This window comes from Bufo gargarizans, chromosome 8 (assembly GCF_014858855.1).
Source record: "Bufo gargarizans isolate SCDJY-AF-19 chromosome 8, ASM1485885v1, whole genome shotgun sequence".
NCBI classification, from domain to species: Eukaryota; Metazoa; Chordata; class Amphibia; order Anura; family Bufonidae; genus Bufo; species Bufo gargarizans.
In genome coordinates this window covers 131977561-132109184 of record NC_058087.1, presented here as the reverse complement: position 1 = coordinate 132109184, position 131624 = coordinate 131977561, and the positions used below count along the sequence as shown (strand labels likewise).

General features: G+C 42.8%; 1 protein-coding gene across 3 annotated transcripts; it reads right to left on the bottom strand.

The window, feature by feature from the left end:
• Window positions 1–41752: 41752 nt before the first annotated feature.
• Window positions 41753–114988, bottom strand: USP22 (ubiquitin specific peptidase 22). Of its 3 annotated transcripts, none has more exons than XM_044304192.1 (15): window positions 114906–114988; window positions 105116–105397; window positions 102400–102532; window positions 93913–94026; window positions 85652–85696; window positions 79577–79678; window positions 77982–78151; window positions 70901–71048; window positions 65294–65399; window positions 62945–63103; window positions 52054–52180; window positions 50243–50334; window positions 48485–48547; window positions 42686–42835; window positions 41753–42569 (listed from the first exon to the last, which is right to left on the bottom strand). In XM_044304192.1, the coding sequence occupies exons 2-15, from the start codon at window positions 105233–105235 to the stop codon at window positions 42527–42529; spliced, it is 1572 nt and encodes a 523-aa protein (XP_044160127.1). In that variant the 5' UTR covers window positions 105236–105397; window positions 114906–114988; the 3' UTR covers window positions 41753–42526. The 3 variants fall into 3 exon arrangements, with proteins under 3 accessions (XP_044160127.1, XP_044160126.1, XP_044160125.1); XM_044304191.1 differs by having other exon boundaries at window positions 114661–114977; XM_044304190.1 differs by having other exon boundaries at window positions 114718–114977.
• Window positions 114989–131624: the final 16636 nt, after the last annotated feature.

The following is a 131624-nucleotide window of genomic DNA, read 5'->3' as shown; positions in this document are numbered from 1 at the left end:
CACTGTTTAACCCTTCATATATTTAAGAGTGTTAGCACATTAGCTGTCCTTGTCATCCATGTTTCAAAGTTGTCTGTAATAATACAGATGAATATAATTTACATATATACTATCTAAATATACCCCTGCAAAGCTGGGTCCTTCAATCTATTTCATTTAATGTTTGTGTGTGTCGCTAAAACATATCAACAGTATCTACTATAACAGTGATATCTACAGCACCCCACCCCCTTAACAGTGACCTCCACAGCTCCCCACCCCTTAACACTGACCCCCCCACAGTGCCCCGTCTCCTTAAAATGGGACCTCCACAGCAGCCCACCCCCTTAACTTTGACGTTTAAAGCAGCCTGCCCCTTTAACAGTGAGTTCCACAGCACCCCACCCCCTTGACAGAGACCTGCACAGGGGCCCGCCCCCTTAACAGTGACCTCTAAAGCACCTGCCCCTTAACACTGACCATAGGCTACAGTCCCCTTAACTGACCTCCACCATTCCCGGCCCCCTTAACAGAGACCTCCACAGCGACTGCCCCTTTAACAGTGACTGGCAAAGTTTCTCGCTCCCTTAACAGTGACCTCCACTGTACCCAGCTCCCTTAACAGTGACCTCCACAGCGGCCTGCCCTCTCAGCAGTAACATCCACAGCACCCTCCTCTTTAATAGTGACCTCCACAGTACCCTGTATCGTTAACATTGATTTTCACAATAACCCGCCCCTTCAACAGTGACCTCCACAGAGCTCTGTTCCCTTAAAATGTGACTTCCACAACACCCCACCCACTTAACAGTGACCTCTACAGCACCCCGCACCTTAACACTGACCTCCATAGCGGATCATCCCCTTAACTGTGACCTCCACAGTTCCCTGCCCACTTAACAGAGACCTCCACAGTTTCCGCCCCTTTGACAGTGACCTCCACAGTGGGTATAAGAGAGAGAGAAAGTATGAGAGTCAGACGGATCTGTTGGAAAAGATACCACTAGATCTGAAAGACTTGAGGCGCCTCGGGTTTGTAGGAGTGGGGTGGGGTAGAAAGAAGGTTGGGTGCTAGATACTAGAGGCTGCTCCAGGTTTAGTCAGGTCGACAAGGGTGCCTGCCTATAAAGGATATGGCAGTATGCCAAAATAGGGGGACTGGTAGGTGGAAATACCCTCCAGGTCTCACCAATTTTTGAATAAACCCTTTTGTGCACCAATAGTGGTCGATCGATAATGGTGTGGTGGGTTGGTATCGAGCTACTTAAGTGTGTAATAGGTTTTGCATCAGCATTGTATTTGCAAAAAAGTGAAATAAAGGATGTAGGGATGTGTATAGAGATATCAATGTGTAGGATAAAAATGTATATATATATATATATATATATATATATATATACACATATATAAAATCTGCACAAAAGATCAAAAGATTGTGCACATATATAAAATCTGCAAAAAAGATTAAAGATTATACACATAGGTAGGATCACTGCATACTGTCTCAAGTGCCTGAGAGACCGTGCTCTGCAGTATCATACATGGTATAGTGTGGTACAGTTAGGCAAATCAATAGGTAAAAATTCTGTTTAAAAGGATACCAATACATATATTAAAATAATGTGGTATCGTGGGTTCATTTACTCACTTCACGAGGGGGGCGGTTTACCAGGATAAGCATAATACACCTGTAAACGGAGTACCCCCCCAGCCTGGATCGCTTCTAGAGTTTTAACGGATGAAGGCAGCCAATCACATGGGTGCTTCTCTTCAAAGGTCTTTATTGCATGTACATATAAATCCGGCTCAACGCGTTTCGGTACCGGCACGTCCCTTCATCCACAGCATCCCGCCCCCTTAACAGTGACCTTCACAGCGGCCACCCCTTTATTAGTGACCTCCACAGTACTCTATCTCCTTAACAGTGATTTACACAACACCCCGCCCCCTTAAGAGTGGCATCTACAGAAATCTTTCCCTTAACACTGACCTCCATAGCAGACTGTCCCCTTAACTGTGACCTCCACAGCAGCCTGCCCCTAGAGTAGCCAGAGGTCCGGTTTTAGGCCGGACAGTCCGGCTTTTAGACTAACCAGATCGAGTGTGTGGCTTAGCTGGACCAGGGGGTGGGGTTTATAAGTCCATCTTTTGAGGGTGGCCTGAATGGTCACCTTAGCTGCCCCCTGAACTGTGACCTCCACAGCACTCCGCTCCCTTAACAATGTCATCCACAGCGCCCTGCCCCTTTAAAGCTGACCTGCAGCAGTGAAGAAAAATGGCTGGTTTGTTATGGAAACCTGGTGTAAAACTGTGTGTATGTGGAGACTAAGGACCTCCGAACTTCTATTGGCTGATAAGGGACATGTGACCATGTGTATGGCAGTTGGGATATGAAGAGAAAGACCTGTAGGCTTCTATTGGCTAATGTAGGTCATGGGATGTTGATGTGCCATATTTGCTTTTTTTAAGACTATGTAACAGTCATGCGCTCCACCCTCACCCCTGGCCCTGCCTACTTGCCTCACGAGTCCTGATGACAGACGAAAACTGGATGGCAGTCCCTAACTTAGGATACGTGCAGGAAGGACAGACAAGACAAATAATGGATAGTGAACAGACCGGGTCAAATCCAAGAGGACAACGCAGTACAGAGGGATAAGCAAAGAATGGCCAGGAGAAGCCGGGGTAATAAATACCAGGAGAGTCGAGAAGTACCAAAGGAGTCCGCAAGGAATAGTCAGGTGGAAGCCGAGGTCAAAATACCAGGAGGTAAGCGCAGTACAGGAGGAGCAGGCAAAGGATCGTCAGGGAACAGGATCAGGTAAGTATACAGGTATCCAACAAACGCCAGGAACCTAAATTAACAGGCAACCTGTGGCCAGCAGGCTGCCTGTATTCATAGTGTAGAGTGAGGGTCATGTGATGTGGCCAGCGTCACATGACCGACAGACTGACCAGTCGAGCACCAAGTGATCAGGTCGGCGCTCAAGGCAGACCTAGGAGCAGGGAGCCTCCCAGCTAGCAAAGCCGCCCTGGGAACGAGGTCAAACGCTGTTCCTCGCTCCCGAAGCTAAGCAGCAGGTCTGCGGCTGATGGGAGACCGAGTGCGCCTTCGGCACCCTGTTACAGACTATCTCAGGAACGGTACATGCTAGAGAGCTGAAACCCAGTCTAAAACCTTTCCGGACACCTGATGTACCTGTATGCCAAATTTCGTGATTGTAAATGCAACGGTGAAGATTCCTTTAGCGAACATACACACACACATACTCTCAGCTTTATATATTAGATATCATTGATACATTGATAAAATAATCTTCCTGTATAGGACACAATTACTATTAGTATATTTTCAATTCACAATTCAAGAATAAACACTCATACATAGTGTTAATATTGGCCATGCATTACTAGTGTTAAATCATGCACTGGATTAGGTACCAATTCAGACATACCTATTAGGCATTGGGTGACCATGAAGCTACACTATCACAATGTATAGGCTACGATCAAAATGTTAAAATTACATCTCCTTGTGAATAGTAATCAAGTATTACTGATGTTAAAATATAAATAGTATAGATAATAATTAAACCTAGCTGATGTTAAATTAGAATCCATTTCAAACACGCTCATTAAACATTGAGAGGAGTGTGGTGATTTTGCGATTTCTGCAGGCGCCATCTTAGAAGCCATGGTGTCAGAGGTTTGGAGACTAATGGTGGAAAAAACTGGTCAATACAGCATTCTTCCTAGTCCCCTTCAGCCGTAGCAGTAAGAGGCCTCTTTTGCCACTCCATCACCCGAGAATGAGTTATAGGAATTGCCTGAGTACATTAGCAGGGGAAAGCAGTAATCTTCCTACTCTGCCATTAATAAGGCATGAACCAAAATTAGCATCTTTTATTTTGCCAGAAAACAGTCATACAAGACTTCATAAATTGTCCCCTATATATCTTTAGTTCAATGTTTTCTTAAAGGGGTTGTCTTGCTTCAGCAAATGGCAATTATCGTGTAAACAAAGTTAATACAAGGCACTTAATGTATTGTAGGGACCCACTTTATGTTTTGCCCAAGGCCATACTTGATCTAAAACCAGCCTTAGCTCTATTAAGAGTCTATTAAGAGTTTTTCTTAAATTATCTTCCTTCAAAAATGTTTCTTGTATTAACTATCTACATGATAAATGCCATTAGCTGAAGTGAGACAACCCCTTTAAAAGTGCAGAAACATTTTTGAAGGAAGACAATAAAAAAAACTCTAAATAGACTCTAAATAGAGCCAAGGCTGGTTTTAGATAAAGTACGTCCTGCACAAAATGTAAAGTGGGTCCCTAAATGACATACTGCACAAACAAAACAGTCACATTTAGTCAGTTGAGAAGGCGATATTCCAGTGTATTGCAAATATTTTTAAAAGATCAGCCCCCCCAGGCATATACCTCCTGCCCAAAATAATTGATATATGTATATACAGTAGTTATCAAATAATGCCTCTATACCACGACCAAATATTACCTCCATAAAATAGTTACATAGTGGACAAGAGTGAAAAAAAGACACAGATGTAGTAGAGCTAACAAACATGGTTTATGAGACGTGTTATCTAAACTAAATGCATTAAGCAATCACCTTCAATTGCTTTTCATTGGCTTTTGTTTCAAGATAACGCAATGATTTTAAGAAATTTGAGTTGAGTTTGTGTGTTAACCCTGCTACATCTGTAGATTTATATACTCCAAACCTCCACACTGAAAATGAAAAAAATACACTGTACAAAGGCCAATATTACCAATGATACCACTATACAAGTCACAAATACTACCGCTACATCATGACCAGTGCCATTACCACAACTTAGCGACTGAATAATATTACCAACCCAACGCTATGTTTGGTGCTGGTTACTGAATTAACCACCTTATTGCTTGAATTGGAGGAGTGTGGCAATTATCTTCTTTACATATTCTGGGATTTCAAGCCAGGATCTGATACTGCATGCATCAGGTATTTTGATATTGGCTATACCCAAATGTGTCTTGTTGTGCTGCTTATCTGTGACTTTTCTGAATAATATTACCAGACTGTTACTGAATATAAATCACTGCACAAAGGCCTACAATACTACCATGCAATGTCTATAAAGTGGTTTATACCAGTTCTATAGAGATGCTCTGCGGGACATATTAAGTGAAAAAACAAGAAGCAGGTTACAAAACAAACATATATAGCCTTTAACTATGTGTGTGCAGCTTTTTTCCACAAACTATCATATTATTATGGCTCAGTGATGGTGTGTTATTATACAGCCGACACCAAGCCCTAATGGGATTGTGCAAATGTAATTATGACAAAATGTGACCCTAGGAAAAATTCTTCATTATTGTACCATCAGTCATGTACAGTTTTCACCTCTCCTGACATGCTCCTCTCCTCATCTCTCGTTTTAATATCTTCATGCATTCCCCATGTAAAAACAATTCTGGAGCATCTATTCTTATGTCTCTATGATGTGCCATTCCTTTATTATTTCTACTAGAAGTTATGAATGAATTGCTATCAGCCTTTAGTAAGGGTACCCAGGGGAAGGTAACCAGATGGGGGGGTGTACCTGCACAGTCTGAACATGGCAGCACTGATTGGATAGAGTCAGTCTGTGCAGGTACCCCACCTTTTTACCTCCCCTATGTACCCTTACTGAAGGCTAATAGCAATTCAATTATAACTTATGGTAGAAATAATAGGTACAACATAGAGCCATAAGAATAGATGTTCCATAATTGTTATTACATGGGGAATGCATGGAACTATTAAAACAGGCATGTCAGGAGCGGTGAAAGGTCCTCTTTAATTAGATTGAACAAATGCATTTGGAAATAAATCTAACAATATTAGCATCATTTTGACTTCTGCATGCTTAGTTTATTTGTCAAATATACACAAGGCTATCTTATAAATCCAGTCTTGTCCTCTGATTGTTAAAAGGAACAATAGTATGAAAACTTTTACCCTATCCTTCTTTCTGCCATACATTAGTCCGGACACACTTGGGTAATGTCTGCAATTGGCGATAATGCTGATCACAGACATTTTACCCCTCAGATGCTGTGGTCAAATGTGACTATGGCATCTGAGAGGTGAAAATCTGGAAGTGCTGCTCTTCTGGGCCTGGAATGGCTTCCTATGTGGCGATTGGAAGATGTTCATTCATTCTATTCCTGCTGGAGACTATGAGGCCTTTCATAGGTGTATTCCAATGTAGGCCTGCAGGAAGACATTCGAATATACAGAATTTTCTGTTCAGCAATGGACTGAATTCCAAATATAAATAGAAAAGGCAATCTGATGATTGCATGTGCAACGGGCGGCTGCTCCCCAGGGCCCTCTATATGTCGCGACCCAAGTGTAGGAATGCCGAGTGGTATAGTGCGGCCTGTTTCTTTATGTGTCACGATGCTCCTGGATACGGCTGGACCCCAGGCTTTTGATCCGTAGCAATAAATAGGGGGAATAATTGAGGGATTGGAAAGAATAACATGAGTCCAGACCTTGAGATGAAGTTCAATGGCAGCTTTACTTTGAATAAATGTTTCTTCAAACAGTTTACAGGCTTTGTCTTGGTTCCAGAAGGCTTTAGCATTAAACTGGCAGGCAAACTCAACTCTGCTCTGTCCTTCTCTCACTGCTGTACTGACAGGCTGACTGGATAAATTGGCTTCTTCTGTAGGCCGCACTTCACTTTTTAGTCGGACTTACCTTCAGCTAGCTCCAACATGGAGTCTCAACCAGAACAAACTAGAACTGTCCCACCTCCTACTGGTAGCAAGCAGGACTGGCCCACTTCTGACCAAAGGGGGGAGAATGGAATGGTGAGTTCCATACTATCTAACTATAGCTCTGCAGTGTTTTCTGCCACCTGCTGGTGAACCAGGCACATTACATGAGCAGTTACATAACATTATTATAAATGCACAGTGTTGAGGGACGTGGAAATAAATATATAGTTGACATACAGGTTAGACCATAAAAGATAGTAGCAAGGTACAGAAGTGGTAACACCACTCTGGGGTGTTACACATGTTGTTAGGCCCTTAATGGCCTACAAAAAGTGTTAATTATTATATTTTTTATAATAAAAATATATTTTACCCCTCTTTCCTCAGAATAAAAAGAAATAATAAAAAAATAAGCATAGGTATCATTGCATCACAAAATTCCCATACTATTAACATATAAATAGATTTATTCCATACAGTGAACGGCGTAACAGAAAATAAAATCAAAAAGGCTTAATTCCCCCCAAAATTTAATAAAATGATCAAAAAGTCAGACACTCCAAAATGGTATTATTATAAAGTAAAGTATAGATCGTCCAGCAAAAAATGAGCCCTCACACAGCTCCATAGACATAACTATAAAAAAAAAGTTACAGTGTTTTTTTCCCAATACTAATACACAATAAGAAAAACTATATAAATTTAGTATCGTACCGACCCAGAGAATGAAGGGGATGGGTCAGTTTTACCATATAAGGAAAACCCATACAACAGTGGCACCTGTTTTCTTTTTTTTTTCAATTCCACCACATTTGGATTTTTTACCATTAGGAAGTGCCACTTGTCTACAAAAAGTTTATGCCTCCAGGAATGCAGGGAGTATAAAATGAAATAGCTAAAATTGAAAATTTTAACCTCTTGAAGAGGTTAAAATGGATCTGTTACATCCTCCAACAATGGTGGCTCCATCTTGCACTTGGTGGTTTATGGCTGTGCAGTTTATGCATTAATATATATATATATATATATATATATATATATCAAAAATACAAAAATATAACTACTGTATGAATATATATACAGTACAGACCAAAAGTTTGGACACACCTTCTCATTCAAAGAGTTTTCTTTATTTTCATGACTATGAAAATGGTAGATTCACACTGAAGGCATCAAAACTATGAATTAACACATGTGGAATTATATACATAACAAAAAAGTGTGAAACAACTGAAAATATGTCATTCTAGGTTCTTCAAATTAGCCACCTTTTGCTTTGATTACTGCTTTGCACACTCTTGGCATTCTCTTGATGAGCTTCAAGAGGTAGTCACCTGAAATGGTTTTCACTTCACAGGTGTGCCCTGTCAGGTTTAATAAGCGGGATTTCTTGCCTTATAAATGGGGTTGGCACCATCAGTTGCGTTGTGGGAAAGTCAGGTGGATACACAGCTGATAGTCCTACTGAATAGACTGTTAGAATTTGTATTATGGCAAGAAAAAAGCAGCTAAGTAAAGAAAAACGAGTGGCCATCATTACTTTAAGAAATGAAGGTCAGTCAGTCCGAAAAATTGGGAAAACTTTGAAAGTGTCCCCAAGTGCAGTCACAAAAACCATTAAGCGATACAAAGAAACTGGCTCACATGCGGAACCGCCCCAGGAAAGGAAGACCAAGAGTCACCTCTGCTGCGGAGGATAAGTTCATCTGAGTCACCAGCCTCAGAAATCGCAGGTAAACAGCAGCTCAGATTAGAGACCAGGTCAATGCCACACAGAGTTCTAGCAGCAGACACATCTCTAGAACAACTGTTAAGAGGAGACTGTGTGAATCAGGCCTTCATGGTAGAATATCTGCTAGGAAACCACTGCTAAGGACAGGCAACAAGCAGAAGAGACTTGTTTGGGCTAAAGAACACAAGGAATGGACACTAGACCAGTGGAAATCTGTGCTTTGGTCTGATAAGTCCAAATTTGAGATCTTTGGTTCCAACCACCGTGTCTTTGTGCAACGCAGAAAAGGTGAACGGATGGACTCTATATGCCTGTTTCCCACCATGAAGCATGAAGGAGGAGGTGTGATGGTGTGGGGGTGCTTTGCTAGTGACACTGTTGGGGATTTATTCAAAATTGAAGGCATACTGAACAAGCATGGCTACCACAGCATCTTGCAGCGGCATGCTATTCCATCCGGTTTGCGTTTAGTTGGACCATAATTTATTTTTCAACAGGACAATGACCCCAAACACATCTCCAGGCTGTGTAAGGGCTATTTGACCATGAAGGAGAGTGATGGGGTGCTACGCCAGATGACTTGGCCTCCACAGTCACCGGACCTGAAACCAATCGAGATGGTTTGGGGTGAGCTGGACCGCAGAGTGAAGGCAAAAAGGCCAACAAGTGCTAAGCATCTCTGATAACTCCTTCAAGACTGTTGGAAGACCATTTCAGGTGACTACCTGTTGAAGCTCATCAAGAGAATGCCAAGAGTGTGCAAAGCAGTAATCAAAGCAAAAGGTGGCTACTTTGAAGAACCTAGAATATGACATATTTTCAGTTGTTTCACACTTTTTTGTTATGTATATAATTCCACGTGTTAATTCATAGTTTTGATGCCTTCAGTGTGAATCTACAATTTTCATAGTCATGAAAATAAAGAAAACTCTTTGAATGAGAAGGTGTGTCCAAACTTTTGGTCTGTACTGTATATATGCTTATTTAACTTTTTTTTACTGCTCTGTATGCATTTATCTGCTTTAGGGTACTTTCACACTTGCGGCAGGAAGGATCCGACAGGCTGTTCACCCTGTTGGATCTGTCCTTCCGCTATTTTGCCGTTCCGCCACTCCGTCCCCATTGACTATAATGGGAACGGGGCAGAGCTCCAGCGCAGTATGGCAGTTTGCGGTGAGAGGCCGCCGAACCAAAAAGTCGGACATGCAGGACTTTTAGTCCGGTGGCCTTTCGCCTTGCAATGCTGTGCTGCACCAGAGCTCCGCCCCCATCCCCATTATAGTCAATGGGGACGGAGCGGCGGTCCGGCGGCACAGTGAAATAGCGGAAGGATGGATCCGACAGGGTAAACACCCTGTCGGATCTGTCCTGCCGCAGGTGTGAAAGTAGCCTTAGCAGTGTATGCAGCATTAATTATCCATTTGTTTCCTAAGGTTTCTGGCTGCTAGAACACATAACTTATGATATTTTCTCTTTCCTGTAGCTGTGTTCCTCTCAGGAACACAGCAGAAAATGGAGAAGTAAAACCAGGCACAGATTATGTAATAGCTATGATCAGCGTTTACCTGATGAGCTCACGTCTAAAGCTTGCCTACAGTGTTAGTCTCTTGATAACGTCTGTTCTGTAAGTTCCGCTCCAGGTTTTCTTTCTTGCTTTTGAGGAAATTCAAGGTTCTCACATCCACATAATTGCTACCTTGTGTAGAATGTTTATTGTGGTTTATTGTGGTACTTGTGGTCCGCTGCCGGCATCCTCCACTGTATGCATTTTTGCTAGGGATTTCCATTAGCAATGGGCCACAAGTGCAGTATTTGCTCCCCTTTATATATATATATGCACAACTGCACGTTTAACACCACTCTTTTTGTAGCAAACTGACATTTCTGTCTGGGTGCAGATCATCGCCACAGGCTCCTATTAGCTATACCCCCCACCCCCAAGGCACTTTGTGGCTCTTTTGCATGTAGAACAAACTTCATTTTCTTGCACTCACACATAGGATATCAAAGGTATGTTTTAAACCATGTTTGAGTGCTCAACAGCACCTTAGCATTAGTTATATAGGCAAAATATTACATAGTTGATATGGTTGAAAAAATACATCAGTCCATCAAGTTCAACCATGGGATAGGTGGGGATGCGAATCCCAGAAGGAAGTAAGATTTTTACACATTTTTATAAGCATTAATGTTGTTTACTTTTAAGAATTCATCTAAACCCTTTCTAAAACTGTCCACTGTTCCTCCTGTGACCAAATCCTGAAGAAGTCTATTCCATAGATTCACAGTTCTTTTTACCGTATTTTTTTGTATGGCCCATTTATATATTTGTATAGGTTAATCATGTCCCCCCTTAGACGTCTCTTTTAAAGAATAAATAAATTAAATTCTTTTAATCTTTCTTCATAACTAAGACCCTCCATGCCCCTTATCAGTTTAGTCGTTCTCCTCTATACTTTTTCCAGCTGCAGTGCATCCTTTCTATGGACTAGTGCCCAGACCTGAACTGCATATTTCAGATGAGGCCACACCAACGCTTTGTAAAGTGGTAATATTACATCCCTGCCCCGCAAGTCCATGCCTCGTTTAATGCATAACAATATCCTGGTGGCCTTAGAAGCAGCTGATTGACATTGTATGCTGTTATTTAATCTACCATCTACAAGGACACCCAAATCCTTCTCTATAAGTGACTCTCCCAGCGTTACATCACCTAGGACATATGAAGCACAGAGATTATTACTACCAAAATGCATAACTTTACATTTGTCCACATTGAACCTCATTTGCCAAGTTGATGCCCAATAACTCAGAGTGTTCAAGTCAGCTTGTAGTTTATTGACATCTTCCATAGACTGTACAGTACTACATAGCTTGGTGTCATTTTCAAAAATAGAAATAGTGCTATTAATCTCGTCCTCAATATCATTAATAAATAAATTCAATAATAGAGGACCCGGCACTGAACCTTGGGGTACACCACTTATAACCCGGGACCATTCTGAATAGGAATCATTGACCACAACTCTCTGGACACGATCCTTTAGCCAGTTTTCGATCCAAATATAAACTATACTTTCCAAGCCTATAGGTCTATAATTACCGGTGAAGGACCTAGATCCTTTTTTGAATATGGGCACCACATTTGCCTTGCGCCAATCACTTGGCACTGTACCAGTACCTAGAGAATCTTTCAAAATTATAAACAGGGGCACAGCAATGACTGAACTGAGCCCTTTAAGCGCACTTGGGTGTAATCCATCTGGACACGGAGCCTTGTTCACATTTACCTTATTTAATTTATCTTGGACCATATCTACAGTTAGCCAATTGAGTATATTACTGGATGTACTAACACAGCCCCAGCGCCACCGATATCAGCTTCTTTCTCTTCTTTTGTATAAAAATTTTTTTTAGTAACTCTGCCTTTTCCTTATCTTCAGTGACTACACCCCACCCCCCTTTACCATTATTTAGGGGACCTACCTGCTCGGACCTTGTTTTTTTTTTAGCATTTATATACTTAAATAATTTTTGGGGATGTGTTTTGCTCTCTTTTGCCACCTGCTGTTCGTTTTGTATTTTTGCAAATTTTATCTCCTTAATACAGATTTTATTAAGCCCTTTGTAATCTTCAAACACTACAGCTGACCCCTCAGATTAGTATTTTTTAAATGCCCTTTTTTTTGTCTTTTATTGCCCTTTTTACAGTATCTATAAGCCATGGGGGGGAGGGGGCCTTTTTAAAATTCAGTGTCTTTGCTCTTTCTGATACAGTTTGTTTCTTATAGTTTAGGAGGAATATAATTATATTGTGGTCACTATTACCTAGTGTTTCTCGAACAGTAACATTTCCAACAAGCTCTGCATCATTAGAAATTACCAGATCCAACAGAGCATTGCCCCTAGTGGGAGCTTCTACAAACTGACCCATAAAGTGGTCCTGCAGCAAGTTGAGGAATTTTCTCCCCTTTGCGGTTGAGGCAGAATCAGGACCCCAGTAAATGTCTGGGAAGTTAAAATCTCCTATTATGACCACTGTACCAGCCAGTGAAGTCTGCTCTATTTGGTTATACAGTTGCATTTTTATCTCCTCTGTGATGTTAGCGGGTCTATAGATTACACCAAGTATTATTTTTTCAGTGTTTATATCAGTGTTTGGAACTCCCACCCATAAGGTTTCCACATGTTCAACATCCTCACTCACAATTGTCTTTTTCACACTTGTCTTTAGATCACTCCTCACATACTGTCACGGTCCCTCAGGTGACTGATAACAGGAAATCAAGGTGATTGGCTGAGCGTGGAGGAATCTAACAGCCTCCTTGATTTCTCTTGATTCAGTGTTGATAGGGTTAATGACCACTTCTACCCTTTATAGTCTCAACCCACCCTTCTGAGAATGCAGTTGATAGCTTAATTTGGGTTTGGCTGAGCTGGTGTGAGATCCTCTCTGGTGTTCCTGTTCTTCCATCTCTACAGAAGTTAAGTGTTGCGTTTGTTTGTATTTGTTATATTCCCTGTTGTTATATCTGTATCATGATATTGGCATGATTTATTTATTTTATTTGGAGGCTCTCTAATGACTGAGTTGTTCCTCACCAGTACACTAAGGGCTTTATTAAGAATTTGTTTTTGGTGGACTTCTTACACCCCACAACAAGTCATGAAATATTGACATCATTTTGAGAATTCGTGATCCATTACTGTTCCTACAGATGGTTCTGGACACTGTAGTTTAATGTATTCTGTAGGTGACTAGTCGATTTTGTGCATAGCGGTCTCTAGCTTGCCGGGCAGGGACGGGAGAAATTGGTTGATACATTTTGGGGTGTGCTCCTTCATTTTCATTTGCCAAGTAGAAAAAAAAACCTGTCTTTAAATTGACACTTTTGTGTAAAAAATGAAATGTATTTTTCCCCATCTGCTTAGCATTAATTTGGGCAAAAAACTAGGGGGTCAAAAACTCATTATACCCCTAGATGAATACCTTAAGGGGTCTAGTTTTCTAAATGGGGTCATTTATGGGGGTTTTCTATTGTTTTGCCATTACAAGTGTGCAATGGGGCCTAAAACATTTTCAAGCAAATTTTGTGTTCGGAAAGCCAGGTTTGGGCCCTGCTATGTGTCAAGACATAAGATTAGGGCCAAAATGGGGATATTTCTGTAGACAGGAGAAATGAGGTGATACATTTTGGGGTGTATTTCTTCATTTTCATGTGCTCTTAAAAGTCTCCTGAATAAAAAAATAAAAAAAGTTTTTTTTTGTAAGTGCAGCCCAAAAAAATGTGGAAATATATTTTTGATAAAAATATTGAATAGTATTTATGTATATATGTGAAATATTGCAGTTGAACATAGGAAAATATGGCAACTTTTACAAATCTTTTTTTTTAAATAAATTTACTCAGATTGTATTGGTAAAATATTACCACTTAACTACAATATATGACGAAAAAACTATGTCAGAATTACTTGGATGTGCAAAACCTTTATGTAGTTATTTTCTGCTAAAGTGACACATGCCAGATTTCCAAAATCTGGATTAGTCATTAAGGCCCAAACAAGCTTTGTCACTAAGGGGTTAAGACCACTACATTAATAAATGCTCTCTCTCATTATGGCATTAATGAAACTTTCAAAAACATCCTTTAGATACAGCCACATGTTCAGGCTTTTAAAGGCAGTTTTTTACGCCAAAGTCAGGTGAGGATCATAAGCGCTTCTCTCTCCTCATTCTAGAGATTGATGGGGGGAGGGAGCTATATCAATATTACATACCAAAAATTTTGTGAAAGTACAGTGCCACTTTAAGCCAGGTTCATCAACAGCGACTTTTAAAAAGTCACAGAAATTGTTGCAATATTACTCCAGTAAAGGGATAGAGTAACATCTCTAGATAGAATTGATTTCTCAGTTGGCCTTTATTGTCCAAAACACGGAAGAGGCACAAATATTTCTATTATACCTTTTCTGTGTAGGTTCCACTTCTAGTTTTGGCTTACAAATACTACCGTATATGCAAAAATACTGACCAAATACTGACCGTGTGAAAGAGGCCCTCATCTCTGAACAAATGCCTCCAATAGTGCCCCTGTATAAATAATGCACTCCTTTGTGCCCCCAGTATGCATAATTGCCCCTTAGGTCCTCCCCTATACATATATAATACCCTGCAGTTGTATGCATGTATGTGTATATATATATATATACACACTTACCTAAAGAATTATTAGGAACACCATACTAATACGGTGTTGGACCCGCTTTTGCCTTCAGAACTGCCTTAGTTCTACGTGGCATTGATTCAACAATTCTTTAGAAATGTTGACCCATATTGATAGGATAGCATCTTGCAGTTGATGGAGATTTGAGGGATGCACATCCAGGGCACGAAGCTCCCGTTCCACCACATCCCAAAGATGCTCTATTATATAAAATGTATTACTTTTTTGGTATCATGAGCTCCTTTTCTTTTGTTTCTGCTGTCTATTGGGTTGAGATCTGGTGACTGTGGAGCCATTTTAGTACAGTGAACTCATTGTCATGTTCAAGAAACCAATTTGAAATGATTCGAGCTTTGTGACATGGTGCATTATCCTGCTGGAAGTAGCCATCAGAGGATGGGTACATGGTGGTCATGAAGGGATGGAAAAGGTCAGAAACAATGCTCAGGTAGCCCGTGGCATTTAAACGATGGCCAATTGGCACTAAGGGGCCTAAAGTGTGCCCAGAAAACATCCCCACACCATTACACCACCACCAGCCTTCACAGTGGTAACAAGGCATGATGGATACATGTTCTCATTCTGTTTACGCCAAATTCGGACTCTACCATTTGAATGTCTCAACAGAAATCGAGACTCATCAGACCAGGCAACATTTTCCAGTCTTCAACAGTCCAATTTTGGTGAGCTTGTGCAAATTGTAGCCTCTTTTTCCTATTTGTAGTGGAAATGAGTGGTACCCGGTGGGGTCTTCTGCTGTTGTAGCCCACCTTTCTTTCCCATTCTGACATTCAGCTTGGAGTTCAGGAGATTGTCTTGACCAGGACCACAACCCTACATGCATTGAAGCAACTGCCATGTGATTGGTTGACTAGATAATCGCATTAATGAGAAATAGAACAGGTGTTCCTAATAATTCTTTAGGTGTGTGTGTGTGTGTATATATATATATATATATATATATATATATATACACACATACACACACACACATATATATATATATATATATATATATACATAAACACACAAACCTCACAATAAGTTAGGGATATTTGGCTTTCGGGTGATATTTATGGAAAATGTCAAAAGTTAACACTACATTCATATTATATCATGAAAGTAGGGCATTTAAGTAGAAGCATACAATGGTGATAGGTTTTCAATGGGATTCGGGTCTGGCGAAAGTGCAGGCCACTCCATTTGAGGTACCCCAGTTGCCAGCAGGCATTCCCTAACAATGTAACTTCGATGAGCTGGCGCATTGCCGTCCATGAAGATTAAATTATGCCTGTGTTTTTGATGATGCAGAGGCACAATGACTGGATTAGTGGGCCGTTTGAGAAATTGCAAATAGTTGCATATAGTTTATTGCAAAGGTCTTTTTGTGCTGTTTGAATTTTGTTAGTAACATAATTTAAAACCCTTTTTTCCTTCTGCTGAGTACATGGCCAAGGGGGAAAGGGGGAAAGGGTGGGGGGGTTGTGCTCCAAGGTGCTATTAATTGAACCCAAGGGCTCATCTGAGCTTGCTCTGCTGGGCTTGCTGCACTAAGTGGCTTGAGAAAAGTGGAGTTAAAGAACCGGAGTTAAAAACAAGGAGCCTGTAAGTAATCTACTTTCTTTCATCTTCATTGTTTCTTTTTGCAACTGGGATAATGGCTAGCAACATTGGAGATTGCATGTTGCCCATCTGGAAGCTCAAGTTACAGATCTAGAAGAGCAAAATGCAACACTGAGGCGGACTAACAATCTTGAGAGGAGCACACTGCTCACTGAGCAAGCAGTTAGGGGGGTAGATATGGAAGTTGGAGATCATTTGGTGGATCAACAGGAACAGGCAGGTTGCTGGGTTAATATATTTAGAGGGAGTAGAAAGGGATGCAAGAAGAAAAAGGCCAATCCCATTTCTGAACTTCCAAGCAAAATTGCCAAGTTTGGCAATGATGCGAGGGTGTCAGTTTTAGAAATGGCAGCCCTAGCAGATACTATTGTCCCTAACAGCCAGGAGAACAGGCCAGCTAGTAGTTGGGGGGTGGTAGTGCTGTTAGGCCTACAGTTAGTGGTTATAGGGGATTCTATAATCAGGAAGACGGGTAGAATAATTTGTCGCCAAGACCAACTCAACCGAATGGTTTGCTGTCTCCCTGGTGCCAGGGTTTTGCATGTGGTGGAACAGGTGGATAAATTACTAGGAGGGTGGGGATGACACAGCAGTCATGGTTCATGTTGGTACCAATGACAAAATAAATGATAGGTAGAAGGTCCTTTAGGATCATTTTAAAGAACTAGGCTCCAAGTTGAAGGGAAGGGTCTCCAAGGTAGTGTTCTCTGGAATACTGGCTGTGCCATGTGCTACACAGGGCTGTCAGCGGGAGCTTAGGGAATTAAATGCATGGCTTAAGTCTTGGTGTAGAGCAGAAGGGTTTGGGTTCCTAGACCACTGGGCTGACTTTTCACTGGGGTACAAACTGTTTTCCGCAGATAATTTGCACCTCAATGGAAGGGTGGCAATGCATTTAAACTAGGGATAAGGGGGGAGGATATGGCTATAAATATGGAAGTAGACAGGTTCGAGAGGGGTCAGAATATATTGGTGGGGAGAGCATTAAAAAAGTTGATAAGGAGATCCATCAGTCGCAAACCAACTCTGAAGGAGGGGGAACATGATCATAAAAAATACATTTAGAAAGCACAAAGCTTGAGGCCTTGGTACTGGAGAAACATATTGATGTAGGTGCTGTTGCTGAGACATGGCTGGACTCTTTTCATGATTGGGCTGCAAATCTTCAAGGTTTTACACTCTTTAGAAATGATAGGGCTAAATGCAAAGATGGTGGTGTATGTTTGCATACCAGGAGTGATATGAAAGGAAGTGTGAAAGAAACAATTGTGGATGAAGGTTGTGAGGATGTTGAAACCTTGTGGGAGGGAAAAAAAATAATGAGAAAATAATTCTAGGTGTGATCTATAGACCCCACAATATCACTGAGGAGATAGAAGATCAACTGTATGTGCAAATGGAGTGGGTGGCGCAGGCTGGCACAGTAGTGATAATGGGAGATTTTAACTATTCAAACATACATACGTAGATTGGGAACATGGTTCTGCCTCTGCTGGAAAACAGAAAATTCCTCAGCTTTTTTTCTGGATAATTTTATGAGCCAGTTTGTAGAAGAACCTACTAGAGGCGATGCTCTTCAGGTTCTTCTAGTAATTTGTAACAATGTAGAGCTTGTGAAAAATGTCACTATCCATGAAAACCTTGGTAACAGTGACCACAATATAATTATATTACAACTAAACTATAAAAAACAAACTCAGGTCGGTAGGGCAAAAACAATTAATTTCAAAAAGGTGAATTTCCCAGGGTTGAGCACTGCAGTTCAGGACATAGACTGGGAGCAACTATTGTCACATAATGTCACTAATACTAAATGGGAGTGCTTTAAATCTACTTTGGATAAGTATATTGTTAAATAACTTCCTAGAGGTGACAAGTACAAGCAAATAAAATTAAACCCCACATGGCTTACAAATAGTGTAAAAAGGGCAATAAATGACAAAAAGAGGGCCTTTAAGAAATACAAATTGGAGGGGTCAGCTGTAGCCTTTAAAAAGTATAAAGTAAAAGTATGTGAGGGGTTAAGAAAAATCTGTGAAAATACACAATTAAATATAGGTGGCCAAAGAAAGTAAGAAAATTCTCAAAACATTCTTCGAATACATAAATGCAAAAAAATAAACAAGTGGGGCCCCTAAATGATGGTAACGGGGTGTTGTTCACTGGGGATAAAGAGAAGGCAGAGCTCATAAATGTTTTTTTTAGCTCTGTATATACAAAAGAAGAGAGGGCATCTCATGAGGGTGGTGCCACTGCTGTAAATACCTCAAATAACATACCTTGTTAGATACCTGTAGATTGGTCCTTAATATGCTTAAAAAAAATAAAAGTGAACAAGGCGGTCCAGATGGATTACACTCTAAAGAGTTCTAAAGGAGCTCCATTCAGTTATTGCTTTGCCTCTGTTCATAATATTTACAGATTCTTGAATGATAGGCAAGAGACTGGCGCAAGGCAAATGTGTCCATTTTCAAAAAGGATGCTAGGTCTTCCCCAGGAAATTATAGACCCGTAAGCTTAACATCCATAGTTGGAAAAATGTTTGAGGGCCTTCTATGGGACTACATACACTATTATGTAACTGTCAATAATATAATAGCCAACATGGTTTTACTAAGAACAGAAGCTGTCAATTGCTTGGATAGTCACGCGTTGAAACCTCACACATGGGCAGCACGGTGGCTCAGTTGCTAGCACTGGTGCCTTGCGGCGATGGTGTCCTAGATCAAATCCAACCCAGGATTTGAACATCTGCATGGAGTTTGTATGTTCTTCCCATGTTTGCATGGGTTTTCTCCGGGTACTCCGGTTTTTTCCCACACTTCAAAAACATACTAATAGGGAACTTAGATTGTGACCCCCAGCTTAATGCCAATATCTATAAAGCGCTGCGGAATATGGCAGCGCTATATAAGTGCATGAAATAAATTATATTTACTAGATGCAGCAAGACCTGACATCATGATACTTGGGAGTAAATGTCATGTACAATTTGTGACACAAAATCCAGCATGTAACACATGTAAAGAGATCCATCCTTTTTGAAATCCCGAGATTTGTCTGCACGTGATCCTATTGTTGCCCTCTAGTACAAGGGACCCAAGCACAGAAGTGATGCACTGCTATTAGTGACTCATTCAGAATGAGTACCTTTCTCACGCGCACTGAGATTCAGACTCTGATAAATCTTGAGGCTTGTTTACCATGCTCTTATATTAACACAATAGTGCAATGATCACAGCATAGAAGAGATGCAATAAAAGGGTTGTCCAAGGCTAGAAAAACATGGCAGCTTTCCTCCAAAAAACCGCACCACACCTGTCTAAAGATCGTGTGCAGTATTACAGCTCAGCCCCATTCACTTCAGTGGAGTGGCGCTGCAATACCAGACAACCTATGGACAGGTGTGGTGCCGTTTTTGGAATAAAGCAGACATGTTTTTCTAATCCTGGACAACCTCTAATTCCCAATCAGGCTGCCCTTCACTCATTCATCCAAAGTAGATATTCGGTGGCGGGAGTGTAGTCTCTAACACTGATAAAAAAAATATCACTATGATTAAGCAGGGGCATATACAGATATCATAGGGCCCAAAAGCAAAAAACTTAGTGTACCTGCCCTTTAAACACACAAACACTTTAAAACAGCCCTATATCTGCTGCTTCCCTCATACAATATACTATAATACTGTCGTCTTGCAGCCACCACTAGAGGGAGCTCAGCAAATAGGTATGTTTTTGCAGTTACCACTGAATGCAACAAAAGCTGTCTAATCTCTTTGCACTGATCTCCCCCTAGTGGCTGCTGCATCAATCCTTTGTTTTCATATCTGGAACAGAAGACAACATACACTTAACATCACTTATTTTATCAAACAGATTTTATTAAGCTTTAATAAGCATTACGTAACATTTTATGATCAAATGAGTGACATCTGATATATTTAGAATTTTGGTGATGTAATCCTGAATACTTGTCTAATGTTTTAAGAAGGTGCTTCCTACTAAAGCGGGTGATTTAATCAGTTAATTTGTATATTATTTTTATTCCTAAAAGTATGTGATCGCTTTATCCATACACTGGAATACTTGGGTGTAATAGGAGTCCTAGGATGGCAGGCATGGGTGCCTTCACAAGGTCCCCAGCTACCAAGACAACTGATCAGAACCTCAAATGGGGTGCAGTGGGAGCCAGCAGCACCTGAGAGGTTAAATGGCAGCAGGTAGGTAATAGCTGTCAGGATACAAGAAGAGGTTAATACTTTTACTAGTTGCACAATACCATTTTTAACTCTGGATATAGCATTCTCTTACTAAAGTCCAGAGGACCACAAGCATGCGTTAGCTTTGCTACTCTGGCCTCTGTGCAGCTACCCCACCACCACAGCCTAAGCATGTGTCGCATAGTTGCGCCATCCTTGTTTCCGGACTCCAGGCCTCAACTGCTCACAGACTTTTCTTGGTCTACAAACTTGTTCCTAGTTGCTGGACTCCCTCTCATACCAGGTCTCTGCCGCATCATGCACCTCACCATCAAAGCACATTCACCATGTCCTCAGCCTCAACTGCAGGGACAATTCACAGTGCCCATCCAGCATACTACGTGTGCAGGGCACGACGGTGTCACGCTGTTCTGCACCTCATTTGCCTGGGCGAACAGTCACACAGGGGAGGAACTGCTCTGTGTCCATTAAGAAATCGAATCCTGTCTTTCTCCACGACAACTGAAATTCAGAACCATTGTGACCGACAACGGGAAGAACATGGTGTCAGCGCTGCGTCAAAGATGGCTGAGGAATGCGTCCTGCATGGCACACGTGTTCAATCTGGTTGTCAAGCGTTTCCTGAAGTCTTCCACCCATCTGCAAGACATCCTAAAAATGGCCAGGAAACTTTACATGCACTTCAGCCACTAGTACACCGCAAAGCACACCCTCCTTGAGCTGCAGCGGCAGAACGGCATCCCCCAAGATAGGCTAATATGCAACGTTTCCACCTATTGGAATTCCACCCTCCATATGTTGGACTGACTATATGAACAGAGAAAGGCCAAAAACAATTTCTTGATGATCCAAGCAGACAGGAGTACTACCTTGTGTAACTTCGTCAGCCAATGGAAGCTCATGCGTGACACCTGCCGTTTGCTCAGGCCCTTTAAGGAGGACACGTTATTTGTCAGTCGTCAGGACTACGGGATGAACGTAATTCCATTGCTTCATGTCCTGAAACAGATGCTGGTAAATCTGGCTGGTCAGGGGACTGGAGAGTGTGGCGCCTAGATCTCACGCCCACATGAGCCCTGTGGGTTCTGAACTGGAGGAGGACACTGGAGCACAAGCAATGTGTAGCGAAATGGGTGATTTTTACACAGGTGACAGGAGAGGAGGAGCAGCCAGAGGAGCTACAGGGCAATGAGGAACATGACCCAGACACACCATGGCAGTATGCAGTGGAGATGGAGGCAGGGAGTCCCTTCGAGTCACTTGCACAAATGGCACGATGCATGCTCACTTGCGTAGTGACAGACGAATTGTCACCATTCGGTAGAGGGATGACTTCTGGCTATCCACCTTGTTGGACCCTCGCTACTGGTCCAAAATGGTGGCCTTTTTTATACCAACTGAGATGCCCTCTGTGCTCATGTTCCTCTGCCATGGCTGCTGTAGCAGGGTGGGGGGTTATTAGCAGTTCCAGCTCCATCAGCAGCAACTTGAGTCTAGAGTCGCTGAAGAGCAGCTTTCTTCACCCGCCTAGTGAAGAAACTACTCACTAGCAGCTAGACCTGGAGCAGGACCTGAACCAGCAGCAGGTGGTGGCATACTTGGACAGCACTCTGCCATCCAAAATTAAAGATCCGCTGGACTAGTGGGCAGCCAAACTGGATTTGTGGCTGCAACTAGCAGAGTTTGCCCTGGAAAAGCTGCCGGTGCCATAGTTACCAAAAGGAACTCGCCTGCCCACCCAAAATGTAGAGAGACTGACCTTTGTCAAGATGAATCAGGCATGGATCACCCAGGATTTCCATCCACCAATGCATGATGCATCAGACTAGATCATCCATGGTGTCACTCCAACACTGACCGGTTTATTCTGGCTACCTGCCTCAGCTACTATTCTGATGCTGCCACCTGGCATTCCTGCCTAATGCCACACATATGATGCCAAGTGCTCCTTCTTTCACCCACCATCTTCAACTGGTACTGCCACCCACTTCCACACTATGTCACCTTGCCACGCTGGGGTCTCCTGATGCTGCTTCCACCTCTACTGTCACCTTGCCACTGTGGCCTCCTCATGCTGCTGCCACCTCCACACTATGTCACCTTGCCACTCTGTGGTCTCCTGATGCTGCTGTCACCTTCACACTGTCACTCTGTGGTATCCTGATGCTGCTTCCACCTGCACTGTCATTGTGCCACTCTTTGCCTTCCTGATGCTGCCACCTCCACACTGTCATTGTGCCACCCTGCCACCACCTCCACACTCTGTCATTGGGCCACTCTGTGGTCTCCTCATGCTGCTTTCACCTCACAACTATGTCATGGGGCCACTCTGTGGACTTCTCATGTTGTTCCCACTTCATGACTGGGCCAATATTTTGCCTTTTGGCCTGGCTGACATCATCATCATCATTATTATTATTATTATTTGACCCTTTTTCTGATCTGTCAGAAGGAAGGAAAAATGAGACGCACAACAGATCCTGTCTGTGTAGCAGCTCTAAGGCCTGTATGGTCCCATCAGAATTGGCTTATGTTTGGGTAGCTAAAAGCATGAGTCGGCACAAAACACAGAAGACATGCAAATATTCCATTCATGGGTCATCTCTGTTTTGGATCCACTCCTGTTTTTTTGACATTAGCAATACTGATGGATTACTGATCAAATGCTGACCAAGTAAAGGCAGATGCTCAACAGACAGGATCTATTTTTTGGGGGGTTATTGTTCTGCCTTATCAGAGGAAGGTCAAAATAATCAGTGATGTCAACACAAACTTGCTGCTGACACCCTCTCCACTGTCAGGGGGCTTTACTTGTAAAAGCATTTAATAGAACTGGTTCTGTAGACATCTATGTGCAATCAGCTGATGAATGTGTAAAAGGAGTGCGCTTCTTGACGCTAACATCGACCTCTAGGGCTGAGTTCATAGTTATTTCATCAGTTTTGGCCTCGTGACTGCCCAAATAAGTGAGGCACAGTGTTTTACACCAGTATAAAGTCTCGCTGCAGCCAGGAAATATTTTTTATTTTTTATTTATTTTTTTAACGCTATTCACCACAAATAAATTTGGATCTAACCAAAATTTTTTGAAAGATTTGGCGAATCGAATATTTGACAAATTCGCTGATTTCTAGCTATGACCACAAAGTTCATGAAGTAGCAGTGCAGCAACCAAACTGAATATGGTCACAGCACAACCCGTAAGTTACCAAAACACTGCTGTATTTTTTTTTTTTTACATGTGTTATACAGATGTATAAAAGTAAGATGGTGCGGCCCTGTACTATCTGTTCAATAATAATTAAAAAAAAGCTAGTAAAACCCTGTATGTACAGGATTAGCAACTCACACCCACTCACAGCTAAACCTTAACACAACCACAGTATGTTCTTGTAGGGAACAAAGTCCAGTGGGGTTTAAAAAAAAAAAAGTTAAAAGGGACTCTCCAGGACTAGAAGAATTAAAAAAAACAGCATAGCCCCATTGATTTCAACAGAGCGGAGCTGCAGTATGAGACAGAATTCATGAACAGACGTGGTGCTGTTTTAGGAATAAAGCAGCCATATTTTTCAAATCCTTTAAAAAGGAAGGAGTAGGAATGAAGGAATTTTTTTAATATTTCCCCCTAGGGAACTTGAACAAAGTCTGAGAATTTCACTGTGTCCATGGCATCTGTCATTAATTATGTTTAACACTTTAATGACCAGGCCATTTTGCACCTTTATGACCAGACTGATTTTTACAAATCTTTATGTGGTAATAATGAATTCATAAGTTTGGCTCCATTCCGCTCTGGATGCGGACACCAAAGCGCCTGGCGATGGGGAGCCAAACGGATCCGTCCCGACTTACAATGTAAGTCAATAGGAGCGGATCCGTTTTCACTGACACAATATGGTGCAATTGAAAACAGATCCGTCCCCCATTGACTTTCAATGCAAGTCAGGAAGGATCCGTTCTGAACAGATACAATCGTTTCCATTATAGGTACGGATCCGTCTTTGCAGATACCAGACGGATCCGCACCTAATGCAGGTGTGAAAGTAGCCTTAGTGGTAAATTTGAGTCAATGTTTCACCTTTATTTATTTTAAAAAAATCCAAAATGGACAGAAAATGTGTAATTTTCAAAATTTGAATTTCTCAGCTTTTTAAGGCTCATGCACACGTCCGCCCCCCAAAAAAAAAAAAACGGAATGCTGCATCAGTTTTTTTTTCCGGAGGATCTGTTTTTTTTCCCACAGATCCCTTGTAATAAATGCCTATCCTTGTCCGCAAATGTGAAAAAAGTAGGACATGCACTATTTGTTTTGCTGAAGGGAAACACGGACGCGGAACACAAACGGATGAACTATCAGAATTTTTTTGCTGACCTATTGAAATTAATAGGTCCCCATCCTATCCGCAAAAAAAAACCGAACAGAGACTGAGAAAAACATGAGGCCTAAGGCAGATAGTGATACCTCACAAAATAGTTATTTGCTTTACATTTCCCACGTCTACTTTATGTTGGCATTTTGAAAATGTCATTTAAATTTTTTAGGACATTAGAAGGCTTAGAATTTTTGAAGCAATTCTTAAATTTTTTAAGAAAATTTCCAAAACACACTTTAAGTACCAGTTCAGTTATGAATTGTGGGCCTTACATAGTAGAAACCACTTAAAAATGACCCCATTTTAGAAGCTACACCCCTCAAGTTATTCAAAACTGATTTTGCAAACTTTGTTAGCCCTTTAGGTTTTCCACAAGAATTAAAGAAAAATAGAGATGAAATTTCAAAATTTCAAAATTTTTGGCAGATTTTACATTTAAATCAATTTTTTCCTCTAACACAAGGGTTAATAGCCAAACTAAACAAAATATCTATTACCCTGATTCTGCAGTGTACAGAAACACCCCATATGTGGTTGTCGACTGCTATATGGACGTACGGCAGAGCTTAGAACAGATGGAGCACGATATGGCTTCTGGAGGGCAGATTTCACTGGAATCATTTTCAGGTGCCATGTTGCAATTGAGAACACCCTGAAATACCCCTACCGTGGAAACCCCAATGTAGTAACCCAGCTAAAAGAAATATGTTGCATATTATGTTATCACATTGCAGAGGCACTGAGCTACCAGAACATACAAAGTTCTAGCCCCCTTTTATAAAGCACCCGTCAAGGTATTCATCTAGGGGTGTAATGAGAATTTTTAGCTTTGTTATGGGTTATTAGAATGCCAATTGAAATGTGTAGAAAAGGGTAATTAGGATGTTTACCAGCATACAGTTTTAAGGGGGTGTTTAATAAAATGATCAAAGGGGGTTTAGTTAAAGAGGACCTTTCATTGCAATAAAAAACCTAAACTAAGTATGCTGACATGGAGAGCGGCACCCAGGGATCTCCCTGCACTTACTATTATCCCTGGGCACCGCTCCGTTCTCCCGGTATAGGCTCCGGTATCTTCAGATTTTTGGCTCAACTGGGAGGAGCCTGCTCTTGTTCTCCTGGGAGTCTCCTTCTCCCAGAAAAAAACCTCTCAGGCTAGGAGCCGAGCTCTGCGAATGGCCAGCGCTACAGCCTGGGAGAAGGAGACGCCCAGGAGAACAAGAGCAGGCCCCTCCCAGTTGAGCCGAAAATCTGAAGATACCAGAGCCTATACCGGGAGAACGGAGCGGCACCCTGGGATAATAGTAAGTGCAGGAAGATCGCTGGGCGCCGCTCTCCATGTCAGCATACTTAGTTTAGATGTTTTATTGTAATGAAAGGTCCTCTTTCAAGTCAACAGAGGTGTGGTAGATTCTAAAACAATCTTTTATGCAAAGACCCGGCTTTGAGGAGCACATCGCACAATGGTGAATTGTGTCTTTCCCGATTCCATTTCTGGGGCATACCAGACACCTTTTTTTTCGTGGCCTTCTCCTTGTCTCTGTGGGGGGGGGGGGGGGGGGGGGAACAACCCCAGGGAAATGCTGTCCTTGTATTATTCTGCTCTCACTTCCTGTGGCCCTGCTCCCTTCCCCTAATAAAAAGGTCTTTATTACTGTTTGTTGAAAGTGCAGGAATTTTTCTTTGTTTCCTGCACTTCTGTATATTACAAAAGCATTATAGAGGGCCATTTGCATCAAGTGCAATGCCAATTTTTTTATACCATGCCCGAGTTTTGCGGGAGAGCAGTGTATGGTTGCCGTTCCTGGTCTGACAAATCCACACCTCTCAAACTTATTATAGTCCTGGATGCACACAGGTTTGAGGACTAACTGTGGATCCACAAATTCGGACAGGGGAGGATCTGTCAGCATGTATGGTAGTAAGTACAAAAAACATCACAAAATAACAATAACTCTTACAAAGAGTGGCGCTTAGAGCTCTCTCCCTCCTCCCATTGTAATCATGGCTGCATGCTGGAGGTAAGTGGGAGTTTGCTGCGAGTCAGACCTTGCGCTCCTGTAATTTGCGCACTGGCTCCTGGTATTGCCCATAAGGCACAGGTAGGTTTAGTGGTAGGTCCAGAGCTACTTGAGAAACCTTGGCGCAGTGTTTGGGCTCAGACATGTCCTCCACAGTAGGATATGTTGGATAATCTCAAAATTTTACATCAGTATGAGGGTTTAGTAAGAGTTATTGTTATTTTGTTTTATTGTTTATCACATCCACACATTTGCTATCCTGTGTAGGATGTCTATTGTGGTACAGACCACAAGTCCAGGATCTGACCCCCATAGATGCATCACTGCGCATGGGGTTGAGCACTTCCTGCTTTTTAATACCACACCAATTTGTAGTTTATATTTTGTACTTAACAAGCACCATGTTATCACTGCATACTGTCCTGCTTTCCCTCACTTTTATTCTTTGGTCTATAAATTTTTTGTTACATCTGATAGTTCCACATGCAACAGTGTCTCTGGAAAACAGGCATTTCTGTAGTGGGATACTTGCCGATATGTAGAAGTTGTCAAGGTAGAAGTTGTACCCTTGACCTAGCAGGGAGTGAGCCAAGTCCCGTACTAGTTTGCCTACTATTCCAAGGACACGGGGGCACTCTTGGGGTTCGATTTTTGAATCTTTTCCCTCGTAAATGCTGAATATGTGTATAGGCACTCTGGCTTTCAAATAATTTGTAGATTTTGCTGCCATATCTGGCTGTTTGTTGGGCAGGTATTGGTAAAAATGCAGTCTGCCCTTGACGTGCACAAGGGATTCATCAATGAACAGATGCTTTTTTTGGAAGGGGGGGGGGGGGGGGGTGTATACCTGGCCAAACTTGAAATTATAATAATCTATAATGGGCCAAATTTTGTATAATCGATCATATCCAGGATCATTAGGGGGTGGACAATCTGTATTATTGCTATAACGTAGAAATTTCAGGAGAACTTTGAATTGGGCCCTGGGCATAATGGTGCAGTATATTGGCTTGTAATGTAAAAGGTCATTACTCCAATATCACCATAGTGATGGTTTGTTAACTTCACCCATATTAAAGTATTATACCCCTACCCCCCCCCCCCCCCCCCCAAAAAAAAATAAAATTCCACAGGGGTCGTAGGAGTCCACTGAAGGGGCCTTGCATAGTATGAGTTGGGGTGGGCGCTAAAAAAAATTGATTGGCATAAAGATAAGTTTGCTCCACCATCATGCCCATCAATTAATCAGGGGAAAAAAAAGGTGGAAAAAATAAAATAAAAAATTAAAATCTGCTTCCTGGAACCCTGCAGTGTTCACATGAATGCCTGTAGTGGCTGTAAAGTCTGGCACCTGAGGTACAAAGTTATTAGCAGAAGTCCAGCTGGGGTCATTTGTAAAGGCCGATTCGCTCCTAACTCTAGTGCGTCTGAGAGGATTCATCAATTGATGAATCAGAAGAGGTATACATAAGAAAAGGTTCTTCTCCACTGTCAGAGTCAGACTCAGACTAATTTGGCATAAGCCTCCTCAGTGCTGTACACCCGTTGAAACATTTTGTAACTTTAACAACTAATACTAACTTGGAAAGTAATTTTTTTTTATCCTAAAAAGAGCACTAACCCTGATGAATTCCTAATACTAAGATAAGGACCAAAACACGCTTTCTCCCCAATATGCAAAAAAAAAAAAAAAAAAAAAAAAGCGGTGGAGCTATCAGTCACTGGTTACAGAAATTTTTCACTGCTGGCAAAATCAGTGACAAGGAATGGTCACACATAGAAGATAGAGGTTTGGCGGTATTGGGGGAAGGGGGGGGGGGGTTGAAACACAGAGTATTTATAATGAGAGAAGTACTGAGTTCCCCCCCAAATTTTTTTTACAGTAAATGTTAGGGCTTGTGTGAAGCCCGTTGCGGTATTGCGGTCCGCATTTGCAGATCCACAATACACTGGCACCGTGCCGTGGCCATTCTGCATCTTGGGTGCAGACCCAATCATTTCAATGGGTCCACAAATCCAGAGAGCCGGAACGCAACACTACGGAGTGCTTTCTGTGGTTACGTTCCATGCTTCAGCACCGCAAAAAGATAGAGCAAGTTCTATCTTTTTGCGGGACGTAAGGATCGCGGACACATTCAAGTGAATAGGTCTGCGATCCCCATGCGCCTGCCCCAAGGACAGTGCCCGTGCGTTGCAGACCACAATTTGCTATCCAGGCTTCACACGGTCCTGTGAATGAACCCTTAGTCTAACTTACCCTAAAATTAGAGCTCTAATCCTGATAAATCCCTAACTAACCCTAATGAATTCCTAATGCTAAGACAAAAAGCTTTCTGACAGGTTACTGACCAGAACATCCTCAAGTCATTAATATGGATGACAGGGACTAGGGGGAGGGGTTATTGAAGGGTAATTGGGGGTGCTGATACTGTTGGTAAATCACTGAAAAAACAAAGTCACCGGTCATATACTGTAGTAGGGACAAATGAGGGGTAATCATGGGGAATATTTAGGTTTTTTTTTAAGTTTTTGACAGGTCTGATCAATTCCCCTCACAGAAACGAGAGGATCGAAGATGAGAGATAGATTTCTGTTACATAATTCATTGGGATTGGTCCGTTCCTGACAGTGGACCAAATCACAATGATTGCTGGATGGGGCTACAGGAGGAGATGTGTGCATATGCGCATGATCGCTGACAGGAAGAGACCAATCACAGTGATCTGCAGTAGGTACCACAGCCGATTAGTCCCTAGCCAGCAAGCAGCAGATGTTTGGTCATGGACACAGCAGGTAAGTGGAGTTTCAGGCACACGATCGCTTAAATACAACCTAAATGCATTGTGATTCGTCTGCAGTGAGTAACAGACTTATCACAGTGATCTGCGGCCAGGACCACAGCCGATTGGTCCATGGCCGTCAATCGGGAGTTGTTAGGTCCCCGACACAGTGGGGTAGGTGGAGCTTCAGGTGCACGATCTCTGCTGGGGAGCATTTAAATGAATGCCGTACATGTACGGCAGAATGTGGTCTGGCACAGCATTCCCCACCGTATATGCGTTAAGGGGCTAAAAAGGAGCTGTCCAGGTTCACAGCTGAACCTAGACATTCTTCCCCCCCACCCGAACAAGGCAGCCCCTGAGATGAGCATCAGAGCCTTTCATGCTTTGTTGTTTACAAACTTACACTGCTAGGCGGAGGCTAGGGCAGCGCTACAGCCCACCCACTGGTGCCGGTGACATCACTGGGAACACTGCTTGGCAGAAGCCTCTGTCTCGCAGAGACCCAGTAAGTCACGGGATCTGCTGAAAAAAAGCCCTTGCCCTGCAAGCCTTTGAAATGCTCCGATGCTCAAAACGGGGTTGCCTGGGTGAAATTGTGGCTATGTCCAGTTTCAGCTCTGAACCCAGACAACCCTTTTAACCGCCTCCGGACCGCCTAGCGCAGGATCGCGGTCCGGAAGCAGCTGTCCCAGGCACAGTCACGCATGCGCATCGCGGGCCGGCAAAAGTTAGAGGGGGGTCACGTCATCAGCTTGCCAGCCAATGATCGTGGCTGGCAAGCTGATGATTTAAAAAAAAAAATAATCAGAAGCCAGTTAACACATTATATTTATAAATATAATGTGTTAAATGGCTGCTATGCTCCTCTGCTGGTCCTTTTTGTCGGTTGGTCCAGGCAGAGGAGCACAGTTCACAGTGAGTAGCCACCAACAGCACACTTAGCCCCAGATCACCCCCCCCATGACCCCAATTAACCCCTTGATCACCCCTGTCAATCACCTAGTGATCAGTGTAAACTATCACTTATTTTTTTCCACTGGTATGGACTGATAGTTTAGGCCCCTTGGCTAGGTAGTTAGCAATCGGTTAGCGCCCAGCCCACCGCACTGCAGTCACTGATTCGCTGATTAGCGTATCGCTAATCAGCATTTGTACTTTTATAGTATCTGTAAGTGATAAAAACTGATCACAGTCAGATCTATAATAGTATTAGTGTCACCTTAGCTCGCCCTTCTCCCAAAACGCAGTGTTTGCCCGATCAGGCCTGATCGGTCGCCCACTCGTGCGTTCACCCACGCCAGCCCCGCCGCAGTGACAAAAAATTTATTTTATTTTTTATCACTGCACAATCACTTTCCAAGCGCTGCGGCGATTAAAAAAAAAATAAAAATAAAAGTTTTGATATTTTTTATCAATCGCAGCGGCCACCGGTACTTCGCCAGCCTCCCATTTGTAAGACAGGCTTGCTTTTTTTCTTGGGTAGTCTCAGGGAATACCCCCTAAATTTAGTAGCCCAAATGTCAAATAAGGGGTATTCTTCTGAAGAGGCCTACAGGATTCTGACCCAGTCGGATGAGGAATGGGAACCCTCATCTGACAAATCTAGCGGGCCAGAATATGAACCTGTAGAAAGCAGTGGCAGTCTGACCCAAAGTTCGGACAAGGAGGTTGAGGTCCCTGATACCACCAGGTGTACCCGGCCCTGTGTTGCTAGACCACAGGTTGCGCAGGATCCGCTTCAAGGGCAGCAGAGCGGGGCTGGCACTGTCGGATTACGTGGTGAGGCATACACCAGCAGCGCAGCCCTCCCTGGACCTAGTATCAGCACTGCCGTACAACATGGTGAAGTGGCGAGCACCAGAAGGGCAGTTGAAGCTGGTACGGTGGCACGTGCAATAGTTACCTCGTCGCAGCCACCGCACAGACAGGACCGTAGACCCCCCCTAGAGTCCCTGAGGTGCTGGCAAACCCTGATTGGCAGTCCCCAACTTCAGCCGCACCATTAGTTCCCCCTTTCACCGCCCAGTCTGGAGTTCGGGTTGAGACAGCTCAGATCGGTTCGGCCCTGGGATTTTTTTTTTAGCTGTTCTTGACTGCGGAGCTCTTGGACATAGTCGTGGCAGAAACAAACCGGTATGCCACTCAATTTATATCCGCCAACCCGGGAAGCTTTTATGCCCAGCCTTTCCAGTGGAAACCAGTCCAAGTTTCCGAATTAAAAACATTTCTGGGCCTTCTCCTCAACATGGGTCTAACCAAAAAGCATGAATTGCGGTCATATTGGTCCACAAACCCAATTCATCAAATGCCCATGTTCTCTGCTGCCATGTCCAGGAAACGATTTGAGGCCATCCTGCGTTTCCTGCACTTTAGTGACAATAGCACCTCTCGTCCCAGAGGCCACCCAGCTTTTCACCGGCTCCACAAAATTCGGCCCCTCATAGACTACTTCAACCAGAAATTTGCAGATTTGTATACCCCTGAGCAAAACATCTGCGTAGACAAGTCCCTTATACATTTTACCGGGCGCCTTTGCTTCAAACAATACATCCCAAGCAAGCGCACCTGGTATGGGGTCAAATTGTATAAGCTCTGTGAAAGGGCCACAGGCTATACCCACAAATTTCAGATCTATGAGGGTAAAGATCAGACCCTGAAGCCGGTCAGTTGCCCTGACTACCTGGGGAGCAGTGGGAAGACAGTCTGGGACTTGGTGTCACCCTTATTTGGCAAGGGGTGCCATCTTGATGTGGACAATTTCTACACAAGTGTGCCCCTCTTCAGGCATTTGTTCCTAGAACAGATTGGCTGCTGTGGCACCGCGCAAACTAGTAGCGGGCTTTCCCCAACGGCTCGTTACCACCCGTCTTGCAAGGGGGGAGAGGGCTGCCTTGTGTAATGAAGAACTGCTCACGGTGAAATGGAGAGACAAGTGTGACGTTTACATGCTCTCCTCCATTCACGCAGACACGACAATCCAAATTGAACGAGCAACCAGTGTCATTGAAAAGCCCCTCTGTGTCCACGACTATAATTTGCTCATGGGAGGGGTGGACTTCAATGACCAGATGTTGGCTCCATATTTAGTTTCCCCACGCACCAGACGCTGGTATAAGAATGTGTCTGTATATTTAATTCAATTGGCTGCATATAATAGTTTTGTTCTCTACAGTAAGGCTGGGAGAACAGGAACCTTCCTCAAATTTCAGGAAGAGATCATCGAGAACCTCCTGTATCCAGGAGGTTCCGTGGCCCCATCCACCAATGTAGTTAGCCGTCTACACGAGCGACATTTCCCCAGTGGCGTTGCCGGTACCTCAACCCGTCACCCCGAAAAAGATGTCATGTCTGTAGAAGGAGTGGAATAAGGCGTGACACCCGCTATTTCTGTCCTGACTACCCTGCCCTATGATGTGTGGAGTGTTTCCGGAAGTTCCACACACAGGTACACTTAGCATAGGGATCACATCTCACAGGACTATTAGGGCCCATTCACAGAGCTGCTGCAAACCTCTCCTTTCACCTGGGACTAAGTGCATAATGTACTTCGCCACATGTTTGGGCGATTTGTGCTTTGCACATTGTCCCATGGGGAAGGAGAGGTTTGCCCTATAAAAAGGTAAAAAAATAAATAAAAATCACCAGTATGCAAAAAAGTTAACGTTCTGTTCAAAAAGTTAGTTTATATGTTCTGTTCAAAAGTTATTATAAAGTTAATAAATTTATTGCGTTGCGGCCTGGTTTTTTTCTTTTTTGTTGTTTTTTTAACCTTCCAGGTGGACCAACCGATCGACTAGCTGCAGCACTGATGTGCATTCTTACACAAAATTCGGTGTATGCGGCGCTGCAAGACGAGATTTCTCCTCTGCAGTAAAAGATACGTTTGCCAAGGCATATGAACTGAGGAGGCGGCGGTGTTCATATGCTTTGGCATATATAATATATATAAATAATATATATTATATATATTATATATATATATATAAAAAAAATCCCGGCAATGATTTATTCATCCACATCGATTGATGTGAATGGAGAAATCAGGTTTGCCAGGGCATACGAGCTAAGTGGGTATGGATGTTGGGCGGAGCTCCTATGTCCTGGCAGATGCCTTTCCCCTCTTTTTTGGGGGGGGGGGGGGGGGCAGAGATTTTTTTATCCACATTAATTGATGCGAATGAAGAAATCTGTGCCGTTCATTTTTTCTTTCAGCCCAGAGGCTGAACAGGAAAAAATAAATAAATATATCATTACCCGTATGCTCAATATAAGGAGAATAGCAGAAACTCCTAATGCTGGCCATACATGTAATGATTGCAGAGCCCATCAAATGCCAGGGCAGTATAAACACCACACAAATGACCCCACTTTGGAAAGAAGACACCCCAAGGTATTTGCTGAGGGGCATATGGAGTCCATGAAAGATTGAAATTTTTGTCTCAAGTTAGCAGAAAGGGAGACATTGTGAGAAAAAACTGAAAAAAAAAATCAATTTCCGCTAACTTGTGCCAATTTTTTTTTTTCTATGAACTCGGCATGCCCCTCATTGGATACCTTGGGTGTCTTCTTTCCAAAATGGGGTGACATGTGGGGTATGTATACTGCCCTGGCTTTTTAGGGGCCCTAAAGCGTGAGAAGAAGTCTGGAATCCAAATGTCTAAAAATGCCCTCCTAAAAGGAATTTGGGCACCTTCGCGCATCTAGGCTGCAAAAAAGCGTCACACGTGGTATCGCCGTACTCGGGAGAAGTAGGGCAATGTGTTTTGGGGTGTCATTTTACATATACCCATGCTGGGTGAGATAAATATCTCGGCAAAAGACAACTTTTCCCATTTTTTTTTTATACAAAGTTGGCATTTGACTAAGATATTTATCTCACCCAGCATGGGTATATGTAAAATGACACCCCAAAACACATTGCCCTACTTCTCCTGAGTACGGCGATACCACATGTGTGACACTTCTTTGCAGCCTAGGTGGGCAAAGGGGCCCACATTCCAAAGAGCACCTTTCGGATTTCACAGGGCATTTTTTACAGATTTTGATTTCAAACTACTTTGCACGCATTTGGGCCCCTAAATTGCCAGGGCAGAATAACTACCCCACAAGTGACCCTATTTTGGAAAGAAGGTATTTTGTGATGGGCATAGTGAGTTCATGGAAGTTTTTATTTTTTGTCACAAGTTAGTGGAATATGAGACTTTGTAAGAAAAAAAAAAAAAAATAAAAAATTTCCGCTAACTTGTGACAAAAAATAAAAAAAGTTCTATGAACTCACTACGCCCATCAGCGAATACCTTAGGGTGTCTACTTTCCGAAATAGGGGTCATTTGGGGGGGGGGGGGGTTTCTACTGTCTGGACATTGTAGAACCTCAGGAAACATGACGGGTGCTCAGAAAGTCAAAGCTGCTTCAAAAAGCGGAAATTCACATTTTTGTACCATAGTTTGTAAACGCTATAACTTTTACCCAAACCATTTTTTTTTTAACCTAAACATTTTTTTATCAGACATGTAGAACAATAAATTTAGTGAAAAATGTATATATGGATGTTGATTTTTTTAAAAAAAATTTACAACTGAAAGTGAAAAATGTCATTTTTTTAAAAAAAATTCGATTAATAAACAAAAAAAGTAAAAAATGTCAGCAGCAATGAAATACCACCAAACGAAAGCTCTATTAGTGAGAAGAAAAGGAGGTAAAATTCATTAGGGTGGTAAGTTGCATGACCGAGCAATACACAGTGAAAGTAGTGTAGTGCAGAAGTGTAAAAAGTGGTCTGGTCATTAAGGGTGTTTAAGCTAGGGGGGCTGAGGTGGTTAAAGATGTTTTAAACAGCAGGAACCAGGGGAAAATGTATATGATTGATGATAACGTTTATCACACACATTTAGCAATTCTCAGACGCCAATGCTAATTGGAAGCAATCTGAGGATTGCTTGTACAAGTTCCCTAGGGCAGTGATGACTAATCTCTGGCACTCCAAAATAACACAGCACATATATGTGGCAACATTGTAATTGTACTGACCCAGAGAATAAAAGTAACAGGTCAGTTTTACCGCATTAAAAAAAAAAAAAAAAAAAAAAAAAAAAAAAATTAAAATTAAAAAAAAAAAGCCCTCATACATGAGTTAAAAAAAAAAATATACACTTTTGCTCCGTAGCATTATTATATAATCCTGCAAATTATCAGATTCAAGTCCGTCAACTCCAGCTGACAAATACTTGTACACATTTCCAGCTACACCCATAAAAGGCAAGTTCAGCCATGGCAGAAATTTCTACAACTATTCCATATATCTGAATAGGGTTTGTAAAAATCCATGCATATGGTTCAGATGTTTGGAAAGTATTTTCAGTAGTGATGAGCAAACTAATCTGTACAAATCAAATTTGTTAAGAAATCAGCTTGCTTGAGCAGTGAGGGGCTGGTCCGTGTTCGAGCTTTCCCCCTTAATTGACAAGGTCAGACATCTCACGACTCTGTTGCTCCAAATAGAGCATGCACAGTTGGCATCAGCACTGCTCAGGAAGCAGCAGCAGAGCGTCTGCACTTGCACCACTACTCAGAGCAACAGTGCAGGTGCGAGATTGACAGGACCAGGTGAGATGGCTGGCCACATTATCAAGGTTGAGGGGAGTCTCTAGCAGCAGGGCCAGTCCCTCATTGCTCTGGCTGGCAGTTTTTTCAAATTTTTTTAACAAATGAAATTTGTATGAAACAACTCATTTCTAATTTTCAGCCTCTGAAATATCTACAGCAAACCTACCTTACATACCCAAAGACCCCATACAGCAGAGCAGTGTGCAGATTCTGTAAAACAGCACATGAAAGTTGTACTGTTACCTAGTACAGAGTTCTGTGTACAGTCAGTGGGTGCCATATGTATGGAGATAGCAGCCTTAAACCTGCCTCCCATTTAGGGCTCATTCACACGACCATATGTATTTTGCTGTCCACAAAAAAAAAAAAAAAAAGAAAGATTACATCTGTGTGCATTGCGTATTTTGTGGAACGGTACAGCTGGCCCTTCATAGAACAGTACTATCCTTTCCTTGTCCGTAACATGGACAATAGGACTTGTTCCATTTTTTTTTTTGTGGAACGAAAATACCGACATACGGAAATGGAATGCACACAGTAACTTTTTTTGCAGACCCAATGAAGTGAATGATCCCGCATACAGTCAGCAAAAAAAAAAGAAAAGAAAATACGTTCATGTGCATGAGCCCTTAAAGTATAACTGTCATATTTTATTTATTTTTTTGTATTTGATTGTGGTGATTAATATCTCCTTGATGGCCCTATTTAAACTGTTCACTGTGTACTCAATTACCCCTTAATTCCACAGTTTTGTTCCCTGTACTGCCTATTTTTACCTCTGCTTAAAATCAGGTTGCTAGGCAGGTCCATCCTCTGTGTTGAAGGTAAATGATTAAAGCCAGGTGCTCCCCAGCAGCTGATAACAGTGCCTGGGCTGTGCGCACTTCTCACTGTCCCTGCGCTTGGCAGACGCTCCCTCACTCAGCAGACTGGGACAATGCAGAGCCGAAGCAGCGCAGAGCAGGGAAGGGAGATCTGCCGTCTGCTGCAGGAGATTAACCCTTTAGGGGGAGGGCTGTGGTTACTGACACTTTTAGGGGGCTATTGTTACTGGCTAGTGAGGGCAGGCGGGATTAGCCTCAGGGTGAGGGCAGTGGCGGCCATCTTAACTGAATAGCGAGATTGCAATTTTATGCAGACTGGTTGCTAAGGGCTGAATCTTATTAAATATGGGGTAAGTCAGTCTAATAGTAACTGATTCTGGAATATCATGTTATTAGTAACTACATATATGAAAATGGAAATTAGGGTCTAAGTGTGACAGTTATCCTCTAATGGTATGTTCACATGTTATGGTATGTTCAGATGATATGTTCGACTATTGCGGAAGAAAGCAGCCTGCTGGATTTCACCAGATCCAGCACTGCAAGATTTTACAGCTCACTGCCGGATCCCCATTGACTATAATGGGGTTCGGCGGTTATCTGGCCCAAAAGTCTGCATTTGTGCAGGATCAGTCATGCTGGACTTGTGACTGTAGCATAAGAATTATGGAAGATTCTGTGCTCCAGTGCAGCAGAAAGTTTTTGTACTGTTCACCAGATCTGTGCCTCCAAACAATCTGGTCAGAGCTCTACAGGTAGTTCTTTTGTCCTCATGGCTCAGTTTTTGCTGTGATGTGCATGTCAGCTGTCAGACTATTATAGACAGGACTGTATGTTTAGACACCTCAAAGATGATCCAGAGAAATGGGAGGCCCCCATAGCTAAGGCTAATTTCACATATGCGTTTCGTGTGGATCTGTCTCGTATCTGCACAGACAAATCCGCACAGATTATGCAAACACTTGTATCCGTTCAGAACGGATCCGTTTGCATTAGCATGAACAAGTCCTGAACACCATTGAAAGTCAATAGAGGATGGATCAGTTTTCAATTGCACCATATACACTCACCTAATGAATTATTAGGAACATCATACTAATACGGTGTTGGACCCCCTTTTGCCTTCAGAACTGCCTTAATTCTACGTGGCATTGATTCAACAAGGTGCTGATAGCATTCTTTAGAATTGTTGGCCCATATTGATAGGATAGCATCTTGCAGTTGGTGGAGATTTGAGGGATGCACATCCAGGGCATGAAGCTCCCGTTCCACCACATCCCAAAGATGCTCTATTGAGTTGAGATCTGGTGACTGTGGGGGCGATTTTAGTACAGTGAACTCATTGTCATGTTCAAGAAACCAATTTGAAATGATTCGAGCTTTGTGACATGGTGTATTATCCTGCTGGAAGTAGCCATCAGAGGATGGGTACATGGTGGTCATGAAGTGATGGACATGGTCAGAAACAATGCTCAGGTAGCCTGTGGCATTTAAACGATGGCCAACTGGCACTAAGGCTACTTTCACACTAGCGGCAGTGTGATCCGGCGGGCAGTTCCATCATCGGAACTGGCCGCTGAATCCGCCGATCTGCCGCTGACTGAAAGCATTTGTGAGACGGATCTGGATGCGGATCCGTCTCACAAATGCATTGCAAGGGCGGATCCGTCTCTCCGCTTGTCATGCGGACCGACGGATCCGTCTTGTACATTTTTTTTTCTCATTTTTACCGATCTGCGCATGCCGGAACGACGGATCCGGCATTCCGGTATTCTGAATGCCGGATCCGGCGCTAATACATTCCTATGGGAAAAAATGCCGGATCCGGCGTTCAGGCAAGTCTTCAGTTTTTTTTTTTCGCCGAGAGAAAACCGTAGCATGCTGCGGTTTTCTCTTTTGCCTGATCAGTCAAAACGACTGAACTGAAGACATCCTGATGCAAACTGAACGGATTACTCTCCATTCAGAATGCATGGGGATAAAACTGATCAATTCTTTTCCGGTATAGAGCCCCTGTGACGGAACTCTGCCGGAAAAGAAAAACGCAAGTGTGAAAGTACCCTTAGGGGCCTAAAGAGTGCCCAGAAAAAATCCCCCACACCATTACACCACCACCAGCCTGCACAGTGGTAACAAGGCATGATGGATACATGTTCTCATTCTATTTACGCCAAATTCGGACTCTACCATTTGAATGTCTCAACAGAAATCGAGACTCATCAGACCAGGCAACATTTTCCAGTCTTCAACAGTCCAGATGAGTGGTACCCGGTGGGGTCTTCTGCTGCTGTAGCCCACCTTTCTTTCCCATTCTGACATTCAGTTTGGAGTTCAGGAGATTGTCTTGACCAGGACCACAACCCTACATGCATTGAAGCAACTGCCATGTGATTGGTTGACTAGATAATTGCATTAATGAGAAATAGAACAGGTGTTCTTTAGGTGAGTGTAGTGAAAACGGACCCGTCCCCAATGACGTACATTGTAAGTCAGGATGGATCAGTTTGGCTCTGCATAGTCAGCGTTTTGGTGTCCGCCTCCAGAGCAGAATGGAGCCAAACTGATGCATTCTGAACAGATCCTTATCCATTCCGAATGCATTGGGGCTAAACGGATCCATTTCAGGGTTCTCACAAGTGGCCCAAAACGGATCTCACAAGCGGACCCAGAAACAGCAGTGTGAAAGTAGCCTTAAAAAGTCATACATAGCAAAGAGTTTGAATACAGTCAATGCGAGATTTTAGTTTTTCCTTTTCAATAAACTTGCTAAAAACTTCTCAAATTTTGTTTTCCCTTTCTCATTATGGCATATTAAAGGGATTCTGTCACCTGGATTTTAGTGACAGCGCTTTTATCATCACATCAGTCTGTTTGTTTTGTATTAAAGTATACTAGTATTACTACCCCAAGTGTTGTCCTTCGTCTAGAAAATCGCTTTTATTAATATGGTAATTACCTGTGTATGGTGCCCAAGGGGCTGTCCCTCCGGCCGTTTGTGCCCAGCCGTACGCCTTCTCCTGGAGCCCAGCACCGCCCTACTGCTAATTTATTCACTCCTCATTGCCGGCTGGCGCATGTGCAGTGCGTCCTGTGAGGCCGATTTGAGGCGCTGACATGTGTATCCACTGCGTATGCGCGAGCTTATGGCTCAGCGAGCGCATTCCGTTGATACACATGTCAGCGCCTGGAATCGGCCTCACAGGACACACTGCACATGCGGTGGGGCAGTGCTGGGCTCCAGGAGAAGGTGCGCGGCTGGGCACCAACGGCTGGAGGGACAGCCCCTTGGGCACCTTACTCAGGTAATTGCCATATTAATAAAAGCGATTCTCTAGACAAAGGACAACACTTAGGCCCCTTTCACACGGACGAGTTTTCCACGCGGGTGCAATGCGTGCGGTGAACGCATTGCACCCGCACTGAATACGGACCCATTCATTTCTATGGGGCTGTGCACATGAGCAGTGATTTTCACGCATCACTTGTGCGTTGTGTGAAAATCGCAGCATGTTCTATTTTGTGCGTTTTTCACGCAATGCAGACCCCATAGAAGTGAATGCGGCTGCGTGAAAAATCGCAAGCATCCGCAGACAAGAAACGATCGGGATGGGGACCTGATCTTTATTATTTTCCCTTATAACATGGTTATAAAGGGAAAATAACATTCTTAATACAGAATGCATAGTACAATAGGGCTGGAGGGGTTAAAAAAATATATGATTTAACTCCCCTTAATCCATGGTGATTCATCATGTGATGGACCATCTGATGAGCGCAGTGACGTCATCAAAGGTCCTATTCCTACTGCACAGCAAAGATGAAGACAGAAGAGAAGCCGGGCTGCGCAAACAAGTGGATTAAGGTGAGAAATTATTTTTTTTTTTAACCCCCTCCAGCCCTATTATACTATGCATTCTGTTTTAAGAATGCTATTATTTTCCCTTATAACCATGTTATAAGGGAAAATAATAAAATCTACACAACACCTAACCAAAACCCGAACTTTTGTGAAGAAGTCCGGGTACCAAACATGCCGATTTTTCTCCCGCGCAAAATGCATTACAATGTTTTGCACTCGCGCTGAAAAATTGTGCATTTTCCCGCAACGCACCTGCATCTTATCCGGGCCAAAAACATGACACCCGTGTGAAAGAGGCCTTAAGGTAGTAATACTAGTATATTTTAATACAAAACGAGCATACTGAAGTGATGTTAAAAGCTCTGTCACTAAAATCCAGGTGACAGAATCCCTTCAAGTCCAGACTGGTGAGTGAAAACTTTAATTATTTTAATTTTTTTTTGCAGGCCACAACATAAAATGTGAAAAGTTTAAGGGTCTGAAGACTTTCCAAATGCACCGCTTGAGAATATACCCTAACAGGGAATAAAATGCAGGAATATCAGAATTTGATGTGTAAGGAAATCTTCACATAATTATACAATATTCAAAGCCCTGCTATGGACCATTAAAAATAAAAATATATATGTACACAGCAATAAAAACAGACCACAACCTGGTGAGGGAAGTAATCTGAACTTCTAGAAAAACTACTTCAGACCAAATGTACATTAAAGACATGTCAAGAATTTACTGCCTTTTCTCTTTTACTGATGACTGCATTGAGGAAATAAAATTTCATGTAAAAGACAATATATTGCAATTCATTGCAAAAGAAAAAAACATCCATGATAGGGAAATAAAAAGAAAAATTCCTGAGTTTTCAGGAGCAGTCCACATTATAATATATACAGGATAGAAGTCCCCTGTAACTGCTGTATCTGTCCACAATCCAGGATTTCCTAATGCTGGCTGAGAAAGACAGATAGCTTAGTAGTTTCATACTGTATTTATTTCATAACTAAAATCACAAATAGAGATACTTGCAAAATACTCTTTATGCCTTTTTCAACCTTAATCTGTAGATACCAACCTGGTGGCTCTTCTTAAGCTTTTAGTCCAACGTGCATCAACAGATGGCCTTCCTCTATAATAACTGCCAAGTTTGGTCAGATGCAACTCAAGCACCAAATGGAGAGGATGTTTTAGTGATGGTATCTGGAGATGTTTCCTCCCCCCTCCCTTACCCAGCCTTCCCATACATTATCTCAGAAGCACGATGAGAGATGTTTAGTACCAGACTTAAATTATCCCTCTGCCCCTTTCCTGTTTAGAGCTCCCATTTTGTGTGCCTCAACTTTTAAGTTCTTCCACCCGTTCAAGTGTCAATGGGCAGATGCGACACCGGCATTGCTCCCGTCTAATGTCGGCTTTGTCTGAAAAATTCAGGTAGGTCTGTGTGTTGTCGGAGAAGTCTTGCTTGGATTTACTTTTATTCACATTTTAGACAGACGCAGATATGATTACTCATACTCCAGAAACTGCTTGTGATAAAAAAGCAAATACCTGAAACGAAGGAGAAAAACACTAGGAATTATAATTTTTTTTATAGAAAAGCAAATATTTAAAAATCATGACATATATAATATAAACATACATAATGCACCCAAGATACAACTCACCCTTCGCTATCTAGAACATCTTTAATGCTAGCCTTGGTAATAATCGCATCATCACACTTAAACCACTGGTCCTTGTGTTGTCTGATGAAGCTAGTGTAATGCCCGCTCTCCAAAGTTCCCTGGTGATTAACTACTGCAAACAAGGAATACCTGCAGAGGGAACACAAAGAATTTATACCTGTAGCATTTTTTAGCAAAAAAAAAAAAAGTTGACTGACACTGCAGCATTTTTCAGAAAAAAAGCACATGTACAACCACCCAAATAATGTCTTTGATTCCAAGTTGTTCTCAAGTTGTCTCCAACCTGAATTTGTGTATAGTTTGCATACATTTCACCCACAGAAATCCTAATGGACATGTCAATTTTCTAGAAGGCTATAGATAACCTTCTAGAAAAGTGACATGTCCATTAGGATTTCAGTGGGTGAAATGTATGCAAACTATACACAAATTCAGGTTGGAGACAACTTGAGAACAACTTGGAATCAAAGACATTATTTGGGTGGTTGTACATGTGCTTTTTTTCTGAAAAATGCTGCAGTGTCAGTCAACTTTTTTTTGCTAAAAAAAAAATAAAAATCTACAAAACACAGCTTATTTGTATTGTCATTTTAAGAACGCCTACTAGCATTTTTTTCTCCACTTTGTTTTAAAACTCTAGAACACTCTGGGTGTAAACTTCACTATAGAGAAAGAAAAAAAAGTACACCTTAGAAAAAAAAAAAATGATAACCAGAAATAAGGCCCACCTTAAATGGGCTGTCCATTTTATACCCAGGACTATAAATATGTCCTGGGTATAAAGGGGAAATCTTCTATTTGGATGAATGGTTTCTACCCAAACATAGATTTACTTTAACAACCCAAAAAACTACAAAACTTATCACAATTTTTTTTCCCCCCACTGAATAAATTTAAAAGGGGGTACTAGTAAACTTGTAGTTGATCCAGGGTGTATTATGTGCAGTATTTTACAAATCAGCTAACTAAATGTGGGTCCAGAAGATCTAAAAAAAATCTTTCCACTGTGGGCTATTCACTTGAGTGTATCCCAGATAGATTATTGATATGTATGAGGCTTCACACATATGACCACATGTATTTTGCGAGTTGCAAAATACATACGGATCATTGGGGAAGGTTGGGGGGGAATCAAGGAACCATTGTTACTTGAGCAGCAGGCATATGTCCGGTGAGTATAGGTGGTTTAGTTCTTTTAACACATGTTGCCCGTCAGTTTTCAAACACTGGAAAACATTGCAGGAAAAAAGTGCAGTCCATCAACCATTTGATTCTCCAACTCCTTACACCAACACGCAAATCCAATAAATAGGAGTGCAACATTAATATACAACTTTTATTCTGTTTAAAAATTCACATCTGTGTTAGTAAGTGAACATTAATTCCATCATAGAAACAGACCATACAACAAACAGCTAGCAGAACAATAGAGAGGTCTTACCACGGTTCAGATAGGCTTGTCTCAGTCGGCTATAGTGACCAAAACCCTGGTGCTGTTCCCACTAGGATCATTATGAAATGTGAGGCCCTATACTCAAACCTTGCCCTGTTTTACCCTATCTTGACCCCATCATCCTTACACGTTTCCTCATTGTATTATTCCCGGAGTCATCAGTTGAGATAGAGATCAAGGGTCCAGGCATACAGCGTTTAGAAACAAAAACTGCTCTTACCGGTATCTTTTTCTGGAAGCCGATGACAGCGCCAGTCCAGGACAGGAAACCTGAGAAAATAAAAAGGTTCACACCCCCCAGCACACCTGAGTAATTATAAGGGGGGGAAATAGCCTAGAGGAGTGAACAAACCAATACATTTATTTTTTTTTTTTATTATAATTTAAAAAAAAAAAAAAAATCCTAAAGGGGTCTGCTACAAAAAAAATAAATTGAATACAAAAAGTCTAATATCTATATACATTAGCCAGAAAAAATAAAAAATATTTTCACACATTATATGGACAAAAGTATTGGGACACCTCTTAAAGGAAATGTGTAATCAGAAAATGACCTACTGTTTAATCCAGTTTTATGCTTAACATTTTTAAAGAATTTAAAGTCAAATATATATAAATATATATATATATATATATATATATATATATATATATATATATATATATATATATATATATATATATATATATATATATATATATATACATACAGAAAACATAAAATACTGCGGTTTTCGCCATGACCACCAAGCCGAATAATAGGCGCCACTTCTTGGTCTGTACATATCACATTAGTGCAGTTATATATTATTCTAATACCACCTGTAATAAGGAGATATGACCTTTGTGTATAGATAAGACCACATCCACCATTCACAATAGATTGTACATCTAATCTACTCTTTCCTTGCACAATTGACCTCTGCACAGGTCACAGAGCATGTCTAGAAAACTCTTCCATAGAAGTCAATGAGGTCCCCTCCTGACCATTGTGTCAATCGATCATGGGGCTGACAAAAAGCAATTTTCTTAAAGGAAATGTGTATTCAAAAATGTTATATGCCAGTTAAAACCAGATAGTAAAACCTATTTTTTCTGTTTTTTTTTTTTTTTCTGTTGTAGATTTTTTCCCCCCATCTTTTTTCAGCTGTTCTTAACAGCATTTAGAAAGCATAAAAAATAAAAACTTTTTTACAGCAGCCCCATAAGTCCATAGACAGAATGGACAGGAAGGGACCTCATTGACTTCTAGGGAAGGGTTTCTAGGCATGCTCTGTGATCTGTGCAGAGGTCATTGTACAAGGAAAGAATAGATAAGCTGTGACAATCACCTATTGTGAATGGTGGATCCTGTTTTATCTATATACAAAGATTATATCATTGCAGGCAGGATTAGAATGAGGTAACTGGAGTAAAGTGATCGGTATAAACTAAGAAGTGGCGCCAATAATTAGACATAATTGCCAGTGCGAAAACAGCAGGATTTTTGGTTTTAGTTTAAAAATATAGTGACATGGAAAATTAAAAATATCAAAAATGTACATGCAGTGCAGTTTCTAGGTAAAATTTCTCTCAGGGCGAGTGTCAAAAAAACTCCCCCCCCCCCCCCCCCCCTCACAACGGACGGTCACAGTGACCCACTGTCCCATAGACTCAGGCTCTCACTCACAGCAGGCTTCTTTCTCAGCACTGCTCCGGGCAGGCGGTAACAGACAGGCAGGCAGTGCGGGCGGCGGTGCTCACCTCACTCACTGTACGTCACGCAGTGCGTGAGGTACAGTGAGTGAGCGCCGCTGCCCGCACTGCCTGCCTGTGGGGGGACATTATTTTTAATAAGGATCACTATGGACATTATTTAGAATGGAGGCTGCTGTGGATGTCATTATAACTGTATAATGTCCGATAGGCCTAGTCCTGAGTTATATTACCCTGCCCTGTATAATAATGTACCCTGATACCCCTTAGTTATATTACTCCAGCGGGGTAATATAACTAAGGGGTATCAGGGATGGGTACATTATTATACAGGGCATGGGCAGGGTAATATAACTCAGCTCAGGACTAGGCCTATCAGACATTATACAGTTATAATGAGTAATGACACCAACAGCAGCCTCCATTCTAAATAATGTCCATAGTGATCCTTATTAAACTTAATGTCCCCCACAGTGACAGTGGCCCCCATTTTCATGTCTCCCACAGTGGCCCCCCCCCATTGTAATTAATGCCACCCCCCCCCCATTGTAATAACCCCCATCCTCCCATTGTAATTAATGCCCCCCCAGACCATCACTCGCCTCACAGCAGGCATCAGCACTGCTCAGGGGCTCAGGGTAGGCGGTAACAGGCAGGCAGTGCGGCGCTCACTCAGTCACTGTATGTCACGCGCCTGCGCCGCCTAGTGGGAGGATCAGGCGCGTGACGTCAGTAAGTGCCGCCCGCACTATCTGAAGAGTGAGAGGACTCGGCACTCGGGCGCAGGTCAGAAGAGATGTCAGAGGGAGGGAGCCAGGGCGCACGGCCGAGAAACGACAAGAGGGCGCCCCCCTTCTGACCAGGGCCGGTGCAAGGATTTTTGCCGCCCTAGGCAAGATAAAAATTGACGCCCCCCCCCCCCCCCCCCCCCTCTATCAGATCCGGAATTGCGGACCCGGATCCACAATTCCGATCCTGAAAAAAAATAGTACATGTCCCATTCTTGTCCCCAATAACGGACAAGAATAGGCATATTCTCTTAGTGCCGGCAATGTGCGGTCCGCAAAATGTAGTATTAATAACTAAACAATTAAATAATACACATATTGCATTGTCTACTTACCACCAGGACAATTAGATGATCTGGTCTCTGGCTGCAGTCTGGCTCTGCGGACTCCCTTGTCACTCTCATTCTACCCCCCCCCTTGTCACTCATTCTACCCCCCCCCTTGTCACTCATTCTACCCCCCCCTTGTCACTCATTCTACCCCCCCCCTTGTCACTCATTCTACCCCCCCCCCCTGTCACTCATTCTACCCCCCCCCCTTGTCACTCATTCTACCCCCCCCCCTTGTCACTCATTCTACCCCCCCCCCTTGTCACTCATTCTACCCCCCCCCCTTGTCACTCATTCTACCCCCCCCCTTGTCACTCATTCTACCCCCCCCCCTTGTCACTCATTCTACCCCCCCCCTTGTCACTCTCATTCTACCACCCCCTTGTCACTCTCATTCTACCACCCCCCCTTGTCACTCTCATTCTACCACCCCCCTTGTCACTCTCATTCTACCACCCCCCCCTTGTCACTCTCATTCTACCACCCCCCCTTGTCACTCTCATTCTACCCCCCCTGTCACTCATTCTACCCCCCCCTTGTCACTCTCATTCTACCCCCCCCTTGCCTCTCATTCTACCCCCCCCCTTGTCACTCTCATTCTACCCCCCCCCCCTTGTCACTCTCATTCTACCCCCCCCCCCCCCCCTTGTCACTCTCAAACGGTGAGGACTGCATAGTAGAGTGGAGGAGAGTCTTTGTGAAGCTAGGCACCTCCAAAGAGCCTTAAGCCCCAAACGTATAGGTATTCTACTTTCAGCATACCAAGATCACCACCAGGTGTGAATTAAAAATTCATCAGGAAGTAAGAGCCCCAGCAAGAATATTCCACCTGGAGGACAGGAAACCTGAGACTAAGGTGTGGTGGATGTGTGAAACTTTATCTGCTCAGTTTTCCTGTCCTAGAGCAGGATGTTGTCTCCTTACAAGCTTGCTTTCATGAGAGGGGGGAGCGGAAAAAAAAAAAAAAAAAAAGACTGGTACAAGAGAATTCACAATAACACCAGTCCAGGGCAAAGTAGGTTGCAGGAGTTCACACCTAATGTAAGAGCAGTCATACCAATCTTGGTCCTCATTAGATATCCAAGATCTTGTCTGACCCACCTGAAACTGATCCTGCAGTGGCAGGTAACCGAGGGAGATCTGTTTTCCCTGAATAATTCTTTACTAATACCAAGAGGAAACACACAGGGATCATGGGCAAGTTATAACACAAAAATGTAATGGCTCAAGTATACAGCTATCCTTTTCAGGGTGATGGTCCTGAATGCCAAGAATGGCTACTAAAGAAGACCACATAGGGACAGTAACAGGGTATTGGTCGCCATAAGCCTGACTGAACTGCAATAAGACCACCACATTTTTATCTAGCCATTTGTTGTATGGTCTGTGTTTATATAAAGCCATATCACTTAGTCATACTGCATGTATAAACATAATAGTTACATTTTGTTAACCACTGGAAAACCCAAATTTTTGCTGCCTGAATTAAAGGTAACAAAAACCAGATACTTACTTATTGTCATTATTTAAACTGTCTTGAGGCTGTTGATACTGACCATTCATTCTGCTTTCCTTGCTATAAACAAAATCAGGAGAAATTGAGGTAAGAATTCAGCTCTGGAAACAATTCATTGCCTCTAGAAAGATATCCTTAATACAAATACCTTACAAAAAAAAGTTATTTTAAGCACTGCATAGCAAACATTAAAGAAAACATGTCTCTAACATATCAAAGATATATGTAACATTTCTGCTGTTAAAACCGCTCGCTTCTAAGCGGTTTTCTATATTGTACCCAATATACCTAATGTGGGTGGGTTGGACTGGCCATAGACCATACAGGGAGATTTTCCGACAAGTCAAATGCCCAAGCCCACAAGACATCCCCAACACTGCCACTGGCTGGGTACATAATAATCTCTATGGTAATTCATGGGATAACTTCCTAGACCAAACAGAGTTCAAAATTGTGATGTCTGATGCTTAGGATTTTTCTCAAGTTGCTGTTATTCAATTTACAGTACAAAATAAACTCTGGCGGCTGTCAGACTGGGTTCACAGGATTCAGTTTAACAATTTTACATGCCTTGTCACCAAGTACATGACTTCCATACCAAGGTATAGACTGCCACCTTATTCCTGATAAATACAAGGTGAATAAAATGCAGTTTTTGAGTCTCACATACATTACATTTTCTCTGTGCTCCTAAATCTGAAATAGCTATACCTTCAACATTTGATGCCCAACAGTTTGAATTAAATCTGATGAAAATGTTACATTGCCCTATAAAATCAGCTGTTAGCAACTTGGAGCAGAATCACAGTCCTATACACTGAGTGTGGCATTTCAAGTGACCAAAATGCTCCACCAGGATAAGATCTTGGGAGTTGTTTGGTTGCTATGGCACCCTTGGGCCATTTAAAGTCTCCAAGGCCTATCAAATTGTCCCTTTGGAAAAGCTGGATAGGAATGTAGTGATTCTCCATTGACTGTGGTGGTAAATCACTGCAGTCTATGGGATAAGCGATCAGAATGCATTTTTTTACTCTGTCAGGGAAATTCAAAAGTTTCACCTCCCAAAAAAAAAAAAAAAAAAAAAAAAAAAAGGAAGATCATTGGTATTGCAGCATCCTGAATTATCAAACTATTAAAATCTAAAAGTATAAATCCCACAGGGAGAATACCTGATTCACCGTTTTTTGTCACTTCATCGTGACAAAAGAAATTTAACAAAAAGTGATAAGTCACACATTTCCCAAAATGTTATCAAATACTATAGCAAAATAAATCTTTTTCAAAGTTATATATTTTTTTAAAGTATTAAAACAAAGGAATGAAAATACAAAAATGTGACTTGGCTGTTAATAGTACTGACACGGAGAATGAAACTAACATGTCATTTTACAGCATTCGCAAAACTAAAAATAAAACCCATAAAACAAACTACATTTCCTTCCAATTCCACCCCATTTAGAATTTATTTTCCAGGTTCTCACTAAATTGTATACAATACATCCCCTCATGTGAACAGGAATCTGTCTGTTTGGTATGAAAGCAGCATAAGCAGAGGAAAGAAATACTACTAGTTTTTAAGAAGCAAACAACTATTGTAATATAAATGCAAGTCTTGGGAACATTAACTTGCCAATCCTGGCGATCTGTGTTTGCATTAGCAAATTATCTTTCTATGTTGAAGGTGCCATTAGTCATGTTTTTCTGAGGCTTGAAATATATCATTATCTTTATCAAATCTACTAGATAGATGCATACCTGGAGGCCATAAATGGTGTCATATCTAACTCCAAGGGGAACGACACATAAGTCGTAATCTTCCGCCTTAGTTTAGCCGAATGTTCAAACCGCTGTGTCAGGGAAAAATAAATGTTAATTGCACTTCTAGTGTTGTGATCTAGAATAATATGGATCTATACTAATATAATACATGTATATATGATCTACTTTGCTGGTATGTGCAGCAGTAATATACTGCCCATTATTCTGAAATATTACAATACTTTAGTACAGTTTCAAAACAATACTGGGAATAATGACCTGTTAAAGGGGTTTTCACAGTTTCACCCCGGCAGGCCGATGATCTGAGCATTTCATGCATTATCTGATTGTAACAACACACTACTGAGCGGAGGCTTCCGCCCAGCAGTGTTACCGGTGAAGTCACAGGTTATGATGGGTGGGCTTTAGCACTGCCCTAGGTGTTTTACAGGCTAGGACAGCGCTAAAGCCCACCCATCAGTCGGTGACATCACTAGGCTCACTGTTGGGCGGAAGCCTCCGCCTAGCTTTCCCATGGAAAGCCCGGTACATCACCGGATCTCCAGAAAAAGTCTGAAATGCTCCGATACCCAAAACGGGGCTGCCTGGGTGAAATTGTGGCTATGTCCATGTTCAGCTCTGAACCCAGACAGCCCCTTTAAGCTAAGATTATGTTTCACTAAAAGAACATATTTAAAACCAAAAGTGGTGCAGACCATTCAAAACATGCATAAAAATATTTATTAATATGGCCAAAAACAAGCACAACTTTCATAGTATGACAATTAAAGGGCTGAACCCAGACATAACCCCTACTTTACTCAGTCAGACCCTCTGAGATGAGCATCGGAACATTTAATACTCCGGTGCTCTCCCTTCCTCCGAGCTATATTGCACAGGGCAAGGGCTTTTTGTGTTTACAAACTTAGGGCTCATGCACATGACCATTTTTTGTGGTCTGCAAAACACAGATAAGCAAAAAATACGGATGTCCGCGTGAACAAGGACTTGTTCAATCTTCTTTAGAACAGCCATGCGGACATATACGAAAAACATAATGCACAAGGAGTCGTTTCCGTTTTTTCCATACGGGCCGCAAAAAAAAAAAAAAAAAAAGTTCCTGTGCATGAGCCCCTAACACCAGGGATCAGCAACCTTCGGCACTCCAGCTATGGTGAACCTACAATTCCCAGCATGCTCCATTCGTTTCTATGTGAGTTCTTAGAAGGAGAGTAAGTATGCATGCTGGGAGTTGTAGTTTCACATCTGGAGTGCCGGAGGTTGCGTACCCCTGCCCTACACGGTAGGTTCCTGGTGAAATAATCATCCTAGCTGATCACAGCACTCTGTTCTGGATGGTGTGGGTGCTAGTCAGGTTTTTTTTTCCTGGCTCCACCTCCTGGAACTCAATTAGTGTCAAACAATTCAGACAGCACTCCAGTTTTTTATGATGCTTAATTGATTTTTATTGGCCGGACATGGTGGTACACAAAGCAATGTTTCTGGCAAATAAGATGCCCCTCATCAGGCAGAAGAGTGTCCACTGGACCGAGGAAAGAGACGGTGTTCCCAGTGACGTCACCGGCAATAATGGGCGGGATTTAGCACTGTCCTAGCCTGTAAAACACACCACTGGATCTAATGAAAAATAGCATCGGAGCATGAAATGCTCATCTTAGAGGGGCTGTCTGGGTGAAGGAAGGGATATGTTCTGGTTCAGCTTTGAACCTGTACAATCCCTTTAAAGTATGCCACATATACCAGAATTTAGATAGTTGAAGCCATTACAACCCGTATAGCATTCTTACTTTGAGATGAAAACAAGCCACAATAGGCAGTTTTTTCATAGTGAGCTGCTTAGTAGACTCTTGGTAACTATGGCAACCACTGCATTTGATTTTGGCACTACTTCCTAGATGCTCTGGCCGTGTAAACCTGGAAGAGAAGAGAACAGATATACATGAAACCACACAACACAGCATTGCATCAGACTCTACAGATACACAAGCATAAGAAACACTGTACATCAAATGCTGCTTTCCGATGCCAATTAGCCTGAATATGATTGTAACAGCACAAAGTCCACATAGTTACTGAACCATTTTTTCCGGCTTTGTTGTATTCTATATAACAGATAAATAGTATTGACATATACACATACAAATTTACATGCTGTGATAAAGTATTCACCCCCGTCCAGATTTCTTTAGTTTTTGCACATTTGTCACACCTAATGTTTCAGATTATCAAACAATTGAGTGTCAAACATAACCTGAGTAAATAAAAATAAAATAAAAGTTTTTAAATGGATTCATTTATTTAAGGGGAAAAAAACTAACTAACAAACAAAAAAAAAAAAAAAAAAAAAAACCTGGCCTTATGCGAAAAAGTAATTGCCCCTAAATCTAATTGGTTGTGCGAGCCTTGGCAGCAACAACTGCAATCAAGCGTTTGCAATATCTGGCAATGAGTATTTCACACCTCTGGGGAGGAATTCTGGCCCACTCTTTTCAAGAATTGTTTTAATTCAGCCACAATGGAAGGTTTTTGAGAATTAATGGCCTGTTTAAGGTCATGCCACAGCACCTCAATCATATTTAAGTCCAGACTTTGACTTGGCCACCCCAAAACCTTTGTTTCCTTTTTCCAGCCATTCAGAGGTGGACTTGCTGGTGTGCTGTGGATCATTGTCCTACTGCAGAACCTAAGTACACTTGAGCTTAAAGAAGAACTCCTGCAAAAACTATTATTATTCTCTGATCTTCTAGAAAGGTACATGATGCAATCTGTAGTAAATATAATCTTCTTACCAGTGTCTGTATTTGTGACCTATCCCCTCCCTTCTGATCCTCGGGTGTGCCATGTGACCAGCAAGTCAGTTTCTCTATGTATTCCTATGGGAGCCTCAATGTCGGCCTCATAGGACAGAATCGAGAAGTAACTGACTTCCTGTCCTGTGTCAGCTGGAGATCAGAGAGTTGTCACATGGCACAGCAAAAGGGGATTCTATTTTGGTCAGCAGTGGTTTTCACCTTGGAACTCTTTTTTGAATTATGAATACTGACCTTAACTGAGGCCTGCAAGGCTTTAGATTTTGTTCTGGGTTCTTTTGTGACCTCCTGGATGAGTTGCCAATGTGCTCTTGGAGTAATTTTGGTAGGCCAACCACTCCTGGGAAGGTTCACCAGTTTCATGTTTTCTACATTTGTGGATAATAGCTCTGTGTGATTCACTGGATTCTCAAAGCCTTAGAAATGGATATGTTACCATTTTCAGACTGCTAGATGTCAATGACGTTTTCATCTGTTGTTCAATTGCTTCAAATTGGGGCATGATGTGTTTCTTTTCGAGATCTTTTAGCCCATGTCATGTTGTCAGACAGGTTCTAGTTAAGATTTCTTGATTCTACAGGTCTGGCAGTAATCAGGCCTGGGTGTGGCTAGTGAAGTTTAACCCTTTCATGATCAAGGGTCATTGATGCCCCAGTGTCCAAGGTCCAAATTTAGAAATCTGACATGCGTCACTTTATGTGGTAATAGCTTTGGAACACTTACCTATCCAAGCCATTCTGAGATTGGTTTTCTCGTGACACATTGTACTTCATATATTTGAGTCAATATATTTCACCTTTATTTATAAAAAAAATCCAAAATGTACCCAAAATTTGGAAAAATTCACAATTTTCCAAATTTCAATTTCTCTGCTTCTAAAACAGAAAGTCATACCTAATAGAATATGTATTACTCAACATTCCCCATATGTCTACTTTATGTTGGCATCATTTTATTTTTTTAGGACGTTAGAAGGCTTAAAAGTTTAGAAGCAATTCTTAATTTTTAAGAAAATTTCCAAAACCCACTTTTTAAGGACCAGTTCAGGTCTGAAGTACCTTTGTGGGGCCTATATAGTAGATACCCCCATAAATGACCCCATTGTAGAAACTAGACCCCTCAAGTTACTCAAAACTGATGTTACAAACTTTGTTAACCCATTAGGTGTTCCACAAGAATTAAAGGAAAATGGAGATTACATTTCTAAATTTCACTTTTTGGCAGATTTTCCATTTTATTAATTTTTTTTCTTTAACACATTAAGGGTTAACAGCCAAACAAAGCTCAATATTTAATACCCTGATTCCGCGGTTTACAGAAACACCCCACATGTGGTCGCAAACTGCTGTATGGGCACACGGCAGGGCGCAGAAGGAAAGGAATGCCATACGGTTTTTGGAAGGCAGATTTTGCTGGATTGGTTTTCTGAACGCCATATGTTTTTTATGCCGATCGTCTTGTGTAGGGGCTCGTTTTTTGCAGGAAGTGTTGAAGTTTTAATTGGTACCATTTTTGGGTACATTGGATTTATTGATCATTATTACACTATGGGGCAAGGCGACCCAAAAATTGGCTGTTTTGGAACAGTTTTCATGTATTTATTTTTACAGCATTCATCTGAGGAGTTAGGTCATGTGATAGTTTTATAGAGCAGATCGTTACGGACATGGCAATACCTAATATGTATACTTTATAAAATTTTTACACAATAGCATTTCTGAAACCAAAAAAAATTATGTTTTAGTGTCTCCATAGTCTGAGAGCCATATTTTTATTTTATTTTTGGGCGATTGTCTTAAATAGGGTATCATTTTTTGCGGGATGAGGTGACGGATTGATTGGTACTATTTTGGGGGGTCACAAGCCTTTTTGATCGCTCGCTGTTGCACTTTTCGTGATGTAAGGTGACAAAAATAGCTTTTTTGGTACAGTTTTTTTTCCTGGTGTTTATCGGACGGGGTCTATCATGTGAAATATTTATAGAGACTGTAGTTACGGACGTGGTGACACCTAATGTGTACTTTATTTTTTCATAGGAAAAGACAATTTCTTTTTTTAGTCTTCATTTTAATTATTTTCACTTTCTTTTTTTTATCAAGTCCCTCTTGGATCATGAAGAGCCAGTGGGGCTGATAGCTGTACTATACTTTGCAATGCTCTTGCATTGCAAAGTATAATACTATTAGATGCCCTGTAGGTGGCAACAGCGGACGCTTTTGGAAACCGTCCGGTTGCCATGGCAACCATCGTCGGGTGCTGCAATCGCAGCGCAGCAGCCCCCGATGGTAGAAAGAGGGAGCTCCCTCCCTCTATTAACCCCATGGATGCCGCAACCACGGCATCTATGGGGTTACAGCAGAGTGTTAGCATAGAGCTATAGAGCTGACACTCTGCTGATGGCGGCGGCTCAGGGATGGAGCCGCTGCCATCACACACACACACAGAAGGGGGACTGGGGGCAGCGCGGGGTGTACGACCAGCAACATTGAGTGGGCGGAGGACCGCATCAGGGCAGAAGATCATGGAGATGAGCAGGAGAGCCGGAGACGAGCAGCAGGTGGACACAAAGGGGGCTTGGCACACTGATCAGGGACGCACAGATTTGGGGGGGGGGGGGGGGGGGGGGTTTATGAGGACAATATGTGATTTCAGGCTCTGATCTGCAGAGCGGAGATCAGAGCCTGAAACCGGCATTTTAACACTGCCGCAATCCGATTTGTTCGTCTGCACAGACTAACCAATCGGATTGATTGCCGGCAAGGGGCCACTCTTATTGGTCCCTTGCCGGCATTACTGAACTGTATGCTGTCCGTGACAGCATACAGGGCAGGGGCAGAAGCTTTAATCCAAGCGCCTTGCAGCGCTTGGATTAAAGAGCTGCCAGAACGTTTATATACGCGATAGCTGCACGGGGCATGTGCAAATATGTATATAAACGTATTGCAGTCGTGAAGGGGTTAACCACAGTTTTTGGATAGCTGAGTTCAACAGTCGTTTAGGATGGCTATATATATAGTTATACTTTAACACATAGGAGGACCCATCTCTCAGATTACAGGACCTAAAGGATCTGCTAACACCTTGGTGTCAGATACCACAGGACATTTTAGAGGTCTCATGGAGAGCAGTTTTGCCCTAAAATGACCTACAATATTAGGGTCCATTCACACGTCCGTTGTTTCTTTCCTGATCTGTTCCGTTTTTTGCGGAACAGATCTGGACCCATTCATTTTGTTCTACTTTTTTTTTTTTGCAGGGCCGTGGAACACACTTATGGATGTGGACTAGGCCTGCACAATATATCGCCAAAGCAATCGCAATATCGCAATCGCCAATTGGCCGACCCAAAACTGCTGCAATTATATTACCATATTTTTTGCTTTATAAGACAAACTCCATCTCCTCCCCCCCTCCCCAAGGTGGGGGGAAAATGGCAGTGCGCCTTATAAAGCGATGGTTGACTTTTTACATGGTATGAAACACGGATGTATCGCCGGCCGCTATGCTGCACAACGCGGCCGGCGATACATCAGTTACAGTATGGGGAGGAGGGGCTGGAGGCAAGTCGTTATTTTAATGAACAAATGTTCTTTTATTTATTCAATTTTATTTATCTGTTCTGTGCTATTAACAAAATGGCAAGTTTTGTATTTTGTACTTTTGCAGTAATGCAAATATGTTATTTAATTTAGTAAAAGAGGTTTTATTTTGAAAAACACTGCATTTCAGTTCTTGAGTTAAGCATAACTACATTTCAGCATTATCAGTAATTTGTGTGCTTTTGCCTTGAAAATCCAAACCAATAGGCCTCTAGCACAATTCCCTTAACCCTTTCAGGACCAAGCCATTTTTTACCTTAAGGACCAGGCTATTTTTTGCAAATCTGACCAGTGTCAGTTTATGTGTGAATAACTTTAAAACACTTTTACTTATCCAGGCCATTCTGAGATTGTTTTTTCGTCCCATATTGTACTTCATGACACTGGTAAAATGAAGTCAAAAAAAAATTTTTTTTTGCACAAAAAAATACCAAATTTACCCAAAATTTGGAAAAATTAGCAAATTTTTAAGTTTCAGTTTCTCTACTTCTGTAATACATAGTAATACCCCTAAAAATTGTGATGACTTTACATTCCCCATATGTCTACTTCATGTTTGGATCATTTTGGGAATTACATTTTATTTTTTGGGGACGTTACAAGGCTTAGAAGTTTAGAAGCATTTTTCGGAAAATTTCCAAAACCCAATTTTTAGGGACCACTACAGCTCTGAAGTCACTTTGTGAGGCTTACATAATTGAAACCACCCAAAAATGACCCCATTCTATAAACTACACCCCTCAAGGTATTCAAAACTGATTTTACAAACTTGGTTAACCCTTTAGGTGTTGCACAAGAGTTATTGGCAAATAAAGATAAAATTTGAGAATTTCATTTTTTTGCCTAATTTTCCATTTTAACCCATTTTTTCCACTAACAAAGCAAGGGTTAACAGCCAAACAAGACTGTATCTTTATTGCCCTGACTCTGCCGTTTACAGAAACACCCCATATGTGGCCGTAAACTACTGTACGGCCACACAGCGGGGCGTAGAGTGAAAGGTGCGCCGTATGGTTTTTGGAAGCCAGATTTTGCTGGACAGTTTTTTTGACACCATGTCCCATTTGAAGCCCCCTGATGCACCCCTAGAGTAGAAACTCTATAAAAGTGACCCCATCTAAGAAACTACACCCCTCAAGGTATTCAAAACTGATTTTACAAACTTCGTTAACCCTTTAGGTGTTGCACAAGAGTTATTGGCAAATAGAGATAAAATTTGAGAATTTCATTTTTTTGCCTAATTTTCCATTTTAACCCATTTTTTCCACTAACAAAGCAAGGGTTAACAGCCAAACAAGACTGCATCTTTATTGCCCTGACTCTGCCGTTTACAGAAACACCCCATATGTGGCCGTAAACTACTGTACGGCCACACAGCGGGGCGTAGAGTGAAAGGTGCGCCGTATGGTTTTTGGAAGCCAGATTTTGCTGGACAGTTTTTTTGACACCATGTCTCATTTGAAGCCCCCTGATGCACCCCTAGAGTAGAAACTACATAAAAGTGACCCTATCTAAGAAACTACACCCCTCAAGGTATTCAAAACTGATTTTACAAACGTTGTTAACCCTTTAGGTGTTCCACAAGAGTTATTGGCAAATAGAGATGAAATTTCTGAATTTCAATTTTTGGGCAAATTTTCCATTTTACTTTTTTTTTTCCAGTTACAAAGCAAAGTTTAACAGCCAAACAAAACTCATTATTTATGGCCCTGATTCTGTAGTTTACAGAAACACCCCATATGTGGTCGCAAACCGCTGTATGGGCACTCGGCAGGGCGCAGAAGGAAAGGGATGCCATATGGTTTTTGGAAGGCAGATTTTGCTAGACAGTTTTTTTGGGCACTATGTCCCATTTGAAGCCCCCCTGATGCACCCCTAGGTTAGAAACTCCAAAAGAGTGACCCCATTTTGGAATCTATGGGATAAGGTGGCAGTTTTGTTGGTACTATTTTAGGGTATATATGATTTTTGGTTGCTCTATATTACACTTTTTGTGAGGCAAAGTAACAAAAAATAGAAATTCTGAAATTTCATCTCCATTTCCCACTAACTCTTGTGGAACACTTAAAGGGTTAACACAGTTTGTAAAATCAGTTTTGAATATCTTGAGGGGTGTAGTTTCCAAAATGGGGTCACTTTTTGGAGTTTCTACTCTAGGGGTGCATCAGGGGGCTTCAAATGGGACATGGTGTCAAAAATACCAGTCCAGCAAAAACTGCCTTCCAAAAACCATATGGCATTCCTTTCCTTCTGTGCCCTGCCGTGTGGCCATACAGCAGTTTACTACCACATATGGGGCATTTATATAAACTACAGAATCAGGCCAATAAATATTGAGTTTTATTTGGCTGTTAACCCTTGCTTTGATACAGGAAAAAATTGATTAAAATGGAAAATTTCCCCAAAAATAGGTGTTTTGGCACTGTTTTTATTTTTTATTATTTGCAACGTTCATCTGACAGGTACGATTATGTGCTATTGTTATAGAGCAAGTTCCTACGGACGTGGCAATACCTAATATGTCTACCTTTTTTAATTTATCTAGGTTTTACACAATAAAATCATTTTTGAAACAAAAAAAAAATCATGTTTTAGTGTCTCCATAGTCTGAGAGCCATAGTTTTTTCAGTTTTTAGTCGATTGTCTCAGGTTGGGTATAATTTTTGCGGGATGAGATGACGGTTAGATTGGTACTATTTTGGGCTGCATATGACTTTTTGATCGCTTGCTATTACACTTTTTGTGATGTAAGGTAACAAAAAAATGGCTTTTTTGACACTGTTTTTATTTAATTTTTTTTACAGTGTTCACCTGAGGGGTTAGGTCATGTGGTATTTTTATAGAGCAGGTTCTTACGGACGTGGCAATACCTAATATGTCTACCTTTTTTTAATTTATCTAGGTTTTACACAATAATATCATTTTTGAAACAAACAAAAATCATGTTTTAGTGTCTCCATAGTCTGACAGCCATAGTTTTTTCAGTTTTTAGTCGATTGTCTCAGGTTGGGTATCATTTTTGCGGGATGAGATGACGGTTAGATTGGTACTATTTTGGGGTGCATATGACTTTTTGATCGCTTGCTATTACACTTTTTGTGATGTAAGGTAACAAAAAAATGGCTTTTTTGACACCGTTTTTATTAAAAATTTTTTACAGTGTTCACCTGAGGGGTTAGGTCATGTGGTATTTTTATAGAGTAGGTTCTTACGGACGTGGCAATACCTAATATGTCTACCTTTTTTTAATTTATCTAGGTTTTACACAATAATATCATTTTTGAAACAAAAAAAAAATCATGTTTTAGTGTCTCCATAGTCTGAGAGCCATAGTTTTTTCAGTTTTTAGGCGATTGTCTCATGTAGGGGCTCATTTTTTGCGGGATGAGGTGACGGTTGGATTGGCACTATTTTGGCGTACATGTGACTTTTTTGATCACTTTTATTATCTTTTTTGGGAAGTAAGGTGGGCAAAATTTCTATTTCCTCAGTTTTTATTTTTTTATTTTTATGGCGTTCACCGTGCGGGGAAATTAACATGATTGTTTTATAGATCAGGTCGTTACGGACGCGGCGATACCCAATATGTGTAGTGTTTTTTTATTTATTTTATTTTTATTCAGTGATAAATGTTTTTTTTATCTTTTACTTTTTTCACTTTTTTTAACATTTTTTTTGACCCAGACCCACTTGGTTCTTGAAGATCCAGTGGGTCTGATGTCTGTATAATACAGTACAGTACAATATACTATACAGTACTGCACTGTATTTTACTTACAGTTTGCCTGAACAGACCTATGCTTTCAGCATAGATCTGTTCAGTACCATGGACAGCAGGATGCCTGAGAAGGCATCCTGTTGCCATGGGAACCTTCCCCGTCTGTCACAACTGCGCAGACGGGGAAGGGTGAGGACGGGGCTGGCGGGGGGCTGTCTGGGGGCTCTCTCCCTCTCCCATCGGGGGCTGCAAAGGCACAGCAGCCCCCCGATCGGAGAGGGAGGGAGCTCTCTCTTACTGTTAACCTTTTCCATACAGCGGTCCGTACGGACCGCTGTATGGAAAGGGTTAAACGGCTGACATCGCATCAACGATGTCAGCCGTTTATACCAGGGTGCCAGCAATGTGCTGGCACCCTGGTATACCCACTGTACACCAACGATTATTGAAGGGGAGGCGGGCGGGGGATCGCGATCCCGCCTGCCGCACCGCCCGCCTCCCGCACGGCCCGCAACCCTCCCCCTGCACCACCCGCCCACATAATACTATTCAGGGGTGCAGGGGGGGGGGTAAAAAAACGCAATTTTGGTAATTTTAAAGTTTCTGATCCCTGCCGTCAGGGACCGCAGGGATCAGAAACGGCATAAAGCGCTAAAAACCGCAGGTCTGAATTGACCTGCGGTTTGAAGCAATCGCCGATACGGGGGGGTCACAGGACCCCCCTCGGCATTGACACTGGGTGCCTGGCTGTGTGTAACAGCCGGCACTCAGCGCTGTCACCATGTCTGCAGACATGGTGACAGTTTAATGCCATGACGTTTATACTCGTCATGGAGCACTAACTAGCAGTGTTTTATGACGAGTATACACGTCATCGGTCGGGAAGGGGTTAAAATATCGCATCGCATACCGTTGTCGCAATTTTTAGGGCCCTAATCGCAATCGCACAAAATTCCCATATCGTGCAGCCCTAATGTGGACTATACATGAGTGTGCTGTCTCCATATTTGGCAGCCGCACTGAGATGAACGAGTCCACATTCGATCCACAAAAAAAAAACAGAACGGATGCAAACTGAAACGGTGGTCCAATAACAGCTACAGCAGTTGTTTAGATTGCAGGCAAAGCTGTGGTACAAGCACAATCCAGACTTCAAAAGATTATCCATGTCTTGAACTAAACAATTTAGTTTAACCCTAGTTTAACCCTTAGGATACTGGAGGTTTTTTAGTTTTTGCGTTTTCATTTTTCTTCCACATCTTCCTTGAGCCATAATTTTCCGTTCACATAGCTGTATGGTAGCTTTTTTTTTGCGGGACAAGTTGTACTTTCTAATGCCACTATTTAATATGGCATACAATGTAGTGGGAAGCAGGAAAGAAAAATTCCAAATGGGGTGAAATTGGAAAAAAGCAACAATTTACGGGTTTTGTTCCCACAGTGTTCCATTTGTGGCAAAACTGACCTATGCCCAACGAATCCACTTCAAAGTACTAACACATACAAGGCCGTCCATAACCTGTCCCCTCCCTACATCTCTGAGCTACTTCCCCGATACACCCCCACACGCACTCTCCGATCCTCACAAGACCTCCTTCTCTCCTATCATTGCCTCTTCCCACAATCTACTCCAAGATTTCTCACGTGCATCCCCCATACTCTGGAACTCGCTACCCCAACATATCAGACTCTCACCTACAGTGGAATCCTTCAAAAGAAACCTGAAAACCCACTTCTTCAGACAAGCCTACAACCAGTGACCCTGCTGCCTCTATACCGCCATGACCAACTTCACCCGCACCTACTGTGTCCTTCTCCCATACCATGTATATTGTAAGCCCTCACGGGCAGGGCCCTCTTTTGCACCAGTTGTAACTAGTCTTGTTTATGATTAGTGCAATTGTCTGTATTATGTATGTGCACTCCTTATCATATGTACAGCGCTATGGAATGAATGGCGTAATAATAATAATAAATAATACGTTTTATGTAAATAATGTAACAATTTTAAAAACTTTTTTTTAAACCACCACATTTTTATTCAGAACAATCATGGATTTTTTTCCATCCAGTTATTGCTCAGAATTGTTCATTGGCCAAAATAGTAGCTTAAATGTCCTGTTTTTTTTCTGCGAGACCCAGCACATTTTAATCAATTACCAGCATCCTCATTGGCCACAGAGGATACCAGTAAGAATCCCAGAAGAGCGAGCTTCCAGGTTTTTCCCCTTTAGATGCCGTGATCTCACTTGATCACGGCATCTAAAGGCTTTAATTACCAGCCTGACGCGTGCAGCATGCGCGAGAGAGCACCATATTTGCCCATAGCTACAGCACCATACATGCACGGTGCTGGTAGCGAAGGTTAAAGCTACTGAAACATTTCAACTTCTTAAACCTCTTAGGGATCTGAAATAAACAGTATCTGCAGAATATCCACATCCCTTTCTCACACACAGTATAGAGAAAGGGATGAAAGTTTAGCTGAGACACATTATGTGAACGTATTCACTCAAATATTAGCCCCATTGTCACAGTGAACAAGCGTTACCTTCTCAGACAATCTGTTAGTGTTGTCGTTCCAGACGCATGACTTTCCCCATTCACAACACCACTATCACTTCCTGGACTCAAAGGCCAAAAAGGGCTTGAAGAACCAGGCAAATCCAGGCTGATGTCCCAAAACGGATCTATCGTTGTGGAAACACCACTGAAAGGAAAGAACATTAACATACAATTACTTGCAGTATATAAAAAGTATAAAAGTAGTAATACGTATATATCAAGGGCAGTTTTTCTAAACCAGAATGGGAACTATGAAGCTTTTGATGCAGTTCTAGGACTAAACACTGACCCTGCTTTCACACCTGAGCGTTTCCCAAACGCGCGTTTTTGTAATAGTAAACGCGCGTTTGACGCGCGTCTGTGTCATTGACTGCAGTGTCCTATGGCCACAAACGCGCGTCAAAACGTCCCAAAGAAGCTCAAGTACTTGTTTAAGCGTCGGGCGTTTTACAGCGCGATCGTACGCGCTGTAAAACGCCCAGGTGAGAACCATTCCCATAGGGAAGCATTGGTTTCTCCGTGTTGAGCGTTTTACAGCGCGTAGGAACGCGCTGTAAAACACTCAGGTCTGAACTTAGGGTAAGGGTACTTTCACACTAGCGTTAAAGTTTTCCGGTATTGAGTTCAGTCATGGGATGGGGGCTCAATACCGGGAAAAAAAAAAAAAACGCTTCAGTTTTATACTAATGCATTTTGAATGGAAAGCATTCCGTTCAGTATGCATCAGGATGTCTTCAGTTCAGTCACTTTTGCTGTATTTGGCCGGAGAAAACACTTGCCGGAATGCCGGATCCAGCATTATTTTCCATTGAAATGTATTAATGTCAGATCCGGTACCAAGTGTTCCAGGAAAACAGATCAGGTTTTCCAGGCTGCAGATTTGCAGACCTATAAAAATGTGAAAAATAAAATAAAATACCGGATCGGTTTTTCCAGATGACACTAGAGCGATGGATCCAGTATTTCAATGCATTTGTCAAATGGATCCAGAAACAAATGGTATCCGTTTACACACCGATTTCCAGATTCGGCAGGCAGTTCCATCAACAGAACTGCCTGCCGGATTCCTCCAACACTAGTGTGAAAGTACCGTAAGAGGCAGATTTATGAAACTATCCTATACGAGAAACTGAACGTTTTCCATAGCAACCAATCACAATACAGCTCTCATTCTGGATTCTGCACTCCAAAAATGAAAGCTATAGATTACTACGGGCAACATAAATCTGCCCCAAAGAGTCTAAAAAATTAAATGTAAATCCTGTTTTGCAACAACTTTTAACCCCTTAGTGACCAGCCCATTTTGGGCCTTACTGACCAAGCGTTTTTTTTCTTCTTGTGTTCCAAATGCTATAACTTTATTTATTGTAGTTTTTAATGGCGCCATTTTGGGGTACATAACATTTTTTTCTTTATATGGAGTTGTGAGACGGCTTGATTTTGGGGGGACGAGTTGTTTTTTTTTCATTGGTAACATTTTGGAGTAAATGTCGCTTTTTGATTGCTTATGTTTTTTTGGTGGCAACTAAGAATAAATGAGCAATTCTGGCTTTTTTTTTTATTTTAACTTTTTTTACGGTGGTGTCCACCGTAGTGGATAATTTACGTGATATTTATGTAGTCCAGGTCTTTATGGACACTGCGATACCAAACATATGGGGAAGATTTTTTTTTTGCTAATTTTTTTCATTGAAAAGCACATTTCCAATGAAAAAAAAAAAAAAAAAAAAAGTCATTTTTTTAATGGGATTTTTTCTATATAATTTTTTTTAACCACTTAATAGTCCCACAAAGGGACTATAACAGACCACTTTTTGATTGCTTTTAAAATGCAATGCACTATCCCTATAGTGCATTGCATTTTAATGGCAATGCTATTCTGACATTGACCAGCATGCTGCGCCAGAGAGGCACAGCCTGCTGGAAATCACTCAAGGCATTTGCGGGGTGCTGATGGGAGACAGAGTTTGCTCCCTCCGTCAGTACTTTACATGCGGCGGGCACCATTGAGAGCCTAAGGCCCCTTAGTGACTGCCGTAAAAAGGCATAAAGGTGGTCACTAAGGGGTTAATTAGAAATCGTTTAATCTCTCTTACATAGGAAATGCCAATGAGACTGTAAGCAACTCTCTACAGCCCTGGAAAGTCATATAATTTAGGTTTGTAAATGTAATTGAGCAAAGCAATGAGCCCAAGACAAGAGGTCTTCAAATGTTGTGGTATTTGATTAGTTCATCACAAAATGGGTGACTTAACGACAGTGAAGGCGTCAAACGCCTATATTCACTGTGACTGAACGGTGTTCTCAGGCAGACCAAACTGAAGCATTCACTCACTGGCACACTTGACATGTCACATCAGACTGGAGGCCTCCTGTGAAAATTTGGTCTATAATGCAGTTACAGTGGTTCGGATTATTGGCCTTTTTACCATTGTCATCACCTGGTTAAAAAAATAAAAAATAAATAAATTACACCACTCTATGTATAACATGTAAATTAGTTTTGATTAATCCTACACACCCAGGGGATAGACAAACAACAAAAATACACAGGAAATGTCTACTACTTCAAATATTTACTTTCCATTGGGTTTTTCGGAAGGGTTCCAGGTGGTTGTTTTTTTGATGACAGGAGGCCAGCTGAGATACTCTTGAAATTTAGTCTCAAGTACCTAGCTGCCCTTGTCTGCGCAAAAGGGGATAACCCATCCCCGAAACTGCCGGCCGGATACTGAAATCAGTGTGCAAATGGATAGCATTTGTAGACTGATCCGTCTCATTTATTTATTTTATTGCATTTTTAACCCTTTCAGTACCAAGCCACTTTTCACCTTAAATCCCAGGCAGATTTTTGCAAATCTGACATGCTTCACTTTATGTGCTAATAACTTTGGAACGCATTTACTAATCCAGGCCGTTCTGAGACAGTTTTTTTGTGACACATTGCACTTCATGACAGTCATAAATTTGATTCAATATATTACACCTTTATTTATGAAAAAAATCCTTAATTTACAAAAAAAATTGAAAAATTCACAATTTTCTAAATTTGAATTTCATTACTTTTGAAACAGATAGCAATACCTCATAAAATAGTTATCAATCAACATTCCCCATATGTCTATTTCACATTGGCATCATTTTGTAAATGTCATTTTTTTAGGACGATTTTTCAAATTCTCACTAAAATTTCAAAAACCATTTTTCAAGCACCAATTCAGTTATAAAGTGATTTTGATGGGCTTATGTAATGGAAACCCCCATAATTGACCTTATTTTAGAAACTACACCACTCAAATTATTCAAAACTGATGTTACAAACTGTTAACCCTTGATGTGCACAAGAATGAAATGAAAATGGAGATTAAAATTTCAAAATGTCACTTTTTGGGTAGATTTTCACTTTTTTGGTAGAATCAATTTTTTTCTTGCAAAACAGCGTTAACAGCAAAATAAACCTCAATATGCATTACACCGATTCTGCAGTTTATAGAAATACCCCAAATATGGCGGTAAACTGCTCTATGGGCATGTGCCAGTGTTCATAAGGAAAGCAGAGCCATATGGATTTTGGAGGCAGATTTTGCTATAATGGTTTTTAGGCGCCATTTTGTATTTGAAGACACCCTGAGGTACCGCTACAGTGTAGACCCCCAAAAAGTGACCCCATTCCGGAAACTAGACCCCTCAAGGAGTATTTCAAGGTGTGTAGTGAGCACTGACCCATCGGGCGTTTCACAGAATTAGGAAATACCTGGCTGTGAAAATGAAAAATTACTATTTTCCAGAAAAAGTTGCTTTACACCCACATTTATAACTTTCACAAGGGGCAACGGGACAAAATGCAACCCACATTTTGTTACCCATTTCCCCCTTAATACGGCAACACCCCATATGTGCTTGTAGCCTGCCAAAGTTCAAAATATGGATTTTGCAGGCTTGAATAAACAGACATGGATTTGAGGTGCCATGTCACATGTAAATAAATACCCGAGAGCCCCAGAAATATAAAACCCCAAGAAGTGACCCCATTTTGTAAAAAGCACCCCCGTTCAAACATTTTAAGTGGTGGAAAGGGCACCTTTGACCAAACAGGTGTATTACAGAAATTAATATGTAGTGGTTGGTGAAAAGTGGATATGTAGGCTCTGTGGACAAAATCAGTTATAAGGTGGAAAAATTACAGGGTACATCAAGGATGAAATTATTCCATGGATGAGTGATAGATTCAGAAACAACCCTTGATGTACAGGCCAGATTTTTTAGGGCAGGTTTCGCAATCCCCTTTTGGAACACACCCTACATCTTTTTTGGGTCCTTCCCTTTCTCGCTGTTTGGGAGACTTCACCAGGGAAATGTTTCCCCTGGTACAATCCGGGCAGGGTAACTTGCAGAAGTACTGGGACCCTCCATTGCTTGGTTTGAAAAAAAATTAGGGCTTTTATCACCACCTCTTGAAATTATAGGAATGTTCTTGGATGGCCTCTAGATCTAAAATAGCATGAATGCATTGTACAGCGCTATCTGTACAATGTGTACAGCCAGCTTTTTGTACCACACTTGATTTTCGTGTGGCATTGTAGGGCTTCAGAACTTGATCTAAAAGATCAAACCCCCCAACGTGTTTATTGTTGTCCAGGATGCAGTCTGGCTTGCGGACAGTGGTTGTGGTACCTCATAAAGCGGTAGGGGAGCTGGTGTTACTGTGAATGGTGGTCAGTAAAAGGACATCCCCCTTGTTCTTGTACTTAACCGCCAATGTGTTCCGATTGAGGAGAGCATGGCTGTCTCCTTTTCTTAGTGGTTGCCCTACCAGGGATCTAGGTAGGACTCTGAGTGTACCCAGAGCTACTCTCACAGACTTTATACATTCTATGCCACACCTTGCCTGCTTGCTGGGCACGTACTGGCAGAATCTTACACTCCCTTTGAAAAGTAATAAGGCTTAGTCTATGCAGCCATTTTGTTCTGGGGTGCACACTTCTGAGAACTTTACGTTGAGGTGGTCAATGATGGGCCTAATTTTGAATAGACTGTCAAATGCAGGGTCATTTTGGGGTGGGCACTGTGCATTATTGTTGTAATGTAAAAATTTCAGTATTGCTTGGAATCTATTACGGGCCATGATATTACTGTAAATTGGAGTGTGGTACAAGACATGCGCACTCCAATACTGATTTTATTTTCTTTATTTTTAAGCCCATATTGAGCAAGAGCCCCCAAAAGGTCATCTCTGCAGAATTTACTGGGGGCCAACCTTGGGGTTTAGAGTATGGTGTTGTGGGGTTCTGGGAAATAAATTGCTGTTCGTATAAATTTGTTTGAGTTACCACCAAATTTATATTATTTTATAATGGGATTTTGTGTATAGAGCTGAGGTCATGGGTTGCTAGATGACCGCTAGCACATCCGCAATACCCAGTCCCCATAGCTCTGTGTGCTTTAATTGTGTTAAAAAATAAAAAAAATGATTTGATACATATGCAAATTAACCTGAGAGAAGTCCTGTCCCTGACTAATCTCAGGGACAGGGCTTATATCAGGTTAATATGCATCAAATCAGTTTTTTTTTTACACAAAAACACACAGAGCTATGGGGACTGGGTATTGTGGATGTGTTAGCAGCCATGTCCTCAGCTCTATACACAAAATTCCAGTGAAAGGTTCCCTTTAAAAAATAAAATTTGTGAAGCCCAAACAGTCTGAATTCCTGAGTTGCCCACAAACTCAAGAATTTGGAGCTTATAATCCTCAGGGGGTGGGGTCCATTTGGTGTCACTCAGGATGGCTGTCTCCACTGCTACCCTGGGGCGCCTTCTAGCGGTTTCCTTATCACAGGATGATGATGAGGGGGTAGAGGAGTAGAGGAAAGTGGTATCCTTCTCCCTCACTGACCGACTCCGTATCAGAGGCAAGATATGCGTATGCCTCTTCCTCTTCAGCCCAGTAAACTCGTTCAGATGGACGGGTCATTTTTATTTTATTGGGGTGTAACGTGTGAAATATGTACAACTTTATTTAGAGTGGGGTGTGTATAAGGTGCTTTCACACGTGAAGGGCCTTGTAATAAATTGGAGATTAAATGTAGGAGGAAAAAAAAAAAGGGAGAAAAGGAGGAAAAAAAAAAAGGAAGGAGAAAAGGAGGAAAAAAAAAAACACTGCTGATATAAATGAGCACACTAGTTATCAGTTATAGAAATATAGAGCTCTCTATATATTTATATAAACCCTTAACTACACTTTTTTTGGGGTTCAGAAAAAAAAAGTTACTAAAAAAATAAAATACAGATGTGGGAAGAAAAATAAACGCAAAAAATGATCCCCGGTGCTGATCAGACATGTATGTACTGAACAGCACTTGGCGGTCACAGCTCACACGCAAAAAAAAAAAAAAAAAAAAACATGCAGGGACCAAGTGACGTCAGGGACAGGGATGGAGGGTGGTTTGGGGATCTGGAACTTATGCAAATGGAGGGGGGAGAATTTAACCACTGCAGCAGTTCCGGATGTTTTTATTTCCAGCCAATAGCAGAGCTGGCAGCCAAAGACTGATGTCCCCTGCTTGACCCAGGGGAAACAAACGCTGACCAGTTCAGCACCAGTCACCCCTGTACAAACCGTGTTCCACCCCCCTGCAGCTTCCTGGATGAACGAAAAATCATCCGGGGCTGCGATTGGGTGATTTCTGCAGACTGGCCAATCGCAGTGATCCATGTTGCAGGGGTGCACAAAAACCTCCCTCTGACCCTTGGGAAGATGGCTGCCTGCTGTCCTGAGCAGCCATCATCACCCGGTCATTGGGCGATTTCGCTCAAAGACCGGGTGAACACTGCGCCGTAGCTCTACGGCGCTGGTATTTTAAACCCGGTTCATAGCGCCGTACAGCTACGGTGCTGGAATCCTACGGGTTAAAGATCTGCGCATGCGCAGACCAGAAAACTGGGTTAGTTTTGCCAGAACACTTGGTGCCGGATCCGGCATTAATGCATTTAAATGGAAAATAATGTCGGATCCGGAATTCCACCAAGTGTTCCGCATGCTGCGGTATTTTCTCCGGCCAAATACCGCAAGAGTGACTGAACTGAAGATATCCTGATGCATGCTGAATGGATTTGCTCTCCATTCAGAATGCATTAGGATAAAACTGAACAGTTTTTTTTCTGGTAGTGAGCCCCTAGGGCGGAACTCAATACCGGAGAACTAACGCAAGTGTGAAAGTACCCCAACTTTCACATCTGTGGCACTGTTGTCTGGCTGCCAGTTCTGGCAGAGAGTGCTGGGCATAAAGCAAAGAGCTTTGTCCAGACGATTTTTGGCATATTTCCCTGCATTGTGGATGGAACACCGCTGCAACCCATTACAGTTAATAGTGTTGGAGGGCATTCCGGTTGCATCCGGCTGTGCAGTTTCTGGAGAATTCTGGCAGGCTGTTCTTGCGGAATCCAAGCTGTGGATGTGAAAGTAGCCTAACTAGCTAAACATGAAGCCTGTAGTGATCCAGCCACACACACCATAATGATCAACAGGTCAGGAGCATGATCACTTAGGCCTCTTTCACACAAGTTAGTTTTCTGTGTGGGTGCAATGCATGAAGTTCACGCATCATTTCTGTGTTGTGTGAGAATCGCAGCATGTTCTATATTCTGCGTTTTTCACGCCGCCCTGGCCCCATAGAAGTGATTGGGCTTCAGTGAAAAAAAGAAGATTGTATCCAGGTGCAATGCATTTTTCACTGACGGATGCTAGATTTTTTGGGTGAAAAACATATCAAAACTGACTGCATCTACACAGAAAAAAACTAAAATTGAACGCAATTGCAGACAAGACTGAACTTGCGAAAGGGCGAGAATGTGTCACTGAACGCATCCTGATGCAATCCGTAGCGTTCATGTGAAAGAGGTCTTCGAAATGAACCGGACACATTTGAGGTGTACAAGCTTACCTTTGCAGTGTCTGTGCAGTACATCTAATGCAGCAATTAGAAATTCATGTGCATCCTGTTGCTCGTACCCTGCTAAATGCCGTGCATGTGTCCATACTAGGTGCAGTAGCCTATAGGGAATGTGTGGAGAACGGTGCCCAGAGTAAAACTAATGAGGAGAAAAGAAAAGAAATCACTGTAGATCAAGTTAGGGAACATTCTTACATACAGAACTGAACACACGCTCTACAGACAAGGAAACCCACATAACGCCTGTATAAAATGTGCGAGCTTGTGCACACAATAAGACTACCAAGTTACATTACCTCCATCTAGTGGTGAAGGATGTGTTACAACACCATAATGCAGACCAAAGCCTCAAACATTCAAGTCATCCAGGTCATTACTGCAATCATCTCAGAATACACAAATTATACTTGTGGGCTAGAAGTGCATATAAAGCTAGGTTGACATCAGTGGCAAAATTCTAGTTCCAGCAAAGTAAAAGAAATCAGGAATCAACAGATCTGGTCGGCATATGTTGGACACCACTGGATCCCACTGACCATAATGGAGTCCAGCCTGCATGCCGACATTCTGCTCAACAAAATACTGCTGCATGTAGTGGTATTTGGGCAATTCGCAACAGAGGTTCCTGCTGGATCCTCCACTGCAGATGTGAATCTAGACTACTAGAGTAGTGATGCCAGTGTGGTGTACATTTCATCTCTTCTCAATGACAATCACTGTACAAGCATTTCAGGTTACATTTGTGACACGCATCAGCAAAAACACTATACATTGAGTACAACAATGGTGTAGCTTTACACCTTAGGCCTTGTGCACACGTCAGTTATTTCCATCAATTATTGTGAGCAAAAACCAGATGTGGGTCAAAAACACACAGGAGCAGATCTTTTCATTACACCTCCACTCCTGGTTTTGGCTCACAATAACTGATCAAATAACTGACGTGTGAGCAAGGCGTTACCAGTATACGAGAAGGCACATTTAGGAACATGACAGCTCATGCATGATCAGGCTGCAGCGTTGCTGCTAGCTAACCACAGTCATAGAAGGTACATAGTCTTTCCAAAATATTATTTAGACAAAAATGGTGCAAAACAGGCCTGTAAGTTCACATAATGGTTAATAGCGTTTGGTAATGTTGACTAGAGAGGACAGGCAACCATAGAGAACATCACACAGAACTACCCTGGCCCACATCTACTTATGAGAGTGCGCCTGGATTATGGTGTAAACTGTGGCACAATTTGGTGCATCCAGGTCTACAGAAATTATCTGCACTTCTTCCAGAAAGGGGTGTGGCTTTTCAGATAGGAGCATGGCTTAAAAACGCTAAATTTTGTGCCGCAATTGCGCCACAATTCTGTCAAAGTAAACCAACCAATAGTTGGTATAGAGGTAGATACATGTCCAACTATGCACCAGATTTATTATCTAGCTGAGCCACTTTGATACATTTGGTGCATGTCCATCTACAGGCTTACTAAGGCTACTTTCACACTTGCGTTCGCAATTCCGCTCGTGAGCTCCGTTTGAAGGAGCTCACGAGCGGACGCGAACGACTCCATCCAGCCCTGATGCAGTCTGAATGGAGCGGATCCGCTCAGACTGCATCAGTCTGGCGGCGTTCAGCCTCCGCTCGCCTCCGCACGGACAGGCGGACAGCTGAAATTTTTCTAAGTTATTAATGCAGACGGATCCGTACTGAACGGAGCCTCCGTGTGCATTAATATGATCGGATCCGTTCAGAACGGATCCGATCAAGCGCAAGTGTGAAAGTAGCCTAAATCTGCCCCATTGTATTCACTATTCATTTGAGGCAAAATTAAGAAAGTTTTCACAGGAGGTCATATCTTAAGGAAATGCCATCTTTTACAGTGGGGGACCAATCTCTGGAAACCCCACTGATGGTGAGATGAAGGGCCGCAGCATTGATTTAGCACTTCTACAGTTTTCCTAAAGTGACAATCCCAGCCACCTGGCTGACCCCTTTCACTTGGAAAGGGCTTTGCTATAGTTTACTGCACAGATACCGCCAAAACATTGGATTACACTCACTGTGGCCACTTCATCATCATGATTGGTGTGGTTCCCCACAGATCATAAAAGATTACAAAATCCCTTTACCTAAGGTATCACTGTTTATAATGATAGAATTTCAGTGGCTCAGCCAACCCAATCTACAGTGTGGTGCAATCTCCACGACACCCTCTGCCGGTAATTACACAGGAATAAAAGTCTAAAGTTTGGAGAGCACACAACTATCCGATGTTCTCAGATAGTTGTGTGCCTTTCAAACTTTGGACTTTTACCACTATTTATAGCTGAGATACCATCAGGTCTTACTAGCGGTAGTCATATTTAAAAGTAAAATTTAGATGAACCAATAATTGTCCAAACTATCAGTGAACACTCGTTCACGATAATCGGCCGCACATTTAGATGGGCAGATCAACAACCAAAACGCTTGTTCATCAGGTGATCCTGTTCTTGCAGGCACCACCGATCGTTTCTTTACGGGGACGAGTGAATCGCAATACTGTGAAGGAGATCGCTGCATGTAAATCAGCTGGTTGATGAAAAGGTGGGTGCCGTGCCAGCGCAGCTTTCTCCATTTTTCACCTGCTTGCTGTCGCAACAGCTGAGGTGCACAGATGTAACTACACCTAAGCTGTCTTGTTCATTTCAATGGGACTTGAATAGGAACGAGCAGTCCCACTGAAACGAATGGGGCGGCTTAGGTGTAATTACACCTGCTCACTGCTGCGACAGCAAGCAGGTAAACAATGGAGAAAACAGCCTGACACTGTGCAGGCCTTCTCTGCAACCAGCTGATCGGCAGGGGTGTCAGATCCACCTAGATCTGATATTGATGACCTATCCTGAGCATAAGTCAATGAAAAATAACTTGGACCACCCCTTTAAGAAAACTTGTAAGGGCTCTTTCACACTTGTGTTCTTTTCTTCCGGCATAGAGTTCCGTCGTCGGGGCTCTATGCCGGAAGAATCCTGATCAGTTTTATCCTAATGCATTCTGAATGGAGAGAAATCCGTTCAGGATGCATCAGGACGTCTTCAGTTCAGGACCAGAACGTTTTTTGGCCGGAGAAAATACCGCAGTATGCTGCGCTTTTTGCTCCGGCCAAAAATCCTGGACACTTGCCACAAGGCCGGATCTGGAATTAATGCCCATTGAAAGGCATTAATCCTTAAGCTAAACGTCGGTTCGGCGCATTGCCGGATCCGACGTTTAGCTTTTTCTGAATGGTTACCATGGCTGCCGGGAGGCTAAAGTTCTGGCAGCCATGGTAAAGTGTAGTGGGGAGCGGGGGAGCAGTATACTTACCGTCCGTGCAGCTCCCGGGGCGCTCCAGAGTGACGTCAGGGCGTCCCACGCGCATGGATGACGTGATCGCATAGCACGTCATCCATGCGCATGGGGCGCTCCGTCGTCATTCTGGAACGCCCTGGGAGCCGCACGGACTGTAAGTATACTGCTCCCCCGCTCTCCACTACTACTATGGCAACCAGGACTTTAATAGCGTCCTGGCTGCCATAGTAACACTGAACGCATTTTGAAGACGGATCCGTCTTCAAATGCTTTCAGTTCACTTGCGTTTTTCCGGATCCGGCGTGTAATTCCGGCAAATGGAGTACACACCGGATACGGACAACGCAAGTGTGAAAGAGCCCTAATTTATACGTTTAGATCTCTGCTCTTTCTAAACCTAAAAGGGCTCCGATGCTCTACATTGCCCTGTGCTAAATAGCACAGGGCAAAGGCTCTTGTTTACAATCACACAATGCTGGGCGGAAGTTTCCGGTGACGTCCCTGGCTGTGATGGGCATGCTTTAGCACTGCCCTAGCCATTTTACTGGCTAGGTCAGTGCTAAAGCCCGCCCATCAGTGCCGGTGACGTCACCGGGCTTCCTGGCAGCTCCATAGAGAGCCCAGTACGTCACCAGATCTCCCAAAAAATGCCTTTGCCCTGCACGATTTAGAGCAGGGCAAAGAAGAGCATCGGAGCATGAACTGCTCAAGTCAGGGGGGCTGCCGAGGTGAAAATGGAGGCATGTCCGGGTTCAGCTCTGAACCCAGACAACCCCTTTAAGTCCACTCTTGTGTACAGCCAATGACTGACAGCCATCTCTGTATACACACTTCTACAGGAAATACTAACCATCACTGTTCAGATGGCTTTGTGTATAACTGAAGTCACGTAGAGCAGAGATTTTGAAGCATAAATTACAAGTTTTACGGAATCTTCTCCCACAAAAACATATAAACCTGCCCTATAACGTGCCGCCTGCAGGTTGCACTGCATTTTATAGTGACAGGTTCTCTTTAACTGAATTTCTACCTTTAAAATCGTGTTTTGACAGCTGTTATTGCAGCCATTGGCTTGTTAGGATAGAAGGGAGGTTTCCAAGCTGTAAGACTGCGCCAGCGTTCATCGCACAATAATTTAGTGTTCCTACAGCTATGTAATGTGTAGAAGCATTGCTTTCTGAGAAGACCCGGCACCGTTTTGCTTCCAATAATTCCACTCTCCTTGCATGACACCCACAATTTGTGGCTTACATACAGAGAATTTACTTGTGCCATCACAAGCCATAATTCTCATGTGTTTTTTCAAGTAGATAATCATACTTTCCTCCTGACTAACTCATCAGCATTTTTTTCTTCTGTTACCGTTCTAGCAACTATTGTAGTGTATGATTACTGTGCGTTACAGAAACGTAAAGCATCCAAACAAACAGATTGAGGAAATAACTGCGAGGACTGGTGGGATTGAAATGGCTCATCAGTAAGCACATCTAAAGAGATTATATTTAACAGGGATGTCTGTCCCAGTAAAAAAAAAAAAAAAAAAAAAAAAAGACACTGGTATCTCCCCATAGCTTTTATCAGACTCTCCACAAAACTGGAATGGGTGGGATAATTTAACCATATGTCTATGCAGGAGACTGAGCTCTGGATCAGAATAACAGAGCTAATGACATACACTGCATTACATTTTTAAGCAGAATTTCTATATTGAAAGGTTAAAGGGGTATTCCGGTAGGTCAAAGTTATCCCCTATCCTATAACTATCAGATCCTTTGGGGTCCTACTGCTGGGAGCCCAACTGATCACAAGAACTGGGCCTCAGGCTCCCTTGCTGCTCCCCTAAAATGATCAGTGTGTCTGGTCACACATGTGCACAGGCGGCTCCATTCATTTGTATAGGATTTCCGGACATAGCCAAGTACAGCACTCACCTCGGCACGCATGCGCGACCAGCTGCTCTAGTCATTTTAGGGGAGAAGCAAGTGGCCGAGCCCCTGTTCTCATGATCGGTGGGGGTCCAAGCAGTTGGATACTTGATAAAGGGGTATTCCAGTACGTACAAGTTAAGATAGGATGTATTAAGCCCATTCACAAACAAAGATCATACTCCCGAAACCGTAGAACAAAAATGGAGAAAAAAAAAAAAAAAAAAAACATACACTTTAGTAAGAACTAGATCAGGGATCAGCAACCTCCGGCACTCCAGCTGTTCTGAAACTACAACTCCCAGAATCCATCTTTCACTTTTTTTGTTAATTCTTTATTTAAATTTTCTGATGCATTTTGAACAGACAAAAATATCAGTGAAGGGACACAGCCCAACAATTGTATTATATGTATTTACACATATATAAGCAACTAAATCAAATAAAAAGACTGAACAGCATAGACATCTACTTAACATCCGGTATCCGGAGTGAACAGAAGCATAATACATTAAGAGAGGTGTGAATCTAAAAAAGGAGAGAAGAGAAGAGAGTAGGGTGGGATGGGGAGAGAAAAAACTTTAAAAAAAAAACAAAAAAAAAAAGAACACCCTGCTGGATTCTATGCTGTCAATGTTGTGTATTCCTGTCTCCTTTCACTTCTATGGGAGTTACAAGAACAGTTCAATAACAACTGTCACACTTGGACCCCAATTTAAATGTACATATATGTAGTTACTAATAACATGATAACCAGAATCAGTTACTATTAGACTGACTTACCCCATATTTAATAAGATTCATCCCTTAGCAACCAGTCTGCATAAAACTGCAATTTCACTATTCAGTTAAGATGGCCGCCACTGCCCTCACCCTGGGGCTAATCCCACCTACCCTCACTAGCCAGTAACAATAGCCCCCTAAGAGTGTCAGTAACCACAGCCCTCCCCTAAAGGGTTAATCTCCTGCAGCACAAAGGGGTCCTCTTACCACATGTTGCTTTCATTTATACACTGAGCAGATGGCAGATCTCCCTTCCCTGCTCTGCGCTGCTTCAACTCTGCCTTCTCCAGCTCTGCTGAGTGAGGGAGCGTCTGCCAAGGGCAGGGACAGGGAGAAGTGCACACAGCCCAGGCACTGTTATCTGCTGGGGAAGACCTGGCTTTAATCATTTACTTACAGTCCCTGGCTGTCAGTAAACTGACCTTGCACGCAGCCTGCTTCTGCATCCTCCGTCCTTCAACAAATAGACGGAACATGCATAGCAACCTGATTTTAAGCACAGGTAACAAGGTACAGGGAACAAAAATGTGGAATTAAGGGGTAATTGAATACATAGTGAAAAGTTGAAATAGGGCCACCAAGGAGATATCACCCACCACAATCCAATACTCCCAAAAAAATAGAGTTATACGTCAAGTCTGAAGGTTCTCATTTATCCATGTCACGGTATATATCTGTAAAGAATAATTCAAGGCAACTGGACGTACTGTAGATTTCTTGAAAACGTTTCACTCGTTCTTCCAACGAGCTTTCTCAATTCTGTTCAAAGAATTGAGAAAGCTCGTTGGAAGAACGAGTGAAACGTTTTCAAGAAATCTACAGTATGTCCAGTTACCTTGAATTATTCTTTACAGATAGTTATACTTTAAGTATGAATGCTAGGAGTTGTACTTTCACAGCAGCTGGAGCACCAAAGATTAATCGATCCCTCGACTAGATAGCATTGTTTGATCCAATCTCAGTGAAGAGACTGACAGGACATGCTAAAACAGGACACCTAACAGACAGAAACCACTCTGAGCTGTAATGTACCTACCTCCTGAAAGAGTGTGGACATTTCACAAACCAAGCACGAGTTTGGGCTTTGCATTTCACATTTGTGACGGTCAGAGAGGAAGAAGTCTCGTAGCAGAGGAGTGTGGGTAAGTGCCTGGACAATACAGTTCATAAAACATGTGTTCCCAAGATTTATTAAACCTCGCAAACCTGTGATGAAGATAAAAAGTTGTCAGACATAAAAACACTTTCAGTATACAGCAGCGGATGTATTAGCAGGAATTAATTTCATTTCAGTTTCGTTAATCAGATTTAAGGACTCATGCACACAGCTGTGTCCTTATTTCAATGCGCGAACCATGCCACATTTTTCTCACTTCCATCAGCAGAAATGACTATTCTTATCTACAATGAGACCAGAATAGGACATTCTGTAACCCGCGCAACGGCCTTGTGTGCATTGACTCATAGAAATGAATAGGTCAGTGTGCTATACACACACAGCACATGGAAGACTTGGTTCGAAAAATACTATTGTTTAAGTTTATTTTAATGCCCCTGCCATCTTGTCAGGATACATCTGGCATTATCTGTACAGACGGTGGAGCAGGGAAGGTCTGCTTACTGTAGAGAAAAGGGACTGAGAAGCAGCAACAAGAAGCCTTATCCAGCAGTCATTAAATTCTATACCATTCAATGAGATAGCAGCTTTGCTTTATAGACTGGGAAAAGCATCACTGGATAAGACCACAAAGGGTAAACACCACATCACAACAGTCAATGCTGACACTATACAGTGCATCTACAATAGCAGTATAGAAGAGTCTGTAACAAATAACCCATAATGTGAGTCTCTGCCCAGAATGGCACCAACCCTGACAAAGGGTCACCGAAACATGCATTGGGGTTGGCGCCATCCTGAACAGAGATAAATGCTGCTAGTGTAAATGCACTTTATAAAGTCAGTAGGGATGAAACATCTGAAGTCAATTTGCATAAATATTCATTTCTGCACATGCTCCGTACAGTATTAGAATACATTGGAAAGGCATGTTTATATATTCGAGTACCATTTGGTTGCTATGGTCATTGACAGTTTACATTGTTTTTACTGGTGATCTTATAGGCACTGTATATAGGCTTGCCTCATGTTTGGATTGATATTGCACACGCTGTTACAACCAGTGCAGTAAACCTTTATGAACTGCACACTGTGCTGATTTGGTATTGCTGTATTTTATTGTCATATGTGGTATCCAGAGAAAATAAAATCTATAAGATCTATAGTTGCTTCTGTATTCAGGCAGTTGCTAAGAAACTATGCAACGTCAATTTACATCACAAGGATTGCCTGTGCAAAAAGGGCTTGTGGCATGAAGAGAAGCTGCAGGCCTACTACATTGAGATCACTGATAACCATGACCTAATGGGAAGAGAACAGATCAAGACCATGCCCCAGGCCCCAATTTTCAGAAATAAGTGTAAACCCCAAAAAATGTAAACTACAAAAAATAAAAGAGCACAGCACTCCAAAAGGTGTTTTTTTTTTTCAGCCATCATGGCTTAAAACACCTGGTCACGAAAGGTCATTGCTTGCAAGCAACAGAGGAACCAAGACTGCTTTCCTCTGCTTACCAATGGTGCAGTTTGTGGTTATTTTCCTTCTCTTGGGGTTATGTCGTAACAGCTCTAGCTCCCTCTTTGTCGGTTCCCAGGTTGAATACTTTTCTCCAACACCTAAAATTTGAAAAACAAGCATGTCAAACTAAAATAATAATGCAAGACTATGTCCAATGACTGGCTGCAGTGGTCATGTATTGTATAGCTCAATGTCACCACTGCAGCCTTGTATAAGCCATGGCAACGGAAAGGACAGCAGAGCTGACAGGATGATTTTATAACGTTTAATAGCATGGGGCAATGTTTTTTTTTTTTATTAACTTGGACAACCCCTTTAATGAATACAGAAAGAAAAAAAAAATGATATATTTACACTATATATATATATATATATATATATATCTATATCTATATATTCCTATGCCCTTATTAGGCTGCTTTCACACTAGCGTTCGGTATTCCGTTCGTGAGCTCCGTTTGAAGGAGCTCACGAGCGGACCCGAACGCAGCCGTCCAGCCCTGATGCAGTCTGAATGGAGGCGGATCCGCTCAGACTGCATCAGTCTGGCGGCGTTCAGCCTCCGCTCCGCTCGCCTCCGCACGGACAGGCGGACAGCTGAACGCTGCTTGCAGCGTTCGGGTGTCCGCCTGGCCGTGCGGAGGCGTGCGGATCCGTCCAGACTTTCAATGTAAGTCAATGGGGACGGATCCGTTTGAAGATGCCACAATGTGGCTCAATCTTCAAGCGGATCCGTCCCCCATTGACTTTACATTGAAAGTCTGGACGGATCCGTACTAGGCTATTTTCACACTTAGCTTTTTTTTGCTAAAATAATGCAGACGGATCCGTACTGAACGGAGCCTCCGTCTGCATTATTATGGGCGGATCCGTTCTGAACGGATCCGCCCGAACGCTAGTGTGAAAGTAGCCTTAAACAGGAAGCACTGTTAAGACATGGATGTGCGTGCCTTGCATTCAAGGGCTGTTCTATGCATTCAAGAAAGTCGTTAAATCCTAAATATCTTGTAGCCAGCACTAAATTCAAAATGCTACTAAACAGACCTAATGAGCCCTTCTCTGCTGTATATGGGCATGTTCCAGTATTTTACAAAATACGATAATGATTTATCATACAGGATCAGCTGTACCCCAATAATACAGTGCTGCAGTTCTTTCTACAGCCTATGTGCAGGATTAGTATTGCACACACAAAATGGGGATCATAAGGGTTCCAGCATCCAGACCTCTTACAGTCCGCCTCATAATCTGCTATAAATTGTTATTACGGGAACCCCTTTATGGTATGCCCAAAAAAGCAGCAAATGCAGAAAACTCCACAACATTTTACAGCAGTAAAGTGAATGAGGGTTATGTCATCCATATACTGCATCCACACGTCCACGGAATACACAGAAGCGGAGTCAATCATGTTTGTGTATGTAGGAGAGTTAGAGGTTGGCCAGAAAAGCTATTGAAGATGTATGGCACCCCAAGAAACCATCATTGCAAAAACATTGCCGTATGCCCTGCATAGTTACAGAATTAGGCCTCATACACACAAACACGGATGGTATCTGCAAAATATGGATACAGAGTTCATAAATGCAGAAAGCGCACAGACGATCCTTATGTCCGTTCTGCAAGAAGGTAGAATATGCGGATGGCACACAGACTGCATCCATGATTTGCAGACCACAAAACATATGGTTGTGCGCATGAGGCCGCCTCACACATTTAGTATGGTTTGGGGGGGGGGGGGGGGGGGAGAATCCATCAAGTTAAATCAAGGGATGGATGGGGATGTGAATTTTAGGAAAGGAGAGCGAGACCCAGAACTCTACACATGTTCATAAGCATTAATGTTTTCTAAATCTTCCCACTGTTCCTGCTGTGACCATGTTCTGAGGCAAAATACCTCAGATTCAGTTCTTAGGCTACTTTCACACTTGCGGCAGTGTGATCCGGCGGGCAGTTCAAAAAAGATACAAGACTGATCCGTCTGTCCGCATGACAAGTGGAGAGACTGATCCGTTCTTGCAATGAATTTGTATTAACAGGTCAGTTATCTTCATTGGTGGCGCAGTGGCCACAGCCCCTCCCCTCCTCCTCCTCCCGTCCCTCTTATTGGCGGCGGCAGCAGCACGGGGGGGGGAGGGAGAGACTCCTCCACTGCGCTGCTGAGAAGAACATCGGCGGCGGGGCAGAGAACTATTATCTCCTGTGCCCCGCCGCTGTATTCAACAGCAGAGCTGCGGCGGCGGGTCTAGTAGCAAATGGCGACAAGACTAAAAAGTCTTGTCACCATTTGTAAATTCTAAGTCGCATCTGGAGCCCTGACATGTCATTTATAATGCACAGCGCACACTGTATTATAGAGAAAAAATATAAAAGACACACATTAGAATTGCTAGTTTTACTTTATCCTGCCTCCAAAAAAAAACAAAAATAATGGTACCACCAAGAACCACAGCTTGATCTGCAAAAAATAAGCCCTCACAGAGCTCAGTCACTGGAAATGTAAAGTTATGGCTACGAGTATATAACCCGAATATAAAAAAATAATTTGAAGCAGCAAAAACCGCTAGAGAGAAAGATAGGACCTCTGTTGTAAAGGGGAAAAAATAGACCATCAACTAGCAGCCCCACCTATTATCACTTTTTCTAGGGATGGGAATAAAATCTGGAAAATTTTCAAAAGGCACTGGAATGTCCTAAAGAATCAATAACGTCCTGCGCTTCTGTAGTCCAGACCACAGGATCCCTCTCTCACATGGAGTGCGATTCCTGCAAAGGACGCGCTCATATGAAAGAGTCCATAATGTTACAAAGATCATCAGTTGATTTCTGTAACGAGCAGAAGAACCCAAAAGGAACAAAAAAAAAAAAAAAAAAAAAAAGTGGGGGATTTGTTAGTGGAGACTGAATGAAGGGCTAGTTATCTGACCAACACTTGCATCAGGAAGCCATTTATGAATTGGATGCAATGAGGGAGATTTATCAAAACATAGAAAACTGGCGCAAGCAGCATTTTGCTGTCCGCCTCCAAAGCGGAATGGAGGCAAACTGAGGTATTCAGAATGCATTAGGGCAAAACTGATCAGTTTTGGACCGCTTGTGAGAGCCCTGAAGCAGATCTCACAAACGGAAACCAAAACGCCAGTGTGAAAGTCGCCTTAGCTGCCCACAGCAACCACTTTTCACAGCTCCTTTGGAGCGATCCGATTGGTTGCTATGGGCAACTAAGCCAGGAGTCTGGAGGCTTTTGAAAGGATCTGTAAGCCATTGTTGGTACATCCCTGACAAAGCGAGAAACCAATGAAGTACAAACTGTTTTTATCGATATGCAAGTTTACAAGATGCATAGTCTAAGTAAGGAGCGGGCTAATCATTTCACAGAATCCATTCAATTTCTCTTTTCCCCTCTGTGAATCTTCCTCTTCCATTGAGTGTACTTGGAGTCCGGTCACCGAGTGGAGGTAGTTGTCTCAGGGTATTAGGAATTATTGAACTTCAGAACAGTTAAAGGGGTTCTGCAGTTTCTTTAAACTGATGATCTATCCACCGTTTACCGCTGGACCAGTAACATCACGACTAGTATCAACTGGCCTGGACGCGGCTAAGATCCATTCAAGTGAACGGAGCTTAGCTGCGCCCAGGCCAGTTGATACTAGTCATGACGTCACTGGGCAAGCGGTACACTGCGAGAAGGCCGTGCAGGAGTCCCGGGTGTCGGACCCCCGCCGATCAGAAGCTGATTATCTATCCAGAGGACGGGACCATAGAAGCTCCCATAGGCTGATGCTTTTTCCTATAGCGTACTAGCATGGCCAGTGCTGCTGAAGTGTAGGGTGGTCGTAAACATGAAAACAAGCCGTGTATAATGTGATGGAAAAATGAATCAAGCTAGCAAAGGAGGCAAGATGGATAAACAGAATACACCAGTAAGTGCCTCGCGCATTAACTTAAAGGGGTTCTCTGGGCTTTTAATATTGAGGACATATCCTTGGGATAGGTCATCAATATCAGATCGGTGGGAGTCAGGCACTCGGCCACCCCAGCCAACCAGCAGAATGAAGGCAAGACGCACAGTGCGTGCATGCAGTCTCCAGTCTCTCTTCCTGCTCGCTTCTGTTAGGTCTATGGCATGTGACTTTCCTTCATACAATATGAAGTATGGTCTTTTACATTTTTAATGGACACTTTAGGGGAGATTTATCAAGACTGGTGTTCCCATATGCAAGTCTTAATCCCCTGTGTGCCATGCTTCAGAAACCCCATGGTTGGTGTACACTTGAGTCATAACAAAAAGAATGGGGGAGGTTCAGCTATCGCCACCCCCCCCAATTACACCTGTAAAAGGAAATTTACTTACCTGCTTTCTGACGCTGGCACCACGCTCCATCACCTCCAGGCAGGCGATGCTCTGCTGGGCTCCCTCTGTGTCAACATTGCCACAGCTAATCACCCTCTGAGTCATTTGCCATGACGTAAAGGGATCCCATCACCGATGCCAAACTGGGTGCTTGAGTTAGCACCAGGAAGCAGGTAAGAAATCTTCCCTTTACAGATCTGGCCAACCCCCATTCCTTCCCAACATCTTACAGTTTCAGGCACAAGTTACAGCAGGCCATGACAGGCTCCGACCCTTCCCTTTTCCAAAGTGGCAAGAAGCTGAACCAATTATGGCGAAATTTGGCACGTGCCAATACAGTGATGTAAAGACATTGAAAATGCTCCTAACTGCTCATGGATCTTTTATATTCGATATTACAGTGTGATCCATGGTCAAAATACCTGCTCTTACAATATATCATATTTTTGGGGAAAAAAGCATAAGTATATTTATTGTGCAAAAGTAAAGCATATAAAATTTGGCATTACCTTGATCTTACTGACCTGCAGAATAAGTTTAACATTTCACTTATACTGCATGGTGAGTGCCATGAAAATGCACTACATGTACCACAAAATTGAAATAAAGAAATAGCCCTTGTATAGCTGTGCTGATAGAAGAAAGTCTTGGAATGTGAGGACATACCTGGCTACAGGAATAAGGCATTAAAGGTAATGTACACCTTTGGGGGTAATTTTTATTTTTATCTTTGCACTTGCTCATTTTGAGCTAAAATATTTTTTAAATTGGTCTTTATTACAAATATGGAACCTTTTTTTGTACAGGTCTGAGATGCTCTAATAGAGGTATCAGAATTTTCTCTTTGCTTTGTCAGCTAGTAAAATGGACTCCGTATCTCTGCTCTCTGACCTTATAACAAGTGTTTAAGACCCCATAGTAAATTAGAGATAGGGTTTATTAGATGACAGGTACAAAGTGAAAGTACCATTGACACAGTTAGACAGTGAGCCCTTTGTGACAAATGTCTCAATATTTTTAATGGAGACCAATTGAAAAAAATATTTATAGCCCAAAATGAGTACAAATTTCCCCTGAAGGTGTACATAGCCTTTATAAATTTCTCAAAAGCCCCTTCACTTATAGGGGTCCCAGAGGTGGCACCCGCACCTCACTCTACAGCATAGTAACAGTTTTTAAGGCTGGGGAAAAAAAAAAAAAAAAAAAAAAAAAAAAAAAAAACACGACATCCATCCAGTTCAGTCTGTCATCCTGAGAGTTGATCCAGAGGAAGACAAAAAACCCTCACAAAGGTAGAAGCTAATTTTCCTCATTTTCATTCCTTCTCGACTTCAACCAGAATAACTCCCTGAATGCACATCAGGTTATTATAGCCAAGTGATAAAGTACAGGGAAGATCCACTATATTGGACTATACATTATCACTTGGCTATAATAGCCTGCGATGCATTCACTCCAGACTGCACTGCATATTATGTCTTTATAGTTAATGGCCGCGCAGACTACAGACTTTCTATTGGGGCCGGTATCGAGTAAAGTGGCCTGATCAGGCGTTTTGCGCTTTTACAGGCGTTCTTGTGACCACTGATGGAAACCATGACGTAGATGTGAACAGAACCCAAGAAAAATGTATACAAGAACAAGCAATATATAAAGAAAAATGTTGGTATAAAACAAACAAATAAATAGAAAGATCAGTGATGAGACATTATCTTACCCGTCATTGCATACTGGTAAGGAGATACCAAGGATGGAGCAAAAGCTGTATAAAAAAAAATAAAAAAAATTCATGTTATTTCTTGAAACCAGTTACATGTACCAAGACTTCAGTTGCTTTATAGTGCACCCCTAGCCCAAGCTTACAGAAAGGAGGCCTATAACACCTGTCCAGATACTGGCGCGGTATGACTATACTTTCCCCAAACTAAAAGGGGTTCTCAAAATCCACAAACCTAGTCATGCAACCATGGCTTCTGGCTCTGCTCTTATCAGCTGATTAAAAGGGAATCTATCAGCTCTAAAACACCCCCCAGAACATGTTCCATCTTGTCCGTTTTTCAATGACCAACTGCCCCCATACAACTGAAGGGGACCGTTTTTAAAGTCTGTTAAGGCATCAGTAAAAAATTCAGTTAAAAACAGACAGTTTTTAACAAACTTTACACAGAGCCTTACACTAGTGTTGGGGGCGTTTCAGAGACAGAGTCCCTTTTAAACCAATGCATCTACGTATGGAGAACACCACAAAGGGGTTCTCAAGGATTAGAAAAATATGTCTGCCTGACTATTACAGCCCACAATCCGGAAGATACAGAGCAGAGACACGGAGAGCAAGACCATGGAAGCCCTACGGATTGCTGCTGGGGCATTCCGGTCTGTGCACCCGCACCGAAAAAAAATAAAAATAAAGAACATGCTCTATTTTTTGGGGTACGGATGGAACACGTTAAATGGGTCTGCATCCAGCAGCAAAGGCCACGTGGATCGTGCCTGTGCATTGGGGACTGAAATTTGCACATTCGTGTGCATGAGCCCTTCGTATGGAAACAGCACCACACCTGTCTATGGGTTGTGTACAATACTGCAGCTCAGCTTCACTAAAGTGAGGAGAGCAAAGTTGCAATACCACACAAACTGTAGTCAAGTGAGGCGCTATATTTTGAAGACAGACATTTTACTAACCCTGGACAGTACTGAACAACAAGATAGCATTTACTGACTACTACTTCCTACACTTCCATTACTGCAATACCTATATTCCCAGCAATAACCCTCTGGATACACATTTTCCTGCACAACCATTACTGAGAAGCTTCTCTTCTGACTAATATATAGTGAGATGGATATCTATCTCCATCTATATAGTGTAAATGTAGGACTTCTGCCGTATACCAGGGATGGAGGTCACTACCAGGTTTCAGGCTGTGGTAAATCATGACCCACCTTATAGCCAGTTACTTGTATCAATTTCCTGTCCGCTTGTTATATAGCTGTGAACATATTGTGAGGTGAACTACAGCTGAGATGCTGCACCCTGATGTGCGACTACTTCTCTGATAAGGTGACTGCTGCTGGCGAGACCAACTCTTTGAGTGTTAAACATGCTCATCTTGGGAAGACCAGAAGATCTGAGGTAAATGGCCCGAGTTCAACTGAACATGAACGATGCCTTTCTGTATTGCAGGTGTCAGTAACCTCTTGCACTCCAGCTGTTGTGAAACTACAAGTCCCAGCAAGCTACATTCACTTCTCTGAGTTCCAAGAACAGTCAAGCAAGTGTGCATACTGGGAGTCATAGTTTCACCACAGCTGGAGTGCTGAACGTTGCTGATCCATGCTGTAGGCTGAATTATCTGAACAAAGCATTTGCTATTGGCTCGCAACATATGAACACCTCAGAAGCTCAGTCATGTTGCTTCTAAGGCAAAGTGATTGCTTCCTCATTTATCTATAGTAATTAGACTACCTCAAGTTATGTGAGCATGACTGTACTGTAGTCCCTTTTGAGTTAACTAGGAAAATTCCTGACAGTGGCTTTGTATACAGACATACCATCAATTGTAGTCGTAGTGGGTACAGCGCATATGCAAGAACCTTTATTAATCCTTTCCCAACATCTGCTATAATGTACATCAGATCTTTTAAAGGCGCCTGCTCAGGAGATCAGGAGGGGCCATAGCAGTGAGCTTGCTACTTACACAGCAGACACCTAATCGGAGACAACTAAGGCTTCTTCCGCCATACCAGAAAAAACACTTTGGAACAAAACCTAAGGAGAATAAATGGGGACAAAAACGTAACTGAACAGAACGGAATGCTCAAAAATGTATTCTGTTCCATTCTCATACCGGAGATGCGGAGTAAGACAAATCAGTCATGACCCACAATGCAAGTCAATGGGGACAGATCAGTTTTCCCTGACAATAGAAAACGGATCCGTCCCCCATTGACTTTCAATGGAGTTCATGACTGATCTGTCCTGTTAAAGATAATACAACTGGATACGTTCGTAATGGATGCAGATGGTTGTATTATCGATAACCGAAGTGTTTTTGCTGAACCCTGCCAGATCCAGCAAAAACGCTAGTGTGAAAGTAGCCTAAAATCACAACTCCAGAGATGCTGTGGTCAATAGTAACCATGGCATGCGAGTGGTCATTTACAAGGTATGCCGGACTCCCATTGACAGAATGGCTCCACTGCGATGAGACTGCAGGAGCCGTTTGGTTGCTATGGCTGCCTGGAAAGTTCTGAAGGCTCTGAGGGCTGCAATTGTAAAGGTCTTCTCATCAAGGCCCACCTGGGGCAGAGCTTAAGAGGAACACACCGATTCTCCATCCTGCAAAAGGTAGAATGAGTCCACAGTAGAAGCATCATTGTAAGCAATATTAAATGACTCCTTTAGAAAATGTAACTTGTCCCGTACAACAGCAGTCCCCAACCACCTCAAATCATTTGGTACTGGTCCACGGGGAGTGCCGATGCTGAACGGCAGGAACAGGAACTATTGGCTCCTGTGCCAGTGGTTTAGCCTCAGTCTAAAGGCCACAATCTTTATTAGGAAAGGCCAGGTGTTGCACATTTCAAAACTTTATACCGTCACAGTGAGGTTTGGTCTGGGAAAACAGGTATTATTCTCCCAGCATGTGCTGCTGGTCTGATTTACAGCCAGGTGAGGTCAAATGCCGGAACGGGTTTTGGCAGCATCTGGCAGTCCTTAAATAGGCAGCTGGGCTCAGAAGCGAGGTCTCTGTGTTGGATCTGGGAGCCTTGTGTCTGGATGAAGGCTTGCTACCTGTATGGCGGAAAAACTGGTTGGTGTGGCTATCAGCAAGGACTGAGGCAGAATTGTCGCATGGTGTGAATTCCCACCAACACTGCAAGGTGACTTTAAATATGACTGCTTGTTTTGTCACTTGCTTAAAGTGTGAATAAAACACTGAACTGTTTAATCAAAAGAACTTGTTTTTGTCTCTATACTGCGTCTGCTAATCCTGTCTACCAGAGCGAGTCCCCACAATACTCAAAATGGTTGAGGCCCACAAAGCAGAAGGCTATAAGATGGCAAAGAGTGCATTTCCGTTCCGCAAAAAACACAGAAAAATGGAAGTTACTCAGTGTGCATTCAGTTTCCATATGTCAGTTCCGCAAAAAATAGAACATGTATTATGGTCCGCATTACTGACAGTGATAGTACTGTTCTATTAGGGGCCAGATGTTACGAAAAAAACAGAATGCACACAATGCAACAGCACTCTGCAAACTAAATAAAGTACAATAAATGCCATAGTAATATAAAATAATCTGATGCTAATGCTAACGTCAAGGCGATCTCTATAAGACGGAAACCTAACACCAAATCCTAAATTCCCGTCTTAGAGATCGCCTTGAAGTTTGGCCCAAATAATTTTGTACAAGATGCATTTCCCAACAATCTCAATTTTACTGAATATTTTCTATAACTATGGCATCATTGTACGTTATTTGGTTTGCAGAGTGCTGTTGCACTGTATTTTTTTCTTTGTTTCTAGCCATGGCAGCTTGCACCCTTTTTTGCGAATGCACACATCATATTTTATATGGACCACAAAATACACACAGTTGTGTGCATGAGCCCTAAGTGGGAGGCTTTTTATCCTATTAATCATCGTGAAAATGAAAAATATGGTGTCAAAATAAATCTCCACACACAAGCTGAATTAATTGGTGTGTGTGCAGCAAAATTAGATAATTTCTTAAAGGTTTGTACAGTACTGGTATGTCGGGGCTTTGCAAAATTGAGCTAGTTCCAGTCTGAACCCTGCCATTTGCCCAAGAAAATGTAATAAATTCTATGAGATACCCGAGGATGGGTGTAAAATGATCACCATACCCACCCCCCAAGAAGAATTCCTTACTGGGTGTAGTTGTGGATTGTTTCCACACCTCAAGGCCTCTGCAAACCTGAAATTCTGACTGAAAAGCATCCTAGTAAGAAAAAAAAGGCTCAGAAGCCATAAGGTGCTCCCTCATCTGTATGGATCAATTAGCATACTAGGGCCACATTAAGAGAAAAAATGCAGAATTTAGAATATTGAGTGTACAGGGAAAAAAAAAATAAATTCAATTTTGCTTTAATCCATCTGTAGCACCTAAAGGGTTAACAGACTTCTTAAACATTTTTTTTGTATACTTCTAGAGGTGCAGTTTTTAATCCTATTAAAGTCTGAAAAATAAACTATACTATAGCCTGAAAAAAATGATACCAACTAATTTGTGCGGTATAACTTAAAAAATTTGTGCACGTTTCAGATGTTTTCATTAACCCAAAAACATATCAACCAAAATTTACCAATATGCACGTGTCACAAAAAAAAAACAAAAAAAAAAAACACCTCTCTCAATCATAACTGCAATCCTCAGTGTAGATGCAATGCCTCTGCATACAGGTTGCCATGGCAGCGTGAGGACGTCACAAGGATTTCTTCTACAAGGGAGATTTTCAGGAGGCACACAACCAAGGTAACACTGGTCGACGATAAGCTAATAATTATGATGTGATCCAAAATTCTCTGAGGATTGTGCAATGACATAATATTGATGACCCATCCTCAAGTCAACGTCAGACTCCTGGCACCTCCGCCAATCAGCTTGTACAAGTGTTGTATGCTCTTCTTTCCTAGGTGGGGCACAACTGCTACAAGGTAAACAGCATGCAGTTAAAGGGGCATCAACATCAGATTGTTAGGGGTCTGACTCCCCACTGAACTAGGGCTGAAACGATTACTCGATTAAAAAAAAAAAAAAATAAAAAAAAAATTGTTTGTGTCAGGTGACCACAGAGCGGGAGTGAAGCGCTTGCTATTACTCCCGCTCCGTGGTCTCCCGCTGGCCCGCAATACTCACTTTTTCAGCAGGGGGCCTCCGGACACTCCACAGCACATCCATGGTCCTGTGCTACACTGACTTCCTGACGAACGCACGCCGTGACCAGACGCGCTGTGTGACGTCAGATGCAGAGCGATAGAGTGTTGGCGGCGCCTCTGCTAGAAAGGCAAGCTGGTGCGACTAAGGCCGGGCGCACGGAGTGCACAGCGTCATAGCAACCAATGACGCTGTGCACTCCGGGTGTCAGGAGGAGCAGAGGGAGAGCTGATGGCACTGGGGGGGGGGGGGGATAGTGGAGGGGTATTGGGGACTGAAGGCAGGGGGTCTGATAAGTTTTTATAAAGGAAAACAGTATTAAATTAATTTTTTCTTATTCGATTACTCGATTAATCGTGAAAAATAATCAATTGAATACTCAATTACTGAAATAATCGTTTACTGCAGTCCCACACCTAACAGTGAAGAGAAAGCAGCGCTCTTATGAGAGCTGCGTTCTCTTCATACAGCTGACCGGCTTCTGTATTACTATGCGTAATTCACAGTGTGTGCAGTCATCTTGAAGACGCATCTGTGTCTCATGCTGCGAATTACTGGGTGCTTCTATATCCTAACCATTAAATTACACTAAGGTCCTGTGTAGGTTTACTATAAGTCAAAAACATAGGGCTCCCACAACGTATTAAAGGAAACCTGTCATCACTTTCCAAGCCTATTTATCCACCTCACTTTTCTATAAATACTTTCTAATACATTAACAATGATATTAAAAACCAATTCTGAACGATCAGTTCAGAGAAAAACCTAAAAATAAATGCTCCTGACAGATATGTAAATTAACCTTAGAGGAGTCCAGTCTACTCCATGCTTCAGAGACGAGTCCAGCGTTCTGACTCTCGTAGTGCAGCCATGCCCACAAACGGATAAGACACACCCTCTACATTGCTAATCTCCACCCCTTCTCTTCCAAGTCTCGCAGCTGTGCAGTATAAATTATATGACCAGTAGTAGTGTTGATCGCGAATATTCTAATGGCAAATTTGTATTGCGAATATCGGCACTTCGAGAATTCGCGAAGATCTAGAATATAGTGCTATATCTTCGTAATCGCAAATATTCTAGATTTTTTTTTCATCAGCGAGTGAGGTGACTGGTTCTGCACATGCATGGGATTTGGGACACACACACACACACACTAGGATGATTAGGGCGGGGGAGAACTCTCAGGATGCCGATGATTCTTATGGTTAAAAACTGGTGACAGGCTCTCTTTAAACCTGTGCTCCTACCCTTAAATGAAAACCATAAACACGGGAAACAACCATATACATGTGTCAATTCACATACTATTAAGAACGATTAAAAGCAAAGGCTGGTATACAAAGATATAGCAGAAACAGCACTAGTGTAATAATCAAAGTACCACAAGTATACAACTGCTTACAAATGGTCCACATTAATTTATACTAGAAAAATACAAGCTCTAGAAAACACTGCTCCTTGATATGCCATCACTTTGGCACCAAGATGCCACCATTTTGTCCCCAGAGTCATCACTGCCTGTATGCCCAACCACTGTGCAAAAAATACAAAGGGCTTTAGAAAACTTGGTCATTTCCCAAATTTTTATGAAAAAGTTAAATGCAAAAATACTAAAGCATTTATGGGATGAGACTCCTCCAAGGTCAGTTGGGGTGGACTAGTTCTGCATGTTGTTACGTAGTTTTTATATATTTTTTATTGTATTATATTTTTTGCACTCACTCACTTTCTCCAGGAGTTTTCTGGGAATTTAATATCGATGGGCTAACCCCAGGATAGGTTATATCTGAACTGTGGGGGTACGACTCATGGCACCGAGGATCAGCTGTTTGAAAAGGCCACATTGCTCCAATTAGCACTGCGGCCTGCTCCCAGCTTACCAAGCACAGTGCCATAAATTATATAGCAACTGTGCTTGGTAATGCAGCCAAGGCCCATTGACTTGAATGGTACAGAGCTGCACCTAGGGCATGAATGTGACATCACTTGCCTTGAAGAGGCCGCAGTGCTCTGGCCTCTTCGGTTCTAGGAGTCTGAACCCCAAGCAGATATTGATGACTTATACTGAGGAAAGGCCATCAATATTAGAATCTCCTTCTACTTACACAACTTAAAGGGTTTGTCTCAGCATAGACAATGGAGTCCTATCGCTAGGATATGCCCCCATTGTCTTATAGGTGCGGGTCCCACTGCTGGGACCCGGGCCTATATAGAGAACGGAGCCCCGAAAGTGAAGGAGGGCTCACTGCGCATGCACAGCTGCCCTCTATTCATTTTCTATTTCATATTTGCTTTTTGCATATTAATAGGTTTTTAGTTTACACCAACTCTCGGTCAAACTCTACTAACCTCAAAGATATTTATAATCAGATGTAAATTACTATTAAACTAAGGCTACTTTCACATTAGTGTTTCTTTTCCGGCATAGAGTTCTGTCACAGGGGCTCTATACCAGAAAAGAACTGATCCGGCATATCCCCATGCATTCTGAATGGAGAGCAATCCGTTCAGGATGCATCAGGATGTCTTCAGTTCAGTCATTTTGACTGATTAGGCAAAAGAGAAAACCATAGCACATGCGCAGACCTTTAAAAATGAGAAGAAAAATACCGGTTTTGCCTGATGACACCAGAAAAACGGATCCGGTATTGCAATGCATTTTTCTGACTGATCAGGATCCTGATCAGTCTAAAAAATGCCTGATCAGTCAAAAAAAATGACATGCGTTTGCATACAGTTTGCCTGATCAGGCAGTCAGTTGAGGCAACGGAACTGCCTGCCGGAATCAAACAATGCAAGTGTGAAAGTACCCTAAAACTGGAGCGCTGCAGACAGTTTCATATTGCTTTCTATGCTACCCGTGGGACAATCTGCTATATTTGTGTAGCCACCCTGGCACATGATACAGACCACCACAACAAGTACAACTGGACATAACCGTTTATCTTGAACATTGTACTGAAGTTGCATTTAGACTCTACTTGTGTCAGATGGATGGTCATGTCCAGTTGTCCCTGTTATGGTGATCTATATAAAGTATGAGCTTACCACTATAAAAGGGAAGAGACGTACCTTGCAATTTCCAAGCCTTTCTTTGTTCTTCTTTGGCAACTTGCTCCATGTCTTTATCATATATGTAGTCTTGACACATAAAGCAGTATATACCCCCATACAACAAATCTATGGCTGCAGACAAATTGTAAAAAAACAAAATGTATAAAGTTAGAGGAAACAAAATAACACAAAATGCACTTACTAGTACAAACAAGCAATTCATCACAGATGTCTGAAGTTACACAGCACCAGTTGCATAATATCTAGAGCAACTCACTGGGAAGGTCATGGCCAACTTTAGCAATCATTTAAAAAAATTCTCTACATTTGACATCATTTTTGGAAAATGTAGAGGAAAAGTATCAAAGATGCAGAGTTAAATGGGTTTTTCAGGATTTTTATACTGATAACTTAGGTTTTCAGAGTTTTAATACTCATGACCTATCCAATAACTGATGGGTGGGGGTCCAACACTTCAGATCCCCACCGATCAGCTGTTTGAGAAATGACTGGCACTTCTGGGAGTGCCACTGCTTTCTCACGCCACGGCTGTGCTCGGTATTGAAGCCTGAATGGGGCCGAGCTGCTCCTAGGCTGTGTGACACCTGAACATGACCTCACGACCTAGGTAAAACAGAGAAGGCCGAGGTGCTCACAGGAGGGCCGCTGCCTTCTGAACTGATCAGATACTGATGACCTATCTAGAGCATCAGTACTAAAAATGCAGAAAACCCCCTTTAAGTTTAGGGCACTCATTCTATGAAATGTATCAAATCTGTTGTAGAGATACTATCACTTCACTTAAATATTGACACAAACTGTGCTGTCTAGTAGTGACATACAGTTTGTTAGGTAAACTGCATTTCTTTCCCGATAGCCTAGCAACACAACAAGTACTGGAGCGATCGAATAAGCAAAGATAACAGCTTAGTGAGAAGGTTCATGTGTATGTATCTCTCCATCTCCTGATTAGCAGTCTTCTACTTAATACAGCAAAATACAGGCCGTTTGCCACCTGCAGTGACTGCAATGCATCTGTGGAGCGCATTTTGAGGACCAAAATAGGATACATTCTATAATTTTATGAAGGGACATACTGATGCCGACAGCACATGAATGACATCCACATGCTGTCCACATCTGTATGTCCGTTCCACAAATTATAGAACAAGTCCTATTCTGGACCGTAAAATGTAGGTCTGCAAAAAAAAAAAAATTAAAATAAAAAGATGCAAACGGCACATGGACTGCATACAGATTTAGATCTGCAGCTTGCAGACTGCAAAATCCATATGGTCATGTGCATGATGTCTAAATGCTACAGACTAGGGATCGACCGATCAGAAGTACCGATACTATCGGCCGATATTAAGGTTCTTGCACGTTATCGGCATCTAACCTTGCCGATAATGCGTATAAAGCTAATACGCATTATCGGCAAGCTAAGCTTATGGAAGCCTCCCTGGTCTTCTTTGAAGTGCTGCACTGACCCCTTACAGCGTCAGGACGTAGTGCACGCACTATGACCTGACGCTGCACACTGTGACCATGCAGTGCGGGCCGGAGAACACGAGGGGGGGTGGGTATGCGACACCGGACCCGTAGGGGAAGAGGAGCCGCGGCACAGAAGAGGCGAGGAGTTTTTTTATTTTATTAATCTGAGGTCTGATGGGGGTTAAATAAAGTCTGATCTGAGGTCAGAAGAAAAAAATTTAAAATAAATAAATCGATCCCTACTACAGACAACTCATTTAGACAAGACTCTTCCATTAAATATCTGCTTCATGTGAAATTTGTGAATCCAGGATACTGCCGTCTTCTCTAGCTCTCATGCATCAGCAAAGCTTCATTCCTAAACTGCTTTCCACTTCTAATAAATACTGAGGAGTGTGCGTTTCTCCCTCCCCCTGCAGAGCTTGCCCTAGGTGTTCTGCTTTTGGTCTACATTTGCACACAGCCCATATGATTCTTCCTCCACAACCTGCCTTACTTTCCCTATGTTTACAGCCTGTAAGAGCAATCATCCTTGGATGCTTCCCCCCCCCCCCCCCCCAGCACCACCATTTTTCTCACACTGACCTAACATGTACAAATAGTTCAACCTCCCTTTGCTGAGAATTAAAGAAGGGAGGGGGAGAGCAGAGAGCGATGAGAAAGAAGAGCTGTGCTCCGACTGATTTATGTCACATTCAGCAGCACCAGCAACTAGGTGAAGGACTTACACACTCAGATTAGTTAGAAGTTGCTTAAAGAACCTCTGTCAATATGATTTACTCTATTAAACCAGGCATACAGCCTGGTAGTGTTGATTATGCACAATACATCTCTTGTTTGCATGTTAAACAACTGCAGAGATCGGAGTTTTTATTAATATGCAAATAAGCACCAGAGGGTGGGGTTGAATCCTTGTTGTTTCTTAATACTCCACATTGTTTTTGTAATACTCCTTTGCTCTGCACACTCTTCCCTCCTCTTGTTTGACAGGGCTAGACATCAGCATGCTAAGGGCAGAGCTGTGATAGCATGTACATATACACTGAACAAATGAACAAAGATGAGGGAAGGTCATACAGCTCACCACTAAAATATCAAAACAAAAACGTACTACAGCCTTAGGCCTCTTGCACACGAACGTTGTGTGCCCGTGGCTGTATTGCAGCCCACAATACATTGGCACCAGCCCGTGTGCACTCCGCATCATGTATGCGGACCCATTCACTTGAATGGGTCTGCAATCACAGATGCGGAAACGAAAGCACAGATCGGAACCCCACGGAAACACTACAGAGTGCTTTTGTGGCGTTTGTCCGTGCCTCCACACCGCAAAAAAAACTAAAACATAGTACTAGTTCTATTTTTTGCGGTTGAATGGGTCTCGATCCTTCCCGGCCCCCGCACGGACGTTGCCTGTGCATTGGGGACCGCAAATTACATGAAACGGATTACAACATCTGCATGGAGTTTGTATGTTCTCCCCGTGTTTGCATGGGTTTCCTCCCACACTCCAAAGACATACTGACAGGGAACTTAGATTGTGAGCCCCACTAGGGACAGCTTAATGCTAATGTCTGTAAAGCACTATGGAATATAGTAGCGCTAAATAAGTGCATGAAATAAATACTGGTTTATGTACAGGCACAATAGGATTATGAAGACTAATATATATTTGGTTTTCTGTGCTTAGAAAGCTCTCTTTCTAAAACGACAATAGAAGTTTCCTATGCTTAGAAAGCTGGTTTATTCACAGGCACAATATATGATATTATGGATGAGAGAGAAAAGGAAATAATCTCGAAAGCTCTCCTGGGATTTGAACCTAGGACATGCAAAGCTAACCACTTACCTCCAGGCAATAGCCCTGGCATATCGAAAACAGTGGTTAAGCCAATACATATTACTGGTTTCTTTACAATCATATTGTGCCTGTGAATAAACCTGTGATGTGTGTTAGCTTTCTAAGTACAGAAAACCTATATTCTCAACATAAGGCTACAGTAAGTGAATACGATAATATGTACATGCTAGCAAAATGGGGGAACTGGAAGATATGGTACTAGAAAAACACATAGCTGTAGTTGGTGTGGCTGAGACATGGTTGGATTCTTTGCATGACTTAGGAAAGACAGGGTCAATAGAAAAGGCGGTGGTGTGTGCCTGTATATGTGAAGGGTGATCTGATCCAATACTTAGTGTGATCTATAGACCCACTGCAAAGGGGAGAAAATGCCCCAACCTGCTGCAGGCCAACTTTATGGGCCAGTTTGCAGAAGCTCCCACTAGGGGCAATGCTCTGTTGGATCTGGTAATTTCTAATGATGCAGAGCATGTTGGAAAGGTTACTGCTCGAGAAACACTAGGTAATAGTGACCACAATATAATTATATTCCCCCTAAACTATAAGAAGCAAACTGTCAGGCAAAACAAAGAAACTGAATTTTAAAAAGGCTAATTTCCCTGGGTTGACTGCAGCATTTCAGGGCATAAACTGGGAGCAGCTACTTTCATATAATACAGAGGATAAATGGGAGAGCCTCAAATCCACATTGAGTAATCGCACACATTTTTTTTTTTTATTCCTTCAAGTGGCAAGTATAAACTGCCAAAATCACCCCAGGGCCATAAATGACAACAAAGAGCATTTAAAAAAAATACAGATCTGTGAATGTGTGTATATATATATATATATATATATATATATATATATATATATATATATATATATATATATATATATACACACACATATATATATACATATACATACACACACACTTTTTTTACACTCAATAAAACCACTCCGATATGAGACAGGTATATTGCGGACATGCTAGCGGCAATCTACTCGTGCATGTCCGCATCTCTATAGGGTAAAAAGGTGACAATCCCTTTATCAAAATCTGTAAAAATGAGTGCTAAAAACAAAACAAAAACATCTGAGCCATAACAGTAAGGGGGTGGGGGTTAGTCACTGTATATACAAAAGAGAAAGAAGCTGATATCTGTGGTGCCGGGGTTATTAGTACATCCAGTAATATACTCACTTAGCTAACTATAGCTATGGTCCAAGCCAAGTTGAATAAGGATCCGGGTCCAGATGGATTACACCCAAGAGTGCTTAAAGAGCTCTGTTCAGTCAATGCTGTGCTCCTGTTTATAATTTTTAAAGATTCTCTAGGTAGTGGTACAGCGCCAAGTGATTAGCACAAGGAAAACGTGGTGCCCATATTCAAAAAAGGATCTAGGTCCTGCACAGGTAATTATAGACCAGTTAGTTTAACTTCTGTTGTGGGAAAAATGTTTGAAGGAATCTTAAGGGACTATAGACAGGAGTATGTGACTGTAAATATTATAAGTGATAACCAACATGCGTTTACCAAGGACAGAAGTTGTCAGACTAACCTGATTTGTTTTTATGAGGTGGTGAGTAGTAGCCTGGAAAGAGGGGCGACTATGGATGTAGTGTTTCTGGATTTTGCTAAGTATTTTGATACTGTCCCTCAGACATTTAATAGGTAAAGTAAGGTCTATATGCTTGGAAACTATAGTTTGTAATTGGATTGAAAACTGGCTAAAGGACCGTGTCCAGAGAGTTGCGGTCAACGATTCCTATTCAGAACGGTCTCGGGTTCCTCTAATTTATTGACTGTATTTTCCTGCGTACAAGACTACCTTTTAACACATGAAAATCTTCTCAAAAGTCGGGGGTAGTCTTCTACACTGGGTGTCGTCTTATGCCGGTATACGGCGTGCTGAAACTTACTTCCTAGCAGGACTGGAGAAGCTGTCCTTCTCCAGCTTCAGGGACAGGCGCCCTCTAGCTGAGCCACCGTGCGCTCCAACCCGGCCAGCTACTCCTGAAGCAGCCCCCCTCTCCCTGCTCTCAGTGGTTTTCTCATGCAGGCAGTATCACATTGCGTACTACCGCTCAGATCGTCTTGAAGATGGGGAGGGCTGGGCAGGGAGAGCTGACCCAAGCAGGCTTTGTATGCAGTGTGAACAGAAAATACTGGTACATCGCTTGCCGTGATTGGCTGGTTGTTGTATACTGGGTTGGATTGGTGATTCTGAGGGAAGGCAGGGGGAAGCAGGAGCATCTGCACTTCAGCCAATTCTAATGTTGGAATGGCGGATCTCTAATAAAGTTTGGTGAGCATCTCATCTGTGGTGAAAAAACAGTCTATCTGGGGAGCAGATACATGTGTTGGTGAATACAGCACAGCACACAAATGGCTAACACAAGACCCCATCATGGCTCTACCAGCAAGAAGAAATATGGATCCAGTTTTAACTTAAAGTTGTAAACTTTGCCATGGAACATAACTGCGCTGCTGTAAGACAATATGGCGTAACAGAAAAGATGGTTCGGGACTAGAAAGAAAACGAAAAAGCATTAAAGAGTATGCCAAGGGGTAAGTGTGCATTAAGAAGAGGCACCCCACATTGGCCAGAACTCGAAAAACATGAATGAGCATCGCCAAAACGGTTATGTAGTCACACGAAATAAAATACGTTTGTTTGCACTTCAGTGGGCCAAAGCTAACCCAGACCACAGCGATAAAATTAAGGCCACTGTATCCTGGTGTACTAGATTCTTGGAAAGGCATAATATGGTACTGAGGCAAAAGACGAAAATTGCACAACAATTACCTGCAGATCTTTATGCCAAAGTAAATGGCGTTGGAGGGGTAGTCTTATATGGCGAGTATAGCCCAAATCCTATATTTTAACTGGAAAAGTTGGGGTTCGTCTTATACACCGGAGGACGAGATTATTAGCACCATATCTATTTTTGCAGATGACACCAAGCTATGTAGTACTGTACAGTCTATGGAAGATGTCCACAAACTACAAGCTGACTTGAACACACTGAGTGATTGGGCCTCAACTTACAAATGAGGTTCAATGTGGACAAATGTAAAGTTATGCATCTTGGTAGTAATCTTTGTGCTTCATATGTCCTAGGTGATGTAGCACTGGGAGAGTCACTTATAGAGAACGATTTGGGTGTCCTTGTGGATGGTAGATTAAATAACAGCATACAATGTCAATCAGCTGCTTCTAAGGCCACAAGCATATTATGTATTAAACGAGGCATGGACTTGCGGGGCAGGGATGTTATATTACCACTTTACAAAGCGTTGGTGCGGCCTCATCTGGAATATGCGGTTCAGTTCTGGGCACCAGTCTATAGAAAGGACGCACTGCAGCTGGAAAAAGTACAGAGGAGAGCGACTAAACCGATAAAGGGCATGGAGGGTCTTAAATTACATTCATTTAGTCTTGATAAGAGACGTCTAAGGAGGGGGGGTGGGGAGAGACGGACCTGATTAATCTATATAAATGGCCCATACAATAAATACAGTGAAAAACTGTTTCATGTAAAATGCCCTCAAAAGACAAAGGGCACTGCCTCAGACTGGAGAAGAAACATTTCAGACTCCAAAAGCATCAAAGCTTCTTTACTGTAAGAACTATGAATCTGTGGAATAGACTTCCTCAGGACGTGGTCACAGCAGGAACAGTGGACAGTTTTAAAAAGTGTTCAGATTCATTCTTAAAAGTAAACAACATTAATGCTTATTAAAACGTGTAGAAATCTGAGTCTCACTTCCTTCTGGGATTCACGTCCCCATCAATCCCTTGGTTGAACTTGATGGACTTATGTATTATTATTTTTTTAACTGTATTAACTATGCTAGTGCACAGCTCTAGACAGAATGGTAAATATGCATAGCACAGGGGTGTTACAAAAGCAGTGCTCCAAGGATTCAGCCCGGCCCTCAGGTGCTCCAACATACTCCTTTACATAAAAATATAACTGCAGATCTCTTTTGTCTGTATGTTAAACAGCTGCAGAGTGGTATTGTAGTAATCAGCATGATCAACCCTACAAAGGCAGAATGCCTGGTTTAAGGGCTGTTTCACACGAGCGAGTCCATTGCGGGAATTGCGCTCTGTGTTTGAGTGATCCTCCGCTCTGGACTTGCAGGAGCGCACGGCATTATCATGATTTATAATGCTAGGAGTCTCTGCATGGCCTTTTTTCCACAGAATCATAGTGACATAAAGCTGTCAGTATGATTCTGTAGAAATAAGGCAATGCAGAGACACCTAGCATTATAAATCATGATAATGCCGTGCGCTCCTGCAAGTCCAGAGCGGAGGATCACTCAAACACAGAGCGCAATTCCCGCAATGGACTCGCTCGTGTGAAACAGCCCTAATAATTTTAACAATGCTGTCGATCTACACATTTGAAAACCAAGAAACATATTAGTAGTGCTATTAGTCACAAGAAATCTGCTTCAGTTATTTAGACTTTTAAAAAATCTATGTGCTATAAATTACTTTACACAGACAGGCTACTGGGCCACACAGCACTTGCTGCGAATATGCTCTTATAGCTACTGCTGTTAAGATGTAAGGAAAAGGCGCAATATAATCAGGCATTCAAGTGCACTGCCCAACCACAGAACTGACATTAAAGGGCTACGGTCATGGGAAAAATCGTTATGTAGCTGACTGACATTAGCGATGTGCCAATGTCAGCAGTACATAACAGTATATTTGTTAACTCCCTGCCGCCTTTCCATTTATATAAAAAAAAAAAAAAAAAAAAAAAAAAAAGACTTTTATAATATGCTAATGAAGCATCTAGGTTCTATGAGAGCTTCCTTCACTTACTGCACCTGCGCCGAATACTAAACAGGACAGCGCAGGCACGGGATTATGAGGGCAATGAGAAGGATGTCAATCAAGTGGACCTGGGCATGCCAAAAGGAGAGTAGACCAAACCTCTAGGTGCTGCAGCAACGCAGTCATAGCACCTACAGGCTTCATAAGCATATTATAAAAGTCTGTTTTTTAATAGAACGGCGGCAGGCAGGGAGTTAAACATACTGTTATGTACTGCTGACATTAGCACATCGCTAATGTCAGTCAGCTACATAACGATCTTTCCCATGACTGTAACCCTTTAAAACCTGGTGTGATATAGCCACTAACCTAGATTATGTCTCTTAACTTTAGCGTGCTCGTGAATATGTTTCTTCGTGAAGCAACCAAAGAACACACAGTACAAGCAAGAGTGAAGCCTGTTCAGGGAGGCGCCACACATATGACAAGTGCACGACTTTGCCTGTGAGGGAGGAGAGAAAAAAAAATGATAAAAAAAAGTGTCAAGAACATGCCTAAAATAATTCAAAATTATTAGCCAGACACTTCTCACATGAACAGATTAAGTTGGAAACATTAAAGTAATTTTCTTGGAATTAAGAAAAGAAAAATACTTAAATTTTACTTTACTCATATTTTCCCCAAATAAACGTAGTTATAATGGCTCGTTTTGCGTAGGGAGCAATCATCAGGGGAAAAAACCTGTCCTAATCACACAGGAGGAAGTTACCGTACTTCACATTAATGAGGTAAAGAGCTGCCTCATCTTCTTATGAAGTACAGAGAGGAAGGTGAGGATGTGGCTACTGAGCAGCAGCACTTGTATGTAGTCTGTATCACCACATTCTGTCCTGTCCATGCTCTGTACTTCATGTCTCCTCATGAACTCCATTCCTATAGAGATTCAGCTGAAGTTCTTATCAGATGTATGCAGGATCATAATCCCTGACAAGCAGAGCAAAGAGGAGGATGCGGCAGCTCTTCAGCTCAGTGTTCCGAGTTAACTTGTCCTCCTGTATGATTAGGACAGGTTTTGTGTGAACTAATAGGACGGAGCGATATAGATATAGAGATTATCTCTATCCATTTTTTTTTTTTTTATAATATAAAGTATTGTCCTTTTTTTGGATCCCCTTTTAGTCTATTTGGTTAATGAACTAATATTTCCAATAAAGTTACTAATAAGAATAAAACTTACTGTGTAGCTCTTCAATATTGTGACGTTTAAGAAAAAAAAAAAAAAAAAAACACCTTGATAGTTTTCAATAACAAAGTTATTCAGAAAAATGGACAAGGAACAAGAAACAATATTAACCAATTATAAAAATACATGTGGTAATGTAATGGTGGCTTAGCACAGAAGTTTGGGAACAGTGATGCACTTTTTTTGCAGAAAGATGGTGTAGTGTTGTGACTGGCTAAAAGGCTGTATGTGGCTGGAAAAAAATGTAATTACATTAATAACATTGTTACTGTGAAAAACTGCGAAAGAAAAAAAAAAGGTAAAAAAGTTAAAAGCCCTCACCCTCAACAGTGCAGCAAAGGACTACTAGTATAATTGTTTAAGGTAGACACACACAGTTAAACTGCTTTTTGATCCATAAAACATGGCCGTTCACACACTGGAGGAATTCCCATGGTAACCCCACGGTTGAAGCCCTGTAACCATGTTCGGTTGCATTGTGCTCACACTGAGCATCACATGAAGTATCAAGCTATGGACAAACACAGAACATCAGATGTGTACTGAGGACTCCTTGTGTTGCATGGACACCCGAATAGCCACCCTGCAGTGGAAATCCCGGACTGCCCCAGGCAAAACCAGCTGTCGGCATTCGGGATCGCCTTTCATCCAAGCCCTTTAAGTTTGAAAACATTTACACATTTGCTCCAATAAACAATTAAACTCTACAACTTTCTAAAGATTAACTTGAAAAACAACATTTTGTAGGCAGGAATTCTAATGTTTCTTCAAGCAAATCAATGATAAACGCTGGGGCAGATTTATCATTGATTTGCACCAGAAAACTGACATGAAAAAGTAGAACTGCGACTTTTTTTAATGCCACTTGCGTAAATATTAGGGATGATCGAATCGACTTTAAATATTTAATTTGCATAAAACTTTGGTCCAATACTGGAGCAGGAGCTCCGTACAGTATTAGAATGTATTGGATACGATGAGCAGAAGTCTCGTGAGACTTCGTGGAATAACTTCATAAATTAATTTGTACTGTAAAATAAAAATACAAAAATTAAACCATTTCCTGAACTCTGGTTCAGTTCCAAGGTACCATTTAGAACTGAACCAGAGTTCGGGAAATTGTTTTTTTACAGTACAAATTAATTTATGAAGTTATTGCGCAAAGTCTCACGAGACTTCACAAAACAATATCTTCGACTCATCTGAGCCAATGCATTCTAATACTGTATGGAGCTCCTGCTCCGTACAGTATTAGAACAGTTTTAGGCGAATCGACTTCAGAAGTCGATTCGCTCATCCCTAGTAAATATTGTTGAACAAGTGGTCTTCTATGAAGGAATTCCCACTTTCCCAAGAAGGCGGTGTGGTGAAGAAAAAAAAAGAAAAAAAGCCAGAACCTTTTGTAGATATCAGTATAATGAGGCATATACCTGGTTTTCATTTAACAGTGTACACCAAGGATAAATCTGCTCCACTGGATGCAGCAAGACTAGCCGAAACTTGAGGACCAGGTATCCAATGGGAAAATATATTATAATATATATACACCTTGCTGGGACTTTTATTTGCTTGAAGAGTCCCAGCAAGTGGACTGAAACGTTGCATGGGTGAATAAAGGACACAATTTCTTTCACCACATGGAGGTGTTGTGGAATTTCTTCTATATCTAGCAGGTATATTTGTCAAAATCCATGTCTGCTGGCACGCTGCACTATTTTGCCTGGTGCTGCTCTTGCTCATTGTTTTCTAGTATTGACCTCGCTCTATCTACACACACTAAAAGACACACCAGCGTAATATCACTAAAAATAAAGCCCGATTACAAGTAACACTCTATATTACCTTTCTTTTCCGGGTGTCCGGCGTCCCACTCCAAACAAAGCACTGGTAAATAACACGCAGGTTCTGCTTCCAATTGTCCACTTTAAAGCTGTTCACATGGGAGCAGCCGGCCGGACTCATGACAAACCAACATACACTCTCTCGGGGTGGGGGTCCGAAGACACAAGAGGCTGCACTCCGGAGAGGAGGAGGACAGGGCCAGATGCCCCGCCCTCCTCCTTATTCAGTTTGTCCCAACCTGTTGTAAGAAGTCTACAGCTGACACATGTATACGCGGGTGTCCTGCAAACAAGCAAGAAAATAGGCGTCAATTGAACAAAGTCTTAAATAAATCAATGTTCTTCGCTGCTGAAAAAAAAACAAAAAAAAAAACACAAAGATGTTTAAGACTACAGCACTTGGTATTCAGTTTGCTGCCCTGAGAAACTTCACTCTGGGTCAGAGTTAAACTCTAAACTGCCAATATGGCCAATTGAGCAAGACCCAGGTCTAAACTGCATACAATTGAGAGCACATATACTTGAGCATACAGACTACTGCAGATGTGACCATTACACTCTGGATCCATTGTTCAGTAACTTCCTGATTTGTGTTTCATGATGCTGGAATGTCTTAAAGATTAAGGACTAGCTCATGCTGAGATTTTTGCCGGCGGAACTTAAGAGTGGATTGGTAGGCCACGCTACAATGGTTTATTTTCCACCACTGTGCCAAGAAAAGACATGTCCTTTCTTGGCTCAGTTACAAGAGATAAACCCACACCCACATGAACAGTCTCCCATTTTAAAGAAGGGGAGGCAGTTAGCGCACAGCTGGCCGACAGATTTTGGTGTAGAACCTGTGCCAAATTCTAAGGGGGCAGAAGACTGAACTGGCCCTTACATGGACCTGTAGGCACAGCTAAGTCCTACAACCTAACAGTTCAGAAGTGACGAGGCCCTCATAATAAAACTACAGGCGACAAAGTTCTAGGTCTTGTTCTTAGGCCTCATGCACACGACAGTATTTTTTCACAGTCCGCAAAACGGGGTTCCGTTGGTCCGTGATAGTTTTTTCGTCTGTGGGTCTTCCTTGATTTTTGGAGGATCCACGGACATACGGAGCCAAACGGATCAGTCCTAAATTACAATGCTAGTCAATGGGGACGGATCCGTTTGACGTTGACACAATATGGTGCAATTGCAAACAGATCCGTCCCTATTGACTTTCAATGTAAAGTCAGGAGTCCCTTTTATACCATCAGATTGGAGTTTTCTCCAATCCAATGGTATATTTTAACTTGAAGCGTCCCCCATCACCATGGGAACGCCTCTATGTTAGAATATACCATCAGATTTGAGTTACATCGTGAAAACTCAGATCCGACAGTATATTCTAACACAGAGGCGTTCCCCATGGTGATGGGGACGCTTCTAGTTAGAATATACTACAAACTGTGTACATGACTGCCCCCTGCTGCCTGGCAGCACCCGATCTCTTACAGGGGGCTATGATACGCACAATTAACTCCTCAGGTGCCGCACCTGAAGGGGTTAATTGGGCGTATCATATCCCCCTGTAAGAGATCAGGGGCTGCCAGGAAGCAGGGGGCAGTCATGTACACAGTTCTCAGTATATTCTAACTAGAAGCGTCCCCATCACCATGGGAACGCCTCTGTGTTAGAATATACTGTCGAAAAAGCTTTTATGCAGACTGTTCTTCGGATCCGTCTGTATGAAAGTAACCTACGGCCACGGATGCCAAGTCTTGTGTGCATCCGTGTTTTTTCACGGACCCATTGACTTAAATAGTCCGTGAACTGTTGTCCGTAAAAAAAAAAAAACAGGACAGGTCATTTTTTTGACAGACAGGATACACGGATCACAGATGCGGCTGCAAAAAGGCAAAAAAGGTGCATTTTCCGATTTTTCCCCGAAAAAAATAATAAAAAAATAATAATCGGAAAACGGCACAACGGCCATGGATGCACACAACGGTCGTGTGCATGAGGCCTTAGGGACGGTCAGGAGAGCTGAATTCCTTAGGGTACCGGGTGCAGGTCAACGTGCAGAAGATCCGCACAAATTTCTGTGCATTTCTGGATCCAAACTGCAATTTCTAACAGATTTTGGTGCAGATTTGATGCAGTTTTGCCACAGAACTCTGCAGCTAAAACCGCAAATATAACAGACATGCTGGGGAGTTCAAAATCTGAGCAGCAGGTCAATTTATGCACAGGAAACATTTGCAAAGTCTACGGGATTAGTTTAATCTCATATGCTTCGCTGGTACTGTACTACACTCTGGTTTTCCTGCACAAGAATCTGCGCTGAAAAACTGCACGTATTCCGTTACATGTGCAGGTGGTCTTATAGTTTACCGTATTACTTGCAATTGCATGCAAAGGCTTCTTATCTAAATTGTAGATATCCAGGACAGAAAAAGCGGCTTCCGGCATATACACTCACCTAAAGAATTATTAGGAACACCATACTAATATGGTGTTGGACCCCTTTTTGCCTTCAGAACTGCCTTAATTCTACGTGGCATTGATTCAACAAGGTGCGGATAGCATTCTTTAGAAATGTTGGCCCGTATTGATAGGATAGCATCTTGCAGTTGATGGAGATTTGAGGGATGCACATCCAGGGCACGAAGCTCCCGTTCCACCACATCCCAAAGATGCTCTATTGGGTTGAGATCTGGTGACTTTGGGGGCCATTTTAGTACAGTGAACTCATGGTCATGTTCAAGAAACCAATTTGAAATGATTCAAGCTTTGTGACATGGTGCATTATCCTGCTGGAAGTAGCCATCAGAGGATGGGTACATGGTGGTCATGAAGGGATGGACATGGTCAGAAACAATGCTCAGGTAGCCCGTGGCATTTAAACGATGGCCAATTGGCACTAAGGGTCCTAAAGTGGGCCCAGAAAACATCCCCCACACCATTACACCACCAGTACCAGCCTGCACAGTGGTAACAAGGCATGATGGATACATGTTCTCATTCTGTTTACGCCAAATTCAGACTCTACCATTTGAATGTCTCAACAGAAATCAAGACTCATCAGACCAGGCAACATTTTTCCAGTCAACAGTCCAATTTTGGCGAGCTTGTGCAAATTGTAGCCTCTTTTTCCTATTTGTAGTGGAGATGAGTGGTACCCGGTGGGGTCTTCTGCTGTTGTAGCCCACCTTTCTTTCCCATTCTGACATTCAGTTTGGAGTTCAGGAGATTGTCTTGACCAGGACCACAACCCTACATGCATTGAAGCAACTGCCATGTGATTGGTTGACTAGATAATCGCATTAATGAGAAATAGAACAGGTGTTCCTAATAATTCTTTAGGTGAGTGTAAGTACACCACAAACAGGCTTCCAAACAGCTGTGCACAGAGAAGAGCTAACAGTTATCGTGACAATTTTAATAAGACATCTAATTCTAATGATATTTCATAAAATGTCTACAGGGGGCAGTCTATAGTCTGCCGTGTACTGAAGTACATAATTCTGACAATCGTCCTGAACAGAGGCCCGACTTCCATCACATCAGCGTGAGCACTGACAGAAAAGCAGAGCAATTATGCTGATCAGAGGCATCTTCTAGGAGGCAACCTTTAATTCAGAAAAGAGGTGCAATTTACAGACCACCAAACAGCAAAGATTTATGAAAACCAGCGTAAAGTAAAACTGGCTAAGTTGCCCATAGCAACCACATTTAGAGATCTGAAAAATTAAAGGGGAATCGGATTGGTTGCTATGGGCAACTAAGCCAGATTTAATTTTCACAAGTTTGCCAAGTCTCCCCTAGAGGGTCTAAGTATCAAGACAAAACGGTATTAGCGATAGTCCAGCATTCAATCTGCAACTGAGAAGGCAAACTTTGCTTGCTGCGGCCTATTATGTCTCATCACACAAGTGATCTGCAAGCAACACGAGGCTGCTGAGGAACAGGTAGAGGAGCTCCCGAGCACCGCAGCAGTCAATAACTATTTTTAGCCTGTACACACAGCGCCTTTCATCTGCTGCTGCAGTATTTCACATTAATGCTGAACCCACTCGGCAGATAAATAGTCAGGCTCGCCCGGAGCCCCCGTCTGTGCTGTCACTTCACGACCAGAACAGTGCATCACACCGTGATATTCTGGTAATCAAACATACTGACACCCGTCAACTGGCTCCGGCTGCAACCATTTCTCAGAAGACTCATCTCTGTTACAAGCAGAAGCCCCAATGCTATTGTGAACCCGAGTATTAGGTACCCATTGTCACCCAAGGCTGGCTAAACCACCCATCCAAAAAGATTCCCTTATATCTGATCTTACCACAACAGACAAGTGACTGCCAGGTAGCTACTGAACATGTCTGACAACCACACTAACCTTCATACGGCATGCGCAGCCCCTCAGTGACGGGCGGGATCCATCAGCGCTTGCACAATGTTTTAGCTCGGTAACTCAATACCAAAATACTAAAATCATACAGTTTTCACACAGGCCAATAGTCCTAAGAAATGTCAAGACATTCTATTCTTTGAGAGCAGGCACATGGCCACAATGGATTGCAGTGGACCCCACTGACTTCTATGGGAGAGGGTTCTAGGCAGGTCCTGTGACCGATGCAGATGTCAGGAGGGAGGAGATAAGCTGTGATATCATGTATTTGGAATGGTGGATTCTGTGTTATCTATACATAGGTGATATCTGTCATTGTAATTCTGCCTGTGATAATGTGGTGGCTACTGAAAAGTTACCTATACAGAAGAAGGCTTAACATATTACAATTTTGGGTATTCTGTAAAATTTAAATAGTCACTATGAAAATGAAAACAAAATCACCCAAAATTCTAATAGGGGGGCTTTATCAGTCAAGCATTTTACATTGATCTGCAATATTCCCTGCTCTGCCAGAGGATGTGCCCAATCTATAATGAAGGGCATGCCTTATTTATCAGGCCCATCGGACAGCAGTTAGAGCACCTAGTGTGAAATCTATGGCAGGTGGGAACTGATGTAAATTTCAGCCTTCCTTTATTGCACAAGAGATGAAGGGCAGCGTAGGAATACCATGTGCGCCTAAATTTAGGCACAATGATGTCTGCATTTTTTGGTAAATCATTTTCGGATGACATGTTCCCGTTAAATACTGTAATACACATTAGACTTGGTCGGCTGAACCTGTGGGACCAGCCGACCAACTAACGTGTAAAAGCTCCAGATTCACCTTCGTAGAGCTGCATGCAGAAACGCCACAGCATTTAGATCAGAAGTGGATGAGATTTTAGAAATAACCCACACGCTGCAAAGAAAACCTAAAGCATAACCTTGTTCTGAGAGTTTGCCATCCGTGGCATCTCAATTCACGCAGCAGGTTACCCATGGTTTGGAACCTTTGCAATGCACAGGGTGAAAGCAGCAGAAGACCCATCGTGATGCCACAAGCAATGTTGCCGAGCACCCCCTAGTGACAATAAGTCTTGGGAGGGTACTTGGAATAAGGCTATTCTCATGCCACGGTCATAAGCTCTGCTCTAAGCTTCTGACAGCAGCTCCTTCAGATCTAACGAAGTGTAGCATGCAGCACATTAGGACCCATGATGGATGACTATTACCATTTACAGCACCACATACCTATTACATATTCTCTTTCCTCATCCCCATTCAGTCCAGACCGCCATGATGACTTCTTTCATCTCTGCCGAGTTGGTCAGACAGGATTCTTTTGCATCATCCACCCCACTTTCTCAAAACCCATCCTGCTGTGCTCCTACACTGCAGAAACAGATATTCCCCTTAAAATACTAGTACTACAAAAATTGTTCCTACATCAATAATTACCAGTGCCCTCAAAAAGCACGACCCAACAGTAAAATTGCCATAAATATAGTCTCACAAAAATATTTGTGCCAAGCCCTGTTCCAGGGTGTCCATGGCAATAGTGCTCCCAAATCTATCAACAATAGTAATTCTCTCCCAGAGTGCCCTTAGTAGTAATTGTGACCCTAATAGTAGTAATGTCCTCCATCCTGCCCCAGAATAATGCCCTAGTTAGTGGAGCCTATACTAGTAATCATAGTCCTCCAGTGGTAATAAAGCCAACCAAAATGTCCCCAGTACTATTAATTTTCCCTTTACGGTTCCAGTAGTACCGTAATGAAGCCCAACATAATGCCCCAGTAGTGCTAACTTCCTGTATAGTGCCCCAGTTGTAGTACCACCATAATGCCCACCTCCCTAAAGTGCCCCAGTAATACTAACACCCCCTAGTAGTTCTAATGCTTCAATATAAATGCAAATAAATGCAAATATTGACCTCCATGTCGTGGTCTGCAATGCGGTACAGGACACAGGCCTGAGGATATGGCAATATAGATGAGCATCGAGCGGCCCAATCAACTAACATTGAACATTGCTGCATTCTAGGGCAGTCTGAGATCCACCCGCACAGCAAAAAATTGCTATTTTTTTTTGCAGTGCGGAGGTACGGACCGAATGCCTCTCCATAGTGCTTTCGTGGCCTTCTGCTCTGTATCTACAAGACTGCAGACCCAATACTGCAATAATGAGTGCACATGACCCATGTCCGTATATTGTTGTCCCGCTTTTTGCAGGGCGCAATACAGGCATGGCCAGCACACATTCGTGTGTACGAGTCCTTAAGTGTACAAATTAAAAGGGATTAGCTAGTTTCCTATATTGATGACCCATCCTTAGGCTAGGTCATCAATATCAGATTGGCGGGAATCCAAGTCCCGAAACCCCTGCCAATCAGCCGTTCCTTCCCATCACTGTTTACTTGCTCACCAAGGACAATGCAGAGGCAAGCGGGTAATTACAACTCCTCCGTGCCCATTCTCTTCAATGAGAAGCAGACGGAGTGCAATTGCTCTCCCACTGAATTGAATGAGATGGAAGAGCTGTACTTAAACTGCTGACCGCTGCAACGCTGACTGCGAGCAGGTAAACTGAAGAGAAGGGAACGCTCGCACGAGTGCTGTTCAAACAGCCGATTGGCGGGAGTCTGATATTGAAGGCTTCGGGATCATGCACACGACCGTAATTTCTAATCCGCATCCAATTCACATTTTGCGAGGGTCGATGCGGACCCGTTGACTTCGATGGAGGTGCAAAAGATGGGGAGAACACACCATGTGCTGTTTGCATTCGTATGTTCATTCTGCAGCATCCACAAAAAAATGTTCTATTCGCACCTGTTTTACGGACAAGGCTAGGACTGTTCTATAGAGGGCAGGATGTTCCACTTTCATTCTGAAAACACTTAAAGGACCGTGCTGACATGGCACTTTAAGTCACCATACGTAGATCACTGCATATTTTGCCAAGTCTCTGGTCACATTCCCTGCCTGTGGGCTGGTAGGATCCAGTGCCACTGTTGGGCTCCGAGGTCTTACCACCTGCCAGTGCTGCACTATATTAGAATACAGACCCATTCATAAGAGGAACCTTGGCATTTTAATCAAAATGTATACCAAGATACACTACTGGTGATCTCTATGAATGATGCTGGGGGACAACAGACCAATGCATGGCATGTGTGATCCGTGTCTCTTAGCAGATTACTTTCTAGTTATCAATGGATTGTCCTAAGGCGAGGAGCTGCAGCCAGCCGCACAGCAGCTACAGGGGAAGTGCGGCCACGGATGGCACGCATTCAAATAAAATACACTAATTGGTTCTTTCTACAAAGATAAAAAATAAAAACACCAGAATACCCTAAGTATTTTAGGATTTTTTGCTGTGGTTTTTGCGCCATTGTTCAGAGGCTTTTTTTGTAAATGACTAAGGGCTCATGCATACATCCATTGGCTGTTTTTCATTGTGGATCCACAAAACACGGATACCAGCCGTGCGCACTCTGCATTTTGCAGACCAGAAGGCTGCTAATAGAACAGTCCTATCCTGGTCCATAATGCAGACAAGAATGGGACATGTTCTATCATTTTGCAGCGGCATAAAACAGACTTTAGGATAGCACGCAAAGGGCCTGAAAAAATATACATGAACAGCCAGAAAGACTAAAAATGCCCCCTAATTAACAAAACACCAGTAGTTAGAAAAAACACAACTGCAAATGCCACTAAAACAAGTCCTGTGTTGAGTCAGGCTAAGGGCTCCATCTCCATTTTTTGCCACCAGAATTCCTTACGTGTATTCCATGCTAAAATTTCAGCAGTGGTCGCAGGGGTTCATCTCTCATTGATTTCAACTAAGTCGTACTGCCTCATACGTTTAGCGGTTTAACGCCACAACTGTGCCAAGTAGGGACGTCACTTGCCTGGAGTGGCGTCCATTCAATGGGGCTAAACTGCAAGTGGATCCACAGTGCTGAGTGCTAAACCATGGCAAAAATCGCAACGGTTTCTGACGCTGAATACATGGCGGATTTTGCGTCTGCCAAACTTACCATGTGAACATACCCTTAAGGTGCCCTTACACATGGCAGATTTTGTTGAAGATTTCTGTGACAGTCAGTTCAATTCATCTGAATAGGTTTGGCAGCAAGTACATGGATTGTCGCACGTCTCCTAGAGATGAATGGAACCAAATCTGCTGCATGTGAAGTCTGAGGATCCAAGGGAAATCCCATCTTAGATGCAGGTTGTATGATGGATCTGCAGGTGAATGACTAGATCCTGAACCAAAGTATCCCTAGTGACTGAGACAAGGGCCCACGCTGACCAAGTCATCTTCTAGTGGATTACCCAGAAGCTCCTAGGTCCTTTTGTGAACATCTGATGAGGTCACCAGCACAGAAATGACAAACTAACAACCTGGGCTTCCTGCAGTGAAATAGCCACCCAATGAGGTTCCACCACTGTGCGCCGGATACAATATAGTACATGTAGAACCCCCAAAAAATACACCTTCAGTGAGCGGATTTTCCAGGACACAGATAAAGAGGATTACATGGCGATTTCTGCCGTCATATAGCAAAATATCACGACCTGCTGAGCGACGGGCCAGCAATACACTATTCAGATGCCAACACACCGCCAAACCTGCAAAAGAAAACCAGTGTAACGGGCAACCACATGACTGTTATTTTCACTGCTTCATGGCATTTCTTATAGCTGATAGGCATCATCACAGAAGACAGGCGCCCTTTACAGCAGCCTGTACCCTGCAGATGACACTGAGCCAATTAAGGCTTCCATACACAGCACCACTGATGGCTCCTCCGACCTGCATGTGAAGGAAGAAGATCCAAGCCAGATTCTCTCATCAGAAAACCTGCAGCCGCCGCATGTGCGAGCACAGTCAGCACATAACGCAGGCTGCAGCATCTGCCCACTGGCTCCGGTAGGTAGACACGCCCGGAGGTGCAGACACCTCAGTAGCCATCAGCCCTTTGTGGGCAGCGTGCGGGCACCATGGAGGAGATGCTGCTGCCGGGACCTACATCAGCCCCCAGGACGGACCCCAGCGGAGAACTCCGTTTTGTGAGTTCAGGGGGACGTGACCCGCGGGCTGCAGGGGAGAGACAGAGGCTGGCTGCCCTCCGCTATACGTACACAATCCCATACCTGCCCCGTACCCCGTACCTCCACCCTGTGGGGTCGCTCCCCCACTCCCTCCTCCTACTCGTGTCTCCGCCTCACCCGCCTGGGATGCAGACAAAGCGCCTGACGCCACTGCGTTGCGCACAAGGAAGAGGCGCCTCCAGTCCCGGCCAGTACACACTTGACAACAACGCGCTCCTCCGTGCGGTCCCAGCGGCCTCCCTGGTATCACTAAGGCTATCCCCGTCTCCCCAGTCTCCGGAGGAGAAGCAGACCAGGAATCCCACCTCTCCCGCCGGCCGCGCCACACGACAAGGAGAGGCCGACCTCCTCCCGGGGCCTTTCAAGCCAAATCCCATCCTCATTGGCTGAACATGTTGCCATTCTGGCCAGTCCCACCCACCTCGTCCAGCTCCATGGCGCTCTGCGCACTCGGGGGGCGTGTCTAGCTGTCAATCATAACGGCTGATCCCGCCCTCCTATGGCGCGTCGGTTATTGTCTCAGCCGTGGATTGGCTGGAGGAGACGTCACTCGTCGAGGCGTGTTTGCACATGATTGGCAGGACGGGGAGTCTATAGCTGAGCGAGCCTCACTGCCGGGTTCCGCCCCTTTGGGTTGGACAGCTAGGTCACTTCCTCTTCAGTGTGATCACCTCCGTTATATCCTGCAGGGAGGAAATGGAGTAGATGTGTTCTGGGCTGTGGGATCGACTCCTGACGTTAGTGGAAGGATGTGACTGTCAGAGTTTCTAGCTGCACGTACTGTAACTGAGCAAATGCGCAATCGTCCTGTACAAGGACAGTAAATGTCCTTTGTGTCAAATGGCTGGTGACAGGGTACCCCCCACCCTGCTGGCACATGAACTATAAGGGTATGGACACATGCGCATCTTGCCGAAATCGCACCTTCAACCTCTGCCCTGCAAAGGATGAAAACTGGGTAAAACCAGTACAGCTGTCCAGTTTCAGGAGACAACCCTTGGGATCTTCCTTCTGTAAAGAACTGGTAAGTACTTACCTACCATCCTGTGCCATGGCTGTGGTTTTCCTGGATGAATTCCATTTACCTGGCAGCAGTGGTGATGTCACATCGATAACATATGATCACCGCAGCCAATCGCTGACCTCAGTGGTGCACCAGACAAAGGCAGTGATAGGCTGCAGTGGTCGTGTGTTGATATGACCACTTACAGCCTGGTAGAGCACCGGCAGTAAAGCCAGAGCAGTGGCACGGGATCCATTAGGTAAGTACTCAGCAGTTCTTTTTTGCAGGTGGATCATCTTGACACCAGACAAACCCTTTCAAGACGCTGGGATTTTCCATTTTGTGTTTTTGTTTTTATCTCCCTGCCTTACTGGAGCCATACATTTATTTTTCAATTAACATTGCTGTTTGAGGGCCTGTTTTCTTTGTAGGACAAGTTGCGCTTTCTAATGGCATCATTTAATATTGAATACAATGCAGTCGGGAGCTGGAAAAATTCCAAATGCGGTGAAATTGGGGGGGGGGGGGGCTGATTTCCACTCCAGTTTTTTGGATTTCGTTTTTACACTGTTACCTTTGTGATAACATTGACCTATGTCCTTTATTCTCTGGATCAGTATAATCACAGTATTATATAGTATTTTAGGTAAAAGGTAAAGAGATTCGCTCACCTTCGCCTTCTCAGGGTAGGTGCTGTAATCCAAGTTTGATACACCCTTCAAATGCTTGGTCTGGTTTAAATTAAATTATAGGATTGGCACTCGTATATGGAAAAAACACGGTTTATTATTGGATCAACTATTGGGTGATCCAAAATATAACTTCTTTCAAGAAAATAAAATACAACGTTTAAAAAGAAAATGGGTTCAATGGATAGTGACCACTGATAAACTACAGTATGGATTAAATACACATGAACACTAAAAATGTGTCAAAACACAATACACATGTTATCACTATTAAAAATGTAAAATGAATGGATATTAAAAAGAAATAAGCAGGGACTGGTAGTGCTGGATCGTCTCTCCTGCGTCTCCTAATGTGGATCAGTAATAATCCTGGGTAATGAGTGTAGACTGGTGTATTGGAGAAACAATGGTGTCGTTTATCTCCGCTTCCTTGGGATGTATTCCTCCTAATGATTTGAGTTGTATAAAACGTTCATTAGAATGTTTCAATATATGTTTCCAGAATCACACCAGTTGTATCAATTGATCGCTGTGTATTGATATTAGCGATGGATGTGATTTCATTGATGTCTCAAATGACAGGAATTGTTCAATGTCAGCGGGATTATGTCCCGGGATAAGTACAATTTGGTTAGTATCTCAAATGACAGGTATCTTGGTATTGTAGCACACCACAGATTTGGTATTCTTTATAAGAAATAGTTGCTATTGCTGTAATGGCTGTACGTGGTTTCCAAGGTTATAGTTCAATTGCCGGCAAAAGCAAAATTGTTTAGTGAATAAATGGTGTTATTTTCTTTCATTCACTTCGCCTCATCATACATGGTTATTTACACCGTGATGTTTAAGCCATTCAATTGTACCCACAAGTGTGGGCTGACCTCCGCCTGCACTGCTGTTTGTTAGGACTTGTGGCTGATCTTTCCTCCGCTTGTATGCCGGCGTCCCGCTGCAGCGTTGTTGGCGTCCCTCGTATGTCTCACAGCTATCTAGTCACGTGATATTTCTGTGTAGGGGTCACGGATCTTTCACTTCCAGGTGCTGGCGGGGTGAGGTATTGAGGTCTTTCGTTAAGAAATAGAAGGATACTTGTCTTTGGTATAGTGCACTATTGTTCCATGTTAGGTTCGGGGTATCTGTCCAGGATTCATGCCAAACATGGATCAATAGTGCACTATAACAAAGACAAATATCCTTCTATTTCCCCAGTCATCTCCATGACACCAAGTCCTGAGATTGACTTCTTTCTGATTGGACAGGAAAAACGCAGAGTGTTTAACCACCTCCCGACCGCTGTACGCACCGATGCGTCCGGGAGGTGGTTGTTTAGTTCCTCCTGGACGCATCGGCGCGTCCTGACGCGAGATTACGTCACAGCCGGCCCGCGCATGCGCATCGCGGGCCGGCATTTCGCAGAAGACTATTTCGTCAGCAGCCTGCCGGCCACGATCATTGGCTGGCAGGCTGCTGATTTTAAAAAAATCCAATCAGCAGCCATATAACCCCACATATTAGTAAATATGATGGGGTTATATGGCTGCTGTGCTCCTCTGCTCCTTCTTTTGGTCGGTTGGTTCCAGCAGAGGAGCACATCTTTACTGTGAGTACCCACCACACCACATTTAGCCCCCAGATCACCCCAATTAACCCTTTGATCACCCCTTTTATCCCCCCCTGTCAATCACTAGTGAAAGGAAAAAAGTGATCAGTGCAAACTGTCACTTTTTTTTTTTCACTGTTATTGACCGTTAGGTTTTAGGTATAGTTTAGGTCCCTTGGTTAGGTAGTTAGCGATCAGTTAGCGCCCAGCCCACCGCACCGCAGTCCGTTATTCGCTGATTAGCGTATCGCTAATCAGCATTTGTACTTTTATAGTATCTGAAAGTGATCAAAACTGATCACGGTCAGATCTATAATAGTACTAGTGTCACTTTAGTTCGCCCTCCACCCAAAACGCAGTGTTTGCCCGATCAGGCCTGATCGGTCGCCCACACGTGCGTTCGCCCACACCCGCCCCACCGCAGTGACAAAAAATATTTTTTTTTTTGATCACTGCACATTCACTTTACACGCACTGCGGCGACAGCCTCCGGTACTTCGCTAGCCTCCCCTTTGTAAGACAGGCTTGCTTTTTTTTCTTGGGTAGTCTCAGGGAATACCCCTAAATTTAGTTGCCCACATGTCAAACAGGGGGTATTCCTCTGAAGAGGCCTACAGGCTTCTGACCCAGTCGGATGAGGAGTGGGAACCCTCATCTGATGAATCCAGCGGGTCAGAATACGAACCTGTAGAAAGCAGTGGCTCTCTGACCCAAAGTTCGGACGAGGAGGCTGAGGTCCCTGATAGCACCAGGCGTACCCGGCCCCGTGTCGCTAGACCGCAGGTTGCGCAGGATCCGCTTCAAGAGCAGCAGAGTGGGGCTGGTGCTGTCGGATTACGTGGTGAGGCATACACCAGCAGCCCAGCCCTTCCTGGACCTAGTACCAGCACTGCCGTACAACCTGGTGAAGTAGCGAGCACCAGAAGGGCAGTTGAAGCTGGTACGGTGGCACGTGCAGTAGTGACCCCGTCGCAGCCACCGCAAAGACGTGCCCGTAGAGCCCCTAGAATCCCAGAGGTGCTGGCAAACCCTGATTGGCAGTCCCCAACTTCAGCCGCACCCGTAGTTTTCCCTTTCACCGCCCAGTCTGGAGTTCGGGTTGAGACGGCTCAGATCGGTTCGGCCCTGGGATTTTTTGAGCTGTTCTTGACTGCGGAGCTTTTAGACTTAGTCGTGGCAGAGACAAACCGGTATGCCACACAATTTATCACCGCTAACCCGGAAAGCTTTTATGCCCAGCCTTTCCGGTGGAAACCAGTCCAAGTTTCCGAATTTAAAACTTTTCTGGGCCTCCTCCTCAACATGGGCCTGACAAAAAAACATGAATTGCGGTCATATTGGTCCACGAACCCAATTCATCACATGCCCATGTTCTCTGCTGCTATGTCCAGGACACGATTTGAGGTCATCCTGCGTTTCCTGCACTTTAGCGACAACACCGCCTCCCGTCCCAGGGGCCACCCTGCTTTTGACCGGCTCCACAAAATTCGGCCCCTCATAGACCATTTCAACCAGAAATTTGCAGATTTGTATACCCCTGAGCAAAACATCTGCATAGACGAGTCCCTAATACATTTTACCGGGCGCCTTGGCTTCAAACAATACATCCCAAGCAAGCGCGCCCGGTATGGGGTCAAATTGTATAAGCTCTGTGAAAGGGCCACAGGCTATACCCACAAATTTCGGGTCTATGAGGGAAAAGATCAGACCCTGGAGCCGGTCGGTTGCCCTGACTACCTGGGGAGCAGTGGGAAGACAGTTTGGGACTTGGTGTCACCCTTATTCGGCAAGGGGTACCATCTTTATGTGGACAATTTTTACACAAGTGTGGCCCTCTTTAGGCATTTGTTTCTAGAACGGATTGGCGCCTGTGGTACCGCGCGAACTAGTCGCGCGGGCTTCCCCCAACGGCTCGTTACCACCCGTCTTGCAAGGGGGCAGAGGGCCGCACTGTGTAACGAAGAACTGCTCGCGGTGAAATGGAGAGACAAGCGTGACGTTTACATGCTCTCCTCCATTCACGCAGACACGACAATCCAAATTGAGCGAGAAACCCGTGTCATTGAAAAGCCCCTCTCAGTCCACGACTATAACCTCCACATGGGAGGGGTCGACTTCAATGACCAGATGTTGGCTCCGTATTTAGTTTCCCGACGCACCAGACGCTGGTATAAGAAGGTGTCTGTATATTTAATTCAATTGGCTCTGTACAATAGTTTTGTTCTCTACAGTAAGGCTGGGAGAACTGGATCCTTCCTCAAATTTCAGGAAGAGATCATCGCGAACCTCCTGTATCCAGGAGGTTCCGTGGCCCCATCCACCAGTGTAGTTAGCCGTCTACACGAGCGACACTTCCCCAGTGTCGTTGCTGGTACCTCAAACCGACCGCCACCCCGAAAAAAATGTCGTGTCTGTAGCAGGAGTGGAATAAGGCGTGACACCCGTTATTTCTGTCCTGACTGTCCCGACCACCCTGCCCTATGCTTAGGGGAGTGTTTCCGAAAGTACCACACACAGGTACACCTAGCATAGGGATCACATCTCACCAGGATAGGCACACAGGGCTATTAGGGCCCATTCACTCACAGCTGCTGCAAACGTCTCCTTTCACATGGGACAAAGTGCATAACGCACTTCGCCACATCTTTGGGCGATTTGCGCTTTGCACATTGACCCATGGGGAAGGAGAGGTTTGTTCTATAAAGGTAAAAAAAAAAAAAACAGGTAAGCAAACAGGTTAATGTTTAGTTCCAAAAGTTAAAGTTACATGTTCTGTTCCAAAGTTAATAAAATTATTGCGTTGTGGCCTGGTTTTTTCTTTTTTCTTTTTTTTTTTTGTCTTTTTACCTTCCAGGTGGACCAACCGATCTACTAGCTGCAGCACCGATGTGCATTCTGACAGAAGCATTGCGCTGCTGTCAGATTACACACAAGTCGGTGTATGCGGCGCTGCAAGACGGGATTTTCTCCTCTGCAGTGACAGATACGTTTGCCAAGGCATACGAGCTGAGGAGGAGGCGGCGTTCCTATGCTTTGGCAAGCATTTGTGTGTATATATATATATATACAGACGTGGACAAAATTGTTGGTACCCTTTGGTCAATGAAAGAAAAAGTCACAATGGTCACAGAAATAACTTTAATCTGACAAAAGTAATAATAAATTAAAATTCTATAAATGTTAACCAATGAAAGTCAGACATTGTTTTTCAACCATGCTTCAACAGAATTATGTAAAAAAATAAACTCATGAAACAGGCATGGACAAAAATGATGGTACCCCTAGAAAACACAGAACATAATGTGACCAAAGGGACATGTTAATTCAAGGTGTGTCCACTAATTAGCATCACAGGTGTCTACAACCTTGTAATCAGCCATTGGGCCTATATATATGGCTCCAGGTAATCACTGTGTTGTTTGGTGATATGGTGTGTACCACACTCGACATGGACCAGAGGAAGCAAAGGAAAGAGCTGTCTCAAGAGATCAGAAAGAAAATTATAGACAAGCATGTTAAAGGTAAAGGCTATAAGACCATCTCCAAGCAACTAGATGTTCCTGTGAGTACAGTTGCACATATTATTCATAAGTTTAAGATCCATGGGACTGTAGCCAACCTCCCTGGACGTGGCCGCAGGAGGAAAATTGATGACAAATCTAAGAGACGGATAATCCGAATGGTAACAAAAGAGCCTAGAAAGACTTCTAAAGAGATTCAAGGTGAACTTCATGCTCAAGGAACATCAGTGTCAGATCGCACCATCCGTCGTTGTTTGAGCCAAAGTGGACTACATGGGAGACGACCAAGGAGGACACCATTGTTGAAAACGAATCATAAAAAAGCAAGACTGGAATATGCCAAACTACATGTTGACAAGCCACAAAGCTTCTGGGAGAATGTCCTGTGGACAGATGAGACAAAAATCGAAGTTTTTGCCAAGGCACATCAGCTGTATGTTCACAGACGAAAAAATGAAGCATATCAAGAAAAGAACACTGTCCCTACTGTGAAACATGGAGGAGGCTCTGTTATGTTCTGGGGCTGCTTTGCTGCGTCTGGCACAGGGTGTCTTGAATCTGTGCAGGGTACAATGAAATCTCAAGACTATCAAGGAATTCTAGAGAGAAATGTACTAGCCAGTGTCAGAAAGCTTGGTCTCAGTCGCAGGTCATGGGTCTTGCAACAGGACAATGACCCAAAACACACCGCTAAAAACACCCAAGAATGGCTAAGAGGAAAAAATTGGACTATTCTAAAGTGGCCTTCTATGAGCCCTGACCTCAATCCTATTGAGCATCTTTGGAAGGAGCTGAAACATGCAGTCTGGAAAAGGCACCCTTCAAACCGGACACAACTGGAGCAGTTTGCTCATGAGGAGTGGGCCAAAATACCTGCTGAGAGGTGCAGATGTCTCATTGACAGTTACAGGAAGCGTTTGATTGCAGTGATTGCCTCAAAAGGTTGCGCAACAAAATATTAAGTTAGGGGTACCATCATTTTTGTCCATGCCTGTTTCATGAGTTTATTTTTTTACATAATTCTGTTGAAGCATGGTTGAAAAACAATGTCTGACTTTCATTGGTTAACATTTATAGAATTTTAATTTATTATTACTTTTGTCAGATTAAAGTTATTTCTGTGACCATTGTGACTTTTTCTTTCATTGACCAAAGGGTACCAACAATTTTGTCCACGTCTGTATATATATATATATATATATATATATATATATATAAAAAAAAAAGAAAAAAATCCCGGCAATGATTTATTCATCCACATCGATTGATGCGAATGGAGAAATCTGGTTTGCCAGGGCATACGAGCTAAGTGGGTATGGATGTAGGGCGGAGCTCCTATGTCCTGGCAGACGCCTTTCCCCTCCATTTTTTTTTTTTGGCAGAGATTTTTTCATCCACATTGATTGATGCGAATGAAGAAATCTGTGCCGTTCATTTTTTTCTTTCAGCCCAGAGGCTGAACGGAAAAAAAAAATCTCATTACCTGTATGCTCAATATAAGGAGAATAGCAGAAACTCCTAATGCTGGCCATACATGTAATGATTGCGGAGACCCTCAAATGCCAGGGCAGTACAAACACCCCACAACTGACCCCATTTTGGAAAGAAGACACCCCAAGGTATTTGCTGAGGGGCATATTGAGTCCATGAAAGATTGAAATTTTTGTCCTAAGTTAGCGGAAAGTGAGACTTTGTGAGAAAAAAAAAATAAAAAATCAATTTCCGCTAACTTATGCGAAAAAAAAAAAATTCGATGAACTTGCCAGGCCCCTCATTGGATACCTTGGGGTGTCTTCTTTCCAAAGTGGGGTCACATGTGGGGTATTTATACTGCCCTGGCTTTTTAGGGGCCCTAAAGCGTGAGAAGAAGTCTGGGATCCAAATGTCTAAAAATGCCCTCCTAAAAGGAATTTGGGCCCCTTTGCGCATCTAGGCTGCAAAAAAGTGTGACCCATACCTTGGGGTGTCTTCTTTCCAAAATGGGGTCACTTGTGGCGTAGTTATACTGCCCTGGCAATTTAGGGGCCCAAATGTGTGAGAAGTACCTTGCAATCAAAATGTGTAAAAAATGCCCTGCAAAATCCGAAAGGTGCACTTTGGAATATGTGCCCCTTTGCCCACCTTGGCAGCAAAAAAGTGTGACACATCTGGTATCGCCGTACTCAGGAGAAGTTGGGGAATGTGTTTTGGGGTGTCATTTTACATATACCCATGCTGGGTGAGAAAAATATCTTGGTCAAATGCCAACTTTGTATAAAAAAATGGGAAAAGTTGTCGTTTGCCAAGATATTTCTCTCACCCAGCATGGGTATATGTAAAATGACACCCCAAAACACATTCCCCAACTTCTCCTGAGTTCGGCGATACCACATGTGTGACACTTTTTTGATGCCAAGGTGGGCAAAGGGGCGCATATTCCAAAGTGCACCTTTCGGATTTCACCGGTCATTTCTTACACATTTTGATTGCAAAGTTCTTCTCACACATTTGGGCCCCTAAATTGCCAGGGCAGTATAACTACCCCACAAGTGACCCCATTTTGGAAAGAAGACACCCCAAGGTATTCTGTGAGGGGCATGGCGAGTTCCTAGAATTTTTTATTTTTTGTCGCAAGTTAGTGGAATATGAGACTTTGTAAGAAAAAAATAAAAATCATCATCATTTTCCGCTAACTTGTGACAAAAAATAAAAAGTTCTATGAACTCACTATGCCCATCAGCGAATACCTTAGGGTGTCTACTTTCCGAAATGGGGTCATTTGTGGGGTAGTTATACTGTTTGGGCATTGTAGAACCTCAGGAAACATGACAGGTGCTCAGAAAATCAGAGCCGTTTCAAAAAGCGGAAATTCACATTTTTGAACCATAGTTTGTAAATGCTATAACTTTTACCCAAACCATTTTTTTTTTTGCCGAAACATTTTTTTTTTATCAAAGACATGTAGAACTATAAATTTAGCGAAAAATTTATATATGGATGTCGTTTTTTTTTGCAAAATTTCACAGCTGAAAGTGAAAAATGTCATTTTTTTGCAAAAAAATCGTTATATTTTGATTAATAACAAAAAAAAGTAAAAATGTCAGCAGCAATAAAATACCACCAAATGAAAGCTCCATTAGTGAGAAGAAAAGGAGGTAAAATTCATTTGGGTGGTAAGTTGCATGACCGAGCGATAAACAGTGAAAGGAGTGTAGTGCCGAAGTGTAAAAAGTGGCCTGGTCATGAAGGGGGTTTCACCTAGCGGGGCTGAAGTGGTTAAAAACCCCACCCCCTCCCTTCATCGCCAGTGTTTCTCCTGTCCCATCAGGATAGGAAGCAGGAGAGGTGCACGGAGCTCGTTTGGGCTCACCTGGATTCATTCATCTGCAGGCCGAGGTCGGATCTGCAGTGCAGCTCTCCCTCCTATGTCCAGGCCTGGGCTCGGGCGCATATGTAGTTTGCCCCTGCGAAGATTCCCTCTGCGGCGGCCCCGGAGGGCTTGATGCAGGGGGAAGGAGGAACGCGGAGGATCGGCGCTGTGATGTGTCCCTTCCGGCCGGCAGGCGGATGACGTCAGACGCCGGGGGCGGAGCAAAACGCGCTGACGTCATCCACATGCGCCACAGGTCCTGAAGCCTAAAGAGCACACTATAAAACCTCACAGGACCTGTGTAATGGCGCCCTGCATAGCGTGGCTCACGTGTATGGTGGAGCATCTCTGGAGCGGTCGGGAGTCAGAATGAGCACCCCCCTCACGCCGGGCTCTGGAACCGAGCCTGCATCAAACCCTGGGACCGTGAGTAACCTGCTCTCAGGCACATGCTCTGTATCGATGGTTCAGTCTGCTCATCCTTTCCTTCCTTACCATTTCAGGGAGAAAAGGATTCGGCTTCTACAACTAAAAAAAAACTAGAAAATGTGGTATCTGCTGCAAAAGATTGTCTAACACTGGATCCAAGCCCCTGTGTAAAGAGTGTACCTCCACAGTCGTCAAATCTGAGTCTTCTAGTTTAATTGAAGACATTAGGAAAGTAGTTAAGGAAGAGGTTCAGCTGGCCTTAACTGCCAAGGAACCTACTCCCCCCAAAGTTACCCCCCCCCCCCCCCCCCCAGGACTACCGTAGCATTAAATCGCTTATCCTGGATTCCGACTCTGAGGGGCTGGCAGTCTCAGACTCCGAATCAGTGCAAAAACACCCGGCATCTTCAGATGAAGAGGGTGAATACAAGCGCTTCCTGTTTAATCCCAAAGATATTGATGAACTTATTAGGGCCACCATTCAGATGGAGATGCCAAAAGCTCCTAAATCTACCCAACAATAAATTTTTGGGGGTCTAGGAGATACGAGAAGGAGGCGGTTTTCCCAGTACCAGACAGTGTCCAGAAATTAATTTGGTCAGAATGGGAAAAACCGGATAAGGGATCCTTTATCCCAAGGGGAATTAAGAGGCGCTACCCCTTTAGCCAAGAGGACTGTACTGACTGGGAGACCATATCGAAAGTAGACGCGCCAGTTGCTAAGGTGGCGAAACATACGGCTCTACCTTTCGAGGACTCGGCACAGTTAAAAGATCCTCTAGACAGGAAAGCGGAGAGTCTCTTAAGAAAGACCTGGGAAACTACGGCAGCCCTTCTCAAACCGGGCGTTGCCTTTACGTGTGTGGCCAGAACACTAAACCTTTGGCTAAAACAGCTGGAGGTACATCTGGTCAATAAGACTCCGCACGATCAAATTCTAGAGAGCTTGCCTTTATTAAAGATGGCAACCTCCTTTCTAGCAGACGCAGCAGCCGAATCAGTTAAACTGTCCGCCCATACAGCTGTTCTCTCAAATACAGTGAGAAGGGCACTATGGTTTAAAGCGTGGTCAGGAGATATCACGTCTAAAAATAAATTAATTGCGGTCAGTATGTTTTGGAGAAGATTTAGACAGAATCCTAGAGAACGCAACAAATAAAAAAAAGGGGTTTCCCAGAGGAGAGATATAAACAAAAAAGGCAGCCCTTTCGTGATGGATTTTTTTTTTTTCAGCCCGAGAATAAAAAAGATAAAGGGAAGACTGGGAGGTGGAGCTATGCTAAGGGAAGCAGGGGGAGAAATTTCCTCTTCAACCCAAATCGTGCTGAAGCCTCCACATCCAACAGCAAACAATGACGCCATACCAGTGGGGGGAAGACTCAGCTCCTTTCTAGGATCTTGGGAGCATGTAACAAACAGCTTGTGCAGTTTAAATATTATAGAAGAGGGTTATTTAATAGATCTACTCTCTCCCCCTCCACAGAAATATGTGATCACTACCCTTCCCCCATCTCAAGTTACTACCTTAAAAAAACGACATGAAGAACTTGTTAACCTTGGCCGCGATAGAGCCCGTTCCAAAAAATCAGACAGGACTGGGATTCTATTCCTGTCTCCATCATAAGGAAACCAAACGGGAAATCCAGAGTGATTATAAATTTGAAATACCTAAACAAATATGTGAGCTACCAAAAATTCAAAATGGAGACTCTAAAGTCGGCAGTGAAGCTCTTAAAGAAGGATGCAGTGATGGCCACAATAGATTTAAGCGATGCCTATTATCATGTCCCAATTCACAGGTCATCAAGGAAGTTCCTAAGGTTTGTGATAGAGTTGGAGGGAAACATTCAGCATTTCCAGTTCAGGTGTCTCCCCTTTGGGATCTCTTCTGCCCCAAGGGTTTTCACCAAAATAATGGCGGAAGCCTTGACAACCTTGAGAGAAAAAGCAATTTGTGTGATCCCCTGGGCATAACTCTAGACACAGTTTCCCAAAGATCCTTTCTTCCACCTCAAAAGATAGTAAAACTTCAAACAACTTTAAGGAAGTTCAAGAAGGAGAAATTCTGTTCAATAAGACAGGCCATGAAGGTGTTAGGGAGTCTTTCAGCTTGCATCCCAGCAGTAGCCTGGGCACAATTCCATCTAAGGCCACTCCAGAAGTTCATTTTAGACAAATGGAACAGATCGCAATTAACCCTAGAGAGGCAAATATTCTTAGATTCAGAGACCCAAAAAATCACCAAATTGGTGGCTCATCAAATCCAACCTAGAGAATAGGATATTCTGGGCACAAGATTTCCCTCTAGTCATTACAACAGATGCCAGCCTCCACGGTTGGGGAGCGGTCGTCCAGGGGAACTCCTACCAGGGAACATGGAGGAATTACGTGAAACAACAATCCTCAAATTTCAAGGAGCTGAGGTCAGTGTAGGAAGCACTGAAACACACGAGTCAGTTGGCAGAGGGTCGTCACGTCCTAGTCTACTCGGACAACGCTACAGCTGTGGCCTTCATCCAACACCAGGGAGGCACAAGGCATCGCCTACTACAGAGCCTGGCAAACAAAATCTTTTCCTGGGCAGAAGACAACATACAATCTTTCAGCGATTCATCTGAAGGGAGCTTTAAACATTCAGGCCGATTACCTAAGCCGGCACAGACTAGACCCAGGAGAATGGATGTTGGCACCAGAAACCTTCCATCTGATCACAAAGAAATGGGGCAGGCTGACGGTAGACCTGTTTGCATCCAGGAGAAATCATCAGCTAAACCAGTTCTTCTCCCTCAACCCCAGGGATCATCCTCGGGCAGTAGACGCCTTCAACCAGAATTGGACAACAAACTTAGTCTACGCGTTTCCCCCATTTCCACTCATCCCCAGAGTGTTACAGAAGTTCCTAAAAGAAAATTGTACACCGATCCTGATAACCCCCTTCTGGCCCAAGAGAAGTTGGTTCTCTCTCCTGAAAGCCCTCAGCATAGAAGCCCATTTCCTTCTACCTCTGAGGCCGGACCTTCTAAGTCAAGGACCCATTACTCACCCAGACCTAAAAATACTAAAATTAACAGCCTGGATTCTGAAGAATCCAACTTATTAAAGTTAGGTTTATCTAAAAAAGTAGTGAACACCTTACTCCTTAGCAGGAAACAAAGTACCAACGACAAGTATCTAAAAATATGGGAGAAATTTGCTGATTGGTCTGGAACCTCCTTCAACCAGTTCAGAGCCAACATCCCACTAATCTTTGATTTATTTATTTTTTTTAATTTATTTATTGATTTAATTATTTATTTATTTCTTCCAGGAAGGGCTAGATTTAGGTCTATTCCCCAATACCCTTAGGGTTCAGGTATCGGCTCTAGGAGCACTTTATAATACCAAGCTAACGGAACATCCCTGGATATCCAGATTCCTTAAGGCAGCAGATAGGATCAGACCTACCATTAGAAACATGGTGGACCATGGAACCTCAATACGGTACTAGGGGGTCTAACCTCTGATCCGTTTGAACCTTTGGACTCTACCCACATCAAATGGCTTACCGTTAAAACAATTTTTTGGGTGGCAATAACCTCAGCCAGAAGGGTCTGTGAGCTACAGGCCTTGTCCATCCAAGAACCGTTCCTTTCAGTATTTCAGGACAAATTAATTTTCAGATTAGATCCGGCTTTCCTCCCCAAGGTAGTTTCGACCTTCCATAGGTCTCAGGACATTGTTCTTCCTTCGTTTTGTGACGATCCGAAAAATTATCAGGAAATCACTTACCACACACTAGACGTCCGGAGAGCGGTCTTAAAGTACCTGGAAGCTACCAGTCATTGGAGAATAGACAAAAATCTGTTTGTCCAATTTTCAGGTCCTAACAAGGGGAAGAAAGCAGCGAAAAGTTCCATCTCCAGATGGATTAAGATGGCCATCTCCGAAGCATATAAAGCTCAGGGAAAAGATGTCCCTGCTTCCCTAAAGGCACATTCTACGAGAGGCATGGCTGCCTCCTGGGCGGAAAAAGCTTCAGCCTCCTTACAACAGATTTGCAGGGCAGCAACCTGGAAAAGAGTTCATACTTTCACTAAACACTACAGACTAGATTTAGCTGCTAATGATGACATAAGATTTGGACATAAGGTCCTTTCTGCAGTCCCCCCCCAATTGTATCTTTGCTATTTTCTCAGGACTTGGTGTCATGGAGACTTCCAGGAAACCGGATTACCGGTGAGTGTAATACTCTTTTCTTAACGAAGGACCTCAATACCTCACCCCGCCAGCACCTGGAAGTGAAAGATCCGTGACCCCTACACAGAAATATCACGTGACTAGATAGCTGTGAGACATATGAGGGACGCCAACAACGCTGCAGCGGGACGCCGGCATACAATCGGAGGAAAGATCAGCCACAAGTCCTAACAAACAGCAGTGCAGGCGGAGGTCAGCCCACACATGTGGGTACAATTGAATGGCTTAAAACATCACGGTGTAAATAACCATGTATGATGAGGCGAAGTGAATGAAAGAAAATAACACCATTTATTCACTAAACAATTTTGCTTTTGCCGGCAATTGAACTATAACCTTGGAAACCACATACAGCCATTACAGCAATAGCAACTATTTCTTATAAAGAATACCAAATCTGTGGTGTGCTACAATACCAAGATACCTGTCATTTGAGATACTAACCAAATTGTACTTATCCCGGGACATAATCCCGCTGACATTGAATAATTCCTGTCATTTGAGACAATCAAATCACATCCATCGCTAATATCAATACACAGCGATCAATTGATACAACTGGTGTGATTCTGGAAACATATATTGAAACATTCTAATGAACGTTTTATACAACTCAAATCATTAGGAGGAATACGTCCCAAGGAAGCGGAGATAAACGACACCATTGTTTCTCCAATACACCAGTCTACACTCATTACCCAGGATTATTACTGATCCACATTAGGAGACGCAGGAGAGACGATCCAGCACTACCAGTCCCTGCTTATTTCTTTTTAATATCCATTCATTTTACATTTTTAATAGTGATAACATGTGTATTGTGTTTTGACACATTTTTAGTGTTCATGTGTATTTAATCCATACTGTAGTTTATCAGTGGTCACTATCCATTGTACCTATTTTCTTTTTACACTTTGTATTTTATTTTCTTGAAAGAAGTTATATTTTGGATCACCCAATAGTTGATCAAATAATAAACAGTGTTTTTTCCATATGAGAGCCAATCCTATAATTATATATATATATATATATATATATATATATATATAATTAGTATTTTAATATTGAAAAAATTAAAACTTTGAGTAAAACTAATTATTTTTTGTTAAACTTTTTCTATTTATGTCTAAAGAACTATGTGAGGGCTCTTTTTTTTTTTTTTTTTGCAGGGTGATCATTAGTTTCTATTGATACCATTTTGGTGTGTGTATGCCTTTTTGATCACTTTTTATTTATTTTTTCAGGTGCTGAAGCTGTCAAAAAGATGTTAAATTGGCCATTTTATTTTCTTTCCATTACGGTGTTCACAATATGCGATAAATACATTTTTATATTTTAGGAGAGGGGTGTTTTAGGACTTGGGCTACTTTCACACTGGCGTTTTGGCTTTCTGAACCGTTCAGAGCTCTCGCAACAGACCACTTTGCATTCTAATGCATCCTGAATGGAAAAGGATCCGCTCAGAATGCATCAGTTCAGTCTCCATTCAGCTTTGGAGGCGGACACCAAAACGCTGCCTGCAGCGCTTTGCTGTCCGTCTGCTGAAACTAAGCCAAACAGATCCGTCCTGACACACAATGTAAGTCAAAGGGGACAAATCCGTTTTCTATGACACAATCTGGCACAATAAAAAAATGGATCCATCCTTCATTAACTTTCAAAGGTGTTCAAGACGGATCCGTCTTCGCTATGTTAAAGGGACACTGACAGCCCCAATTAGCATATTTTGGTATATATACGTGAGTACAGGTCTTATAAAGTCTATTAAAATGATCTAAGTATCCCCCCTGTTCACCTTATAAGTACCAAAATATAAAGTTATATAACCTGCTTGTCCGGTCACCAATCTGCCCAAGGGGCGGCGTTTCATCACAAAATGCGACCAGCCAGCCGCTCCCAACTGCCGTTCTGAAGCCCCGCCCTGCTCATCAATATTCACTTAGCTGGGCGGCGGCTACAACTGCATGCGCATAAAACAGAGGCTGCAGCACTTGAGTCTGGAGAGTTGTAGCCGCCGCCCAGCTAAGTGAATATTGATGAGCTGGGCGGGGCTTCAGAACGGCAGTTGGGAGCGGCTGGCTGGGGGCATTTTGTGATGAAACGCCGCCCCTTGGGCAGATTGGTGACCAGACAAGCAGGTTATATAACTTTATATTTTGGTACTTATAAGGTGGACAGGGGGGATACTTAGATCATT

Coding starts and splice junctions, on each gene's coding strand:
- USP22 (XM_044304192.1), bottom strand. CDS start 105,235: ATGAGTCCGGCCGGCTGCTCCCATGTGAACAGCTTTAAAGTGGACAAT. Junction 102,533..105,115: donor CGGACACCCGGAAAAGAAAG/GTAATATAGAGT, acceptor CCTCCCTCACAG/GCAAAGTCGTGCACTTGTCA. Junction 63,104..65,293: donor GTGACATGTCAAGTGTGCCA/GTGAGTGAATGC, acceptor CTTTCCTTTCAG/TGGTGTTTCCACAACGATAG.